The sequence below is a fragment of the Sylvia atricapilla genome, chromosome 7 (assembly GCF_009819655.1).
Source record: "Sylvia atricapilla isolate bSylAtr1 chromosome 7, bSylAtr1.pri, whole genome shotgun sequence".
NCBI classification, from domain to species: domain Eukaryota; kingdom Metazoa; phylum Chordata; class Aves; order Passeriformes; family Sylviidae; genus Sylvia; species Sylvia atricapilla.
This window is the reverse complement of record NC_089146.1, coordinates 4,636,541-4,756,967: the sequence shown is the minus strand read 5'-3', so window position 1 is coordinate 4,756,967 and position 120,427 is coordinate 4,636,541. Positions and strand designations below refer to the sequence as shown.

Sequence of the window (120,427 nt, the reverse complement as noted above, 5' to 3'; positions counted from 1 at the left end):
GTGCACTCCAGACCCCTTCAGTGCCTTGCTGGCTCAGGAAGGAATTCCCTGGGGACACCAGGCTGCTGTTTATTCCCGACTCTCACAGTTCCCAAAAAATCCCCCAAAACCTAGTGGAACACCCAGCCCTCTGCCTGGCCCACCCAGCCCAGACCCCTTCTAACCCAAACGAGTCTGGCAGAAGCAAAGGTTAGTTGCATCTATACAAATATACATAAAAATGCATATAAACAAATATGCACATATATTTATGTAAATACATAACCTCCTCATGTTTAGGAAAAACTTCATTTTCCTGGACTGGGAGGTGATGAGATCTAGGATTCCCCTCCCCCACAACGTCCTGAATGAGCACAAACCAATGCTCAGACCTTCTTGTACAGTATTTAACAGTATCCAAACTTTATTATTCTGCTCATCTCCTCCAGGCAAGCAACAATACAGGGAAGGGGTTCAACAGGACATTTCTGGGAGGCAGGCATGGCTTTGATGGCTGCTGGTACCTGGAGACAGCTTTCCCTGGCTCCCCTGAGCAGCACCCTGGCTTTGCTCTGCCCTGGCATCCTGGCATGAGTGGGGAGCCAGCCAAGACATGGGAATGTGACCCCTCCTCCTGAAGGATGGAACAGTACCAGGGTGCCTCCACAGCAAGAACTACTTTGTTACAGCAACCTTGCTTGAGTTTTCGACTCGAGAGAATCCTTCTAAAGGCCATAGGCAAAACTTCGTTGTATTTCCTAACCTTGCTATTTCCGTGAGTGTAGAACTCCTTACCTTTGCTGACATACCTGTTTGGCAGCAAAGGTCTCTCACTGCAGTTGCCTGCTTAAAGTACTGGGCTGATCTGTGCTACCTTGTGAGTTTTATCTGCAGATGAAGCTCTCCTCCTGCATGCCAATGTCTGCATTTCAGCTCCCTGCTTTCCCAGGCCTCCAGCAACAGCTACAGCAGCTTGTGAAGCTCTGAAGGAAAAGGCACAGGGAAAACTCAACACACGAGTTTCATGCTTACAGTTTGCACCCAGCTCTGCCGTGCCTGTGATGGAGTTTTCATTTCCTCCAGTGTGCAGCAGAGAACAGCAGGAAAGAACAAAGGGGGGGATAAAACCCCAACAGTCAATGCCCAAGGGTCACACACACACTTTGCTCTGCATGAAACCACACGAACATTTACTTCTCTGGTTTATAAAAGCTCAGCTGGGCTCCATCAACTCCTCTGTGTGACCCAGTGCTGGAGGATGCCCAGGGAGCACATGGACTGAAGCTGCTCCTGAGGTACTTGCTGCTCTCCTCTGCAGGCTCTCAGTGCCAGCTCCTTACAGAAAAGGCAACTGCAGCATCACATCCTTCCAAAGCAAGAAAGCAGAGTGTGCACGAGTGGGGGAAAACGTGCTGTGGTTCCAGCTGCCTCATTCCCTTTCAGTGCAGGAAGCTGGAGAACACAATTAGGTGCCTAAATTTACCTTCTTCAGATCAAACAGCATCTGATGCTCCCTCACCATATCCAGACTGGAAAGCCAAAGGCAGATTTCTTTAAAAAAAAATCTCCCTTTCATTAATTTCTTCACAGAAATATATATTTTATATATATATATGTATAATTTTACTAATACTAAACATGTACTTAAGTTAGGTATTAGCCTGTATTTCTTTTAACTACTTCACACAATGAATAGAAACAAACAAACAAAAAATACCGTAGTCCAACCAGGGCCTGAAATTAACAATGTAAAAATTCCAAATTGTGACAAAAACATTAAACAGCATTGAGAATTTCAATACCAGAATTAGAATCTCATTTTGCACTTCCACTCTGGAAAGCTCCAAGCCTCAGCTGAGTGACTCTCAGAAAAAGCTCATATTGTTTCTGCTCATCAAAGGCAACAGTTTTGTGATTTGGTTCACAGGAGACCATTTATTGCCAACTCAAAGTGTTTCAAAAACACATCACCTTTTCTGCTTGGGTTGTTAGGGTTGTTGTTTTTTTTTTTTTTCCTTCCCCCCCTCCAGATTAGGCAAGAGTTACAAAAAAAAAAAAAAGTGTAGTTACAATTCCAATAGTGATTTCTTTTAACTTCTCAAGCATATCTCATCAACAGGATATACAGTACAGTTCAGAAGAGTAAACATTTGTAAAAGGAAGCAGACAACTTTCAACCAACAGACACAATTTCTTGCTGTATTTATGCTGAACTCTCCTTGGAACATGGACAGGTTATGAAGTTAGTTTTCTTCTTCAGTACAACATGGACACGGGACTGGTACAATCCGGGCTGGTTTGGCTGCTGTTGAAGTTAAGGACAACTCTGGAGTGGAGCCGTGGTGCTGCCGTCCATCCCCTTCATCATCTCGCGTAGCGCTTAATGTAATCTTCAACTTTATTCCGAAAGTCCTCCTGGAGGGAAGCACAGGCACAGTCAGGGAGGGACTCACACGGGAATGTGCTGCTGGATCCCCACGCTGCCACTGGCAGGGCCAAGCTCCCAGTAAGGGAAAGGCCCACAGCTCTCCCTGACAGCCTTCAATCCTACAGAGCACTCCGCAGCCGGGGAATGGGAGAAGTCTGCCATCGCCAGCTCCCAACTTGCACACACACAAACTGCCTACTACTCCATAACCTCTGTATCCAGGGAAAACCACACACTTCTGGCAGTTTGTGCTTATAAAGCACAGAGATGCTGAGCAAGAGAAATGCTGACATCGTGTGATCCCTGTGCAGACACCACATTCCTGGCATGGTATTGTGAGCCTGAACCTTACAGCTTGGTGTTAAATATGTTCTACCCAAACAACCCGAGGGGCCTGTGCTCCAGAGTGCATTCTGCTGCATTTCCAGCTCCCCTTTGTGTGTGCTGCTGGAACATCAAGCAGGAAAACCTAGGAAATTTATGTACTCACATGGTTAAAAAAAGAAAACAACTGAAGAAACAATGGATGTGGGAAATGAGGTTTTGAACACTGTCCTGGCACACTGGAGTTGCCTGCAAAGCAGAGGCCATGGAAGCACTGAAATCCTCTGCCAAGGCTCTGCTTTTACCAGGAAGGGCACAAAATCCCACTGCCATGACCTCTGAGATCACAACAAAGCAGGGTCCTCCTGCCTCACTGTCACTTGTCAGCTCCAGGTTTGCCAATATATAAAATGATGCCTTTCAAACACATCCCAAGTGTTTTGGTACAGACTACCCAGAGCTGGACATCACATCACAGGAAATAGCACTAATACCACATTTTTGCCTCAGTCAAGCTTGGAACACATTGGAACACATAAATATTTCCCTGGCTCCAACACCATGCTTCAAACACTTAAGATCAGCTCCCCTTATAATGGTTTCGTTTTCTGCTGCTGAGTTTTTCTATCAGTGAAAAAATAAAGGTTTCCCCGTGTTTAAAATCCAAAAGAATCCAAGAAAACCTGTGATCCATCAGGAACTCTGTGATTTCACTTTTTGACAGATCAAGTGCATCACAGATGTCCATAACTACGCTCAAAGTGCTCAGAATCTCAAAGTTAAAATGCAGTGTAAGGCCAGAAATACCCTATTATAAATATGGCTGCAGAAATCCCACTCCTCCTCAGGAACAGGCTGCCTGCTCATGTGGGGTGAAAGGGCAGCTCTTCTGGTCTAATATGGCACCTACTAAAGGCAATACTGTGTGTGACTTTCTCACTCTGCTGCAAGCACACCCATTTCCACACTCATCCAACTGTACGCTGTGTTAAAGAACACTACACAGCTAACGCCATCTTCAGCTGAAATAACATTTTTAAACTCAGGCAATTTCAATCCATAGATGCAGGTTATGATAGCTGTGGTGGAAACTGAATTCACTGAGGGCTTCTTGCACACTGTTTCCCCCTCCTGTGTTTCTCCAGAGGATGGATCACTTTTGGAGGTGAGCACAAGGCTGAGGAACACCACTGGACACACCCCTGCACCTTCCCTGTGTGTGCACTATCCAAGAGCAGGGCAGTGCAGACAGCTCAGAGCACCCTCAGCTTTCCCCTCTGTCCCTTTATGAGTTATTACAGAGGAAAATGGGCTCTCAGCAGTGACTGAAGAGAAGCAAGAGCTCAGTGAGGAAGGAAGAAGGCTGCAGAAAGCCAGGCTGTCACTCAGCAGCCTGGGCTGAAGGACCTGATGGTGTTGGCAGGCTGCATTCACAGGGTGTCAATGCATGTGGAGCTGCCTGTGAAGAGGAGGGGCTCACCCCAGAGCTGCAATATTCCATCCTCACCTGCCATATGGCTCAGCACTTCCTGATTAACAGGGGGCACCTCACTCTGGGCACAGCTGCTTATGTGCAACGCTGAATAATCAGACACAAAAAAATTCAGCAGAGCAGGACACAGCATGCATTATAAAGAGGCACAGGCAAAACCCTGCTAGAAGTGAGAAAGGAAAGAAAGATTCATAAATCCCTTAAAGGACATGACATAGCCCACAGAAAGTGTCCTCTGTATTTAAACAAAGGCACTTTGTTTGTGCAAAGAGGTTTCATAAATAACCTTTACAAGAATAAACATATATAAAATAAACAGGACAGGGGGCAAGGATTTTAAATGGATAAAGAGAAGGTTTAGATGAGGTGGTGGGAAGGAATTCTGCCCTGAGAGGGGTGATGCCCTGGCACAGGGTGCCCAGAGAAGCTGTGGCTGCCCCTGGATCCCTGGAAGTGTCCAAGGCTGGGCTGCACACTGGGGCTTGGAGCAGCCTGGGATAGTGGAGGGTGTTCCTGCCATGGCAGGGGGTAAAACTGGGATGAGCTTTAGGGTCCCTTCCAGCCCAAACCTGGGGGTTCTGTGATTCTATTTAAGAGCACCTGGGAGAGGATCTACAGAGCCTCAACCCCAGAAGAGAATTCCATTCTGCCTGTCTAAAGGCATGTAGAAGCACACACTCGAGAACTAGGCAGCGTTTCAAAACTTGATATTTGACCTGATTTGGCAGCTCTGGGAGAGAAGACTTTATTTTTTCAACTGTTTATACTGCATGAAGTTATGCTTATTAGCTGCTTGTCTTTTATTAAGCTTTTAATTTGTAACCCAGAGAAGATCTGCTCAGTTATCCAAAGCAAACACAATACTTTGGTGACAGCTACCAGAGAAGTCTGGAAAAGTTCTGATGGAAACTCCCTTGGGAATGTTTTTGATTTATTTAAAACAAATTATTTGGTATAAGGATTACCCCAAAATAAAACTGAAAAAATATGCATTAAAAAAAAAACCCAAAGCAGATTTAGCTCATTTATCATCCTTAACATTCCCACTACTGGTACTTCACCCACAGAACTATTTGGCCAGTCCCTGTAGGAAAATGTGCAGTTTAACACATCTGTCCCTTCACTGTGACTACAACCACCCAGATACTGTGACAACCTTCTGATCCACCTTCACATTCTTTAGATCCACAATCCTGTAAAATTCAAATGGAGGCAGACAAAGGTCACAGATCAATTGCTCCTGCCTTCCCCTCTTCTGTGCTAGTAATCAGAACAGTAATTATTTTTTTAAAGCAGCGCAATTTATACAGAACACTATTTATTTATTACCAAGGTTAAATTCCAAATAACTGCTGCTAGAACCTGACTTGTGGTTCTAAAGTGATTAGGAAAGGGGACTTCAGAGCACCAGTAAAATGCCATTCATTACTCAGCTCAGCCAAGGCTTTAGGATATAATAACCAGGTAGATCTATACTTTAGCCCTATGAATTATATTATATTTCTTTCTTTTTCCCCTTGCAGAAAATAATAAGTATTCACACCCACCAACCCCCACACGCCCCCTCCCATTTAAAAAGGAGCTGAATGAAACCTTTGAGTAGTACAGAAATCTCAAGTTATAAGGATTTTCTTCTTTTACAATTAATGCTCCTGCCCTGCTCTCACTTCCCTCTCTTTGTTTTATTTAGCTCAGTCTCTACATGATGTTTTCCAAGGTCTGTAATTAAATTTTAGTTCTCTGAAGAAAGAGAAGAGTAGGGGGTGAAAAACCTAGACAAAGGTATCTCCCACAAGCTCTCGGCTCAGCAGGTGCAGTCAAAGCCACATCGATTTTCACGGCCTGTGATCCCAACTTCAGATTTTAAAATTCTCCTAGACACCAAGCAATTGTGATTTTGCAAAATGATGGAGAAGTGCTTTAGCAAATTTCTTAAAAGTCAAGTACTAAGAGGGGAAAAAAGGTGACATTTTTACTGCAGGAGAAAAAAAATTTACCAAAGCTAGAACACACCACTGCAGCTATTTGGAAAACAGCAGCATTGAGAGGAAACACTAAGGTTTGGACTTTTTTGAAAATATCTGCACAGAGGTAGGTTACAGAATTGGTGTGGGAAGCACTGACCTGCCTGCCAGGATAGAGAGAAGCTGAAGATACCTTGCAGAGACACAGCAATTCATTAACACACTGAACACATCTGCACATTTGTTTGAGATTTCACATCTTAAGGAACCATTTCCTTCATGCTTCCACAATTTTTCTGCTGTCTGTCACTGGAGAAAGATGAAGGGAGAGAAGAACTCTCTGAAGTTCCCAGAAGAGGAATGGGCTATGGATGAAATAAATCCTGTTTGTGCAAAGGCAAGAGAACTGAGAAAGATGAAGAGAGCAAAGCAGCTCCCCGAAGAAAATTGTGTCCTGGATGAAATGCAATGTGAGCCCAAATCCACCATGGGGCTGGATGGAGATGGAGGCCAAGGATTTGGGATTTGCCCAGACTGCCACCGACTATTACTCATTGCCATTTAAGATTTCACCTGGGCTGCTGAAAACAGAAAACACCTGGAAGTTAACCCAGGGAGCAGAGACTGCTGGGTCCCTCACAGTGCCTGAGGTCAGGAGTCTCCTCTGCTCCTCCAAGGCTGGCCCAGGCAGTGATGAGCTCTGCCAACTGTGGGAAAGGGTTACACAAAAGCCCTTCAGGAAAATTACTCTGAGGCTGACCTCCTGTGAGCTGCAAACACACTTCCCCCCATGAGGATGCCACTCATTCCCAAGAGAGGTTATGTCCTTGGGATCCAGGATGTTGATGGATACCACAAGCACAGAGGAAATGGGAGCTGCCTGGGTCTGATGAGAGGGTTTTGCAAGTCATGCTCTACTCAAGACAAATGATGCTCCCACTAACCTGAGCAGGCAGGTGAGGCATGTGGGGGATGCAGCTCCAAGAGCTCAGGCTCCCCCTGGCACTGAACACCTCTGCCATATGTTCTCTTTCAAAAGCCGTGGATGTTTCTGAAGGATGCAAAGCAAAAGCTTTCCTTTGAAGCCATTTCGTTGCCTAAAGCATCTAAAACAAAAGCTTTAAAACATCTGCATTTCTTCCACATTACCTCAGCAAATCAAACCATCTGCAAAAGCTTAATCAACTTTGCTGAACCTGAGAGGGGCTCCATCCATAATCAAAGTGTTGTGGAAGATGGGTGATGGTTTCTATAAATACTTGCAGCATTAGAAAAGTAATGTTTTCCCTGTTTACATCTGTTAGCACAATTAGCAGCTGTGCTGTTGCTCATTTGCACATGCCATTTAATGCACTTTGTGCTCGCTGGGAAAAGCTTTCAAAGGCTGTAACAAGGACACAGAACATAAAATGGGGGAGGCAATCCAAGAAAAATCCCAGTGCAGATTTGGAAATGCAGGAATGCTGCAGGAAAACAAAGATGTATTCTACCATGGCTGCCACGGTTTCGGTGGGAACAACAAACACCAAACAGGGTGGCTGGGGGAGCAGAGGAAGTGAAGGATTTACTGCAATAAATATGGAGATAAATAAATGCAATGACTCACAGGGAGAATTGTTATGAAAAGATGTTTTTGGACTGGGATGGAACTGTTGTTCTTAATAAGCCATTAAGCTGTAATCAGAGAGTAATAAAAACCCCACAACAAAAATTAAATAGCTTCCAAAAAAAACCACATCAAGCTTGAAAGCCTTTTGGGGCTACATTCTTTTGCAGTGTGGTAAAAGCTTGGAAAGCTGAGGTTAGCCAAAGGTGAAGATCTACTTCAGTTCCTCAGATACACCTTGCGGGTGCATTTAATGAAAAGAATCCTGCAGTGTTTTGTAACCCCTCCAGAAGAAATCAGGGAAGAGACACTTGATTCAGTAGCCAGGAATAAATGTGAATTTCTTATTTCACCTGAAGAAGGTTAACAGCACCGTCACACTTTCATCACTGCAGTTTTGTACTGTTATAAATAAAAAGCAGTGTTCTCACCAATGTTTGGAAATAGCTGCTTTCCATCAGGAAGAGAGATTTCAGGATGTCAAGGGCTGGTGCAGAGCTATCAATTTAGACCAGGGAATGGGGTTAAGTGGAAAACCCCATACTAGACCAAGGACAGAGACAGATCCCAGCCTGGAGAAAACTCAGGGAGCACAACAAGGATGAGACCATGCTAATTCAGGCAACAACACTGACTCAAATATTCTACAATGCAAACAACATAAAACATGCGGTTCTGACAAAGCCAGCTTGAAGCAAACACAGTGAGAGCCAGCTCTGGGTCAGCTCTGTTGATGTCCCTGTCTTGACCAGTACTGAACAGTCCTTTTGCTCTCTACCCTTCCCTAAACTAAGAGTCATCAGTTTTTGACAAAGTCCGACACCGAACGGGCTGAAAATGAAAACAGGATTAATTTGCATCCTACATTCTTGGACCCAACCAAGAAATCAAAGGCCTGAGAAGTTCCTGGTTTTAGAACAGTATTTTTTTACTGTTTCTATGGGGATGGAGGTACTTGTATCACCTCAAACTGATTTCTAACACAGCTTTGGATCTCATGATAAACTCTTATGAACTTCCTTTTTATCACTGTCATTTCTCACTATGAAAGACTGACCACACAAACTTCACATAAGAATAATTCCAAAATCGTGTAGAAGAGCTGGAAATCAGAAATCCGATTTGCAGATGAACTGAAAACAACTAAAAAATGGTAAAAGGTAGTTCAAGGAGACGTTATGAAAAGGAGAGCAGAATGAATGCAAGCAGAGCAGCCAGTGTGACAAAGTACACAATTTTACAATGAATTTTGCAATGTCACTCTTTCTGTATGCCTTGAGAATTAATAATTCACCACAAAGAAGCAGCAGCTTCAAAGCCCTGACCTCAATTACTTCTTCAGCAATTTTAACAGCATATATTGGTCCAATGTTGGGAGTAAGAGCCAGCAGCACTGAAAATGAAAAAAAATCAGAGTTCCACAAAATCCCCTAAAAATTCATATATGCAGCAGCGTGGCCACTAATTACTTCAAACGTGGCTAAATAGAGAAGAAGAAAAAAGACAAGTAAAAATATGCAGATCTTGTGATCAATAGGAAGCAATGGAACACCCTGTGGTGTGTGAGTAGCTTGTGGGGAGCTCTCTTTACCAAAATAAAGCCTCAGTGTGCAAGAGTCTGGAGCACCTACAGCCAGGGAATGTCTAGCACAGGCAAGGAAGGGCTTTGCAAGACACACTTAGCAAGCCAAGACAGCAAAATCTGACTGCTCACAGACCTGCAGACTCTCAGCACTGCTCCCCACACCCACAGCCAGCTTTTCCTTGGCCCTTTTCACCGCCTCAGCCTGCCCAGCAGCCGAGGGCAGGGCAAAGCCTGGGGTCTGCTCCGAGCTGGATGTGCCCATGGAGATTCCCTCCCAGCCCAGCCTCTCTCTGCTGCTGCTGCTGCTAGTTTTGGTGACAGCTACAGGAACTGGAAGTAGAGACTCTGCTGCTCTGTCAAATCCGATGGAAATCCATGCGTGTGTTTAAAAGCTCTAGGGATTGAGGAGGAGGCTGGGATGAGGGGATACATGGGTGGCATCACTGCATAAGCCTTATTCCTCGGCCAAAAACAAACACTAAAATGCAAAGCAATTGCCAAAGGTTCACTTCAGTGAAGCTCCAGGACAAACTGATTCAGGACACAGCAGGTGAAGGGCAGGCAGGGGAAGGAACCTGCTGAAAGGCTGAGGGCAGCAGGCCATGATCAGTGGTGAGGAGTCACTACCATCCAGAGGTCCCTGCTAACCTCAGCGACTCTGTAAAATACCTCCTGGAAATATCTCAAGGATGAAGTGCTGGAAAACCTACAGCTACAGAGCAAACACCCCCCTAATGTGATTCAGAACCACTTCTTTTGGTTACACTGGCCATGAGCAAGAGTGAACAAAGAAACGTTTCCATCATGTCCTTTCACTTGCATTACATTAAAATCAAGATTATTTTCATTCAACCTGACAGCTGCCTTGTCAAGTTTTCCAGAGGCTCCTTACCTTCATCATTATCCATAATTTTGTATTTCTTCCAATTATTCTGCTGCTGTTACCAGACTATCAGACTGACAGACTCCAACTTTCATCAGAGAAGTGGAAGGATAGAAAACAGAAAGACTTTAAAAGCAACAGTGGCACTGGGTTGACACATCTCTGCACACCACAGTGACGCACCAAACAGAAGAACATTTTGTTAAAAGGATAGTTTTTAGGCTGGGGCTATGGGGGAGGAAAACATCAGGCTTGTCTGCTCAGTATTTCCTTCACCCTCAGCTCCACAGAAGTTCTTCTGTTCTACACTGAATAGCTACTATCTTGTATTTCAGGATGTTCAAGACCAGATTGTTTAGTTTCTACTATACAGAAGGATTCCCCTCCTTCTCCCACCCAATTACAATGCTACAGTCTAGGAAACTTTAATCAAAAATTTACTTTAAACCTGAAGTGCCCTGCAGTCCTTAATCTCTCCCCACTCACAATAATTGATATTAATCACATTAAATTGATTGCTTCTAAGGATAAGGCAAAAACTCTCTTTTCCTTTTCACCTATTTTAGCAGTTGTCTGTATTATAATATCCTTGTTCAGGATATTACCCTCCTGATGACAGCCTTTGCTTCTACTTTTAAAAAGATGGCCATGGACTTCAATCACACGTGAGAGAAAACTTCCTTTCAGCCCAGGAATTATAGCTGGGATTGCCAGCAGAATACAGCAAAAACATCCTGGATGAGTGGCTACTCATCCTAAGCCACTGCAAACCATGAAGAGCAACTCTCCCCTGAGCAGCACAAGGAGAATGGTTTCAAAAACCCCGGTGGAGCCTCTTTTTGTCGGTGTCAGGCAGTGCCAGAGGCTTCCCAGGGAGGGTGGCTTATCCACCCAATTCTGACACTGTCAGTGACTCAGGCCTTGGTCTTGCACTGAGCTCCTTGCCAAACATTCTTTCCTCTCTTTATCACAAGCCTGGAGGGTTGAAGTTTCCAAGATGTAACAGAGAAAAGCCCTGGGATGAGAGTCTCAGCTGTGACTGCAGCCAGTGCAGCCCAGCACTGATTTAAGCCACAGGCAAACCTCAGTTCTGACAACCAGAAAAAGGATAAAAAAAAAAAAAAAAACCAACTCAGAATGTCAAGATTAAAAATCTGGTTGCTTTTTTCTTTGTGCGCTTAAGCTTATCTGGGGAATGGGAACCTTTGGCACCTGTGAGCACAAAGGGCAGCAGAGCAGAGAAAAGTGGTCTGTATTTACTCCTTCAAAAGTGATCCTGTCAGAGCAGAGATAAAACAGGTGAGAGAGGTTGTCTGTGTAGAACATTACAGCAAGACTGAGACATGCAAGGAAAGGATAAGGAACAGAATGCAATTTAAATGTCAGACTGTTAATCCAGGGCTAAGATGATCCAAATGATTGCCCAGCCTCCCACTGCTCCATTGTCCTACCCTGGGTGAATCATTTCCCTCTCCACAGCACTCCAGTTCTCATCAGCAAAGTACCAAGCACCACAACAGCTCTCCAGCATTTTAATTTAGTTTGGTTTCCCAGCACTGTAATTTGTGGACATCAGATCCTATTCTATTCACACAAAAATAAGTGTCAAGCCTACAAATTCTAGAGTAAACCAACATTAAGCACTTCATGATACCGAAAATAAAACAGCCATCTATTTCTGTTTGAACCTGGTTTTCAGTTTATAACAAAAAATATCGAAATGAAAACACAGTTACTACTGAACTGAGCACTGTAAGGAAAATCAAGACAATGTAAAAAGCTCAGCTTGCCTGTATAGCCAAGGAAGAAAAAAAAAAAAATCTGCAATGGTAAAACATCAATTTTCATTCCTGATGAAGCAAGTAAGAACCTTAAACCAAAGGATTATCTTTTTTGCCACCTGTTAAATCTTTCAGTGTTATCTACCTATTCAAACTTTGCTGGCAGACATCTGTGAATTTTCTGAGAATATGAAAAACAGAATATTCCGTATTTGCCCAGACCTGGTTTACACTCTCCTCTATTAAAAGAAATCCCCATTTCATTTTCCAGAGGGATTTCAGCCCAGGGGTTCATATGCTCAGTGCTGCTGGAGAATCCAAAGCAGCTGCTGTTTTCTGCACCAAGCACTGGAAGGGCTGGGGAAGCTACAAGGGCTGGGTTTGAGTTGAGGGTTATGTTAATACCCCAGGAGGGCTGGATGGTGCAGGAATGCCAGAAACCCTGAGCTCACATTTCACTGCTGGGGAGCACACACCCCAGCAGGCTCTCCTGGCCAGCAGCACTATCAAAACTTGTTTCTGTGGTCAATTAAAACACAGTAAAAGCAGTTGCCCAATCCTCCAGGATGTATCTCTGTAATCCAAGCACTGAGAGTGCCTGACCATGAGCTGACAAGGTGGAGAGCTCTACCTAATCAAAGGAGGAGTTATGGGATAACCACCATCCTTATGACACTCCCAGATGAGGAAACCCAGGGGGATGCTTGATTAAAAGGCTCTTAATAGACAGAGCTGTTAAATTGTTCCTGCAGAACCTGTAAAGACTAGGTTTTTTTTCCAGTGCTAATACACAGTACAAAATCTGCCAAAAATTCATGTGGCTGCCCCATCCCTGGAAGTGTCCAAGGCCAAGCTGGACAAGGCTTGCAGCAGCCTGGGGTAGAGGAAGGTGTCCCATGGCAGGGGGTGGCACTGGATGCTCTCCAGAGTTCCCTCCAAACCACACCACTCTGAGACTCACATGGGAAGTAATTTGGAGGTTACACTGTAAATGTTTTACTACTGAAATAAAGATCTGTCAAGACAGCAGGAAAAAAAATATTCTGGCTTCGTAGCTTTTGTGACTGAATTATTCACACTCCTGACAAGGAAGGCAGGACATGATGACAAGCTCAAGTTTTGAGATAGGTTCCTTTTGGGCCTGCCAACACAGGGCTGGAGTCCATGGAAAAGCCCCACTCCCTGACAACACCTCACTTGACAGCTGGAACCAATCCTCTCCTCTCCAGTCACTTTGTCAAAATGAATGCAGGGCTAACCCAGGCAATGCTTGAAGTCAACCACCAGCACGGTACCAGAAAAAAAAATTGCAGAAAATTTTGTTTATTGCTCATTTCCCACTCCTTTATGCCATGTTCAAGAGGTTGAACGTTGATATTTTGGTTTTTTTAAACCCTTTAAAAATGTTCATGGCCCTGTTCAAGCCTTATGAGCACCATGCACACCCAAATCCAGCACATGGCTCCTCCAGCACCAGCCCAAATGCAGTAATAATAATAAAAAAAAGAATAATAATAATACTTTTAAAGGCATTAAATTCAAGTAAATGTTTTTGAAGTATTTTCTTTGTTCTAAAGCAAATTTTCCAGCTGCTTTGAGTCATCACTAAACTTTTGACATTTGAGCTTAAAAAATGATAACAGTAATTATCAGAACCCTTCATATATCACTGTCACTGTTTGAATACAGAACTTTATAGGGATATGTTTGGAAAAATTTCCAGCTGGCTGTGATGGGAAACCACTTGCAAGGGTGCAAAGCCTGACCAAGAGAAGTGGGCTAAAAATCATGCGTGAATGAATTAAATGAGCATTATTTCTTAAAAATTCCTTAGGGAAGGCATTAGAGAAAGCAGTTTGCCATTAGAACCCCTTGCAGTGCATTCCCTGACTCTAATCCAACAAAGAAACCTTCAGATAGAAACATGATATAAACTTGGGTCACAGAGAGCTAGTATTTGACTTCTGACCCACCCATGTGCTCTGGGAATACTTTGCAGAACAAAAGCATTTCAACTGTTCTGTTTCTTCAAGGACCACAAACCATCACAGAACATAGATTATCCACAATTATGTGGAAAACAAAATGCTTGTTTAGAGCTATTTCTAATGCTTTTTACCAAAAGTAACATCTCCTCTGAAATGCACAGTGACAGGATGCAGCACCCACAGAGCATGAAATTTTATTTATTATACTCTATATCCTCTAAGTGTTTTACATAAAAATGTCTTTCAGAGAATCTTGGATAATTCTGGTGATTGCTATCCAAACAAGCTGTTTTGCACCCAAATTGGCCAACGATTACTACAGATCAGTGGATATTTCTAACTCCCAGACACATTTAAGCCTCAAGGAATTAAGCCAAAAATAAACTGAAATAAAGAGCAGAATCTAAGCAGATCACAAGGATCAAAACATAAACGAGTGTGTAAGGACGACAAAAATTTGCTTGAATTGCACCAAATACAGGGTAAATACAATTCAAACAAGACACAGCATTAGGGTTCTTGACACAGCAGGCTTAGGTGAGGAAGAAATCTAAGGAATACTCGGAAAAACATCTCTACTTTAAGCCACACAAAGCTTGCAATGAATCTTCTGCCGTGTGTCGTACGAACGGCTCTGAAATGTTTTTTTGGCAGAAGTAACCACCACTAGGAAATGTAAAGGCTTTTAAGGATCCTGGCAAATGACACTGTCCTGAGGCAGTTCCCAAACCTGCCGTGACAGATGGACATATGGAAAGTATTTCCTGGATTTCAGCAAACAAATCACAGCCACAGAGCCCACAGCACCTCTGTATGAGCAATACAAAAGTCCTGAAGCACGGAGCTCACTTGGTTTTCCACCCAAGCTCTCTCTCTGTTATTTTAGTATTCAGCCCACCTGGCTGCCACAGAGCAAATCAGTAAAGCTCTGTGTGTTTGCTGTATAAAAACCAGCAAATCCTGCAATTTTTAGCTCACATCATTTTTAAGTGAGTAGTCATTAAAACTTAAACACTTGCTCATTACTTTAGAATCCATGGAATTGACTTGATTGACAATTAATGGCTCTGGCTATCCATAACTACTGACAGACTGACTTCTGTGCTAAATGCAGAATGATCCAAGCTCATTAATTAGGAAGAGCTGCTTTAAATGCAGCAAGAAAACTCATTCCACCAAACTGCTGAGATTGTACCAGTGTGATAAGACTGAATGCTGGGCAACTCCTTGCTTAGTTTGCATAAGAGACATCAATCATCTTTTTGTTCTGATTTATTGAGCTCTGCACCGAGAGAGGATGCTTGCTTATCTTCCAGTGACTGTCACCCAACTGCAGAGCAATGTGGGCACCAGGGATGTGGTGAAATTTGGGAAAACAGATTTTGATTATCCTGCCCAAATCTGTTGCACAGCCTGCCAAAAAATGACTGGCACCTAGCAAGGTGTGTGTGTGAGAACTGCAGAATGAGTAAAGCTTCATAAACAAACATATTTATTCTTTAAAATAATTTGTAAAAGTGACTTGATGCTCACTGGCTGAAGGAAGCTGCAAAGCAACAAGTTCAGTGACTGACAGCTCTTTCCTGGAGCTAAAGGATGTCCTGGAGGGCTGGAAGCTGAAGCTGCACTAACACACATCTCAAGTAAGACAGGTTAATAAAGCCATCAATTTATAGAACTTGAGCTCTGAATTTTGTATCATTTTACATCTCAGAACAAGTGTGCTTTTCCAACAGCTACAATTATGTGCTCAGTTATACACCACAGACTTAATGCAAAAAACGGAGAGGCGCCTTCCTGAGGAAGGGATCATAACTGCCCCTTCCAGCCTGATCTAACACAAACATTCCCTGCACAGCTGTGTCCCAAGAATCAGCAAGAAGGATTTGCTATCTCTGATGTGACTTTTCCCAGCATCTGCAAGGCAGTGATGACTTGGAGCTGAGCAAACCCCAGCCTCAGTTCTCAGTAACCGCAGGCAAGGCCTGGGATTAGCTGTTACCCTCTGGGGCAGCCAGCCTCAGCCTGGAATGTCAGCAAAGGAATGCCAGGATTTCAGACCTGAAGGGACAGCAGTGAAATTGTGAGTCACATCTCCCAGGAGAAGCACAGGAGACAGCCTGAGGTGCAGTGGTGTGGACTCCCAGGATTCCCCTGCAGGATCTGCTGGACACAGATGTTTGTGTACAGAACTGTTTCTGTATAGAAGGATTTGCACATCTGTTCATATAGATACTGTATATACAAGCATGTATTACTTACACACTATCTGTATAATTGCATTACACATATAAACAAATCTCAGAGGAAAGAAAACTAATTAGCATTCCCATATTAATCCTATTGGGTATTGCAAGAATTTCTTAAGAGCCAGGAGGGGACCACAGCAGTGTGACTCCACAACGAAGTGTTTATGTAAAATATGACATCTCCACCAGGAGAAAGTAAAAAACAACTCAGGCTGCAACTGCAGCTTTTTCTCTCTTGCATTATTTATTCTCTCCACAAAAGGCATCACTGGGGCTTTTTTTGATGTCACCACATAACACACTACAGAAAATCCAGCCCTGCCTGGTGCTGTCACTATCAATGGAACACCTAAATTAAATTCAGGTAAGCTCAAAAAAAAAAAACCCAAAAAAACACCACACATTAAAGTGGCATAATATGAATTTTACTGATGCTTATGAGACTGCTAGGAGTTTAATAAATAATGAATGTTTGTACCAAAACAAAATAGTGATTTAGAAAACTGTGCATAAAACCACTCAATTTCCTTTTCACTTCTCCCAACAACTTCCATGCCATTAGTGTAGCAGTACCTATTTCGGAGGGTTTTGAGGGAGATGTGTCTTAAATTTCCTTTCCGTGGATTCCCAAGATTTCCAATCTCTCAATGAGGCTGAGAGGTGCAGGATGGCAATTTCAACCACCCAGGGCCAAGGGGTGGAACAGGATGGGCTTTAAGGCTCCTTCCAACCCAAACCATTCTGTGATTCCATGATAAAACCAAACCACAAAGACCCCCTTTCTCTTCCAGAGGAGGTTAGTAGACAATTTTTTCCAGCTTTGCTTTATGTTCTCATCTCAGCCCTGCAAACATGGAGGAATACCAGAATAGCTACAAGATCTCATTAATCACAAAACAGCTGGAAAGATGAACTTGCAATCCTGGTATTTCCTCTTGAAAAAATGAGGTAAATTAGGTGCACTGCCTGACTATTTTCAATGAACTCTTCAAATCAACACTCGCTTACCTGGAAACTTTCTTCAATCATGAAGGTTAACTTCAACGAAAGTGTCAGAGGAGTTTAATTAGAGCAAGAGATCTTGAACATACTGAGTGTGAGTTGAATGTGCTTGAGGAATGCATCTATGTAGCAGGACATGATGGAATTTGGAGATGGGTACAAAAGGAGAAATTGGCACTTTTGCTCAGAGGTGAGCAGTACATCCCATTTTATGTTCACCAGGCTTTGCCTAGTCCACAATACACACATGAGTATTAGGATCAGTAAAAAGAAAATAGAAGTTTCCACACTCCTGTTCTTTAAATTTGCCCAGATTTCTCCTGGCTTTATAAAGCCATGCAACATGTAAGAGCTTTGAATAAAAGAACTGCCTTTGGAAAGAGACAGAGCAGATCTTTGCACAGGTCTTCTAAGGCAAAGGTCACTCATGTCACCATACCAAACCAACTCACCATCAGCTTGTTACACAAGAACATACACAACTCCAGGGAAATCTCAGACATGAGAAGGAAAAGATCATCTGTGCTGGGGCTGTGACCACATTATGGCCCACAACCCCAGCATATGGTGACTAACACAGCTGTGTGGAGTTTGCTTTCCCAGAGAAAGCACTTTTTGTTTGAATAACTGGTTGCTGCTACAATGAGTCACTTGGAGTGCCTCAAGCAGCAATTCCACCCCTCTAAAAGGACTGGCTGGGAACTGCTGAGTACAGAATGTGTGTTTGTTTAGGAACAACCTGCCTGAAATAAACCACTGACTCACCTTGTCACGCAAATGATGCTCTGCAGCCTCAATATTCAAAGGATCGTCAAAATTCAAAAGATCCTGGAAAGGAAACAGAGAGAACATTGAGGGGCTCCCACTCACTGCATCACAAGGAGCCCAAAGCCCTCACCAGTAAGAGATGGAACAAAGCAAACAAGGCAGCAAGGGCATTCATCACTGCATTGGAGGTGTCCCTACCAAAGGTAAATGCAAATGAGTTTGATAATTGGAAACCAAATCACAGGACAATTAAATGACAACAGCACCAGGGCATTTAAGCCCTTCTGGTGTGGGCCACACACGGCCTCATGACATTTCTCCCTGGAAGTGAATGCATTTCTACTGGAAAACTAAATTTTGGAGGAACAGTCAAACTTTCAGGAGGCACATTTCCTGTTGATTTTTGTTAGAGGACAAACAAAACCCTTATAAAACTTCTGGAAACAGTGTGCTGATAAAGCAGGAGTTTCCTTAATTCCACCTCCCTAGAAAAGCAATTTAATTCTCTCTGTGAAGAAGCCATGTAACCTGGAGCCTGACAGGGAAGTTTTAATGCTCTGGGAAAAACAGGGCCCAGAGGAAAAGAAGTGCCAAGACCCTGAGAACTAAGGACATGTGGGGTCAGAGAGCAGAAATGGTCACAACAAACCTCAGGCCTCTCAGTTTAATCTCAAATATTAACTTCGGAAGGAGAAAGGGTCTAGGGTTAAAAACAATGGAGAAGAGGAATCATCATGAAAAATAACACTGAATCACAAGACCCCTGCCCTGCCTGCAGCCCAGATCTTTCCCCAGTCTAAGGTCAGCCTGTGTTAGAGTAAAATACCACTGCCCCAAACGTGAAAGGCTCCTGGCAGTCCCTGACTCATCTTCAAGCAGTAAACTCCACGTTTCACTCATATCAGGGCACCAACCCATCTCCTTTTCAGTCACTTTCTCCAATAAAATCCCCCATGAAAATGCCAGAGCAGTGTGATCCCAGTGCTAGCTTTTCAAAGCCTGGAGTGTGAGGGAAATCCAGGAGGGAAGCACAGCTCTCATAAGCCATGACAAATCCCTGTGGTCTCCTAGGCATGACCACCCCTCTCTGCAGCTCTCTGCCCAGTGTTTTTCTGTGCAGCTCCACCCCTGAGGATTTTGCTTCCTTCCTTGCTTCGCATGCACAGGGAGACTGACTGTGAAATGCAATTCACTTTGGATGGAAAGGTTCTCCAAAATTTACATCAATTTACTGAAGAAGTTGTTGAAAAAACCAACCAAGCCTTTGGATGCCAGGGAATCCAAGCTCCCTTCTGCACCCTGGAGGGGCTGGGGTGGCTCTCTTCAGATAACAAATGTGGCCACCAAGTCAGTGCTGCTCTTTGCTTTCTCCCGACCTTCCCACTCAGCAGCAATGGCTGAGGAAAGGAATCCCTAAAAAAAGGTAACTTTTGTAAAGACTTAGCCTCTCTCCACTTTCAGGCCAAAAGCAGCTGTAGCATCCTGCCTGCCTCTTGCAGCTTCCTGCCCTCTCCTCCATTTTCCAAGGTGCTCCTGAAATTACAGGTCCCTTGCTCCCATCAACCTTTAAAAAAGGGGAGGATCCCTGAATAAAATCATATGAATTTTGTGACAAGTCAGGTTTTATGCAAACTCTGTGGGTAGATACCAAGGTCCCTGAATAGAAATGTATGTGCTCAAAAAAGGAATGAGACTGCAGGGCAGTCATTGATTCCTAAATATCATTTTTTAAAAAAGACTAACACCAACACAATTCCTTCTCAGAGCAGTATGAATGTCTATTTCCTACAAATCAGCAGAAGGAGTTCCATACTGTGTGGAAGATCCCAAATAATCTGTTATCAAAATATCCCCTAATCTTTCTAACCAAAGTAAAATCCATGTACAAAACTTGGCATTTCAGACAGTCTGCATGAGTTCCACAAACAAAAGCACAATCTCCATTCATACTCCTCCAACAGCCACTGAAGCCAAAGGAAATAATGACCTAAACTTTTAGAGGCAACACACAGGATTAGCATTAGGTGATGCTGCAACTAAACCAGACAGGAAAAAGCAAAGTCAACATACAAAATACTCCTTTACTTACAGTAAATAAAGAGTTTAACCCCCAGACAATATCCTGCAAAGGAAAAACACAGACAGTTAGACATGCATTTCAGGAGCTTTGAACATGTTCACAAACTTATTTTTTCTATTAATCCATGAAATATCTGGAGAAAAAAAATCTAGATTATGAGTAATGTTTTATTAATTTAAATCAAAATGTTGGAAAATCTTTCCCATTTCATGGCCACTTGATATTTAGAAGTCAGCAAAAACCAACTACTGCATATTCAAATAGAAGGTCAGATCTTTCTGTGTGTATTCCTGTTGCTCTTCCATTCAAGGAGAGGAGTGATACCTTAGGATATGCCACCAATTGAAAACTGCACTGCTTAGTTTAAAGGGTGGGTAATGAAAGTTAATTCAGCAATCTATTCTTAAAATTAAAAAAGGGGTCAAACAAATACTTGAACCTGTCAAAACATCAGAGAAAAGAGGGTGAGCTGTAGCAGGAGTACAGAGAAACACTGTTCTTACATAAGCGTATGTCTCAAGTCATTCCACAGCTAAAATGCATGATTTACAATAAAGATAAAGCCTCAAAGGAAGAACTTCCCATGCACAGCAAAGAACTTCAATAGATGAGTGTATTTGAGCTTGTTTCCTGTTCTGGGCCCTGTGCTGAGAGTGTGGAGCACAGAAATCCATATCCCTTAAGGACACTGTCCAATTATGGCCTAATGAACAAGACACGATGTCAGCATTACGCAGCCAACAGCCTCTCACGATCCAATTTCCCTCTGATCCTGCACAAACAACCCACACAGTTTATCTGCTTTTGAAACATCAATCTGCCCAGCAGGGCTGCCACTGTCAGCGTTTCCAGCCTCAGCACCTTCCCAAGTGTGGCAAAGACAGCACCTTTCAACGTGCTCATCACCTTCAGCGGCAGCACAGACACATGAACTGCACTAAAGGGGTGACCCCGACATTTAATTATAGTTATGTGTAAATTTTAAGACTCTAGTGCTGAGCAGTCGTCCTCACTGCCAAACAACAACTCTGCCAGCTCCCTGGCAAGCAGGAGAAAATTAACTATTTCCAATAATGGATGGAAATCATGGTTTTACACTTTATTTAAGCCTCTGCGCTTGTTCAACTGCTGGCACAGAAATCAGGCATAGCAGAGGTCAGCAGAGCATGGTATTAAGGAAACCTGTATTAATCCTGGGGATAAATTATGAGTACAATGCAGTGGTGTGCCAAAGTCACAGACGAAAGGAAGATTTATTGGCATGGAGAGCCTGGAGAACAGCAAAAGGCAGGAAGGTCTCAATTGACCTTGATTTCCACTTGATTCTCCCACATCCAGGCATCATAGGCTGCTCAGCAGCTCTGGGCAACCCCTCTGCTCCAGCAGATGCTCTGCCCCCAAAGGTCAGGAGCTCATTCCACTGCTGCCCTCCAAGGCTGTGCTGTCCTTAGGGAGGCAGAGTTGCAGGAAAAAAATGACATTTTTAGAAGCTGCCTTCTACCTACACCACGAGACAGCAGGCTGCAGTTGCAGAATGTGATGCAGAATCACAACACTGAGCATTAAAACCATCCTGAAAAGGTACAAGGTCACGTGAGTACTCTGGGGTCTGGCCATTTCTAAATCCTGCACGCCAAACCTGCATTCTCAGGGTCAGAAACTGTCCATAGCTGTTCAAACACCAGCATGGCTAAAAAGGAACAAGCCAGGAGCAAGTCAGTGCCTTTTAAAATCCTCAAGAGCTCATCTTCTCCTGACACTGAGCAGTGCTGAGCCCCCTGGTCTGCCAGAAGCTCCCCAGACACCGGCAGAGCTCCCTCCAAACAAAACTCCTTGAACAATACAAGCTCCAGTAACTCACACAAGTAAATGCTGCAGCTCCAAAATGAGATGTGATGTCATATTTTCCCATTATATAACCAACTGCTCCCAAAATCTTATTTGCTGAACCCTGGTTTTAATGCTTTGGGGTGCTTGACTCATTCAGGCTGGTTTTACAGGGTTCTGTTAAAAAAAAAAAAGGAGACACCCAACAAAAAAAGAACAAAAACCTTTGTATAGGCACAAGTTGTCAGAATGCTGTACATCTCCACTACCATTCTAGACACCAAAAAGCATAACACAATTATTATTGTTATTATTATTACTGAATAATTTACCTGTGAAAGTCTTAATATCATTTTTGATGCTTCCATCTATTCAAGTTTTATGATTTGCTGGATTCATTTTACAGCCTTGCATGACTCTATAAAAAAATAATGCTAAATTACTACCAAAGGGCAATTACTTTTTGTAATGAGCTTGAGGCTAGCCTGGATTTAAATCTAGGCTATTGAGCAAGGGAAGTGGGATGGAACTGATAAACAAAAGTGAAGCAAGTATTTGGTATTTGAAAAACTCAACATTGTTGAATTGCAGAAATAATCACTCTGCATTACTGACTTCTGCAGAGCTGTTGGCTCCATGCAGATAAGCACTGGCCTAGATATTTACTTTGGGTTTTCCTGAGAAACTTAAAGGATTTTCAAGCCACTGAAGATCTTGTCAGATTTAACAGCTCGAAAACTTCTATTCTCCTTCAGAGTAATGGAGCATCAGGCTTGGCTTCAAATATTTACTGAACTTGTGGCTTACACAGTCTGAAAAACAAGTTAAGCCTGTGTGCAGGAATTTTTAAAGGTTATCTTCACAGGGAGGAGCAGGGCAGGTGAAAACTGAAAATGTTAATGGTGCACAGCTTGACAGTGCTGCACTTCAGTGAGACCCTACCTGTACCAGATCAGACACTGACACCTGAAAAAGCAGCTTCCTTTACAAAGTTGCTTTTCATCCCATTTCCTCTCTGTGTTTAACATCAAAGTTACAAAGAGGACAAGGGCACCACTGCTGAGGGGCAGCCACAGAGCAAAGCTGAGAGCCTCTGCTTTTGTACCAAACCTCTGTTTTTTGTACCTGCCCAGGCTGGACCTGCAGCCAGGGCTGCCAAATTCCTCCAGCTGCTTTATCTGGTTCCTGCTCCAGCTGTGCCCAGGCTGCTCCTGTTCAGTATCCCAGAGGTCTCCCATCAGCTGAGATGTCACCCCTGGCTCAGATGCCTTTGGGAGTCCAAGGCAGGTCCTGGATATGCAAGTGGGTTTGATTCCCATCTATTCTGTTAGCTCAGGGGAGGCAACGATGGTATTGGAAATCAAGAGCTGGGGTTCCCCAGCACAGCAGTACCTGGCTAAACCCACAGTGGGTGTGGGAACAGAGAATAAAGAGGGAAGCACACTCTGCTCCATGGCATGTCACCATTCTGGGCTGGTGCACGGGGAAGTCAACACAAGCAAGTCAGAAGAGCAACAGATTGTTGTAAACACCCCTTTATAATTGTCCTTTTTCATTCTGGACTATCTTTGTGCTGCATCTGAGTGAAAAGTTACACTAAACCCTTGCCCACAGATTTATTTACAGCATGCCAAACAAGGAGAAAAAACCTGCTGCTGCACCAGTGTCTGAAGTTCAAGAGCACTGACTCAAAATCCTCAATGCAGCTTTTGAAACAGCCTCTCCTGAGGCCAGGGAGACTCAAAGCTTTGCATTTCTAGGAGGTGCTAACTCAGTCACTGATCTTGCCAAGTGCCAGTTCTCAGAAGCACTTCACAAAAGCAATGCCACTGAAACCATGCCACAGACAAGGGTCTGAGAAAGACAACCACGAGCACTTCTGGAGAGAGAGCAAACACGGAAATCGCAAATAAAGATTTGCCTTTAACAGCCAAAGTATATTTAATACATGAATTGAAGAAGAGAGCAAACCAGACAAAAGCACCTAACAAACTTCCAATCAAAGAAACTGCCTTAAGAGATCCACAAGAAGCATTTCTGATCTAATAGACTGACCAAATCAAAGCTTCTTGCTGAACAATTTTTTCTCAACAAACAATTTAACCCAGTCAGATGCACAAATGGAGCAGCACTCATCTATACAAGCACATGTCTGAAGCAAAATTTTTTAATTTGTTTTAAAAAGGGCTGGAAATGCCACTCCAAAGCTCAGCTTGCTCTAATCCAGGCCATGCATGGCCAAGTGCAGGGGCAGCTCTCTGCTGTCTCGTCTGCCTATACACCACCTCAAGGTGTTTTTCCTCTTCCCTTCCCCTTCTTCCACCACCTCTTAAAAACAAGCCCAGCTTCTTCCTCTTTTCCCTGCACCCTAAAAAATCAAGCACACCTCATCCCACCCCACAAAAATTATCATTGGTCCTGGGGATCCAAAAGAAAATGTTCTCTTTCCAGAGATGTAGGCACTTTTTAGCTGATGAAAACAACTACTTCCCTCCTAAACTGTCTTCTCCCAAATAAAATCTCCTTTTTTATTTCCTCTCCTGCTCCTCTCTAAACTTGCAAAAGCTGAAAAACATTGTTTCCACTTAGAATAAGGTGACAAAGTGAATGCCACCTTTTTTTAGCCACCCACAAAAGCCACCTCGGTTGTCATGTGCCTGCCATCCCTACCCCTGCTTCCCACCCAAACACAGCAGCAGCTCCCTACAGGGCTTTGGGGAACGTAAAAGGCATAAACTGCTCCAGTTAGCAAACACAAAACAAGGAGGAAGGCTGGAAAACCATTTCTTTTGTACTTAAATATAGGAGGAGAAAGAAAGCAGGAACAATTCCAGCCTGTTCCTCTCCCAGGCCTGCCAAGTATGCAGGAGCTCCCCTCTCAAATCCCTCACTTTGTCACTGACTCCTTGACATTTGTCCCCATGGTTACTTCAAGGCAAGTGGATAATCCTGTGTAAATTGTTCCCTGGGGAATTCCCTGATAGCTCCTTAATGAACTACACCACAGTGGTCACACTGAAGCCATCACCCTCTGGAGACCAGTCTGCTCAGTGCATTAAAGCTGACACAAATGGAATATCCAGAAATCAACAGTTTGGGGAGAACAAGCGTGGTTTCATTACACTTACTGAGGTATCTCAGCTCTCCTGACTCACATGCCCATAAAAACAGCTACTGTACCTAAAACCAAAGATTTGGCTTTGCCAGGGGACATGAAGGACAGAGAATTAAAATTCTGCAGATCTTTTCTGAAGCAGAAGCTATTCCAAAACACTGAGTTATATATTTTCACCAGCCTGAGCGTGTATGGAGAAGAAAGAAATAAAAAGCTTCTTACAAAACTGATAAAACCAATTTATAATGAAGTCAAAATACAACACAATACATCCCTGGAAAAAATATTTCCTGAAGCTTATTTTAAGAAAAAAACTGAATGTCAGATCTACACAGAAGATTGTCGTCAGTGGTTTACAGCTTCTCTTTCCAAATACTGAGTCTGAAGTTTTTGGGGCTTATTCAATTTTCAGAAGTGAGGAAGATACATAAAAAGACCAACTCCAAAACAGGATTTGAATAAATCAATAGCTGTACAATGTTATCATAATGCTGAGAAAAACAGCGTGAGCAACGAGAATTAATGTAACATAAAGCATACAGGTTTCTTTTTTCCCTTCATCCTCAAGACAGTGACAGTTATTTTACTGTCTGTTTAAAATACTCCTCTACACTAATTACAGATGATTTTGACAGCAGACCATCTATTTTCCTTAAGATGATGGGTGAAAGTTTTGTACTTTTAAAACTTCTCAGGTTGATGCTTAAACATGGAAGTAAACTGGAAAGATTAAGTCAAGACCCTGGGATTTATTTCTCCAAGAGATGAGTTTGACATTTGGATGATTCCAAATGAAGTCACTCCAGTGCCTGAAGACAAGGGCAGAACCAGTGAACCAAACAAGACAAAACGTTGCCATTTAGTATTAAAAGATTAATTAAATAAGCAAGGCTCTTAAGGATCAACTTCAAGTAGCCAACAGTTTACTGGAAATGAGTCTTAATTTCTTTTAGATCACCTAATCTAATAGCACAGACAGATATTTATTAACCCAGGATCTGGAGTTATGGAAGAGGAATTCCTGAAAAAACAGCAGCTTTCTGTAGGTGGGCATGAAAAGCTGTCTGCAGATCCGTAGTTTAAGGCAACCTGGTTGTTTCCCACTCCTGCTCCTGTCTCTCCTGACAGCAATAACAGAAAAATGACAAAACCCAGCACTTGGAACTATCTCAGTGAAAAACTGAAATGCACAGACACCTACCAAACATGGAAACCCTCCAGAAAATAGCCCAGCTACCTGAAATCAGCTGGATCTCTACCAAAACACAGCTACAAAAAGAAGAAAAAGGACAAATACTCCCTGTGAACATCCATCATATATTTCTAAGCACTGGTTTTAATGTTCATATGCTCAGCCCTGCACAGAATTGCCCAAGTGTGGTTTGATTATTTTTAAGGTCCATCAATCAGCCACTGCTTTATGAACCAATTTCCACTTGCAGTTAGTAAGAGGTAACTGCAGAAGCTGCTTGACTTTCAGAACCAAACAGGCATTTAAAATACAGATCCACTTGTTCAGTTCTTAAAATCAAGAACCTCAGATGTTCTTACAGCAAAATGAAAACAAGCATTTAGGACAAAGCTGAGGAGAACTAACTCAGCTAGGCAGGAGACAAGCCTGGAAAATAAGGTACAAGTTGAGGACTAACAGGAGCTACTAAAGCACTCTGGAGTTTGAAATTGCAACTACTGAAGGGTGCAAAGCAGAGTAGCAGAGTAACAGCAACAGTGTGAAGTCTAGTGAGGTATTAAAAGCTGCTATTTCTAATGACATAAAAAAAAATAAAATCTGAGAACAGAATGGAATTAAAGCCATCTATTTGCTTTCTGCCTGGGAAACATTTGTTTTGACCATCACACCTAAAAATAGGAGAAAAGCAAGTTCAGACACTCTGCACAGGACCCAAAGTAGCTTTGTGTCTAGGCTTTGTGAAGAAGCTGTTTCAGATAGGAAGGTATGTAATAAAATGATGCAGAACAGGACAGAATGGAGACTGAAAGGTAAATAAGCTCCTGCTGCTAACTCATGTTTAGCTACAAAAGAGTAGAAGATGAGACAAAGATCAGCTGGAAAGCACTGCAGCACTTTACACATTCACAGCCTGGAGACCAACCACTACCAGAAATTATCCAAGGGTTTGGGATTCCGGAGTGTTTCCATGAATAAAAAAGGGGATTTAAAAAGTGTAGATACAGACAGGCTGGCAGGTTAATGTTTTAAACCTGTTTCAAGGTAAGAGCCCAACTCTGCTCAGAACCTGATTTTAAAAAAAGCATCTAAAGCAGGAATTCAGAAATAGCACATTCTTCAGTGCCTTCACTCACACACAGGCTGCTCTTCACAGCAGTCCATGGAAACGTGTTCCCAAGCACAAAGAAGGGGAAAAAAATAAAGCTCAACACTTGGTAACCTGAAGAGAATTCAATTATGGATCTGTGAGATGCCACCAAGTGCAAAAAAAAATGCTGGGAAACAAAATTGAGTTAGGTTTTCCCCCCTTAAGAATCCTCCACACTGTTAAAAATACATCTTATTAGGTAACTTTTACAGACAATTTAGCAGATTTTCATTTTTATTTCAGGAAGGTTTCTTCATGTTTTTACACATCTGATACTAAAAAAAAATAAAATTAAAAGGTCACAGCAGTTTATTTTTGAAGGATTTTTCACGTAAGAGCTCTACCGCCACCACAAGGATTCAGAAATGAGAGAGAATCAAAAACTTGAGCCTTCTAAAGGGTTAAGCACACAAGCTCCAAGCATGCAGCTGCATTCAGCATGGTTTGTGCATGGAATTTCTGGCGAGCATTCTCTATTAGAATGGCTTTTCTAATGCCCTTGGAACAGTTTTTGTGGCAGAGGGACATGCCCATTCTCAATTTAGTTCTTTAGGAGTAGTTCAGAATGCTTTATTGGGCAGATCTGGGTGCTGTTCCTCCAGAAAACCAGGCTGACTTCATTTTATTGACCAATGAAATACTGACTCTCAATTCCACAACAGGCCAAGGCTGGATTAGTGTCCACAGTGCCTCTGTGCAAATTCTCACTGTTCTCCATGTGGTGAGGAAAAGCTAAAAAAAGTGAGCTCACAACTTCAATGTTAACAATTTTAAAAATCCAAGGAGGACATTTGATTTGATTTTGATTTTTTCCTTTTTGAAGTTGAACTACTACTTCCTTTTCTCTTGCTGAATCTTTCATTTCAACAATCACAGAAAAAGTTCCTATCTTTTGGGTTTCTTGTCCACTTGTACTGATTTTTTAAATGGCTGAAGCTTAAAACTTGTAGCCTAAAAGCTTTCTCTGAATGAAAATACAGGGACAGGAAAAGAACAAGTTAACTTAAATTACTCCATGCCTTGAATTAATCTGAGATGAAAACAGAAACACAAAGGGTAAAATGAAATCACACCAACTGATGTGAAGACAACAGAAAACTGTTTAAGAAAAGCCAAAAACAACACACTAATTTTACTTCCAGAAAGTCACATGCTCACCTCAGAAGAGATTTTACAGATGAAGAAAGTCACAGATCTCGTTCCCAGTGCCAAAACACAAACCAAGTATCAGATAAAGGTCATTTGCAATTTGGTTTTTGAAAGAGACAAACACCTGATGTGTAGCCTTTACCCACCGAATGTTGTTAAAGCTCAAGATAAACAATTCTGGCAGCATTTCTGGCAACAGCAACAGGAAGATGAATTCCTGCTCAGTGCCCTGCAATGATTCTGTCAGGAATATCAACCCCATGGCAATTACCAGGGTTATGGACTGCAGCTCACAGGATGCTCCTGGCGAGAAGCAGCACACCTCACAGAGTGTGGGTCCTCAGAGTGACCTGCAGTCACACCAATCCCCAAAACCTTTCACCACAGCAGGACTCGTGCAGCCACACCGAAGCCACCAACATTTCTACAGTCAGCACTGTACCTGTTCTACTGTTGCACCAACACTTGCTGAAAGACAAAACCCTCTCCTCAAAAACCTGTTCTCGAGCAAACCACACAAGCTGTTTCTTTCCAAGGCCAGGAAAGGATTTTTGAAGATGTACCTAGTTTGGTGGACACATCCAAAAGGAAACAGTACCTTTAAGGTTCTAGTTGGGGCCCAGCCAGTGCCATCAATTGAGTGTTCTCTCAATAAACTGGAAAAAAAAGACACAGATATATTATACAGAGCAACTTCTGGTTAAACTGCCTTTGTCAGAAACCTTCTCAGAAAACATTAGCAATTGCAAGATAAGATCTAATTATTGCACTATTTATATCCAGGTAATGGAATTTTAAATCCCAGGAGTTGGGATGTCTGCCTAAAATTACCTTCTACACAAGTGTCATTACAGAACTCCCCATGTGAGCTGAACCTCTGTCAAAACACCTGAATTATTTTCCTCCAGCAGCACAAGAGTGACAGAAACTCTTGTGACAGGCTCAACACTGAACCCTTTTTTTATTCCCTGATTCATTTTAGAACATGTCAACCTCTGGTGAAGAGACCAGCCCTGCAGGATGACCCACCTCTCACCAAAAGTGGCACAAACCAATCCAGAAAACGGGGTTTTGGGAAAGAATATCTAATTAACAAAGAGGGGATCATCATCCTCTGTTCTGTGAGAGGACTTCAGCTTCCTACAGGCAGAGACAAGAAGTGAAGCAGTTTTAGTCTCTCTGCTCCAGAGAAAAACCTTCCTTATAAACTATAACTGGAATTTTAATATAAGCACACATGAATATTAATATATAATATACAGAATTTCCTATATGCACACATCCAGTATAGAGATTCTATATGATCAGCATATTATGGTACATATTAAGCCCAGTGAAGCTGCTGATCTATTTGCAAGTAGGAACCATTGAGGTGTTCAGGCATTTCTGGACCTTTCAGATCCAAACTTCAGCAGTTATAAAAAGGAGATACATTTAGGATCAGAGCACAATTGAGAAAAAAGCTGAAGTCTTGCTCAGAAAAGTAATAATCTGAATGAAAAAAAAGTCTAAAAAACTCGTTGAAGCATCATTTCACAATCACACCTTCCTCTGTAAGGAGTAACCTAAAACTCACAACTCACATCAAAGCACAAAAATTCCCCACCAGCAGCAGCTTCTGCTACTGAAATGCCAGGGTTAAAGTGAAATAGTCTCAACCTAATAGGTTTGAGCAATTTCCAGGCTGACATGTATTAAGTAATTTTCAAATTACAGTAGATGACTAGACGATACAGGTTATTAGTCATTTAATGAACATGGCAAGTTTATATCCAAGGAAATTCAATCCTTGTTCAGGAACAGGATGATCAACCTGGACAAGCCAATTCCACCTTAACTGTGCTGCTCATCTCATTCCTGTGCCTTTAAAAAGATAAAATATGCCACTACCACTTGTGCCATGTTAAAAATAACACCTTGTTGCTGCAGTTTTGTGTCCATATGACAGAAGCAAAAGAACCTTGCTTTTTGTCTGTTCTTTATCAACCCGTGTGGCAGTGCTTCCATTTGCCTCTCACACAACTCACTGTGAAATCCCAAGTGAGAAGTTAACACACAAAGTAAAATCAGAAAAATACGCAGTGGCAGAGCACCTGAGCATGAGCTAAGCCTCCAGAACAGCCTTGCTGCTTCCCAAGGCCTCAGAGATCTCCTGGCACATCTCCAGCTGGGGACACCACAGGCAGGACTGAGGAGACACTGGTGTCTCTCAGAGCACTCTGGCAGGAAAGCAGTGAAGACACTCCAGTGTCCCTTTGGCTTCATACTCCTCATCTGCTCACAGAATTTGTCTCTAGAGAAGCAGCCTCTTTCTTCTACAGACTGGGAATGATCATCAAGCTCCTAAACTTGATGATCAGCTTGAACCTTTTCCCAGCTCTAAGGAGAACTCCCAGCCTGTGATTACAAATCTTTCTATCTGGGTTCCTGCTGCAAAATCACTGCTTCTCAACTTTTAGTAACCAAAACAGCCACCAATGTGATGAGTCAGCTGCTCAGCTTTCATTTCAACAAATACCTGCTCATTCTTTGAGTAATTTCCTGCAAGGAAGAAAGCTTTGAGGAATTTTTTCTTTTTAAATACACACATCCTGAAGACATCTTTCAAAAACATCTCCTGAAGTGGGAACTGCATGATTCCAGTCAGTGTAAAACCTTCTCGAATTCCAGCTGACCCAATCTGCAGCTTAAGTGACTACAATTTATTGTAAGGTGAAGATAAGTCCTGGAGAAACCTCAATTTTTTTACCCACATGTGGAGGTGGAGTGGAGGTGACATCCAACATGGGCCAGACTCAATTAGTATCTGTCATTAATAACATGGTTCAGGGGAACTGCATAAAGCACAGAAAACTCCACTTTTCCTGCCCAGAATTGTTATACACTTGACCACAAGTTTAACCATTTAGAATGTTTTAACCCAGGGATGATTATCAAACCAACACATACCACAGCATGAGGTATGTGGGAGAAGAGCACTGATGAAGATGTTCTTTCTGCTTTTAAAAATAACTGCAGCTATTTGAATGCAAAGACTCTTGTGTAAATTGATTGCAGATACTATACATAGAATACATTCTCTAACAGGCATAAAGCAATTAAGTTATTTCAGTTTTTCCATCTAATGGCAGACATTTCCAAGGTTTGATATGTTAAGCTGTCTCAAAATCCAAACTGTTTCAGGGTAAATGCTGAAAAAATCCCTTGACTTTATTAGAATTATGATGCTCCAAACACCACATTAATCTCTTACAACTGAAACCATTTAAGGAGTTGGGAAAACTGTGTCTGCACCATCCCTGGAAGTGCTCCAGGCCAGGCTGGATGGGTCTTGGAGCAACCTGGGCTAGTGGAAGGTGTCCCTGCCCCAAGCAGGGGGTGGATTTAGATGAGCTTTAAGGTCCTTTCCAAGCCCAGCCACTCTAGGATTTTATGAATGTGAGGCTTTACTGGACCTCAGAAAGATGCTGTGCTATAGCTGGAGCTGCAGCTTTGGTTTGGTGGCTGCTATTTGTTGTTCCCTGGTTCAAACAGCTCCTTCACTTGCACTCAGAACACCTAAGTTATCTCAAGGCTGATGAGCCTGGCCTGCCTAGAAAAGGCAATAAAAACCACTTCATTTTCAACACAGCACAAAAGCGTTTTTTCCATCCAGTGGAAAAATTCAGCTTCTCTTTAAGCACTGATTTGCTAAACATGGTGACAACCGTTTCAGAACAGCTTTCAATCTCACTTATGGGCTTTGCTTCTGCTTCATCTGCTTTTTCTTCTGCGTGCCATTAACCTGAAAAATGACAGGCAGGCTTCTCACTTCTGTTTCTGTTTGGTTTCTGGCCAATTTCACCATCAGGCATTGAGGATGAAATTGCAAAGTTTCACGAATTCATTTGGGAGAGGAAACATTTACTATCAAGGAAAACCACCCAGCAACAGAAGCCTCTCACTCTGGCAAAGAACTTTCAGGTTTCATATCCTGACTCACTCTTGACCCTAACAACTCTGCTTTGTTGTAACTGGCACATCATCAGTGGATATTAAATATTATAATTAACAAATGGAAAACAAAGAATAATCACTATCAAAGTTTAAGGAACACTTTTTTTCCTTCCTTTTTGAAGTATAAGGGATTTTCAAGCACTTAACACACTTGGGCAAAGCCTCACAGCCTCCCTCAGGGCCTGAGGACGATTCAGGTATGAGGGAGGCAAGAAAAAAATCCAGCTACATTTTGTTTAGGCTGGAATTTATACTTATAACCCAAGCAGAACAAAATACTAAGTCTGAACCTGAAAAGCCAGGCTCTACATGGTCCCCACAGCACAGCAAGAATGAGACTTTCAGTAGATTTTTATGCTCCTAAAAGTTAAATGCAGAATCAGCAGAACAAAATCCAGTCATGACAGTGACATCCAATCTCTTACCAAACAAGAGAAACCTCTAAGGTTAAAGGACTCCAACAGAATGCTGTTCCTACCTTAGGCAGATTTCTCCTGTCTCTGTAATGTTTGGGTGCCAGATTCTTGTCAAACATTTTACCTTTGGAGGCTGCCAGGAGAGAAAACAAATTACTGTGTTATCCTTGAAGATAAAACCCTGTTATAACTCATAAAACAGAAAAAGGCAAATATGTTTGATATTCACAGCCTGGGTTCATATGTTTAGGGCAATGATACATAATCCACAAGAGTCAAACCAGATTTCTCTCCCCTTTTAGCTTTTCTCAACTCTTCATAAAAATCTGGGCTGGTATTAGGATTTTCCTTAGAAAAAAGTAACTTTTAAGAGAGTCAAGAAATTTTACTCCTTCAGGGAAAAGGAAACACTCTAAGTCATTCAGTATCTTCGTACTTAACTACTAAGACAATAATTTAAACCCAAAAACTTCACCAAGGCTTGTTCAAATCAGGGATTTGTTAAAAAAAACACGAGATGATGCAAAGATAACTTTTAAATACTGACCCTTCTGCTCACGACTGAACAGGAACATGTCAGAGCTGAATTTGAGACACTAACAAGAAAAGCCACAGGCAAGATCACCAAATTTCTGAATTTCATACTGGGGTTCTGAAATACAGATTTTTAAAGTACAGTCTCCTCTGCTCTAGTTTTGTGAAGTAAATAAAGAGTGGGACATAAAAATTTCAGTAGCTTAGCAACAGCACGTTGCTCCATCCCTGCTCTCCCATTAGGACTCGCAGCTTTCAATCAGGCAGATTATTTCTGATAGGAAATGTCCTGGAATCCATCAGCACACACCAGCACCTTGCAGAACTTCAATTAAATCACAGATTATAAATGTGGAGCCATCTCCCTCCACTTTCTTCCAATGATGTCTTCAATCAAGAGGCAAAACAAAGAGCTGTGTTTGCAGCATCATGTGTTTTGCCTCATTTTGTTCCCAACTTCCCAACTGCCTTTTTAAGAATATTCTTTAATTAAGACCCCTTGGAAAAAGTAAGAGATACCACCACTGAGATACCAAAAACATACTTAAAAGAGATGTTCCAGAAATAAAAACACTGATCACCACAAGAAATCTGGGATTGATAATGCAGATTTTGTCTTTCCCCCACTTCATTTCTGTGCAATAACTCAAAGGCTATCAGTCATGGCATTATTGAAGATTAAGTGGCTCACAGAAAACAGTCTCAAACTTTTTGACCTCCAAAACACCTTAGAAGTTTTTTAACAGCACAAGCTTTTCATTAGCTACACTTTCACATTGTTTTGAAAGATGATGTCTAGTTCTCAAGCAAGGGAAAGCAGAATTTATTCCATGCCATTAGAGCAAGATAAAAGAGTAAATTTCTACCATATGCACCTTCAAACAGGAAATGTATTGATGAGTCAAAAAAAGCTTTATAAAAACTCTTTTAAAAAAAATCCCCAAATCCTCACAGTGAATTAACTGGTGCCTCATTTTTTGTACTGTGGAAACAAAAGAATTCCTTTATCCTTTCAAAGTGATTTTCATTGCTAAAAGTTAGAAAAACCCACTCTTGACAGTAAGACAAAGGTTTTTCTCTCTCTCTCCTTTTTCCCTTTTAGACAGACAGGACAACTACAGCCCTACCATAAAATTTATCTTCAGGCAAAACTTCTCCTTGGAACTTGTTCCAAGTCAGTTTTGAACCCTCCCCAGACCAACAAATCCAGAGATTTGATTTCCTCAGGATGATGTTTCACTTGAACACCTGTGACATTCTGCCTAACAAAGCTCCCCAAATTCATTTATTTCCTTGCTCAAACTCCTCCTTGCCCTCAGACACCACCAGCTGCTCAGGTAGATCCAGCCTCAGCTACAGGCCACAGCAGGGACCACATTCACTTCCTTCTCCATTTCCAAGCAGCCACTTCTGCCCTGGGAACCCTCACTTAAATTTAAAAGTTTCAGTTCTTGATAAATTTGCACTCTCAAAGGACAGGTGTGCCACCAGACCTTGTATTTTTTTTTAATAAAAAAAAATTATCTATATACTTGATACATTTATCTATATATTTATTTATATATTATATATATTATATATTTATATATGTTACCTATATACTTAATTTGATCAGTATCCTGTAGCTATAACTCTTCTCTAGTGAAGAAATTTACCTAGAGAAGGAATGTGGCTCCTAAGAGAAATCTGGAATCAATGTTATTGGAAATGTTTTCTTTGGACACCAGCTAGTCCCAAAGCATTCTGCTGAACCATCTTGCAACTGCAACTCCAGCTCTTCTCTTTAGAGTTTGGAAAAAACCAGAATTCCCCCAGGAGGCCCTAATGGGGATACAAGTTCCTGGGGGTGAAATACAGTCCAGCCCTGAGATATTTGTTGCCACTTTCTCCCACCAGTTTCTGAAGAACTTCTGGAGACTGGCTGAAACTGAACACTACACAGAGCAAAGCATGGAGTGGTTTGGCTGCAGGCCACAATACAAAATCCTCCTAATTTCTCCTCTTTATTTGTTTTATGCTCCTCCGCTACATCTCAATTCCACAGATCCCCTCCTTTGGCCAGTGCAGAGGTGTGAGATCCCAGCCTTGCCTGTGGGCTGACAGCCCTGGCAGGTCTGCAGAGCTCTCCTGAAAACAGCCATCACTTGTTTCAGTCCCATTCTGCCTGGCAGGAAACAAACCACAGCAATATTGGGGAGCACACATCTGCATTAATAACCTGACCACAATCCAGCATGCAACCTCCTGCATTTTTCCAAAACTTTATTTTTGTATTGGATGAGAGGTGCTCAAATTTAAAAATATTTAATGAACATTTGCCGTAGATTTTCCTGCCAGGGCTGAGCAGGGAGCTGTAACAAACCAGAGACTTTTTAATTATGGGAACTGAGAACCAAAAAACTCAGATCAAAATTGAACTTCAGCTCTCTTTGTTAACACACAGCAAACACTTTGCTGCAGCAGTGTTGTTTAGGTGAACAATCAGAACACAAAAATGGAAGGAAATAAAAGGAGTGCACAAAAGTTAGTAAGGGTGACTTCTGTCATAGAATGAAATTCTTTGGTAAAGTTAAGGGGAACTTAAAACATCCCACAACTAAATCCACACAAGTGTAAACACTACCTAGTTGTGGCTGCAACTACTACACACAGATAATGCTGAATTTAGGCTCAGCACAGCTGAGCAGAAACCAAAGATCTTCCCTGAAACTCTTCTCCAGGATTCTCCCCTACACATTCTTCAGCCTCTCTGAAAGAATTCTGAATTACCAACACCGAAACTAAGACAACAAATCAGAAGAATGGGAGGGGAGAAAAAAACTACAGAACTATCAACCTTTTTCTTTTGGTTCACTTATTTCATTCTTAGAGATGTAACTTTTTAATGAGAGTAATCCTTAAATGCAGGTCTCACAATTAACAGCAGAGTGCAGAACCTCAGCCAGAAGGGAGGACACTCAGGTCTGACTCATCTGCACTTCCAAGAGCTTCTGCCAGACAATTGCAGACTTATTTTATTAAGAGACAGAAGATCCTTTCTCAGTCTCAATGCTAAGTTCCCCCTGAAGTCCTGCTACCTGCAAAGAAAATCTACAAGAACAACCATGAGACTAATGACAAACACTCACCACCATATTGTAGGCATCAGGAACTTCAGTTTCAAACTGAAACTTTCCTCCTTGGTAATAGCCCTCATCTAGAAAAAGGAAAGTAAGGAAAACAGTTAAATAAGAGAAAAACACCAAGATTAAAACAACAGCACAGGGTTATCATCAAGTACTTAAGCTGGCTGCACTACCAGCTGCCACCTAATCCAAGGAATGTGTGGGGATCTCGTCCTCCTGCACTCCCAACATTTTTACAGCAGGAATCTGAAGTCAAGAGAGGAAACAACCCCAGAAAAATCCACCATCCTGACCCAGGAACAGGGATACCCAGCTAGAGGAACCCGGAACTGAACTTCTCACTGTAGGAAATCCTGGCATGGGGCAAAGCAGGATTTGGGTCACAACAGTGACCCTTGGAATGAGCTGGAGAAATCCTGCACTTCCTAATGCATTGCTAAATCCTGCTCCAAGACTGGGCACATCTCCCCAAACTTGTGCTGGCAATGATGGTGAGTAGTGTGAATGATGTGTCCAAGAGCAGGTTTCAGAGTGTCTTTCATTGTAATCATCTCACCATGATGTATCTGCCAGGAAAACAAGTCTGCCCCTCTGCCAGCCTCAGCTCGGAGTTATTAAAATATTCTTAGAATATCCACTTACATTTCACCAGGGCTAACAGAATGGGATGGCAGGCAGCCTGCAACTCTGGAAACAGCTGTGCTTGGAAGCTGAAATGCTTGCAAGTGGTCTGAAATGTGTCTGGCATTGCCATTCCTGAGGTTTTCCATTAAAAAGGGAAACAGGTACCCAGCCCATACTGGGGGTTTGGGGCACCTGAGGGATGCTCTGGCCCAAACCACCTTGAGCACTCCAGCCCCAGTGAAGGCCAGGAGGGCTGGTTGGCATTATATACTGCAGGTATTTGATATTTCTTAAACCAACACTGCAAAGAAATGTTCTGTGAAACAATCCACAGTTTACAGAAAGACTAAGAAGAATTTTGTTATTATCTAGCTTGTTCCAAACCACAAAGAAACCTAGCCTGTCTACTGTAGGGCATTAAAATCCTCCTTCAGGTAGCTGTCTCCTGATCTGCTTTTCAAATCCACTCTCCATTCCCACTCCAATTAAATTCTGAAGTGTGCTGGATATTATAAAGCAATTTTACACATGCTATGCTTTACCAGAAAGTAAAGCGCCATGCATTGATTTTTTACAGGAAAAAAAAAAAAAGTAAGATAAAAGCATTTATATTTTGTTTTTAAATGTACAGAGAGAAAATCAGTAAAGCAAGCCATTACTGAAGAACAAGTGAGAGGTGATTTACACTGATAGCCTTTGGTGATGTTACCTGCCAAATGTGCAACACGCTCAGAGTGAGACACTGCTCCAGAAAGGAATCACTGGGAAAATGGTCCAATATCCCCCAGGAGCTCTAACCCCACACCTATCCAACAGAGCTGACTGCACTTTATCCACCATCCAGCACTAAAATGCATTTTAACCAAGTGTCAGGAATTACCACAGTACAAAAGTTATTTTTCTAGGCTTAATTTCACTAGTTCCTTGATTTGCTGGACTTGGAGCAAAGCATGCAGCAGCTCTTCACATTCCACCCATGCTAAAATGAAATAAATGCCTGCTGATGGATGTATCCACATGTCTTACAGCCAAGGAAATCCTCAGGTTTAATGGACATTCACTGCAATCGTTGTCCAACAGAAACACTCAAGAACTTTCAGATCAAGTCTTCCTCCAAGACAATACAATATTCATCACTACCTCAAATTACAACTCATTTTATATTTTGGTTTTACCTTGACACCAACCACACACCACACTGGGTAGGCTACTGACTCTGCTATCAAATAAGCAAGGACATATTTATACAATTAGGAGAGCACAACATCTCTCCTCCCTTCTTTTATACAACTCTCCCTCCGAGTTTGCAAAGCAACAATAATGCTCTTCATTAACACTCACTCAAATATATATTTAAAATTCTGGAGAGCCTCAGCAGCCAGCCAGAAATCTTGTACTGCATTAACAAGATAACCTTTCACAATGAAGTCATCTTTCAGCAGCGTCTCAAGTAAATAGGTTCTCAGACTAGGAGAGAAATCCTCAATTTTTTAGGCATGGAAAAGTGGTGGGAAAAAAGCTCTGGCAGAGTTAACAGTGAGAAAAGAGCTATAAATAAACCCATCAAATGAAACAGCTTTACCACATAGCTTAGGAAGCTGGCCACAGAGACTTCTGCTAAGAAGAGAGATGTCTGAGCCACAGTTTTCCTCCTACTGCTTAAATTTATGTCTTCAATCTGAATTAACAGAGCAAGCAAGCATCCCTCCCACTTCAGTCTCCAGTTTCATTACCAACAACCTGACTAATCTTAGCTTGCGTTTGTAGGGTGTTTTAATGCCTCAAAGTGCTCTGGAAAACACTTAACCAAATTATTTCCTCACTCTGGAAGAAAATGCCAGATAATTAGGGCAGGCCACAAAGGATGCACTTCAGATAGTAGCTCCCTGAATCAGCCATGCTCACCAATATTTGTGAGCATTTCACCAGAAAACATGGGTTTTATTAATTCCCCTAGAGTGCCACTCCAATATCCAGACCAACCTCAGACTAGTCCAACAGCGTGGGAACTGCAGGGAAATCACATTTACTGCACTTACTCTTCTGGGATTTTTCACTTATAAGCTACCTAAAGTCACCTCCTTTATTTTTTTCCAGGTCATTACCAAGTTTTAGTCTTCAGCTTCCAATTTTGTGCTCCAAATACCAAATACCAGCAAGCCTGGATTCTAAACACCTATCTCCTTATTTTCCCTAGATTTTAATCCTGTGTGATACTGGTGCAAAAATAAGAACAGAGGCAAATGGTGGCACAAGGGTATTTTTCAAAGGCAGAACAACTGTTTCCGATGACAAAAGGGAAGAGAAGTTTCACACAGCAGAGAAAACCAGCAATGCCCACATCAGGAACAAAGAGTTTTGTCCACTGCAGCAGAAAAATCCAAGTCTTAGCCATTTTCAAGCATGTGCTGCTAAATACCCACTGATGGTGCACTGCAGAAAGCTGGAGCATACAGGGATTGGAATTTCTTCAATTACGTGGGGAAAAAAAGCAGCCAACCTCATCAAAATTTTCTACAAAACCATTTTAAATCAAAAACTTCCTGTCACCAGGATAATTCTGCAGCAGTAAATACTGGCTGAGAAAGGTTGTTGTGAGAGGTGCTGAGAAAGGGACCTGGAAGGATTTCTGCTTGGTGGTCGAGTTCATTTTCTTATTCAAATTAGTCTTTTTGTGAAAGCCTAAAGAAGCTTCTTTTACTGTCCTTTCAAGACCAGCCACATTCAAAATGACTTTACAGAACAAGTCAAGATTCATGCAACACTGTTCAGACAATACAAAAAGAGTTGGCTCAAGCCTGCTTGAGCCATAAAACTTCTGTGACAACCACTCTGCTGCCTCAAGGAAAACTAAGACTTAGAAAACACTAGAGCAAACTTCAGTATTGAAGAGAGGCAGAAAACGACAAAGATTTTCTTGGTCTGTATTGTGTTCTGCCTTTAGAGTGCTAAGCTACGGCTGATCACAAGATTCTACACCTGAAAATAGATGTTTACTTGGGGCAGGCTGTAACTGCAGAGACTTCAGCTGTACAGCTATATTTAGAGTAACAAAATGTTAATTAAGATCATCTCACTGGCGAGATCATTTCAGCAATGAAGCTGGCACAAAACCCATGCTCTGCATTCAACAGCTGGTTTCTGCCTGCAGCATCCTGCTGCAAAGCAGTGAACAGACAAAACAATTCCTAGGATTTAGACACCTTGGAGTGAGGACAGCTTTTTCATACATCACTCATTTGCACAGTGATGCTCCCTTCCAAAATACAATAAAGTGGCATCCTGTAAACTGAAGGGCATTTGGTGCAAGCAGAATTAACACCCACCAAGTAAATGTGAGCACAACTCCTACGCAGAATGACAGGGCCAAAGTTCTAGATTAGCTCTTGCATTTATTTTTAATTACACTGACAAGGGCAGCCTCACTCATTTTCCCATCACAAAAGGGAGTCACATGAATGGGCACGTTAACAGTGACCACCCAAAATCTCTGCTGGAGGAAAGGCCAGCTGGTTGGGCTAAGGAACAGCAACAGTGACACCTAGCGCTGCTCTGGCTCCCAAGTACAGGATTACAGAACATTCCAGGCACTCCATGAAGTGCACACACCAGTTTCTCCAGGTAATACACCAGGAGGACTGACACACCTCCCCCAAATTCTGCTGTCAGAAAGTCATCCATGGAAAATGGGCAGAGAACGAGCAGGCAGGGGGACACTGATGCCAGCACATCTGACCCCAACCATTCAGTACACTGCACACAGCAATGCCCTCATTTAAGCACTAACACAAGAAGTGCAAGTGAAGTTTAGATAAACTCCAGGCAAATTCATCCCTAAAACATAACCTGCTATCCTAACATGCACAGAAAAGACTGATTTCAGGGGGCTATTAAGAAACTTACGTGGACATGATAATTTATGAAAATGCTTTTAACTGACCAGCCTGCCAGCAAGAGCTTCACAGGATACTCAAGTCCTGTTAAAATTAAAAAACCTGGTTTCACATATTTGAAGAACCAAAGACTCAGAGATTCCTCCCTGTTAAGCATCTTCAGGCATGCCCAGGTTTGAAGTTTTCCAGCAGTGTTACACTGGTAACCTCTGTCTACACCTCTGCAGAACCAAACCATCAGTACAAGGGAACACTCAGCCTAACAAGGCCCAAACGCAAAAATAAATCAAGGTGGTTTGAAACTGGCTGAGAGGAAAAAGGTTCTCAATCAAAGTAAGCAAACGAGATCTGAGTATTTCCTAACCCTACTCACTTTTGAAGACCTTTTTACTGGAATCTGGTTGTCAAAACTCAGCTCAGCTCCTCCACCCCATTAATAAAATAAATCACTATTACAGCCACACTTTCTTTGACTCAAGGCTTTTTTGGAATTCCTCTTGGAATTACATTTCCTAAACACCAACACACACAGAAACCAAAGTAACATGTTGAAAAAAATTACCTGGGGTTACAGTTAGCTGAAAGTAATGGAGCTTGTTTGGGTCAGGAAAGTTCACTTTACATGTACCTGTGAAGCAAAAGAATAATTTACATCAGACAATGAGTTCTCTACTGTTGGCTGGCATGAGGAGATGAGTCTATAAAAGGTATTTTATCACCCATATTATGCAGTCTTTAGCTTCTTAACCCATCAACCTGGCTGCTCCTTTTTTGTAGCCAAGGAGCTAAATAGTATCATAGTTATAAATCCTATTTGTCTGAAAAAAACTTACTTAGAACTGCCTACAAATCTTAGTAATGTTCTCACATTGTAGTAACTGAAACTACACATTCTTCACGTATTTGTTACTCTGTAACAGAACCTACGCTGTAAAAAGTTTACTTAAAATTACTCTGTGTAAACCTTCCTTTTTTTTTTTTTTTTTTTTTTTAGGAATATGGATCACTCTTTAACAATTAATTTTCATGAGCATTTTCACTATTAACAAAGACATCAGGTTACATCTCACAGTGAAAAAGCTGCAGGTTGACTTCACGTTCCCCCTGAGAGCTGAGCTATTTGCTCTGCCCCCAAATCAGCATCTCCTGTGTCAAAAATGAGAGAATAAGGAAAGAAAAGGAGGGAGGCACCAATTGCACCCTTGAGTCCCAAAAACCTCTTGGCTGCTTTATGGAAGATTTGCTGCCACTGCCCAGCAATCAAAAACTGGAGGCAAATTATCAATACTCCTTCTAAAGGACACAAATGAAGGCCCAGCTCTCCACAGCTCCATGAGAGGAAGCAACAGAGGAAATCTGTTCAAGCTAGAGTGGTGTAGCTTTGCACAGCTTTCCCTGAGGTAACAAATACCATTAGTGTTCATTCTTCAGTCAAAATTTTCACTTCAATGGTCCCCTCCCCCTTAAAATGTATACTATTAAATGTTATACTCACAAGGTAAATTAGCTTCAAGGTCTGCAACCTCTGTTGAAAGAAAAAAAAAACCAAAACAACAAAACCATTATTTATGCAAGCATAAAGCTCTTCTTCAAGTCCAAATTGGCAGATCTAATTTAAACCAACCCATGAATTCAATTTTATTTAAAAATATAATTAAGCTGCAGTGGAAATTTACCTTGAAATTTCTCTTTAAGCCACTCAATTCATTACTAAAAACGCTCATCTGCCCTACAGACATGGCAAATGTATCCTCCTTTGATAGGGGAGTTCAGCTCTGCCAAGCAGCACCAGGGCTGCTACCACACAGAGCACTGGCATTTCCAAAGCAGTTTTTATTACTGATAGACGCTCCCATTCAATTAAATTTTCCTTTTGTTTATTTCCTGAGCTTAAAATTCATGAAAGAAAGGAAGCATCCTGATTCTGTTCCACAGCCCCTAGGAAATGAAGTGTATTCCTAAGCCTGTCAAGCCACCTTCCCTGCAAGAACCCCTGCTTTTGTGTATTTTACTGAAATCTTACTTTCAATTACATATGAACAAGATGCATCAAGGTATCTCCCCCCTTTATTTCTGAAGTCCTAGGAAATCAAATTGAGTATATTTCTGGCTGTTCCTGTGGTCTTACTTTCCACTTCTAACTTTGCTTTCAGGACTCCACAGGCAAAGCCCATTCACTTGGGCTGACAACATGCAACAGATTTCAATACCAACTCTCAAACTCACATCTGAAGGCAACAGTCATTCAGAATTCCTGGCACTGAATCCAAACTGATCTCATCACAATTCTCATTAGCTCTCCAGAACTCCTCCTGCCATCCATGCTTACCAAACCTGGCACTTCTCTGCAGTGGGAACAATCCTTATTTGACTCCCTTCAGTTTTAGTTTTCATGTTTTTCACATTCTGTGCTGCCCAGGGGTGTTGTTCTGAGCCTCATATGAAATGTCAGTCAGCTCCTCACAGAGCAGGGAGACAAAACAAATCCTTTTCCTGCTGGAGAGCAAGGGCAATGGTTACAAGTTTTCAGGCCCAACATCACAAAACAAGGGTGGACTGAAGGAGGATGGGACTGCATAATCTGCAGCTGAAATTGGACAATTAAACTCCAATATGCAAATGGACCAGAACTTATAAAACTGCGAGACCTTGTGACTGGCCATCCATTTTGTGACCATTTTGGGTCCACCTTGGGTGTAGCCTCTTGTCCTGCTCAAGGAGTACCCTACCCTTAAAGGCCTTTTAATAAATCCCTACTTTATTCTCTAGCTCTGCTCAGTCTCTCTTCCAGTCAGCCTTCCCAAGGCATCACCATCTCCCTCATGCTTGGCACACCCTGCATCTGCAGCCTGCTACACCAAGAGAAAAAAAATCCACCAAAACAGAAGCATTGTGCTTCACACTTACCTAAAAAATTCACAACTTCACTCTTTTAAAATCCCACACCTGCAGCCAGAGCTGATTTAGCCAAAGCCATGGATTGAAAGACAGCACTACAGCCATACAGCCACACTTTTGCTAAAGTACTGCCTTTATAAAACACATACCTAGAAAAATTTAATTTCAGCTGTAATCAAGGACATCATTTCAATTTTCCTTTCCTGGTTGATAAAAAAAGATGTGACAACCAACTCCTGAAGGCAACAGCTATGAACACTTTTTGTAAGATTATTCCCTCACTCCTTTCTTTGAATTCACCAGCCTTTCCTAGTGGGAGGCACATCAATCTTCACTGGAGTGCAAAGTTTAGGACCTGATTCAATTATTTTAAGGTGCTGACTGCTTTCTTTTATTGCTTCTGTGCTCGTGTGATGTTCAGCTTAATGAATCCTGCCTGCCCTTTCCCTGATCCCAAAAAAGGGAGACATTTAAGGGCAGAGCACCTTCAGCAAGGGCTGAGCCGAGCAGTTCTGCCGAGCCAGGCCCTCACTTCTGCCTCCTCCAAGATTTAGCAGAGTTTACACCCACCAGAGTATGAAAATTCCCTGTGTTCTCACTTCTGTGCTTCTCTCGATCTTGGCACAAGAATGAGAGATTTTTCTTGTGAAAACATGAAAACAAAACGCTCACAGTCAGGAGCAGGGAGCACTCTGTGCAAACAGGTGGGGATGCTGTGCTAATAAATCCACACTAAAGTTTTGGTAACAAAGGCCCAAAATTGAAGTTTCTGAAGAACTCAGCAACAAACCACTGAAACTAAAAATGAAACAACTTCATAAAGATACAGCAGATGAATATCTGCTTCAATAATCTAAATGTTTAAAGCAGCAAGTGAGGCAACAGATGCTACTATTAATCGTTCCATAAGAACAAACACTGGTGATTCACCAATTAACAAGCACATTTAACAGGCCAAAGCTCAGTGCTTGAGAGTTTTCCAAATTCTGTGTCCCTCTGGTAGTGACAACATTGACATGAGAACCATTTTTGTATGCTGCTGCTCAGAAACCAAACATTTTGACCAGGGCATTCAAGCTCCATTAAGACACTGATGTTTTAACTTATGCTTTATGCAGAAAATGTGTATCTCCACATGAGCATTCCCTGTAAAAAAACACTCCCTGTGCAGGCTGCCAACTTATTCAACAGAGCAAACAGGCAAAGCATGGAAGTGACAAACAAAACTCCAATGCCCTGAACTTCCAAGTGCTCCAATATTAAAGCACTCACTAAAGAACTAACTTAAAGTTTTTCTGAGCTCCTCTTTCAAGAAATGTCTGTCACTACAGCTAAACAGCACAGAAAATTGTTTGACTACTTTTCATGGCCATTTTGCAAAGAATTTGCATCTGTGTCCCAAAATTCACACCATTAGGATGATGAGACAACCAGAAAATGCAAGTCTCAGGAAAGTCCCAACAATCCATGTGGTGTTCCCAAAACCTTGCATGATCTGGGGCAGGAGCAGCCCAAGGGGAGGTGAACTTGCAGAGTCCTGCTCCTGACCCGCTACACCTTTGCTTGAACAGTTCCAAATGCTATTTTAAACCATAAAAAGGTGAGGCTTAAACTTAAACCCAACACAAACATTGCAAGAGCTGAATGTAAACAGATTATGTCCCAGCTTTTCTCCCTTCTATACGGCTCCTGAGCTGCTTCTAAGTCTAACACAAGCAACCTGAGTTATTTATAAATGATTTCACAAACAATAACTCTCCCTACCCATGACAGTTCCCGAGACAGAAATAGGAACACTCCTGCCATGTGCACAAGGTTTATGAATGTTCAGTGCACACACCACAGTCCCACTGCTCTGCTCCCTCACCTCCCCAAATCAGAACTCAGCAGTGTTTTGTTTACTAAGTTTTCCACAAAAATCAGCCTCTATGCTTCCTGCTGGAGTTTGGTTCTAAGTACACCAAATAAAAGCAGTATTTCCTCAAGTGAACAGTCTCATCCACAGCAGTATTACTTCTCTCTGGTTTTGCTAAAAAAGCCCCCTCTCCTGTTTAGGTCCCTCTTTAATTTACTTCTCTAAGACTTCTAGAGATAAAGATTCAATACCTTGACACTAATAAAAACTCCCCTTTCTAAATACTAATTCTAATATTCAATTGATTCTAGAAATGCTGTTTGCCTCCTAATTCTTTTCCATCTTTATAGCATTCCCTACTTAGCTCCTCTGAACTGTATAAACCAGTGTAAGAAAAAAAGTATTTTTACCCCCTCTCAACTTTCCTCACCTGTTTTCATGAGGAGTGATATTACTATTTTTGAAGGCTTGAAGAAAGAAAACAAATGGCTTCCCTCATTTTTAGTTGCAATGGATATTCACCTCACTTTTATTATCAGTTTGCCACTTCCATTCTCTCGGGCTTATACAGAGGCACACAGAGGATATTGCCTGGTTACATAAATATGGTTGTAAAAGCCACAGCAACTGAAAACAACCGAGGAATAAACCTTGTTAACTCACTTCCACATAGATTAAGTTATTTCAAGTTGCCACAATCAAACTAAGCAGCAGTAGTAATATAAAACAGAACGATGAATTTTCTGTGCACTACCAAAAATGCAGCCTAAGGGACAAGCTTTGTGATCCACAAGCTGCTGCTGCCATCCTGTCCATCCTCAATTCCATTTAGCAGTCACCCTCCTTATACAATACTGGTCTTAAACATCGCTTTGGTTTGCCCTCAGCCCTTCTCAAATTTCCGAAAGGAGCTGCCTTTCAAGTTCAGCACTGCATGTTTGCCATCCTGGAGGAACAGTCATGTGGCCCCTGCTCCCAGCTTAATCAAGTTCCCCTGAGAGATGAACAGAACATTAGAAATTGCCTCTGCAGCACAGAACAAAATGAAAGCTGCTCAAGCAATTGCAGGGCTTGCTCTATTTCAATTTGGGTGCTAGGCCTACAGAATTAGGGCCTTACTCTCCATCTGAGCCTAGATGGAAATGCAGGGAGAACAGATGTACAGATGAGTCACAGCTTTGAACAAAGCTGTGCTTTACTAGACCCTCTCTACAGCTGGAAGAGAATATCCAAATGACTCAATTACTGCCCTACATACAAAACTTTAGTGATAGAGAGATTTCCATTCATAATATGTCCATAAAATAACCCGAGTGTCCTAAGGCATGACTGATACCTGAATCTGTAACTATGTTGGATATAAGCAGTCAAAGGAATAACTTAAGGAAGAACTAACAAAGGGCACCAGTATTTTACAAGCAGCTTTTCCCCAAAAATGGAACAAAGCCTGTTTAATGTGCACCCATCAATAAAGTCAAGATCAGTGCCTGACACCACTATTTCACACAGCAGCTGAGATGTTCCTTCACACCCACAGTGCCTAAATCAGCACTTACTTTTCCTGGTCTATGCCAAGTCTTTAAAAGTTTGTAGGCATCACCTACACTGGTGGGTGGCTGGGGTTGTGGTCATCACCTCAATCAAAAGAGCACTGATCTACTGCCCAGGCAGAGGACACAACACAGCTGAGGGCTGCAGGAGTGTCAGTGTGACAACACATCCCTCAAAGATCCTGCACTGCCTTCCTGGACTGGACTGTCCATCAACACAAACAAGGCTGGCTGCAATTTACTTCCAGAAAAAAACCAGACACTGTCTGTATCTGGACAATACCTTAGCAAAGCTGGCAGACATCCATCTGCAGGATTTATTAGACTATTCCCAATTTACTGTGGAGCAGGAATAGAACAGTGGTGCTTCACTACTGCCTGTTGAACACCCTGGGGCCATTTTCTCATCTCCTCTCCCTTGCTGAAGGCCAGGATTTCTCTTCTTTTATGCAGGAGAGATTATTTTCTAATTTGTTACCAACACACTGACCTGATGGAGCCTTTCCCTCACTCTGCCCCTGTCATTTGTTTGTAACTCCAGCCAAAACACACACCGTAACAACTTCTAATGACAGCTGTTTTTCCAGGCTCCTACTGACTTTGGGATCCAGTACAGCAGCCGAAGTTCAGCTATGACAGCTCCATACAAACAAGCCTTTCATAAAAGCTCTGGTGCTGGTCCAGCTGCAGCAGCAGCACTGCACACCTTTGGCAGGCAGCCCTGCACTCCTGCAATGTTTATGTGACTTGGAAACACCACCAACACCAGAAGTTCACCTCCACTCAGTCCCACAACAGCCTAGATGCTGCTGATCTATCTTAAAGTGCTGAAGCAAGCTCCAGAAACTTTTATAAACAAATGGCCTACATTTAACTTAAGCAGCTTAAAACTGAACATCCCCAGCAAGTCTTTGCCACTACACTTCCCTCTCACTTCCAGCAGTTACACTGGAATGATCTGCTTCTCCTGACAGTTCCCATTTCACCCAGAAACATCCTGGCCAGACTGACAGCTGCTCCTGCAGCTCCTCTGGGAGAGCACCGTGGTTGTGGTGATCTATCCTCTCTCCCAACCTCTGGCCTGCTCTGAATTCAGCAATTCCTATCAGGCCCTGGCCTTTGCCAGGGTGGTGAAACATTCCTGAACTGTACCAGGAACTCCTGCTGCCTGGACAAGGAGGGAGATGGGAGTAGGAACAATCAGTCATTCCCTGATGGCTTTGGAACATTCCTTAGCTTAATTATAGCCTGAGTGAAATGATACCATTCTCACTTGAACTTCAGAAAATTTCAGTAATCCCCAAAAAGGGACTAACAGGACTATTTCATTGATTCTGGGGGGGGAATTTTTGAGTATGGATATGTGTATCCATACATTTGTGTGTATATCTACATGCATTGATTTGAACACACTATAAACCAGTACACATCTCATTCTCTTGAATCTACCTTACGTTTACACCTGATGAATTAATATAACACTTAAATGCTGTCATGATTAAGGTCTCCTAAGTCTTTTAGATGTAACTGTTGAGTCCAAGCCTGAGACTGGGTCCAGCAGCACTGAGACTCCTCGGAAAGGATTTCACTCTGAACCCCCTGACCCAACCAAGAGTTTCTTTACCTTTTTCCCCCTCCTCTTTTCATTCCAGCCTCTGCATATATCACTCTAAATTGATTCTAATTTGATTTTCCTTTACCTGTGTTATCCATGCATTAAGCAGTAATGATCAGGATCAGGATCCAGCCCTCAATGTTTGTCAGAGCCATATGAGCACTGATCTGCTTTTAACATTTGTCAGCCTGGGACTTGTTCAGTACTTAGTTTGAACTGTGTTAGTTTAAATGCTTAGTTTTTTCAAATAGTTTTACTTAGATAGCTGGTTTGCTATCACAGCCACAGCAATTACCATTACAGTCTCAATACTAATTTTCTATAGATTACATTCTCTTCCTCTCCTGCAGACCTGGGTATGGTTTTCAAAAACATGATTTCTCTAAGAGTAGAGTAAAATTTCTCTGGAACCTCGAAGGGTATTTATTTCACAGTGCTATCTTTCCCTCAAGCCTACACCTGCAGGTTAGGGAAAATCTCAGATTATATATATATTGAGTGATTTGGCATTGTAGCTTAGCTTGGTTAAAGAGCTTATTTCTCCTGCCTGAACCTTTCCCCCTCAGAACTGAAGTTAAATGAGGATTTCCAAATTGGAAGTGTAAGAGTGATTATCACAATCATGATTTAAAGCATATAAAAATTCCCTGTCCTCATAATGACACAGAGAGGAAATTTTGGCTACAACATTCCTACAGTCCAGCTGAGACACTTCCCAGCGCCCTCAGGCAGCAGCATTTGCACTGACACCTTGCTCCAGATATCTGCCAGAATTTACCCTAATTTGGGAAAAAAACACACACAGTGCTGGTTAGGTAATATCAGTCAGGCAATTACAGCCTTGTCAGCCTCAAATCATTCCGAAACAAGACCAGGAAATGTGGATTTCTTGTGACTGGAATGAATCCCAACAGTGGCAGCTCATCACCAACAGCAGAGTTGTAGCTACTGATCCTCTTCAGCAGAAACATCAACCTAAACAACACAATCCTTTGCCACTAACACTCAACATTTACCAGAGGGAGTGAACCTGAGTTTAAACCCACAGTAACTGCAAGCTGTGAGCATCTATGGATTTTTAATTACAATATTATCTATGCTACCAAAAAAAAACCAAACAGAAGTGCAGGAAAGAGCTGCCCCTGATTTAACTATAAAATAGTTTAATTGTTGTCTCATTAACTACCCCACTTACCCACAACTGCCAAGCAGTAGGTCTGGGGCTTTTTCTCCACCAGCCAGTAAAAACCTACAGCACCTTTCCTAAAACACACCACACTGCAACACAATCACTGGTTTATTATTCACAACGTCACACTCAACTTGCAGTGACTCTAGCCTACAAAATCTCTCCCTGAACTGCTTTTTTAATCTTTTCAAAGCTGCCTCTGACCTGTGCCATTAAATCCACCAAATCACTGTAGGTACTTTCAGGATGTTTCTTCCTGTGACAGGCAGTGATGGTCTTGCTTAAAAACCACTTTCCTACTAAGGCAAATATACTTCTGTTGACATTCTCCTCCTATACGTTCAGCGATACTTATGTTGCAATTTTTTATCACCTTTTAATTGACAACAGACTAATATTCAACAGAGTACAGAGGACACTCGTTTAGATTTTCACTGTTCAATAAAAATAAGTGTCCTATAAAACATCCGAAAAATACCTGTGGGAATTTATACACAGTTTAGCGCCATTTACTGGCAACACACCCAAACCCAGTAAACCCCGAAGTATTTCAATAGATTCCTTCACCTTTAACGAGCAGTTTGTCCCGGACAGACACCCTGCGAGTGGAGTCAGACGCTGGGTTGGACGCTCGGGGGCCTCTGACACCATCATCCCGCTTCAGCTTGCTTGCCAGCGTTAGCATTACTGCTGCTTCCCACCTGGAACACAACGGGAGGGCAGCCACGGTCACCAAACGAGGAGGAAAACCAGTCCAGGTGGTTGAATACGGAGTGAAAGACCATCACCAACACAGAGCACGCAGGTAACAGCGCGGTGACTGAGGGTGGGGATGGCCCTGGGCAGCTGAGGAATGGGCTTGTTTGGGCTGTGGGCACTGAGGGAGGTGCAGCGCATCAGCCCAAGAGGAAATTCAGTTTTCTGGAGAGAGGTCAGGCTTATGAGAGTGTTTGCAACCCGATTTCACCTCCTGAAGCTGCTCCTTCAAAAGAGCGGCTGTGAAAATAGCCCTTTGCTCCCCTTCACACCTCGCAGGACAACATTCACTGCTGCCTTCTGGCTGGCCAAAAGGGAAAAAATAAAATAAAAAGGAGAAAGGGGAAGGATTCCTGGAACAACTCTCTAAGTAGGAAGTGAGCCTTGAGACAGCTCCCAGGGCACGGGAAAGGGATGGAGGCTGCAATTATCTCCACAGCGGGACAACACGAACTCCTCTCACAGGGCAAAAGCCCTGTGACACACGGAGACCAAAAAACTGAGATGAAGAGATGCTTCTGCCGTGCCAGCCATGCACTCCAGAAAATAACTGCACCGATAGATTAATTACAGTAAAAGGCGGTCAGAAACGCCAAAGTCATGAAGCCAAAACATCCAATCTGTCACGGCTAAATGTGTTTTGACCCTACTCCCAGCCGAAGGCAACTCCTCATTCTTTAACATTTTGGCTAAAACCAACACAATGCGGACAAAACTCAAACCCTCCAGGCCCCCCGACAGCTAAAATGGCAGGAGAACTGCTTATTCTTTAAGTCATACCAATTAAATCAACCAATTAACGGGGCAGAAAACGCAAAAAGCCAGGATATAATCTTTACTTGGAGGCTGAGAAGAGCCGAACAGAAAAGCGAGCAGCAAAGCTGAAAAAAAGGAAGTAATACATTTCACAACAGTCCCCGAACAGAAGGAAACCCTGGTGAGATCTACACGAAGGTCAAGCTCCCTGACGCTGACAAGTAATGTGTGTGTCAGCTTCGAGATGAATGTTTAAAAACAAAAGCACAGTTCAGGGTAAATGTAAATTCCGGCTGGCTCGACTAAAACAACTGTAGGCTTTACCCCGGAGAAAGAGAGAACAAGCAGAACAAAACAGTCTATTTTTCCTTGGAGAAGGAAAAGATAACAGCTGCTAAAAGAGGGGGGGGGGAGAAGGTTTGAAAAGTCATGAACGTGGCCATAAATTAAAACAAAAACAAAAACAAACAAAAAAAACCCCATACCTGTAAACTGCAGACCAGCTCTCCTCTCAAAAATACCCCCAATCTTTTAGGCGCTGATTTCAAGTAAATTTACTTTGGATAGACATTAAATGCTTAAATAGCTTTACAGCTTGTCCTAGACAACCAAGAAACCCAAAAGGAGCGTGACCACTCTGGAAAAGAAATTATTCGCTTCGGCTGTACGCCAAATTCTAATGAAACACAGCAAGAAAGCACTCACAAATCGCAGGTAAAGCTTTACCGAGGAGACAGAGGAGGGAGGAAGAGGTGCAGGGCTCATTTCTAAGGAAGGGAGCAAGAGTCCGGGAATTCTCCAGCTCCCGGGAGCCAGGGAAGCCCCTGGGCAAGGCTCGGGGACCGCGGGGGAGCGGGGCCGGGGTCCCAGCGGGAGCCCAGGCCTGGAGGGCCGCCAGACGAGGGGACAGCGGGAGCGGCCAGGCCCGAGCCGGGGCTGAGGGAAGGGGAACAGCCCACACGTACCTGAGCGCGGCGTCAGGGCCCGGCTGCCGCGGCCAACACCATCCCCGGCGCCGGCCCGGGGGGAGCGGCGGCGGCGGCGGCTCCTCCTTCCTTCGCCTTCCTTCGCCTTCCTCCTCTTCCTCCTCCTCCTCCTCCTGAGGCGGAGATCTCGCGAGAGCCCAGGTGGGGCCGGGAAGTGCTCCAGCCGGGATCTCGCGAGAGTTTGACGGGGGCGGAGGGGAGGCCGTTTCCCGCCGGGAGGGCGGCGCCATGTTGGGGCTGTCGCTGAGGGGCCCCCTCAGGCGACGCCGCCATATTGGGGCGCTCATTCAGCGGTGGCAGGGTGCTACAGTGCCTGAGGGGAGTTGATGTCGGTGGAGTTATCTGTCCCCAGGCCGAATTTTCTCACATTTTGTAAACAGAATCACAGAATCATTAAGACTCGGAAAGACCTCTGAGAGCACCGAGTCCGACCTTTGACCGATCTTCACCATGTCACCCAGACTGCGTCACCGAGTGTCGCGTCCAGTCGTTCCTTAAACACGTCCAGGGATGGTGAGCCCACCACGTTCCTGGCGAGACATTTCCGATAAATTCCAGTTTTTTACTGTCCCATCACACTGCTGTGGGAAGAGGGGTGATTCAGCCGCAATATAAATTACACTGAGTCTATGGCAACACACTAAGGGGGAGAAAAGCCAGCAATTGTCAGGGTGGTTTCAGGGGCAGAGAGCTTAACCAGGCTGCAGCGTTTGCCTTGGTGCCTGCTTAAATTAATCAATTATTTGTACATTCCGGCAGCAGATGAGTGGAAGACTAGTGAATCAGATGGAACAGTCAATATGCCAAAAGTATCAGTAATAATTAATAAAATCTAATAATCAAATGAAATAGCAATCATAAAAATCACAAGTCCATCAGATGCAATCTGTGTCAAAAAATATTGCAAGGGTGCATTTAGTAATGGAGAGTGAATACTTGGGTATTGTTAGTAGAGTGCCCAAAAACGTCAGAAATTTTCACAGTTCTGTTAAATCAGCCCCGAAATCAGTAAAATAGTTGCATAAACTTAAATTCTTCCATTTGGCAGCTTCCACTAAATAAGGGAACCAAAACTTCGCCATTAAAGCAGCATCCAGGTTAGGTGTGGTGAGGCAAAGCTGGAGACCTGAAAAAAGGGAAATTTGGCAGACAGCTACTGCAATACTCAGTACTGAAATACTAAAAAACTCATTAGGTTTGCATCCTAAACATTCGCTGCAATGATACCACTACCCCTTCCCCCAAAAGAAATTGGAGCTGGGCTTACTGAAATCTAGTTAAAGCAGCACAGAACTGCTGCCCGGAGCCCTTTTGTCCCTCCTTAAGCTTTGCTCTCCAGATCCGTTCTTTGGATAACACGGTCTGAAAAGCGAATGTTCACTCTTAGGATATTTTTCGAAAGTTTAATAAGGGAATAAAAAAGGACAATGTCCAGCGCTGAGGTGTTCCTGGCTATCAGCCAATGAACACAGCAGTACATTAAGGCAATGTTATCTACCTATCTATATATATACACAGTACTTTACTGAGGTACATACATATTAATAAGTTTCATGCATTATTCAAATATTCTTGGGAGCTTTTAATGTTGTAGGAACTACTTTTTTTTTTTTTTTCTATTATTTGATTTTTCACTCTGACTTATCTGCATGGCATTTTGCAGATCAGGTCAATTTATTTTATTCCTTCTTTCGGCTTTATCCTGTTGTTTCCCACTTCGCTGATAATGAGGAGTTAACAAGGTCTTCTCTAATTCTCCTCGGGGGCTCTGGTTTGTGTCTCTGTTATATTGTCACTTGGAGAGGTCAGTCAGCAGATGTGGGAAACAACGTAATTGCTTTATACAGTTCTCTAAGTTACATAGAAATATTTTATGTTTTGCTAAGGGCTTCGGTACAATGCATTCATCACAGCATTATTTCTAGACGCTGTATGGTATATATACATTATATATAATATATTCATTATACTACTATTTCTATGGGCTATATGGAGCATACTTAGAACGAGAAATTATGTCAAATTAGCAAGCAGCTAAAAGGGGTTATAAATTGCACGATATTTGAATACTTACAATCAATACCAACATGTAAAAGCTAATACATAAATGGGAAAGCCAATACTGTAGGGTTATTTTTAACAACAGCACAGCAGCCTTGGACAGAAATGTGCTAAAAACATCCTCCTCCCACAGATGTTGGCTGTACGTAGAGGCATTTCTTGCAAGCCTTCAAAAGCGAGGGGTGAAATCGGGAGCAGGGCCGGGAGGTGGGATCCCAAAGGAGGAACTGATGGAATGTGCCCGCGGGGAGCCCGAGGTGTGACCTCAGCCCGGCTTTGTGCGAGGAGGAGCTGTGCCTGGCCGCAGCCAAACGCCGGATTCCATAGGGAATTCCAGACACGCCTTCGGGGTTTCCCTGCCCTAGGGAGGTGTTGGCCCAAGGGCGTTTCCCTCCGGGCGAGTTTTCATTGCCTCGGGCGCTGCTGCTGATACTAGATAGCAGCATGAGGGTAGCGCCTGGGGCATGGCCAAGCGACAGAATCTATCCAAATAACTCAACATCCAGGCTTTTGCTTCTCCCCGTCCCCAGGTTAAACGCAACGAGGTTCCTTTTGGGCAATGTCCTTGCAAAGATGTGCAGGCGATACCTGCGCTGCGGTATTGCAGAAAAGCATAGTAAAAACACGTGATGGCAGCATATCTGCCTGTGGTAGTTTAGTTAACTACTTGAGTTTTCATATTAAATAACGCATAAAAATAATTTATACAGGCAAGTATGCAGAATATACTCTTTAATAAATAGCAGGTAAAAAAATAGATTTCCTTACAAACATTTTAAGAACAAAATACCCCCCCAAAGATACTTTGTAAATACACATGTTCACATTCTTTCAGGAAGGGCATTACTTTGCCTTATCCCGAGCCAATAACTTAAAAAGCTAAATAATAATAATAATAATAATTGTTTCTTCAGCTCGCGTAAGTGAGAAAAAGAGTTAAATATGTTCAATCGGAAGTAGCAGCGCAGCGCCGTGGATTTTTCCCGGTTCTCGGGGCGTGCTTTGGGGGCGGTGCCGTGGGCTGGGGCCCGAGGGTACTTCAGCACTTGTCCTGGAGGGCAGCGCAGCGCAGGTTGTCCAGCACTTGCATGACGTGGAGGATGGCGGTGGCCCTGAGGCACGCCGTGCTCTCGGGGCTGTCCTGCGGCGGGGACACGGGCCGGGTCAGCTCTGCGCTGGGGGCGCAGCCAGCCCCGCGCAGCCGTGCGGGCGCTGACACCCCAAAACCCGCCACCCCGCCGGCCTGACTTACTGTTCGCATGGCCGCCTGCAGCTTGTGCAGCCAGTGCCTCAGCCTGCCCGAGGGCTGGTGCGAGGGATCCACCTGCAAGGAGAGCGGCTGGGTAAGGAGCGGCCCCGCAGCGCGGCCGCTGAGCCGGCCCGGAGCAGGGCTCCCGGAGAGGCACTCACACAGCCCTGCACGTCCTTCCGGGCCTGGGTGAAGAATTCCAGAGGCTGCCGGCACACCTCGGCAAAGCTGGGGCCGGCGGGGAGCTCCAGCATGGCGGTGGTGAGGTTCAGCTCGGCCGCCACCAGCACCACTCGGTCGGACATCTGTGGGTGGGAGAGTCCTGGCTTAGGGACCCGAAGCACCGGGGCTGAAGGATGGAGGTCTCCACCCCCAGGGGTGCGGGTGGAGGTGGACCCGGCTGACAGGAGAGGTGTTACCCCCTTTTGACAGCATCACCTCACTCTTACCGGCAGGTCTACTGCGTTCCATTTCCGATAGAAGAGCCTGGTGTTGCATTTGGGGTTGTTCTTCTGCGGGCATAAAACAAGAGAGAGACTGAAAAACTCTCATCGTGATATCTGGCAATGTTGTACAACCCCGGCCAGCCTTGAGTGGTCTGAGACCAGGACAAAATTTGGCCCAGCATCCTTCATGTCCCCAAACGCCCTTGGAAAACATGTTCCTCATCCCCAAACTGCTGCAGAAAACGTGCACCTTGTCACTCAGGTCTTGAATTCAGCATCCCCTCTGCCTTGCCCCCTGCCAGCCCCCAGCCCCCTGTTGCCAGCAGTACTCACAAACTCTTGTCTCATCCTGTCCACAGCCTTCTGCTTCTCGGGTACGATGATCCGGTACTTGGACAGCCTGCAGCCCTTCGTCAGGGCCTCTTGGGGAAAGCCAGCCCCCAGGCTGACCCCCAGCACCAGCACGAGCAGTGGGGTGAGGCTGAGGCACAACATTTTGGCAATGAAAGCTTGACAGCCGGCGATGGATTACGATGAGGTGAGGAGGCTGCGGTGCAAGATGCCAGAGAGGATGAACCAGAGCACTCCGGGCAGGATTCGCTAAATCTCAGGTGCAGAGGTGCCTGACAGGTGCCGCAGGTGCCTTGTTCAGATGTGGAGCCGCTGAGCTGGTGGCTGTCTCGGGGATCTGCTTTGCCTTGCTCGCTGTGGCTGTCTTGCTGCTCCATCTCCAGCCTTTTATTCCTACCTGGTGCTTTCATATTCGTAGGAAAACCCAGGGCTGATAGAGCTGGAAACAAGAAAATGAAAGTGATGCAGGGAATCTCCTCTCTGTTACCTGCCCTGCCGCCTGCAGCGCTGCTGCCTGCTCCGCCTCATGCCGAGGGATGCTGCGGCTGGGGGGGCGCTGCTGCCAGGCTGTGGCTGGCAAAGTGGGGGGCACACCAGCCCCGCCCCTGCTGAAAGCTGCGGGAGACACCTGGGGACAGCAGGATCACGGGGACAGGAGGGGTTTGGTGCCTCCTGAGTGGCAGCAGGAGTTCAGGCTTCAGTTTCCCTGAATGCCGTGGCAGGGAGGGGGCATAAGCAGCAGCCAGGAGTGGGCACGGCACAGCCCAGGCTGCAGGCATGAGCTTTTATGGCTGTGTTATCCTGGGGGACCAGGCTCACCACCAAAGCAGGGAAAAAGGTGAAAGCAGCACTTCACCTGAAGTTTTCCAGAGAGAGAGTTTCCCTCCACAGAGTTGTGGAGTGAGATGAAGATGAGCAAGGCTGCCACCCTACAAGCCAATGGAGCTGGCTGGGGTTTCCTCCCTGCTCAGCCTGGAGACACAAAATAGGGTGTATTGACATCCCTCTGCTGACAGCTGGAACGGTACCTCTCAGCAAACTGTCCCTCTCTCGAGGGAACCTCCTGTAGTCACTCCTAGGCTCATGTGTTCATCAAGCATTAAACATAAAAAATTAGGGCAATACCTGGATCTAAGAAGCAGACAATAAGAAAGTAGAAGGGATAAATGCACTTTGCAGGACCACAGAACAGTCCAGGAGGACCCAATTTTTAATGTTCATATTTGGAACTGAAGTGCTGATTTCAGAGAGTTGCAGAAAAGGAGAGAAGTTCTTGTGGAAGCATGTATAAAAGTACACCTGTGGGTGAGCAGAGTGGCATGGAGGTGGTCTTGGAGGTGGGCTGGGACCTCTCAACATCATCCAGTCCAACCCTTGCTCTGGCAGGATCAGCTGGCATGGGCTGCCCAGGACAGTGACCAGTTTTGAGAATCTCCAGGGATGGAGTGGACACTTCACAGCCTCTCTGTTTTTTTTATTGTGTTCACATGGACTTTTCCTGGTTCAGCGTGTGCTGTGCTGTCACACCACCATGACCCCCTGAGCCTCCTCTCTCAGCCTTTCCTCATAGGAGAGATGTTGCATCTTCATGACCTTGATTGGACTCCCACCAGTCCCTGCCATGTCTGTCTCCCACTGAGGAGCCCAAAACTGGACTCAGCACCTCAGGGGTGGCCTCACTCGTGCTGAGGAGAAGGGAGGAATTGCCTTCCCTGGCACTCCTCCCAGTGCAACCCTGTATACCATTCACCTTTTTTCCCACCAGGACACTTTCCTGGCTCATGTTCAACCTGGTGCCCACCAGAACCCCCAGGTCATTTTCTGCCTCACTTGTTTCTCTCCAGGCCCCCTCAGCTTGCCGGGTGCCTGGGGCTGTTCCTCCTCAGGTGCAGGACTTTGCCTTCCCCCTGCTGATCTTCAGAGGTTCCCAGCAGCCCACTTCTCCAGCTTGTTGAGGTCCCTGTGGACAGCAGCAGCACAATCCCCTGCTGGGTCATCCACTCCTCCCAGTTTGGTGTCACCACTGAGCTTGGTACAGCGAGGGTCCCCTGGCCCTCATCATCCAGATCATAAAGAAGTCAAGCAGGACCAGCTGTTGACTCACAGGGTCCATCCAGCCCTTCTTGAGCCCCTCTCGAGCCCTTCCCAAGCCCTTCTCTTGCTCCAGCAGCTTCCCACAGGGCTCAGGTCTTTCCTGGAAAACCATGGTGGAGATAAAAAATGGGAGGGGGCAGCATGGGCTGGAGAGCAGCTCGTTCCACTTTGTCCAAACTGGATGCAGAGACAGCTTGGAGAAGAGCCAGGACAGCAAAATGTTGTCAGTAATTAAAAGCCTGAGCCTTGGGGTCTCTTGTCTGCCCTTTTGGTGAACAGGACAACTCTGTCTTTCCTTTCTCTCCCATTAAAGAAACTCACAGGAGATTAATTTTTATTCAACACAACAAAATTAGTGATCAATGTAGCTGTGAAATACAAGTCCAAACCAGCATAAGTAAGTCCACTTCTGTCATCCAAACTGGTGCAGCTCGGCTGGAATAGAGGGCACCTTAGCAGAAAATCCCAATAGATGAAAAGTGAGAAAGGGGTCCAGCCACGGTCCCACACCACCGATCCTTGCTGCGACACTTTCGGGTCACCCGTCGGGTCACAGAGCAGCATCACATTCTCGTGGGACAGCTTTGGCTCCTGTTTCCCATCGCTGTGGCTTCTCTCTCCCAGGTGTCATTTCTGTTTGGAGAAGTAAAGCGAAACCTCGTCTCTTCAAACATGCAAAACGAAATTCAGAGGCACCAAAGCTAAAGCTGAGGGGCAAATCCAGGCCATGAGCGCAGCCCCCGGCGCTTGCGGCAGCTGGGATGGAGGGACGAGGATCTCTCTGGGCACCTTGCTCCAATATTTGTGCCACCCCCAGCCACAGCTGAGCCCCCAGGGCTGAGCAGCAGAAGGGCTCTTTCTTTATGGGGTGGGGTGTTGCCATCCTGGGCTTTGATGCATCTTGCTCAGCAATGTCATGCTTTGCCATAGCCCAGCCAGCAAAGCATGGCTGCGTTCACCACAGCTCCTCCAAACTGTGCCAGTGCCAGCTCCTGGCCTGGCAGTGGAGAGTTCCCCAACGCCAGCATGGGCTGGGAACATCACACTGTGCCCAACAGAGTCTACAGGGCACTGGGGACCCACCACAGTCATCTTTCCAGTCCCAGCTGCCCATGGTGCTGTGCCAGGAGAGCAGCACAGATGGTGATGATGCAGACCCTTCTTGGGTTCATCCAGCCTGGAGGCTGGGATCACTCAAGCTTACTTGGAGCAAAAAATTCCAGGTATGGGATTTCCAGGTGCAAGAACGAAAGTGAAACCTGACTGGACAGGGCTGGCATCAGCACCGGGTGAGGCAATTGCTCTGTGGTGAGTCACGGGTTCCACGGCACGAGCGTGGGAAAGCCTTTGCCACAAGCCATGGCACTGGAGTGGGTAAAGATGAGCCCAGCTGGCTCCTGACCCCAGTGGGCTAGTCTGGGAGGAAGTGACCCCTGCTTAACCGACTGAAGTCTGGGTAGAGAAGATAAAACAGAAAGCGTGCCCCAAAAAAGCCAGGATTAAAAATAAACCCTTGGGTGATGTGTGGGAGCCCTGCTCATGGTGATGGTGCCAGGACAGGGGGCATCAGGTGGGCTCTGCTCCTCAGTCATCACCCGACCTGTCCCTGCCAGCCCAGGGTGTCTGTGCCACCAAAGTGCCCCCACTCCCTCTCCCAGAACCCTTCAGCACCTCCCAGCACGTGTGAGCTGCAATGGCTGGTGCTGCACCACTGTGCACGGTGGTGATGCAATCCCTGCTTGTCACATCATGGCCGGGCACCCGCTGCGCGATGCTGGTGCAGGGAGGGAAGGGTTTTAAATTAGAAATGTAATTAGAGAGCAGACTTAAACTTGTTTTAAACTTAAAGTGAGGAGAAAAACCGAAGCAATTTTTCCCTAGAGCTTTTTACTAGCGCTCTAGGGACACAGGATGTCACCTCCTGGGGGCCCCCCTCCCTGTGTTGGAATGTCTGTAGGGATGCCCCTCACAGGGACAAGCCCTGCCAGCAGAGCTGGGGCTTCCCCGGCCCAGGCAGCCAGAGAGGCCGTCGGCATGGCAGCAGTGGTGCCACCCACTGTCATCCCGGGCAGGAGCGACCCCTCATGCTCTCCCAGCGAGAGAGGCCTGACAGCTGCTGCTGGCCCAAACCCAACCTGCACCCAGAGCAGCCCCTCAGGCAGTGACAGTATTGCTGCTCCAGCACCTGGCCGTGGACACAAGAGACCAGCCTCCCACCCATGATGGGCTTCCCACACCATAGCTGTCCTTCTGAGACCCCATCACCTTCCTGGGGCCTCAGGTTTGGGTTCTGCACCCAAGATTTAGGGGGTTTAGAGTCTTTTGCCCTCTGAAGGCCCTGTGCCAGATGCAAGAATGAAACGGAGTCTTCAAGATCTTGTTTTTTCTTGGTTTTTTGCATTGTTTATTAATTCTTATCTTACAATGTTCTCTGTGCCCAGCCAAGGTCTGTTCTGCTGCTTGGACACAGGACTACTCCCCTCTCAATGGGAGGTTGCAGCATTCTTATACAGATAATTACGTGTGTCTTATTTACAGTGATGTGCCAATACCTCTCACTTGTACTAACAGGGTCAACTCTACTCTGACCCAATCTCCTTCAACTACTTTGTGCCACCATCACAGCAGAAGATGGAGGCCACGGGAGAAGAAGAACCAAGGGCACCACCCTAAATCCTCCATCTTGTTCCCCATTCACCTCCATACTAATAACTCTAAAACTACAAAATTTTCCACCCTGCGACAACACTACACCACTACTGTCTGTCACACCTTTGTGACTTGTAATTCTTCTCTCAGTGTTAAAAGCTTTTTTCCACGGGCTGAAGTCAGAGACTGTGTCCTCCTGGGCTCTGTGCCAGGCAACCCCCCTGGGCTGGCTCCACAGCCCCCTGGCCAGGATTCAAACCCTCTTGTTCACATCCCAGTCCTCTCTACTGAGGCCTGTGACCTTCCAGGGCATCCAGAGGAATGCCCTGGACTCAAACTCTGGGGGACCAAGTGGGGACAAAGCCTTTGCTCCCTGCCCTGGGCAAGCAGAGGGGAGCTTAGTGAGGACCCTGAGAGCCCAGCACCTCAGCAGAAGTACCTCCAGCCCCACTCTCTGGGGTCAGGAGCAGAGGTGGCACTTCACCTTTCTTAAAAATGCACTGATGTAGAACACAGTGAGGGCACAGGCCTTCCCATGGTGTCAGGGAAGCTTTCTTGCCAAGGGCAGGAATTACAGGAAAGGGAAAGATCCCTGCAGAGGGTGGGTCTGGACTCGAAATATCCAGAAGGCAAACAGGTGACCTGTGCCAGGGATTTGAGCCCTCATGTTTCCCATTGCCCCTCCCAAAAAATGCAGCCTCTAATCTTCCATTTGCAGCGTGGGTGGATGATGGGGCACAAACCTCCTTCAGCAGTGATCCCATAATGGCTCCTGAGCTGTTCTGAGGGGCCTCACCAGGGCCAAGGCACTCCTGGGGCAGGTAAGGTGCTAATACCTGCACCAGCCAGCAAGGCACCAGGGATGGGGGCACAGGGTGGCTGAGAACAGCCCTTTCCAGGGCAGCCTTCAAAGACAGTGCACAGCTCCTCGCTTCGCCAGGGCAGGGAAAGGGGTCAATGGCCCTTCCCACCCAAAACCCACCCTGCCCATGGAGCATAGGGGCACTAAGGGCATCAGGACACTCAGTGTCAATGTAGCACAGTTATTCCCACACCAGTGGGTGCTCCACAGCCTCTTTGTAAAACAGGAACCACAGGCAACATTTTGTCTGCTTGATTTTTAATATTATTAATTGTGTAAGAAATACAGTGAGTTTCTCAGCTGTTTCTGTTATTCTCTTCCCCATGTTATCAAACCAGCAGTCCACAGTGGGACACTTCCAGTGCCAAGGGAGCAGCACTGGGCAGACTGCAGGACCAAGGTGGACAGAACCTGAGGGGCACAAAACCCCATCTGCTTTCCACAGGACACCAACATTTCAATCAGCAAAATCAGCACCAATATTCCCAAGGATTAAGAGCAGTTACAAGCAGGGTTTTAGGGAACAATCCACCTTCTCCTTCCACTGCAGCATGAGATCAGGAGAAGGGTTTGCTCTCTCAGCGCCCTTTGCACCCCAGCACACAGACGTGCCTCACCCAGAACTCCACAGGGGTCTCACGAGAGGAAACTCCCATTGTCTCCAGCATCCTGAAAGGACAAGCAGAGGAAGGGTCTCACCCTGCCCAGACAGCTCCCACCTCGTGTGGAGCAACACCCACAACCAGAGACAGACTTCTTCCCCCCACAGCACAGAGTGGAAATGCTTCCACAAGGCTTGTTCTGGTCAGTGAATAAATGAGCAGGCACCCCTTCCCAGCAGGCCCTTGTTGGGGCTGAAACAGATGGGTGAAGATGCAACCACCAATATTTTTCATGCCCTTTGCCAATTAAAAGCCAGGAAAAAAAACTCAGGATAGTCTCACCTCAGAGGTTTCATGGATACATCAGAGCAAACACATCCTACTGCTACACAGGCTTAAAATATAAAGATCTGCTGTTTAACCCCTGACAAGTGGGGGAAAGGAGGGAGCATATCCCTACACGTTCACTTGCAGCTTTGAAGGGGTCTGCACAGCCTCCCTGTGCACGCAGTGTACAGCACAGCTCCTCCACATCCTGCTTGTTTTTCCAAGCAGTTTTCTCACCTTTTTTCAGTCTCTCGGAGGAGGGATGTTGCAGCTTCAGGGTCTTTCTTCTTAAAGGTTTGATATGGAGAGGCAGACTCCATGTAACCAACCACACCCTCAACAGTCATGGGAATTTGGTCATAGATATCAGTGACTCTACAAGGGACAAGAAAGGAGCATTGGCAAGTTAAAGGCAGGGGAACACAGACAACAGGTAGACGTGGTGGTGGATAAAATATCTGACACCATCAAAAGTGGTTCTGCTCACCTCTTCTTGTCTGGGAATGGCAAGGCATCAAAGATCTCTTTGTAGTCATCCAAGACATATTTTAGTCTATTATGTGAGTATTCTAAAATCTTGTCCCAGCACTGTAAGGACAGTGTATTAAAAACAAACACAAAACCACCTGAAGTTCTCAGATGCCACTTAACTCTGGTTTGGGCCTGCATCTGGTACATTCATATATGTCCTTTTTTTTAAAAGGACATATATGGTGCATTAAAATACACCAAAATCTTGCTTAATGTCAAGAATTCAAGGATCCTATTACAGAAATAAGGCTCCTGTCCTCCTTACACAGCTCTTACTTATAGTGGGGAGTCTCCTTTTATCCAATTGTTAAAATACTCTTTGTCCAGAAAGATTCCTAAAAAAAGGACTACTTAGTTTCTGCTGTTTCCATTCTTTTCACTGTGATCAGGGCAACAGGAAAAGTCTCCTGAACAATACCAGCTCCCAGATCTGCCCTGGCACCCTTCTCACCCCCACCAGAGTCTGCCCTATGTGGAAGTCTCTAAATCCTGCCTCAGCCTTACCCTGCATTTACCCATCCCTTTGGCCCGTTCTGCATTAGGATTCCTCAACCCTTCCTCTCTGCACCCAAACGCTCCACATTCCCCCGAGGCGTGAGGCTGTACCAGCTGACCTCCCTGAAGACGCTGGTGAGTGTTTGGGAGCAGTCTCCGTAGCGCAGGCTCATGTCCACGGTGTAGGTGCTGATGGCCACGCAGCCGCCCGGCCTCACCACGCGCTGCGCCTCGCGCATGAACCGCTCGATGTCGAACCAGTGCGCGGCCGTGAAGGACGTCAGCACGTCCACGGAGCCGTCCTGGAAGGGCAGCTCCTCTGCAGGGCACACGCTGCAAGGGAAAGAGCCACGTGTGACGTGGGAATTGCAGAGCAGGACACGGAGTCAGCCGGTATTTTTTGATGGTCTGGGATGCAAGACCACGCCTTCTGGAAGTCTAATGCCTGTTCACAGTGGGAATTCCATCAAATGGAATCCTTTGGTGCCAGCCGGCTCTGACAACAGTCATACTCACAAACCACCACCTGCAGGTGAGGAGCTGAGTTCTGCCTTTGGCTGAGCGTGCTGTCCTGACACTCACAGGTAGGAGATGTTGGGCATGCAGGGCGTGTCCTTGGCCTCCTGGACCTGCGCTTCGCTGATGTCCGTCCCCACCACCTTCTTGAAGTGCTGCCCAAGGAAGTGGGTGCCTTGTCCGGAGCCACAGCCAACATCCACCGCCAGCTCCGCAGGGATCGCTTTCTGTGGGGAGGAGTGGATGTGTCTCAGTGGGCAGCCACCCAATTCCTGTGCTTTTACACCATTCCTTTTCCCAGCACCCACTCAGGAACAGCCTTGGCATGGCAGAACCTGTAGAAAGCCTCTTCTGTGCCCCTTCTGGCCTTGAGCCCTGCTGCTTTATCTTTCCCTGAGGCACCAACCAAGGTGCCACTCCCAGCAAGGTAAACACTGCCACCCACAGTTAAACACTCCTTGGATTTTTCCTCCAGCCTGGCTGTACCCCGCTCACCTTTTCCTGCAGGTAGGAGAGGATGGTCTGCTTCAGCTCTTTGCCCGGTGCAAACCTGTATTTCTGGTAGACGGCCGCATGCCCTCTGCCCTCGAACATCTGGGTGGCCATGCTTGGCTGACCTGGCACCTGGGAGGAAGCAGCAAGCCGGGGATGTCACTGGGGACCGAGCTCCTGCCACCTCCTTAGGCCGAGACCGCGGGCACTGCAGCCTTCAGTTCACGGCGGGGCCACGGGGAGGACTTTGCCCGTGAGGCTCCAACAAGGGAGCGTGAACCTGCTCTCCAGGAATCCCTCCCACCGCCCTAAGCTAATCACAGGAGCAAACCAGCGCTCTCTAACACGAAAAGCTTTCCAGGGTTTTACACACTCCATAAGGCCTGTTTAACTCCTTTGCTTCCTCCACTCCGCCGGCTGTTCTCTCAAATAATTCGCTAAGCAGTGAAGCAGAAAAACTACTAGTAAAACATGTTGGGGGGCGGTCTTTGATAGGATTTTTTTGCCTTTTTTTAAAAGGAAATCCATTTCCTAGTATTAGCAACACAGTCCGAACTCCACCTTGAGCTTTCTGTACCATCTGCTGGTTTTTTGGCCCTATCCCACTGAACCCATCACCACGCGTGGAGAGGAAGGGAGGAGCCCTCGGTCTCGGCGGAGCTCGGCCCCAGGAGCCAAGGAAGCCGCCCGGGCACGGCGCTCCCCGCTCGGCTGCGCGCCGCCCCGGAAGGCTCCGTGCCGTATCCTGTCCGTGCGGGAGCCCTGGCACCGACCCCGGCACTGCCAGAGGCCTCCGTGCCCATTCCCCCGGGGAAGGACACCCGCTTGTGTGTCCGCAGCGAGTTTATCGAGCGGTACACACATGCATCGGGACATGAAGGGTTCTGCCTTCGTGCAGGAAGAGATGCTCAACCGGCTCAGGGCTGGAGCTCCCAGCAGGGAACAGCAGCGCTGCCAAAGCGCTTTCTGCGGGGATCCTGCCGCAGCTTTCCATGCGCTCAGAGGAGCCCTTCCCCCGCAGCCACCCCCGCTCCTTACCGCCGGCGAGCCCCGCACCAGCAGCTCCCAGCGCTTTCCAGTCCGGAGCTGCGCGGCCCGGCGAGGGGGAAGGCGGGCGAAGGCGAGGGATGGCCGGCGCCGCCCCCGCTACCGCCCGCCCCGGCAGCGCAGCGGGGCCGCTACCGGGGGGAAATACAGGAGGCGGCTTCTGCGGGCTCAGTCCCGCCGAGATCCTGGAGCCGCAGAGCCGAGCCTTAGCTTCTGCACACCTCTGTGGTTACTAATTACATAGTTACGGCTTTCAAAATGCCCAGGGATCCCGGGAATGCTCAAGCAGCCTCCACATCTCAGGAAGCAGATGCAGAGCCCAGAAGATGCTGCAAGGTAGCAGAACAGGATTCAAATGCTGCAGGCAGCCAAAGCCATACCTACAGAGTTCTGTCTGCACTGAAGTCCCGTCCTGGTGTCCAGCAGAAAGAGAAAATCAAGCAAGAGCCCCGAACAAGAGCACTTGAAGAGCTTAGAATGTTGGTATTTCAGATCTAGGCCGTTTGCCCTGATTTGGGGTAGGATTTTACCTCTTCCTCAGGAAGGTAATGTTAATTCCGTGCAGCTGAGGCCAACAGAGCTGTGGTTTGCTGGAAGCACAGTCCCTTCACTTTGTACTTTGCACAGCAGTCGTAGGTCCATGCTAATTAAGCACAGCCTTTAAACCACTCCTAATTTTAAGAGAAATCAGTGAACTTACTCAAGGACTGAAGACAGAGGCTGGCTTGAAGCAGTTTGCTAAATCAAAGCATATGTTGGAGTTCCTGGGCTTGTGTCCTGAATATTTTTTGGGGCCACCTGCTGCTTAATCATGCACCAAGAGAAAACGCCACAGTCACCAGGCCCCTGTGTTTTGATAACCTGGCTCTTTGGGGTTTGGACACCCCCATTTTGCCCGTGTTTTGCTGAGAGCCCCACTGCACACAGGGAGGAATGATGTCCCAGGCCTGAGTCACCTGCCCTGTTCTGAACTCTGCCATCCCTGGGCTGCTCTCACAGGCAATGCACAGGTGATGTTTAACTGGGGCTGCAGCTGCCACCAAACACCTGCAGGAAAACAGAACAGCAGCCAGGCACAGGCTGCAAATGGCACCAGGCCTTTCCTGAGCTCTCCCAACATTTGGCACACCGGATTATACTGCCTTTAACTCCATTCTCCATCTCTGTTGTGCTCCCCAAGGGACAGCTGCTCCCCGATGGCCCTGCACCACGCAGAAATTAATGGATCTCCTCAAGATTTGGGTGGCTGAGCCTTAGGCCAAATGTGGGTTTATACACCAGGCACAGAGAATCAGACACTGTCCGTCATCCCTGCCTGCCCACTTATTAAATCCAAAGGCCTTAAGGAATGCTAAAGAGCCCTGGAGTCTTCCCAAGTTGTTCCCCAAACCTTCAGACTCTGTGGATTTTAATTATTTTAATTATCCAAGGTCTTGGATTACTAGACCTTCATTGGGAATGACATCTCTGAAATTTATCAAACCTGAAAAATGAATCAATCTATTTTAGGTGACAAAGAGGCCAAAAGATACTCCTGTCAGTCCTCCTGAGTCCATTGGTATTTTTTACCATCAAGTTTACCCGTGGATGGATAGCTTGGAGCTAAAGGAAGAGGAGGCAAATGGCACCATTACCCTGCTGCATTGAATTTACAAATGTAATTGTTTTAAATTTCATTTCAACTTTAATTGACTCAGAAGCTTTTTACTGGACCACATAAGAGGGAGGATACCCACAGGGCTGGGTGGGCACCTCCTCATGCCTGGGATCCCCTGAAGAAGTCAGGGGTATTTCTCCTACCTTGTGGAAAACTTGTTTTGATTTTAAGATCCCTGTAAGGCTTTGGCTCTCGGGAGACTCTCCCCTGTTTATTTGTTCTCTGATGGAAAAAGAACAAGATTTATTATCACAACGAGGAATTAAGGGGTTGGAAGATAGTTGGTATTTCTTCAAGGATCTTTTTAAGCCTAGAGGGGTCAGACTTTAAATTAATGAAGAACATAATTCTCTTGTCTTAAAAGCAGTGGGATAAAGTTCCTTGTAGGGAAGGGAGTTATTCACAAATTGGGGATGTCTCTGTTGATGTGTTAGAGCTGTGCCTCAAGATCTCAGCTGGCAGCAGGGCTATCCCTGCCTGCTCTCTGTGGAAAATCAGTGTTTGTGTCAAAAGAAAGTCCAAATGAACAAGAGACTTAGATGATCAACCGTAGAGGAGAGGGAGGAGGGAATTCCTGCAGCAGTGACTATTTGGGGAAGCGCATCCGTGCCCGTGCAATTCCCGGATCCTTGCAATCTCAGCAGCAGTAGCTGGTGATTGTCGTGCTCCAGCACACAAAAGGCTGCAGGGGAAATAAAGGCAGGCAGGGACACGCTCAAGGGCAGAGAAGGAAGCCTGCAGAGGAGAGCGCCCTTGGCTTTGCAATCCTGCCTCGCCCCTCGGCTCATCCGGCCATAAATCTTTCCTGATGGAACGGCTGATGAGCAGAGCTGCGAGCAAAGCTCACACGGGCTGAGAGCAAAGCTCAGCACTGAGGGCTTCCAGAAACAACAGCATCAAGTCCTTCTCCCACCATTTCGCCTTTTAATTAAGGGAGATGGGAAATCTGGTTGTGGAGCTAGTGAATTAAATGAAATTTAGAAGTCACTTGAGACCCTGTGGCTGAGCAGCCTGAGATCTCCCATTCCACACACTGCTGATGAATCAACAATTCTGGAATAAAAAAAAAAAAGGAGAGAAATGTGAGCCCAAAATGATCTTATTTCACCTTTCCCTTCATGCACACACTGGGCAAGAGGATGTAGTAGCTGATATTATTATATCTGCTGGCATAAGCAAAAAGTCCAGTGGCGTCAGGAAGCTGCTGCACTAAAATTAAATAACTCCTGGGGATGTGCATGGCCAGACCAGACTCAGAGCAATTGCTCTGGGTCTGGCTAAAGCATGATGGGCTGTTCTGAAATGCAGACAAATCTTAAACAAGATCCAGGACCATCTTAATTCAGAGTTTTTCCTCCCTGGGATCTCAGCCAGGCACATGATAGGAATGTATGGCAGTGAAAGGAGTGAGATGTCTTTACAAACAAAGTGTGGGCCTAATGGTAGACAAGTCCAGATACAGAGAGGGAAAAAACCATAAATTCCCTAGGAATTCCACTGATTGACACAGACTTACTCAAGAGTGTGCTGAATTTCTGGATTTAGAGAAAAAGAACAGAGACACAAAGAAAAAGAAAAACGGGTGTGTGGGGGTATACATTAGAAAGGATATTGGGTATTAGGTGTTTCAGGAAGTCTGTACCTCTCAAGTACCTCAGTCAATGGGGAAAAAGAGAGGGAAATACAGCTCGGAAATTAGGATAAAAAGGAGGCTTCATCCCCTGAAAATTTGAGAGACCCCATGGGAAATGCCTCATGGCCTCTCCCTTTATTCAAATGGTTACGGGACTCCTCTGTCTCCTTTTTGGACATAAACTTCTGGTGTTTGTGGATTAATTTTCCTGGCAACAGGGAGAAAAAGTGGAGAAGGCAGCAATATTTTAGGCTCTTCTTCCTCAAAAGCCCCTGCACCAGGAGACAGCTGAGTCCATCCCCCACTGCCCATTTCCCATTGCAGCTCCCAGGATCACAGCCCTGTGTCTCAAAAGCCAACTGGGAGCAGGCCTGGAAGTGTAGCGGTGCAGAGGGTTGGAAAAGGGGATGTTTTGGATTCTGGCCATGCTGTGATGGCCAGTGAGGGTCTGTTCCAGTGGGGGCACAGGAGCTGGAGGCTGCAAATGCAGCGTGGCATTGAGGAGGGTGCAGGAGGGCACAGCAAGGTGTGAGACGGCACAGCAGGGTGTGGAGGGGTGTGTGAGGATGCAGTGGGATGGAGGAGGGCGCGTGAGGATGCAAAAGGGCAGGGAAAGATGCTGCAGAGGGTACAGGAGGGTTTGGAAGGATGCAGGAGGGCACTTCAGGAGAGTGCAGGGGGGATGCAGAGGAGAGGAGGGGGGTGATGCAGGACAGTGCAGCAGGGTGCAGGAACGTGCAGGAGGAAGATGCGGGAGGGTGCTTCAAGGAGGATGCAAAAGCTCCATCCCCGAGCTGCCGCAGTGACCACCACTCCAGCGAGACCGGGCAGGGCAGGGCAGGGCCGGGCAGGGATGGGCCGGGATGGGCAGGGCAGGGATGGGCAGGGATGGGCAGGGCAGGGCAGGGCAGGGCAGGGCAGGGCAGGGCAGGGCAGGGATGGGCAGGGCAGAGATGGGCAGGGCAGGGATGGGCAGGGCAGGGCCAGGCAGGACAGGGATGGGCAGGGATGGGCAGGGCAGGACAGGGATGGGCAGGGATGGGCAGGGCAGGGATGGGCCGGGCAGGGATGGGCCGGGATGGGCAGGGCAGAAATGGGCAGGGATGGGCAGGGCAGGGCAGGGCAGGGCAGAAATGGGCAGGACAGGACCGGGCAGGGCAGGGCAGGATCAGGCAGGGCCGGGTAGGGCAGGGATGGGCAGGGCCGGGCCGGGCAGGGCAGGCGGGGCGGCGGGGCGGTGCGGAGCCCGGCCCGGCCCCGCTGGGGCGGGGACAGGGGACGGCCGTGGGGCCGGCCCGGCCCGCCCAGCCCGGCTCTCCGGCGGCGCCGATGGGGCTGCGGGCCTGGCTGCGATCGCTCGGCTGCTGCGGCTGCTGCGGCGGGGAGGCGGCGGTGGCCGAGAAGGAGCCCCTGCTCAGGTGAGACCCGGCGGGGGATGCGCCCACCCGGCCACGAACCCTTCCCCGTCCCGCTGTGCCCTGCCCCGATCCCCGCGCTGTCTCCGCCGCTGGAGCCGGGCATCCGTCCCCTGCCGCTCGAGGCTCCGGAGGGATCTTCCCCCGGCGGGATCGAGCCTCTTCCCGTTGGCACAGGGGCTGGATTCCTCCTGCAGCCGGCGCGATGCCCGCAGGAGCCCTGCCCACGGCATCCCCTCGGTGTTCCCCGTCCAGCCCTTGTCTCTCCGCGGTGGGATTTCAGTAGAAGAGCTGAACAAAAAGGGGAGCCCTGCATCCCTAACCAAGGAGTCAGGTCCCACTGCCGGGCAGCTCTGGGTTGTGCAGAGCTCTGTTCGCGGGCTGGGGTCACAGAATCCTAGAATGGACTGGGATGGAAGGGGCATTAAAGATCATCCAGTTCCACCCCTGCCATGGGCAGGGACACCTTCCAGTATTCCAGGTTGCTCCAAGCCCCGTCCAGGCTGGCCTGGGACACATCCCAGGATGGGACAGCCACAGCTTCTCTGGGCACCCTGTGCCAAGGTCTCCCCACCCTCACAGGGAAGAATTTCTTCTTAACATCTAAACTGAACCTTCCCTTGTTTAGTTTAAGACCGTCCCCCCGTGTCCTATCACTATCTGCCCCAGTAAAAAGTCACTCTCCAGTTTAGGCACTGGAAGGGGCTCTAAGGTCTCCCTGGAGCCTTCCCTTTTTCCAGGTGAGCGCCCGCAGCTCCAGCCAGGCTCCATTCAGGGATGGCGGGGAGGAGATGACGATGCGCCGCCGGAGCCGGCTGTAGGCGAGAGCTGCGTGCGCTGATCTCTGGGGAGCGGCTCCTGCTCTCCTGCTGTCGCCCGCATCTGCTTTGTGCACACAGCGTGAGGCTGGCTACGAACAGATTCTGCCCGTCCCGCGGAGAAGAGCTCTGCAAGCACCTCAGGAGGGTTTGCATGTGGCAAAGCATCCGTGTTTTGGGCGGCGCTCCCTCCTGCCCCGGTGCCAGCCGCCGTCGTGGCGCGGCAGAGCGTGTCCCGGCCCCGGGCTGGAGCAGGGACCGTGCGCTCCCTGCGCCATCGCTGCGACAGACGCCGTGTCCTCTCGGTGTCGCCTAACAGCGGGGCTGGGGACACACGGCTGGAAACGTCCCGATTCCGCGCTGGTAAAGCAGTTACCTAAATAATAACCGGTTAATCCCCAGGCATGGGGCCTCCAGCCCAGGAAATTGGCATTAACCTCCCGGGAGCCGAGCGCACAAGGCGGAGAGGCTCCCTACTGCTGCCCCGTGGCCACGGTGGCTGTCCCTCACCTGGCACCTCGCTTTAGTGACACGCTGGCGATCCAATTAATGCTGGCCCTAAGAAGGAAAGACTTCTATAAATTCTGGGAATTCGAAAGGCACCTGCTCTTATACACGTGCGCCAGCATAATTCACCTCACAGCCTGATCGCTGTCCCTAACAGCCTAATGCCTGTCCCTTCTTGGGGGGCTGTGGGTTCTTATTTCATAGTGGGGATCTTGCTGTATTTTTATTTTCCTGCAGCGCCGTGTAAAGTGAATGAATTCCTTTCGATTTCAGCTCTTTTGGCAGAGTTTTCGGTTTGGGAGCTGGTGTTGCAAAGCGTCCAGGCTGCTTGGTTGTCTCTTGATGTGTGAAGGTGGGGTCTGGCTCGGATGGTGCACTCAGGATGAAAATAAACAAAATATTTGGGCTCCAAGTGCCAACACTTAATGTGAACTGAAAGGCCCCTGGAGCAGAAATCCGGCAATGAAGCATTGGTGCAGACCATTTTCTGGATAAAATCCACAGTGTGATATGCTCCCTGTCCTTTCTGGTCCCACAGAGATTCCTTAACCTGCAAAGCCGCTGCTGTTCACGTGCTTCTTTTCTCCCTCCCGTTTCTTCCTTTGCAATGTTGCTTGGAAGAGCTGTTGGCAGAGCTCTCCATGCTGTTGTGGATTTGCTGACTCCTGGGCACTGCCACATGCCTTACAGGATGCTCCACGCTGTGATTTGGAAATGGGAATGTTCTGGGAAGTGCCTTTCGAGCTGCGAGGGGAGGGAGTGGCTCAGAAAAGCTCAGGTGTGGCAGTGTTATTGCTAAATAGTCGTGTTTTAAATAAGTCCAGTGTTAAGCATACCGGTAAATGCCTGAGTGGGAAGAGGCTGTGGAAAGCAGTGAACTGCTGATGGCACAGCTGGCTCCTGAGTGCTCCCTCCCTGTCTGCTCCACCACTGCAAAACGCTTGTGCCCCTCCACACCCTCCAAGTTACCTTCGTTTGCTCGTCTTTAATGAGAGATTATAGGAGATTATCTTTCCCCTTATTACCTGTTGCTCAGGTTTTCGGTTTGTTGGAAGTCTAATTAACCTTCCTGCTGGTATGCTGATGGGAATTAGTTTTTTTTCTGTTTCACCTGTGTGCTGGAGCTCCTTTTAGCATCTTTTTTGTGGCTTGGTGCCATGGCACCCACAGCGTTACCTGGACGGATTCCTTGGGAAAGGAATGGGATTTGGGTAGCAGGCAAAATAAACAGTGGGTTGTTCTGACAAGAACTGAGCAGGGATAGCCAGAGGGTGATAAGGCCAAAAATAGTTCTTCACTTGTATTGTTCTGCTCAAGTGGCTGGACGTCTTGATGAGATGCTTTATGGAAATCCCCTGCGAAAAGTCCTCTTGGCAGAAGTGTCCTCGTTAAAAACTTACACATCCCAATAGCAACATGAAGCCATAAAACACAGAACTGCCCCAGTGCAGAGAAAAGCTCCCCACCTCCGTGGGGAGGGCCTTCCCAGAAGATGATGCTCAGCTTTGCTAAGCAAATAAAGCCTGGCGTTCATTAGAAGGCTGAGGATGTTTCCATTGCCAAAATAAGATGGGGCTGAATATACTTCCCATGCCTTGTCTGTTGTTGCACAGCTCAGCACATCACTGCGGCTCTGAGGTCGGAGCTGCTGTTTGGGGGCACCTCTGGGCATCGCGTGGTTGGGTTTGGACCACGCTCAGGATGTTTGCCAAAGAAAAAACCTCTGCAGCACTCCTCCTCTCCCTCCCCTCTGCCTGCAGCCCCGGGCTGGGACAGGGGAGGGCCCGGCAGTGGGCACTGGGAAGGCAGCAGGGGCCAGCCCGGTGCTGAGGCTGCCGCCCCGCTCTCTCTGCAGTAACAACAACCCCTACGCGTCCTTCGGGGCCACCCTGGCGCGGGATGAGGAGCAGAACCTGTGGAGCACCCCCCACGACGTGACCCACACCGAGGCCGACGACGACCGCGTGCTCTACAACATGATCGTGGTCAGGAACCAGCTGGACAAGGACTCGGAGGTGAGTTCCTCCTCCAAGGGCCCGGGGCGTTCCTCAGGCAGGGAGTGGTTAATCAAACAATCACAGAACACTTTGGGGTGGAAGAGACCTTAAAGCCCATCCCCTTAAAGCCCATCCCCTTAAAGCCCATCCAGTGCCACCCCCTGCCATGGGCAGGGACACCTTCTGCTAGCCCACGTAGCTCCAAGTCCCCAGCCTGGCCTTGGACACTTCCAGGGATCCAGGGGCAACCACATCTTCTCTGGGCACCCTGTGCCAGGGCCTCCCCACCCTCACAGGGAGGGTGTTTGGTCTAATGTCCTGTCTAAATCTACTCTCTATCAGTTTAAAGCCCCTTGTCCTCTCACTCCAGGCTCTTGTAAATAGTTTTTCCCCATCTTTCCTATAGGATTCCCTTTAGGCACTGCAGAGCTGCCATTAGGTCACCCTGGAGTCTTCTCCAGGCTGAGCAATCCCAATTCTCCCAGCCTTTCCTCACAGCAGAGCTGCCCCATCCCTCTGATCACCTTGGTGGGCCCCTCTGGGCTGACACCAGCAGGTCAATGCCCTTTCTCCAGTTAAGCCACTGTGGAGACCCCAAAGTCCCTCAATGTAGGCACCAGCTTCTCCCCAGCCTGTTCCATCACCCTCCAGATTTTATCCTACATCTGGTGTGGCTGTCTCTGTGGCCATCTCATCCCTGGGAAGCGTGAGGGGGTATCTCCAGCACCTGGTCCAGGAGGAGCTGCCTGAGGTGTGGTGTGTTTCTCATCTCCATGGTTCCCTTGGCTCCATCTCCCCCTGTTGTGAGAATCTCCATGTTCTCCTTGGCTTGGATACCTTCAGTGCCCTCCCATCGAGGCCATTACCCCACTGGGCATAAATTGCCTCCAGAATCTTTTCTCCCCTCACTCCCCATCCCCTTCAGAAATCTCAATTTCTGTACATCTTTGGTCAGCCCAAACCAAAGGTGGTGTGCTTTCCATGGAGGTGTGAGGGAATGACACCTCCTGACGCTTAAAAACCAAGGAAGTCAGGAGGTGAGTAATGGGCTGCCTATGGGCAGGGATGTGGGAAAAGACACAGGGTAGGCTTGAGATGGAGACCAGGGACAAAATGACTTCTTGAGGAAGAAAACTGAAAGGAGGACTAGAAGAGACAGAGAAAGGACAAGAAAGTGACAGGGAATGGGAAGCACACGAGGATGATGCTTTACAGTGGATAAAGAAACATTTGTTTCTCATGTATCAGGAAGCAGCGAGATTCCAGGGACGTTTCCCAGGCATTCATGGCAGCTGGAATGATGATGCCCTGCCAGCACCACCAACCACAGCCGTGTGCTGGGAGCACAGGCCCCATTCCCTGCCTGCCCAGGCTGCTGGTCTGGTTCCATATTTCCCTGCCTTGTCCTTTCCATGGCCAGGCTGACATTTGCACGGCCCCAGCAGCACCCGGAGCTCCGCTGCCACTCCGGGGGAGTGTCAAGAGGAATCCTCCTCCAAGGGGATGCACAGCAATTATCAGGAAGCAGGGAACTGGCACAGCTCTTAGCGGGAAAGGAAAAATCATGGCTGTTACATAAAGGCTGTTTTGCAGCCCTGGTTTCCTTTGCTAAGGCACTTCAGCGCAAAGGAGATTGCTGTGGCCTGATTAGGAGCAGGCTGTAGCAAACAGTGACACATTTTTCTGCTCTCTGATTGCTTTCATGCCTCCAGAACGTTTGCAGGAAAGCCTGGAGGCTTCATGTTTAACTTCAGCATGATCCTGCTTCATCCAAGAGTCTGCAGGAGTGTAACTGTTTCTCCTGTGCTAGTCTCCCTGAACCAAAAGCCAGCTCAGCTTTACAAGGAGGCTTAAACTCCAGAGAAATCAAAATTACAAGCTATGTAAATAGCTAAAAGAGGTAGTGGAATCCTTGTATGCAGTTGGCCAGAACCCTCATTTAATGGGGTTGTTTTTTGGTGAGTTTGATTTAATCATGTTCACAATGAATGGTTTTGTAACAACATTTTCATGGTGGCATGTGACCTTTACAGCTCTAACTGGAGATCTCTTCCCTCCCCACTGCTGCTCTCTCTGCCTTGAGCTGCTTGTCTGAGAGAAGCCAGGGAGCTTCAACCATCCCGAAGAGGCTGAAGGAAACAAGGACAGCTCCATTTGGGGGGCAGCACTGGTGAACAGAAGTGTGGTTGTGTCACCCTTGTTCAGGGGGCTGGGAGGACCATCAGTTATGGCTGAGCAAGGAAGTGCTCCTGCATGTCCTAAACCAGTGTGCCTTCCTGTCCTAAATCCTGCCCTTTCCCCTGCCTTCAGTGTACCTGTGGGGTTTTTAGTGGGGCTGAGCTGGCCCCGGGCCTGCCAGTGGAGAGGGAAAGCCCAAAACTCAGGGGCTTCCTGCCAATAGCAAAGGTAGGATCACAGACTCTTCCTTTCCCTGCAGTGCAGTCAGTAAAAAGCCAGAGGAGCACAACATCAGGACAGCAGTGAGGAAAGTTTTGAGGATGGCCAATGCACTTCACTCCTGCTCTGAGCGGGGCTCCTGCCCTTTGCAGCCCAGGATTGGCAGTGGCTCTGCTGTCCCCTCTGACAGCTGGGAAACTGAGGCAGCACAGGGAAGCCCAGCAGGCTGCTGCAGTTTCCAGCTGCAGCTCTGCCTGGGTGGCAGGACAGGGAGGGGCTTGGCCAGCAAAGCCAACATTCTTGTGCTTGGCCCCTGGTGCCAAAATCTCTCCTTACTCCAGCAAGTATTTTAAAACTAGGCCAGATTGTAGTGCCCTGCCCTTAATGAGACTTCAGCTCAGAGAGAGAGGAAAAAAGTTTAATTGCAGAACAACACTGGGCTGCAAAAGCCATCATCTGCTTTGGGGGCTGCTGTGCTCCCAAAACCCCCCAGGGTGAGCCTGTGGGTACTGCAGGGCAGAGGATGGAGGAACAGTTTTTGTATGGTACACAAGCGTTACAAAACCACCTCCTTTTCCTCCTGTGGTTAAAACTGACTGAAAGGAGAACTTGCTGCATTTCTGCTCCTTCATTTAGCAAAGAAATTCTGGTGTGCAGTGCACTCCCTGTGTGCTTTGGTATTCCCCACCTGTATCTCAGGGATTTCCCAGCACAGGCCTTTGGAAGCATCACAAAGGGCAGGTTGGTCTCCATATCTGTATGGCATCACCTTGGCAGTGTTGGTGCCCTCCCTTGGGGTCAGTTCTTTGCCCCCACCATGGGGCAGGACCCACACCTGATCCATGTGGAGCTGTGTCTTCCTCCTGTCCCTGCTGGCAGCTCTGCTCTGGGAAATTTGGCAGCTCCAGCCCAAACTCGGTGTGTCCTTAGCTTGCCCAGAGAAAACCAGGAAAGCCATTGCTGAGGGGCTGGCTCAAGGGGCTGGTCAAGCAGATGCAGCCTTTGAAGATCAGAGCTGTCATCACAGTTTTTGAAGTCTGGGCTCATGTTTCAAGTATGGGAACAATGGGAGGTTTTTTCCCTACTCTGGTTCTCCAGCATCCTTGAGCCTGTTGTAGGGTGAAATAAATCTGAGATCTGGTGTGAAATGAGCAGCACAGGCTGCACTGGGGTGTTGCTGGGCTGATGAGGGTGAGGTGCACAGTCCCCTCCATTAGATCCACTCTGGGGTGGCCCTGGTTTCTCCAGGGCCTCTGCTGGGGTGTGTGGAGTTACCCAGCCGTGGGCAGAGAGCACCAATCCTGGGGACAGAGAAGGAGCTTCAGAGAAGGAGCCAGGGCAGCTGTGCCACAGCTTTGGGAACAGAAACTAAAGGTGGCATTTTGCATGGTGACTGAGGAAAACCCCGTTTTCATGGCTTGCTGTAAATGCAGTGTTTCTCTCTTCTCTTGGCTTATTCCCTAAAAGGTGGGATCAGAAACCCCTCAGCCTGCATCCCTGCCAGGGGCCTGGCTAGCAGAGCAACGCTGGCATGATCCCCCTGAAAAGCCCATTAATGAGCTGGCAAGGCCTATTTTTCTTTCTCCTCCTGCTCTCCTACAGGATTATTCTTTTCTAAACAGGTTACAGAGAAGGTCAGAATCGTGACCAGCTGTTACTGGGGCATAGAGAGGTGATGGGATTTATCCAGGGCTGGGGATGCTGGCTGGACAGCCCAGACTCAACCCTCTTAATGTCTGCATGCCTCTCTTAAATTGAATCCAGTTTAAGTTTATCCTGAGATGTTGGTCTGTAGTTTGTATTTGTTCAGCTGATTCCAGTGGAGCCAGAGCAGGAGCATCCCTGGTACCTGCCTGGACTGATATTTTGCAGTCATTCCCAGATAACTCTCTTTTGACCTCCTTTCTAAAACAATTCTTGAACAGCACGGTGACCTTAATTGCTTTTAAGAGAATAAAGGCAATAGATTTGGTGGAGGATTGTTCTGGCAAGATGAAGAAAGCTCCCTAGCGATTAGGAAACTTCTGTATGATCAGGGATGAGAAGCTGGACAGTGCTGCCTGTTCTCTTGGCACATTTTTTTCCCAGAGCTCTGAGTTATGTTGCCTGGCTTATTCCATGTCATTTGGCATTTGCAGATTTAGTGTTTCACTCTAGAGAGTCTGGGGAAGTTTTCCAGGTAAACATTTGAAGGGCTCAGCGTGTAGAGAAGGGAGGCAGCAGTATCTCCTGCTGCTCCGGAGATACTCTTGACTCACTCAGGGTTTTCTCAAGCCCCCACTAGTATCTGTTGTGCCCTGCTCTGTAGGTTTAAAGGGCAAAACTGGCTGTGAAAACCAGAACTGTAACCTGTTTTGGTTTCTTGTGCTTAACTCGCATTTTGGCGAAAGGGTCTATTTCCTAAATGCCTGCATTTGAGTGCGTGGCTGGCACATCCCAGAAACATCCCGTGTTGGGTGTTTCAGTCTCCCCCTGTGCTTTCCCTGCCCCGAGGGCCTCCTCCCTGCCCCAGGAGTTCAGCTGAGTTCCCGAGGGAGAGGGGATTGGTGTGGAGCAGCCCCGTGATGGCCTGGCCCCTCCAAACCCTCCCTGGTGACTCACGGCATGTGTGACAGGAGCTCCCTGCCCAAAGCCTCTGATGCTGCCCTTGCCTGGGCACGGGCAGGGCAAGCTTTGCTCTCCCTCTGCTGTGCAGCTCAAGGGAGATGCTTTCTAGAATAATTCTGGGTGTGGAAAGATGTCTTGAGTTTATTCCCTCATTAAAGGCACGCAGAGGACAGCCCATGGCACTTCAGATGTCTCTGCTGCAGAGAATTACCTGGGAAAATCCGGTGGTTTTTGAGGTTGATGGAGAGCAGGGCACGAGTCCCTTTGAGGGCTCAGCCCAATGTCAGCCTGATAATCTCTGCTTCCCTAATTCCTTTTCCATGGCTGGGAGCATCCTCCTCCCAGCTTTCTACAGAAATCTAAACCTATTCAGCTCCATGCTCAGGCTAAAGAAACCCCACCAGAACAAGAGGTCTCACCCAGGCACCACAGTTTAGCATCGTTTTGTGTACCAGAATCATTCCTTTACGCACTCCCCAAATCCTCCATCAACAGGACCCTGTCAGAGCTCCCCTGGGACTGAATATTCACCATATTCACTTCCATAACACAACTCAGACACTGTGATGTACAAGAAAGCCATAACCTAGATTCTCTTAAAGCAAAAATAGACAAAGGAAAGCACACTGCTGTTAATCCAGAGAAAATCAGGAGCAGCTTCCCTGCATGCTAAGCATGGCTGTCTGTGCTTAGTGAGGAGCCTGGCTCATACCATGGGGTAAATCCTCCCACAAAAGCTGCTGCTGAGTGCCAGGAGGCCACATTTTGTGGAGAGGAGCATCTTTCCCAGTGCCCCAGCCCCCTAATTCCACAGTGTGAAGCACGCCTGGGATCACAGCGGCTGTCTGGCTGGATTGTCTGCACTGAAGGCCTTCTTTATCTCCATGGGAGGGCAGAGACACGCAGCCCTTCCCCAGCAGCATGCCCAGACTGGCTCCCTCTCCTTTCTGCCAGGGGGTCACCAGAGGGCTGAGGCGTTTCCAAGGAAGCCCTGCCTGTGGGGACCAATGCATCACGCAGTTTTTCAGCCTCTTTCTACAAACTCCCAAGTTTTCAATAAACTTCCCACAAGGCTTTAACACAATAACCCCCCCCTCTTTTCTTTCCCACCCAGAGGAGCTCAGTTCCCAGCTCTGAGCTGGTGTCATGGGAGAGGAGAGTCCTGCCCTGCCTCATTCCCTGGTGAAGGGCTGTCCTGGTGCCTTGTGCTGGCAGCCAGGCACTCTCCTGTGCAAACAGCAAAGCTGTTCTCAAGTGCCACTTGAGGAGAGAGGGAAATGTGCCTCTGGAGGGGGATTTTGTTTTCTGGGAGTGAGTGGCTCTGGCAGAGCCAGTTCCCCTGCTCTCCTGACCTGAAGTCACCACTGTCTTAACCCCGCTGGCTGCTTTTTCCAAAGTGTAATCTCCCAGGACTTCCTGCAGCCAGTGCTGATCGGCAGGAAAACAGGCTTGGCTTTAAATCTCTGCAGTCGTGGCATGTCAGCCACATTCAGGGGAAAAACCACTAAGGAATCTTCAAATCTTTATGGAATCAAGTCAGCTTTTGGACCAAGTACCAGAAAACAGTGGGATTGCTAACACACTGCCGACCTCTGTGGGTGTTGTTTTCTGCTCTGAACCCGGCATGGCCTGTAGGAAAATCTCAGGGTGACAGCACAGATTAACACCTGTTTATTTTTCAGGAGCCCATCTAGGTAATCCCTTGCTGAGAAATGAGATTAATTAAGGTTGTTAACTGGAAGGAAGTTATCAGGTGATGTTGTGACCCTGCTGTTGGGCTGCTTCTAAAAATGCACCCTTAGCAGCGTGTGCATTGATTAAACTCAGCTAGCAGGAGCTGGGGAAAAGTGCTCCTGGTTTTCTTGCAGAACACAGGACTGCATGCTTAAGGAAACATGGAATCATTTAGGTTGGAAAAGTCATCTGATATTGAGTCCAGCCATTGACACAGCACTGCCAAGCCCACCATGAAACTCGTGCAGTTGTGTTTAAATGTGCTGGTGTGACTTTAATAAATACCTCCAATCCTTTTCCTCTTGCCCAGTGTCCCATTATCCAGCTCTAGAGCTGGAGGTCCAGTGCAAGCATTGAGCTGTGCAGTGAAGTGAGGCATTAACTGCAGCAACTGGCAGCCACTAAGGGTTGTTATATCAGATGACTCCAGATCAGCCCTCATCTACTCATGTGTACCTCTGTGCATCTCTTTAATAAAAAAAAGGGTACCCTGATCTTTAAAAAAGTCTGTTTTCTTGTTTTCTAGTACTTTTGAACACTTGCCTGCTCCAGTTCATGCCACACAGGGCTCCATGTCTGACTGAGGAGCAGTTGTCAGCAACACCTGAGCTAAATTCTGTAATTCCAGGGAATCTGGAAGCTGTTTTGAACAGAGAAGATGGAGAGAAATGCTGAAGCACCAAGCTAAAGATTTTGTGTTGGTCAGTGTAATTTCTCCCAGGGGCAACAGCAGCCTGTTCATCGACCTTCACACCCACCACCTCATAGCTCAGTGCCAAAACCAACTCTGCACCTCTGGCTCCCTTCCTCAAAGCTGAAATTCCTTGAAAAGCAGCAGATTCCAGTGACTGAGTGTCCCTCATCCCTTTGCTTTGCAGGAGTGGCAGAAGCTCAACTATGACATTTATACTTTACGGCAGACCCGGAAGGAAGTGAGGAGCAGGTGGAAACACATCTTGGAGGATTTAGGTAAGCTGGAGACCAAAGGGATGCAATTCCAGTGGTACTGAATGCGAGATCCCACCGTGGCTGAGGATGGGAACAGCTCCACAAAATGAAGCTGGAGGGGAGGGAGGTAAAAGGAGTTTGCTGAGCGATGCCCTCAAGGGTCCCACACGGTATCTGAGGCTCCCCAGGGCCCAGACACAGCGGGGAGGGGACAGGGACACCGTGTCTGCAGGCACATCAAAAACCCATGAGCCATGATCACCAGCCCATAATAACATGCACAGTCATCCATTTCCAGCTTCCTTTGTGAAAACCTTGCAGTGGGAGTTCATCCCAGGTTTTTCTAAACAAGATAAGCAGGAAGGAATGCATATTCCTTTCAGATGGGAACACAGATACATCTATTTCATTTTCATAGCCAATGGCAGCTGATCAGAGCTGAGCCACTCACCTTGTTTGCTCCCAAGTGGATTTGAAATACTCTTTCACCAGGTGGGATTGCTGCACAGAAACCCTCCTACTGCTGCTTCCAAGGGGTGGTGGTGGGTGTGGCAGGGTTTTCCCAGTTGCCTGGCACACAGCATGTGACACTGGGGATGTGCCAGCACATCAGCTGGGTGACTGCCATCATGCTCTGGAGGTGGTTGGTGGCTGATGAGAGGAGGATGAGTGAATCTATTCTAGGATACCCTCAGTGGAAGCCAGAGATGGGTATCTCAGCCACTCCTGCCCTACCTGCTATTCTGGCAGTTGGGTGGGAGGAACATCATAAATCATAAATCCGTAACCAGGTGTCAACCCTCATCTCCACCCAGGTGCTCACGCAGCCTGTGCAGGCCGGGCTTGGGAGGGACCACTTGGCATCCTTCCATCTCTCACTGCAGGCTGACAAAGGCTCTCTCACATCCCTCTCACATCCACAGTGGCTCCAGAGATGTTTTGCAAAGGCTGGGGAAGCTCGAGGCCAGAGATCATTCGGCCTTAGTGTAGCTAAATGAGCAACCAGATTTGAAACCTGCTCTCTTCTATTACCTAGGCCTGTGCTTTAGTCATAAGCCCCCCACTCTTATCCCATAACTGTTCTCATGTGAGATGCATCACCACCAGCCCTCTGGAGCAGAACAAAGAGTCAAGGGTAGCCATTGATGTAAAGACCCCTGCATTCACTCTCCTTCACCTTTCCTTCCCTGGATACCCTTCCTGTAATCAATGCTGACTGCTACAGGAACAGTCAGCCTGGTGTTCATCACTGCCAAAGGTTTTATCCCTGTTACCTGATCTAGGGAGCCCCACCAACCCTGAAAGCTCTGGCAGCATCAGGAATGTGGAAGAGCTAAATCAGCACCCTGGCTTGTGCATGTTCACACACCTTTTCTCAGGAAAACCAGCACTGAACTCGCTGTGACTACTTCTGTGATTTATTTTCCCCACCAGCAAGTTTAGACCTGTCCCACAGCCTGCCTGAGGGAATGCTGGTTTGTTTTAGGAAGTAGGGATGCAGCTGCCCAGGGTGGAGGGGGAAAAAAGGAACCTTGCAAGAGCCTGAAGGGCTCAGGGATGACCCTGCTCTCATGTTTATTTCTGTAACGTCTCCTTCCCAGGTTTCCAGAAGGAAGCAGATTCTCTCTTGTCAGTGACCAAACTCAGCATCATCAGCGACTCCCAGAACATGAGCAAAGCCCGGGACATCCTGTTAAAGCTCTCAGAGGAGACAAACATCTTCCCGACCAGCTGGGAGCTTTCCGAGCGCTACCTCTTCGTGGTGGTGAGTACTCTGAGCACTCCTTCTGCTGGAGCTCTGAAGGCTCAACGTGTCAACCTTTCTGAACTGAAGGGTGCCATCCCTCAAGTAAACACCTCATTTGACCTAAGACCTTAGAAAAGGCTTCCAGAATTAAGTGATAGCACAGAAACAGTGTATGTGTTTTTTTAGATAGGCTAGTATTATTTAGATAGGATAGTATTATTACTCACAAAGTGAAAAACTTAAATTTTAGTGTATAGTAATATATAAGAGCCAAGATAGAGAACTTTAAATGTAAGTTAGTTATATTTTTACACCTTCTTCTTCCTTATTCTTCACAAGTCTGGGTGGTTTTCTCTAATTAAGTAAAAAATATCCACGTTACAAGTTTCAAGTAATCATAATTAGATTAGAAGCATAAATAATATCTATAGCAACTGTTTATTAACTAATTAAAACTTAAATAGTCTTAAATAGCCACCATTTTAACCCACTTTCTCATCTTGTTAAAGAAAGCTCACATCTCATGAGTTCGTATTAGGTAAAGATGATAAATTTCAGAGTAAAACCCCAAAACCAACACCCCCTAAGTTTTATTCACCCTAACCTTAAAACAAGGATTCCCACAAGCTTCCACCCACCATCCAGCTCTGCGGGGAGCTCACAGGAGGGGAAGAGAGCAGAGGATGCTCAGATACATGGTGGTGTTGCACTTGGAGCTTGGTTATTCAGTTTCCCCAGTGCCAGTGTTGCAGCTCCGTGAATCCCACACCCCGCTGCGAACGGATGCTCTCGCATCCTGTGCACAGGGTGAGAACAGATGGGACCTTGTTGTGGTTTGAAAACAAACCAAGTGAGAGGCTCTAAGTCAGAAATACAATTTAATGAGAAGAAAAGGAAAATTAAATTAAATTAAATTAAATTAAATAAATGCAACAATACAAAAAGAAAAAAACCACTGACAGAGTCAGAATACAACCTGATCAGGGTGATGGAAGCAGTCCAGACGAGCTGGTCTTCCTGAAGCAGTGATTCCCATAGAAACTCCAGTCCTCTGAGAATCCAGTGGGTGAGGGCTGCTTCTACTGTCCCAAATCCCAGCTTATATCCAGGTGAGAATGCTTGGCTCCTCCCCGTGGGCGGAGCATCTCCCAATGGGATGATGAGTCATCCAGGAGGTCCTTGATGGCCCATTAAAGAGAGATAACTCCCAGAGGGAGTTCTCTGTAAGTCCTGCACAAGGCATTGATGGGCCATGAACTGAAGATGGTGATAGAACACATCCTAAACGACAACCCAGGACAGACCTAAAGCCTGTGACCAGCTGTGGGGGGATGGCCGCGGGCAGGGATGCGCCTGGAACATGCATCCCACAATGACCACGATCCCCTTGCTCGGCAGGACCGCCTCATCGCCCTGGACGCCGCCGACGAGTTCTTCAAGGTGGCCAGCGCCGCGTACCCGAAGCGGCCCGGCGGGGAGCGGGCGGACGAGGGCCCGAGGCCCCTGCGGAGCGGCGCGGCCGCGGTGCCCTGAGCAGTGTGGCTGGGCAGTGACACGGCCAGCGCTCCGGGACAGGCGCCGTGCCCGGGGGCAGCAGGCAGAGCCCGTTTCCCTGCGGAGAGGCGAGCGGAGCGGGGCGATGCCCAGCAGGCGCACGGAGACGCGGGCGCTGGCCGCGGGGAGCTCCGGACACACGCCGGCCCCTAGGGCTGCAGTAGGCACGGGGAGGAGCTGCCGTGCAAGGCATTGCTGCCAGGAGCTGCCAAGGTTCCCGGCTCTAATTCCGAGGGCTGAGGGGAAAATCCGCCTTCCGCTGGTACCTGCCGCTGTCCCCTCCCTTGAGCCTGCCAGCCAGGAGCAGCCGCCAGAGAGGAAAATGACCTCCGTGTTCTTCTCTGCCACTCTGTGCGCCGCTCCTCTTGCTCACCCCAGGGCTCCAGGCAGGTCCCAGGGGATTTGGGAAAGAGGCACGAACCTCTTTCCAGGATGGGATTTAATTCCAGGCAGCAAAGCCTTGGAGCAGTGTCACAGTTGGGCGCTCCAGCCCCAGCCATTAGTGGCTGAGGGATGTTTTTTGTCGGGGGTGCTCAGCTTGACATCTTAAAAAAAGGTAGAGTTTAGGAAGGTGCCAAGTTCAGAGCTGCTGAGAATTTGGCGCCTGGAACATTGGTTGCCCAGCATCTCAATCTATTTGGAAAAGTTTTGGTCTTAATTGCCTAAAAAAAACCCCACCACAAAGCTTCATGTACTGGCAGTATAAAAATCCTCATTACCAGCAGGCATGGTATAATGAACATCTTTTTAATCTTGGGGTTTTGTCTGATAATGAGCAATAATTTTGAAAACACTGGATTTGATAATTTAAAAACAAGTGGCAGTTCTTTGCTGATGAACTCACATGCTGCTAATCGGCCAGTTGAAAATGCTGGTTACACAGGGCCTCCCAAAGTAGCAAACCAGAGCTTTTATTTGTTTATACCTACGATGTTTTAAAAATATATATATATTTATGAACTGTTTTTGTTTGTCAGTCTTCCTGGGAAACATTTTTGTCAACTCAGAACAGCAGTGAATGCTGAGTTTAATAAAGAAAACATTACAAAACCAGCCTTCTTTATTCTCTGTGTGAACCTATTCAGGTAACAACGTTTATGTTAACTGCTGATGGCAAAAGGGTTGGGATATTTGTAGACCCTCTGCAGCTTGTTCTCCACAGGCTTTAAATTGCCTGTTGACTTACCAGAGTTTCATTTGCCAGTCTAAGACCAAAGTCTTTGTAGAAGATGATGGGGATCAAATGTAATTTCAGTGGGATCTGGCATTAGGTACCCATTTCCTACTGGTTTATTTTTTTCCTAGCAGGAGTCTGGCTGCCCTTTGGAAAACCTCCCGTGTTTTTACAGAAAATAAACTTGGGTGCACGACAAATCCAGGGGTTGATTTGAACAAATTGTGGCGGAACAGAGAGATCCATGTTCTGAGGAGTGCCTGACACCACCCAGAAGTCAGCCCTTGGCACATTGTCACGGTGCTACCTGTTATTTAAAGTCACCTGATGAGTTTGGAAACCTGGGAGGCAAGAATAAAAAACCTTTTAGCGTTCAGCAGGGCCTTTGCAGAGCCGCCCCTTGCTGTCACAGCTGTCAAACCGGTTCTGAAGTCACCAAAATGCATTTTGTTGTAACTTAATAGGGCACACTGCCCAAAAGGGACAATTGATCAGGATCTCTGAGTGAGTTTAGCTGCTAAAATAAACCGCTGAATTTCTGAGTGCAGCCACAAGGAGGAGCAGGAATATGCAGGAGTGCTGGATCAGAGCAGAGCCGCTCCTTTCCACACTCAAGGAGCAGTAACTGGGCTCAGAACTGCTTATGGACTGATCACAAGGGGAACAGGAAAAAAGCCTGTCAGTCCCAGCAGTCAGATAAAACTGGTCATGGGATGTCCTGAAAATATCGTGGAGCAGCCTTTGGTGAAGTAGAAGGATGCAGACCTTTGGGAAATCTACAATTTGAAAAATGATATAAACCAGCAGAAATTGTTTCCATATAGATCCAAGGTCAAGTTGGTCATTCTGCCCACCTCTGTAGGAAATGTCCTTTCCCGCACTCGGGATAGGAGACCATTAAACTGTATTTCAATTAGCAAAATGCAGAGAGTAATTTGCCTTTTCTAAATTCCGTAGAAAATACCAGGGAGATGCACAATGGTCCTGGAATTCCCGCCCCAAGAGAGCGATTCCCTTCTTCACTAGAAGCAATTTGGGCTTTGATGCACCACCCAGGCCTCCAGCTGCCATTCAGATGGGCTTGAGCTCCCCCACTCGATATTTGGGGAGATGTCTTGGGCATCCTGCATGTCCCAGGTGCCACTGGGGAGCCAAACCCTGCCCATGCCCCGGGAATGCTCCAGCGGTGGCTGTAGGAGAGCCCAGCGAACACCAGATGCCACTGTTCCCTCAGCATGGGAAAAATCCTGTTTACAATGCAGGGGAAATATTCCCAACCTTTTCTTGCATGCACCGAGTCTCTCAAGCCTGCAAGAACTGGCTTTCTGTTAAAGGTTGGGGTTTAGTCATTCAATAATGACTCTGGCGCTTTCCAGGAGATGGTGCCGAGCCCATCTCTCTTCCAGGGCTGGAGCCAGGGCCTCTGCTCCTGCTTGGAAGTGCCACTTGGCCTGAGGCTGGCTGCTGCAGGGATTAGCATGTTCACTAAAAGCATTTCTGTTTCTAAGTAGAGGGTGATTTTGGTATCCCTTCCTTCAATCAGGACAGGAAAAATACCAATAGTTCTTTAAAATGAGTGATGTGAGAGGGTTTCAAGTACATCTGGGTTCCCTTGGCTTTCAGACACTTTCACCCCCCCTTCAACTTGACATTGCCTTTAGCTAATATTTCATCAGAAAAGAAAGAAAAAATGGACTTTTTTTTCTTTTTATAAGCCATGATTATGTTTCACTTGGATTTTTTTTCCTAGAACCACAAGATGCTTTGTTTTAGAAGAGACCTTAAAGATGTTGACCCCTTGCCATGGGCAGTGACACCTTCCACTACCCCAGGTTGCTCCAAGCTCCATCCAGCCTGGCCTGGAACACTTCCCGAGATGGAGCAGCCACAGCTTCTCTGGAGAAAATATTTTAATAGCAGCACTGGAGAGTTCCCTTCCTCCAAATTAAAGCTAGGAAGTAAGCATAGTGCAATTAATAGAGACCAGCTGGGAAAAAACCCCAGTTTACAGACCATATCTGTTGTGCATATGCACATGTGGTTTCTTCTTTGTATTCCAAGGTTTGTATTGCAAGGTTTGTATTCTTCTTTGTATCCCAAGACATACATCCTGAATTCGGCAGGATGAGAAAAAAAACCAAAAAACCAAACCAAACAAAAACAAACCAAAAAACAAAAAAACACCAAAAAAACCAAACAAAAAAACCAACCCAAAAAAACCCACAACCCAAAAAGAAGCGTGGTGGAAATTCAGCTGTGAGATGTGAGACAGGCAGAAGGTGGCAGTGCAGGTGTTTGGTAAAGGCTGGAGCAGCAGCAGGCAAAGGAGATGGGAAGCAGTGGCCTGGAAGGAGTCTGGCTTATCCATTTTACTTGTTAGGGATGTAAATCACAGCCTAAGTTCTGATAAATAATGAGAATGGACACGGGAAAGAAAGCTGTCATCTTTTAAATTTCAGCTGTAGGAAAAATTACCATTTCAAACTGCTCAGTTTCAATCATTTCTAACGTTAGAAATTCCAACACTTACATACTCTTCCTGGAGGGAAAGCATGTACTTTTCTGGTCTAATGAGGATCAGGACTGTTGAGTGACTGGCCACAAAGTAGCTCTCCAGAAGCATCTCTTTGAAGACAGGCAACCATTTTTTGTGTGGAGAGTCCTTGTTAAGCAAGTTATGGATTATCAAAACCATTTCTTTGCCTTGCAAATCGCAGACCTTGCGGACACATCCATTGGGAAGCCGTCCTTGCACAGGGGAGACCATGGAGAAATCTCTTAATAAAGCCCTAAGGAAAGAAAGACTGGCAGAGGAAAAACTTGGCTGCTTTGCCTGCCTTGTTTGGTCTCATGAAATGTGCCACTCTCTCTGTAAGCCCTGTCCTTACTCTTGGGGAGAACAGAGGCTTTTCAGAGTGACAATGAATTCAAGTGAGTATTTTGTTGGAGTTAGATTAGGAAAGACAGACACCATGGAGGCCATGGGTGCCCTCCACTGGATCTCAGCAGCACTGGAACAAACAGATTTAGGCAGCCAAAGATACAGATAGACAAGACAGAGATAGAGCCACGTGGCTGCATGGGGCTTGGAGCAACCTGGGCTAGTGAGAGGTGTCCCTGCCCATGGAATGGGGTGGGCTTGGAGGCCCCTTCCATCCCAAACCATTCTGTGATCTCAAAGCAAAGGCAGGGGGGCAGCAGATGGAGGCCCAGGCACTGCCCAAGGGGAGGGCAGAGCATTTATTTGGTGTGTACAGAGGGTACAGCACTGGTGCCAGAATCTGTTGCCATGGTGCAGCGTCATCTGGGTAGCATAGCAGCAGGATGAAATGTGTTTGTGCATGCCCCAAAAACCAGCAGCAAAACCCCTGCCCGAGGAGAGTCACCAGCATGTCAGAAAGAAGAGAGATTTATGAAAGGATGTTATCCTTCCCAGAGTGGCAGCTTTATATCTGTTAAACTGCTGGGATTCTTTCCACTGGCTTGGACTGGGTTTGAGTCAGACTTTGGAGACACAAACACCAGAGCAAGTCCAGACACCACTGCAGTCATAAACAAACCTTCTGCCAGCTGCCCATCTACTCTTCTTCTGCATCAAAGTCACAAAAATAACAAATATGGTTCCTGAGAAGACTTTCTACAAATGAGAGGATCTACTGTACTTCCCTAAAGAATGAAAATAAAGCCCAAAGCATTTCTCACAGCCAAGGGAAATTCAGGTTGGAGAAGACCTCAGTAGGTCCTCTCAGCCAACCTCTCCTTTGCTTGAAATCATCTTCTCTCCCCTTTTGAAAATGGCATGAGCAACTTGTATGGAAAACACTGTTGGCATACACAGTGTTCTATCTCTCCAAAGTAGTGCTGGCTGGTTCAAAGAGAATAAATTTCCTTTTTGTTTGCATTAAAGGAAATAGAAGATCTGTGAAGCCCACGTGGAGGGCAGGTTTGGAATGGATCACTCCCTGTGTGAAACACTGCTTTGATACCTGTAACTCAAGTGACCATGGGTAGCTTTAAATGTGAATTTTCCCATTCCTCCTTAGGTGAAAGAGCCGGAGGGAGGAGTGATGAGAGCCTGGAACCATCCAGGGCCATTCAGCCAGCCTGGGACACGGCCAGAGGGGTGATCTGGCCAGCAGGGAGCCAGCAGCACCCACAGGGGTCAGCAGTTCCTGTGAGCGTTTTGGGAATGGAGGGGGAGGAAGGGAAGGGATCAGTGTTATCTCAGCGATTGGGAGTTGGCCTAGGATTTGGGAAACTCAGCTGCCATTCCCAGACATGCCCCATCTGCCCCTCAGGTCACCCAAAAGCAGGATGGGGAGGTTGTGCCTCCTAGAACTAGTGGCAAAATGCTCCTCCTGTCCTGGAGGTGTTGTCAAGATCTTGATATTTCTGCATCTGTCTTCAAGCAAAGCTTTGTATCTCTAAAATGTTCACAATGCTATTATCCAAAAGACTCTGCTATAATACTTTCAAGATGTTTTGGTTCAATTTTGACTTTTTTTCTTTTTTTTTTTTCTTTTTTTTTTTTTTTTTAATAATGATATCCAGCTTTTTAATATAAGCCAAATCAAGCATTGTTTCTATCCAGAAAATAATGTTTCAAATTTAGACACAGCAGTGCTGAACCCGTTGGATCTTTCTAAATTCAGGGGAATACCTATTCCCCCAAATAGTTTAAATTCTGATAAATCAGGATTTCCAGACAGAATACCAGTTAGTTTAGTTTTAAGTACTAACCCTGCCCAACACTTAATTCTTTTTGTCATCTGCTTGAGTATGCACTAACACAGTATGCTGCACAGCTGTCAGGAACATCCCATTTATTTTTCGAGGGAAAATTACATTTCAAAACAAAAGGGAAGGGCATCTTTTAATCATTTTGACTATGTTTAAATGAGATCACCAAGAGAGACTATAGCTCTGTATAGACATGTGCAGGCATGCCCAGGAATTTGGCTCGCCTGCAGTTTATCTGTCCCAATTAAAGGCAGATGCAGCCTTTTGCTTCCATGGACATTTATGAACTGGCAGATGTGCTAACAGGGAGAGAGCTCACACACAGCAACTGGTCCTGATCTAATCACACACATTCTTACAGTGCTGTTTGGCTCCAACTTGCCCAACTGCACGAATATTTTCAGTTTTCCTTCCTACCTCCTTGGACAAGATGCAGCGCAGGAATCTCCCAAGTTTGGGTAATCAGGCAGTTTGCAGTTTATGTCTGGGGCAAAAGAGGGGAATTACAGGGTGCACAAAGTGGCTTAGGCTCCAATTCTGCTTTGCAGATGAGCAGGAGCTTCCCTGGAGTACCTGCGAACACACTGGGAATGCTGGTGAGCGGCTCAGAAAGCCCAGCAGGTCCTGAAATCTGCCTCGTGCTCAAATATCCAAGGAGTTCCGTGGAGCTGACCACCACCATTCATTCCCACACTGAATGGGAATCTGCTGGGCATATCCTGCTGATGAGCACTTCAGGTACCTGCTGAAACTGCCCAGGCTGCAGCTTTGATGGAGTGGAGACAGCAAGGCCTGACCAGCTCCTTTGCAGCCCCGGTGTTGCCCAAAAGACAAATTTGACCCAGACACACGTCAGAGGTCAAACACTGTCAGCTCCTCTCAGCAGCAGCAGTGCACAGAAAACTGTTTCCAGAGGCAAACCCCTGCTCATGGAGCCAGCCCCCCTGGATGGGAGCCAGCACAAAGCCCTCCAAGCACACCTGGCAGACAGGCAGGACGTCTCAAGGTAAGCTCAGTGCAGGTTTGTTCCTGTGCTCATCAATACCCCTTGCTATCGCTAGTTTCTCTACGAGTTACATATTATCAAGACTTCCAAGAAGTCTTACAGCAATGATCCACAGCACTGCAGAGCATATGCAGGACCAGAGGGCTCTTTTCCATCCTCCCCAGCCTTTATTTTTCTTAATAACAACAATTTACGTCACTACCAACCACTTTTTTTTTTTTTCAGATTCTTTCCTTACCTTTATTATTCTTATTTAATGTTATGTTTATCTTTATGTGGTTTTTTTACCTTTGAGCTTTTCCTTCCCCACCTCCCTGTTTCCTAGTTTGCAATGTTGTAAAATCTGCAGGGTTTAAAAGCTGATGAGGTGGTAGGGGCTGACTGGGAACAGGACCCCCTGATGTCAGCAGTTACCAGGCTTTTCCTATATTTAGGAAAAGATGTAGCCATGGAACTATGTGAGGTGAGAGTCAGCAAACCTACAGCTCTGCTGTGAAATACGCAGCACAGACGTAAGCACCAGCCTGGGACTGAGTCTCCCACCCATCGCCCTGCGCAGGAGAACTTGCTGGAGACAGCAAAACTCTTCCCTTTTTTTAATGATTCATGCAAATACAGCCACTGACTTCAGGGGAGAGAGCTCGAGGCTTCAGTGTGGGGAGAGGCTGGTAGTCACTGCGCAGTTTGTAGATAAAAATAAACACATTTCTCAACACTGAAGAAGAATCTTCCAGAAAAGGTGAGTGGGCCACTCCACCCAGCTTCTCATTCCTGTGTTTGCAGCTTCTTTTAGAGATGCTATTCTCTATTTTTTTTCCATTTCTTTTAGGTTAGAGTCCAGTTGAACTTAGTGAACTAGCATTGGATAAAAAGGTAGGGGGAAATGAAGATGAACAAGGAGAGGGATGGCCGTGATCCTGAAGTCCCAAACATTTGACATTGGGTTTTCCCTTGCTAAACTAAAACTCAGAGAACCAGCACTGCAGGGTAATCCCTCCAAATACACAAAAGGCCTTGATATACCCATTTAATCTTACAGTCTTGCACAAAAGGGGTTTTATGTGCAGGGAGGATAATTGTGGGTAAGGAAGAGGTCAGCATGGATGATGGGAGTAAGCTGTAAACACACCTGACCGAGGCAGTTCATCTTCTTGCTCTAAGTGCACCAAACACTCTTTCTCACTTGGATTCCTTTGTCCAACACCTTCCTGGTTCAGCAGGATGTGAGCCCACATCCCCCAGGCCAACAGAGCACCATCTCTCATGGCAAGTGCACCCCTGAGAGGTTTCTGCAGCTTCAGAGGTGGGTGAGCAGCAGCAGGTGTAAGGATGCCCAAACCTTCGCGTGCCAGGGCTCCCAGTGTGCCATCCCATCCAGCTCCTTCCTGTCCTGCAGTGAAGATGGATATTGCTCAGGAAAAACCCTCAGTGGCTTGGGGAAGCTCTCCTGGTGACATCAAGTCTCTGACTGATGCACGAGGAGAGGTTCTGCGCCCTGGAGCTCCTGACATAAATCACCACAGCTCTGCCAAGCCCAGGTGTCCTGGGGCCTGGCCCCCAGCACTGGGCTTGTACAATTTCTTCTGGCTGTCTTGGAATGATTTGTGCCCTTTGAAGATGCAGAAGTGACTCCATCCCGAGCCAGGGCCAGTGACCTGTTACTGGGGCTGCTCTGTGATAAATGACAGCGATTTGTGAAGGGCATCTACTCTGACTTTCACATATGCCTTCGGTAGACAAGGGGTGCAGGCAAGCACACATTTTGCCGTTTTAACCTCCTATTAACTTTTCAGTTTGAATTTCCAGCACTGGTTACAGCCTTTTTGTGGAATGATTTTCCACCCCAGGAAGAGGCAGGTGTGATGTTCTCACAGGCTGCAAGTGCTTTGTGCTTGCTTTGCCCCTCACAGGTCGGCACCTCGTCCAGCTGGAGACCCTCAGTGGGAACAACCACAACAACCATTTTAGCTGAGGATTTTATTTACTTCCAGTCTTCTTTAGGACCACAGGCCTGCACTGAGAGGGATGAAGGATGCCTTGCCAGGCAGAGGTGGGCATTGAGACAACACAGTTTGATGGGAGAGCTGAAGAAAAAGTGTGACCCTGCATTTGCCCACTGTGGAGCACAGAAATCTCTCCATGAAGAACTCTGGGAGGAGGAGCAGGGGGTAGCAGGCAGCTGTCTCCTTTTGCCCTTACCAGAGGCACTAGCCCCTCCTGAGCTGATATTATTCTCTATGAAATAGCCTATAAAGGATTAAATTCAAGCTATCTGTTTCTATTTGTATTCCTCCGGTGTAGCTCTTTGAAGCATATTTTAATTCTCCCTGTTCCCCAACCTCATTTCAGCTCGTGGTGGCGGAAGGTATTTAAAGTTACAGCCATAATCCCATGGGCCACCATGAAAGAAATTAGAAGAAAAAAAAAAAAAAGAAAAAGAAAAAAAAGAAGGAAGAAACACGGAAAGAAACCCCAGGTCTGTCTGATCCACAGCAATGCTTATATTTCAATTACTGAGAGTGAGGGGCCAGACTCAACAGCGTCTGAGACAGGGAAAGGAAGAATGATGTTGGAAAACCAGACACTGAAACCATAAAAGAGCAACCGGCTGTAAATGGCTAATCCAGGTAAGGCAGCGGGCAGGTGGTGACCATGCTTTCCAGCAGAACTGAGCCCCCACCACCCGATTTACAGCGCCTGAGGGTCTGACCCGCAGCAGGGCAGGAGCGACCCCCGGTGATGCCGATCAAAAAGCTCCGCTGGCACGGAGCTGATGCGGGGCAGGCAGGCAGCTTCCCAGCACCATTTCCCTGCCTCTCCCTCCCTCGGGACGCGGGGATTTGTGGCACAGGGGGGCAGGCAGCGGCTCCTCGGCTGAGCGGCCCCAGGGCGATGGATGAAGGAGCTCTCTGTGCCTCCAGGCAGGGCACAGCCTCTCCCCTAAGCGAAGCCGCCTGCGCCGAGTCCCAGCCTGACCCGGGCACGGCTCCCCGCACAAACACACGCTCTTGTGGGATTTGGTGAGCGGGGCTGGGCAGGGGTTTGTGCGCCGGAGGTGACACGCTCCAGCTGCCCTCCCCGGGGAGGCTGGGGGCAGATAAACAGCCCGGCTGGCTCCTCCAGGCCGCTTCTCCCATTACCCAATATTTTCCTCCGGGCTCTGGTCTCCACGTCTCATAAATCCCCTCGCTGCTTGGCCCCTGGGCAGCCGTGGGGGCTGTGAACACCCATCCGAGCGATGCATCCTGTTCCCGGGCGAACAAGGGAGTGTTTCAAGGAAACGCCGAGCAGGGCGATGCCAAGCCAGAAACCTTGCGGAGGATGTTGCAAGCCGGGCTTTGAAGGCAGGGTTTGTTTAGGGACATCAGGTTTCAGCTGGATCCACTGATACCGGACATGCCAACGAGAAATCCCAAGTACCAGGCAAAACCGAGTAAGATTTTCAGGATCTGGGTACCTTTGAGCAGCACATAAACATCCTGCCCTCTCCTCGGCAGGGAGGGGAGGAGAAACCACCGTACCTTGGGGGGGGCTCTGTCTGGGTTAAATCAGAGCTCTCAGATTTCCCCAGCGAGCACAACCATCAGCCTCTCTCCCTTCCCCGTGAGCCCAGCAATCGCAAACCAGGGCAGCAGAAAGCCAGCGGAGCCTCAGGATAGACTGTGTGTGTTTGAAGAGTGCAGACCTGAGAGTAGAGCTGAGCTTTGTCAGCTTCCACTGTGTGCCTACAGAGATGTCAGTCAGGCTTACTGAAGTCACCAGGAGAGCTGTAAACACACGGTGCTGCTTCATCTTTATAAAGGAATTAAATCGTAAGAAATCCTGCTTGACAACAAGGACAATGAGAGAATGGCATATAGCCTCCTGAATTTCCAAACTGTGGCTTGCATCTGATCCTATTTAAGAAGAGGGTTTTCAAAAGGGCTTTAATTCTCTCTGTCCCTGCCTGCCTCTGGCCACGCTTTTCCAACAGGAGATGGGACCGGTCTTTGTCCAGAAGCCTCTCCAAGTGGAGGATGCTTTCCTTCTGGTTTGCTGCTCTCAGTCAGGTCACATCACAAGTCCTGGAAGCTGTATTGAACAGCTTGATGCTTTTAGGAGATGCAGCAGATGCAGCCAGGCTTTTATCTTCCAGACCCTCCAAATGGTTGGATCTGATTTTATTTCAATGATCTCTCAATTGCTGATGATTACATAGAGCAGGAGAACAGACCCATTTGGATAACTCCTGCTTGCTCAAAGCCTATATTTAACCTCAATTCCTGTCTCCCTTTCCAACAGTCCATAAGGCTTCTTTTCCAGCCGGCACCTGAACACCCAAAAGTCCTCAAGAAATCAACATTACAGCTGGAAATGATCCAAGTCCCCGTGCCTGCCAGGAGCTGAGACCAGCACTTCTAATTGCTGTGAGCTCCCTTTAGCCACCAGTGAATCCCCATCTCTAGGAGTGGGAGCAGAGCTCCTGCACCAGCTCCACCTGCGAAGGGTGTCAGCTGCTCATGGTCTCTCCAGACAGTTCCATTTCATCCCATCACTGTCCATCTGCAGCTGTGTTCCCCAAGTCACTCTTTGGGAGCTTGATGACCTTATCAAGCCTGACTGGGTTTTGTTTCAAGAAACAAAACCAGCTGCCTGCAGGGTACTTTGATCCTAAACTGTATTTTTAAGTACTGGGGCTGGGTGAAGCTATGAAATAACCTCCTGGTGGATCAAATCTCTTTGCAGGGACCCTCTCTGTGAAACAGCACACCTGATTTTCTTGCTCAGTGTCAAATGTTTGCTGTCTGTCTGACAGACAGACAGGCTATTTCCCAGCAAGCCCAAATATCTATCTTTGCAGTGGTGCATCCTTTCACTGCTGCCTATTCTCCTTCACACGTGTGTACACACACTCAGTTGTGCAGAGGAGCCAGACACAAAGCCAAGGTGAAAAAGCAGAAATCAAAGTTGCACACAAAGCACAAAATGCCCCCAAATGCCATTAACTTCCAGGAAACAGTAAACCTTGAGGGTCCAAATCACCCTCGGTGAGAGCAAGCCCAGCTCCATTAGGTTCAACAGACTCTGTCACACTTCACTGAAGTAGGTCTTTTGGGGTTTATTTGAGGTTAACTGCCCAAATCCCTGGCTTGCAGAACTCTTTATGTCCATGATAACAAATGCAAAGGCAAATAGGAGCTAAGAAAGAAGCTGTGCCAGCGCCTGGTTCCCTCCTCTGGCTGCCTGTGTTTGCTGAGAGCACAACTATGCAAAGCATTTGGCTCCACACACAGCATGGTCATCCTGCTTTTATTCCAGCAGGCCCAAATGTGGCCCATTTGTCTTCTGTTTGCTCTTGGGGGCTTTGCATAGCAGCCAGGTAGGGATACCCACAGAGAGCAAACGTGTCTTATCAGCCTTTTTCCTTGACAAGGAGAGTGAATTATAAACACGACCTGGCCATCCCAGGCACAAAAGCTGGGCTTTTCTGCACCTGGAGGATGCTGCAGTGGGAAAAGCTGGGCACTGGTCAAGCTGAGAGAAAGCCTTATGCTGCAAGAGGCCAGGCCCCATAGGATGGATGCTCCCAGTGATGCCTTTAGTTTTACCTTCCGTGTTTTCAGATTCTGTGCTGCTTAGGTGTGTAGTTCTGAGTCTCATATGAAGTGTCACTCAGCTCTCTTCACAGAGCAGAGAAACAAAACAAATCCTTTCCCTGCTGAAGACCAAGGACAACTTTCAGGCCCAAAAGCAGAGACAATGGTGGACTGAAGGGAGGAACAAGAAGGAAGAGACCTCACAACTTGAAGCTGTTAATTGGACAATTAAACCCCAATATGCAAATGGCCCCAAACTTATGAAAGTGTAAGACTTGGTGACCAGTCAGCCATTTTGTGACCATTCTTAGTCCATCTTGAGTGTAGCCCTGCTCAGGCTCCTGTCCTGCCCAAGGTGGATCCTGGAGGCCTTTCAATAAATCCTCTAGCTCTGTCCAGTCTCTGTTTCAGGTCAGCCTTCCAAAGCCATCACCAGAGCAGGGACAATGGGACAATTGGCCATGCCACTGCTGCACCTTGGTGTTGTTTTACATCACTGCACAGTAAATCCAGAAGCAGATCAGCATCAGACAAATGTCTCAGTGCCCCACAACACCTCTGTGTCCTGCTGTTTTCTCATGCATGAGCAAGTCTGCTCTCTATTTGCAAGTGCAGCAATTAAGCTCACGTTCAAGTGTCTGTGTCATCCAGGACTTAGAACCAGGAACCTCACAGTAAACATCAAACCAATCTCTCTTTAACACATCCTTATCCCACAGATAAAAAACGGACAGATGAGGTGGGGCAGGAAGAAGGAACTTGCCTTAAGGACTGGGAACTGGGAAAAAGGGATTTTATTAGTCATGTCCTCAGGGTTCAGCAGTAAATCCAGCTGCAGTAAAGCAGCTCTGATCTCATAAGAATACACATGTTGGGTGCAAGCTGCTGGGAAGCAGAAATGGGTGTTTGTTGGTCGGAGAGGAACGTCAGCACACACGGGATCTGATCAGTTTGTTTTGCTATGGGACAGCTTCTCCTGGGCTGGCACTCAGGCATCCCCTCCCACCCTCCTGGGAATTCTGCTCCCTGTATCAGCCACCAGCATCCCCTGACCCGGCTCTGGAATAACACGTCAGCAACGGCTCACACGTTCTGTCTGGTACTTGGCATTTTCCAAGAGGCAAATTTCTATCCCACCGTCCCCACGCCCCCCTGGGTAACCCCAGACCTTCCCTTTCCCCCAGCAGTTCCACACCACAGGCTGGCATTTCACATCAAAGGGGAAGCTGGGAACGTGGTGACTGCTCCCAGGAAGCAGGATGGGAATTAACTGGAGGGAGTCCAACAGGGATCAGTGAGAAGAGTAAGAAGACAAGATTTATGTGGAAAGAGTGAAAGAATGAGGATTGTTTAGTCTAGAAGATGGATGATCATGACCTTCAGATTCACTCAGGACAGAGGAATGGATTCATCCTTTCCCAGAGGTTGTGGTAGACAGTCAAAGTGGTAAGAGAGAGGCTTAAGCTGCATCAAGGAGGACTTTGGTTATATATTAAACAATACTTTTGTGCTTTCCTACGCTTGCTCTCCAGACTTTCCTGTGGAGTCTTCCCTGGATTTTTAAGAACAGGATTCATTTATTGGTTGATTACCACCTAGTAGGGCCTAATTCTCATCCTTGCTCCCACTTTTTTTCTTTATTATTATTATTATTATTATTATTAATAGCACCAGTGCAACCCTCACTTACCAATCTGGTTCTTGTTATGGCAAGAGTCCCCATGTGGGAAGGGGTTTGGGGATCAGAGCCCATTATTATCTTGGGGCAAAACAGGGTCCTTTATGAGAAGAAAACACTCCCAATTCCCAGTCTCCTCAGGGGAGATGCCGTGGTGCCTCTCCCAAAGAGACAGAGAGCACAAAGCCACAGCTGGATAAGGCTTAAGCACCTTTCACTTCAGGAAGTTCCTGACACTTCAGGAACATCAACATCTCCCTGGGCTCCTGCAGAGCTCCGGGGAGGATCTGAGCAGTGGTGCTTGTACCTGGTATCCCCAGCATTTTCCGACTTTCTCTCTGTTTTGGGCTTTCAATGCCCTTGAAGCCTCTTACAGCTATTTACATTTCCAAGAGAAACCAAACTACCAACAGTTGCTGAGTGAGGATGAGGCAGGGAACACCACCTCATTTACTCACTCCAGATAAATGCTCCTTCCCCACAATTCCCAGAACCATGCAGGGATGCAGAGCCACACTTGCTGCTCTTGCAGCCCCAAAATTGCCTGTGTGATTACAGTTAGCCAAGGGCCCTACTGGATTTTTTTTGTCTGGTGAACAGCTATCATCACCGCATATATCCATTTATCATCTACATCCCATATGCCATACTAGCATTTCCTAGGACTCTGAGGACCCTGCCACCTCTTCTTCCTCTCCTAGTAGGCAAGATCCAGTGGTCTGGCACGGCTTTTTCTTCTGGCAAAGAGATTTTCCAGCCCCTGCCACACCAGACACCCTCATTTCCTGCTCCTCCCTTTTTAACCACAGGTCACGACAGCTGATGAACACAAATTCTGTCCAAGTCCCTGAGGCCTGAGGAGAGGTCTGTTATAGCAGGAACTATATAAAATTAGCTCCTGATGGGAAACCCTGAAAAAATAAAGCATTTGCAGGGTAATCTGATGGGATCCTATTTAAGTGTAAAACAGAGGAGTTCATCGTCCATTATTCCCCAGGGGCACCCAGCTCTAACGCAGGCTGCAGCCCACCTCAGGCCATGGCATTGGTTACTCAGAAGCCAACATTTTTGTGATTTGGGGCTGGTTTCTGGAGCTGTGGACACAGAGGGAAAAACATAATGAGTGCTGCCCTTGTGCCTCAGCAGGAGATGTGCTATCTGAGGACTGCACAGGGACAGAGGAGTGTCTGTCCTCATCTGGGACAGAGGAGTTCCCAGGGGATGCTCTCACGGAGGAAGGCAGCTGGGGAGATGGTGGGAAGGGAAGGAGGCAGGGGGGAGGGCAGAACAATAGTTATTTATCTTGATTTGGAAACCCAAAATTTCCAGTTTGTTTATCCTGCACTCTGTGGAGGGAGCACAGATTCCCAGAAGTGTCTGGGAAAAAGAGGCTCCCATATCCTTCAACCGTTCAAAGAATAGGACTAGAACGTTTATTTGAATTAAAAAAAAAAAAAAAAAAACCCAACAACAACAAAACCAAAGCCAAGCAGCAGGCCCAGTCCTCATCCACACATGGATGCTGGCACTGCTTGCCTGGATCACAGAATCACAGAGGGGTTTGGGTTGGAAGGAGCCTTGAAGCCCATCCAGTTCCACCCCCTGCCATGGACAGGGACACCCTCCACTATCCCAGGTTGCTCCAAGCCCCATCCAACCTGGCCTGGAACACTCCCAGGGATACAGGGGCAGCCACAGCTTCTCTGGGCACCCAATGCCAGGGCCTCAGCATCCTCACAATAAACTCCTCTTCAAGCCTCCCCTGGTCCCAGAGCAGATCTGGGTCCCTCCATCTTTTATTCACCACCACAAGATTTTGGAGGGAGGATGGAAACAAATGAACAAGTACCTAAAGTGACGATCTCGGTGGTTCAGTTCACATAAATCCACAATTTCAGTGTTAAAAGAGGGAATGTCTCCCCAGCCACTCCATCACTTGCATGAATCCTTTCCATTTTCGGAGCAGCTCACCCTGGTCCCCAGGCTGACAGCCTGTCTCAGGAGCTGACCACACTCTGAAGGTGTGAGACACGTCAGGTGGTGAAAGCAAGATGAAGGTGGTGAAAGGGAGAAGTCTATTAACAAAAATCACACAAATGCTAGAAAAAAGATTATGAAAAGGCACTGCGTGTGTTTATACTCATGACCAATAATTCAGAACACAGAGCAGCCACCAGTCTGGATGAACAGCCCAACACCTCCTGCCATTAGACCCATCATAGAATCCAGAGACAGCAGAATTAAATTTATTGCATTTTTCCTGGATAGGTTTTGGCCAAAGCAACAGCTTAACTCCTTGGTGTCCTGTAGCAGGCACTATGGAATATTATACATTGTTGTGATGTGTGAGCTAAATGAAAAAGAGCCTTTTTTTGGCTCAGACCTCAGACTGGAGAGGTTTGATCTGGCACTGCTTTTCAGTAAGACAGAGCTCACACTTGGCAGGAAAACACCTCCGAAATCAGACTTACTGCAAGTGGAGAAGGAACCTGGCCTGCCATTCTTCATGAGCAGTTGTCTGGTACATCGAGCTCTCCTGAGAACAGAGGTATTTGGTCAACTTTTGGTTCTCAGCAGGGCCTAAAGGAAGGCAGGGAAATCACACACCAAGAGGTACCAAAGGCTATTTTTACCCTGTCTGGGTTTCCACCCACACGTGTGGGTTTGTTGGTTTGGTGCATGAGCCAATTCTCAGCTGGTTTGCTGACAAAAGCAAGGAACAACTCATTCTGAATGGAAACACCCTGATTTAGGACCATGAATGATTTGGTCTCTGAGATCTATTGCGATAATAAAAGTGGGCATTTCTTGCTTTGTGGAGAAAATGCATTGACAATGAACTTATTTCAGTGTCATTAATGCCGTTATATATTTAGCCTCATAAAAGGAAGCTATTGTAAGAATTTCTGGAATATAAAATGTTGTCAAGTAGAAAAAGAACATACTAAAATTTATCTGGTAGCCAACTCAGAAGAGACTCAACTGGACCAACGATGTAGACACAGCCTTTGGGTTTTGGAGGCTCCCAAGCTGGATTGGGAAATGGTGGGTGAAGCCTTGGGTGTTTCCCCTCTGCATCCAACACTGGTCACTTGAAGAGGAAGGATGCTGGGCAAAATGAACCTTTGCTCTGGACCACTTAGAGATGTCCCTATATTTGGTAAACAGTAATGATTAGGCTGAGTTTTTATTCCCTTCCTCTAAATTTTCCTGTTTCCCCTCTAATAAAATAACCATTACAGAAACAGCCTTAGGAAATAAACCACAAGGAGCAGGCTAGTCTCGTTTTCCAGCAGCAAAACATGGAACAAAGCACATGAAGATTCTCTTGCTCTGCAATTCTGTGCATCTTTCAAAATGTTTCTCCCACTGCAAGCAGTCCTGAGGACTGACCACCTCTGACTCCCAGCCCATGGAAGTGCTGCAGGATTTACCCCACGACCTTCTCTGTCTTTCTGTCTCCTCTCCCTGATGGACCCACCACTGATTATCTACCTCCAGAAGGTCTCTGAGGAAGTGGAAGCTAAAAGTTTCTCCTTTGGGGAACTTTGGGCTTGTTGGCCTTCTAAATGTTGAATATCTTACCCTCCTCTATCAGAGGCAGTTCACATCCTGCTGACTTGACCCTTCACATACCAGTTCAAGCCAGAGACAGCCCTGACCACATCTAACAATGACAGCACAAATTCAAGATTGTGTACATACCCCCCCAAGTTTCCATCCAGTGTGATTGATCAAATATTTGCTTTTCTCAAAGCAGATAACGTTTGTGAACTTACAGTCTTCAGCCACAAAGCCTTATCCCCCTGTGCTATTTATCTCCAGAGTACAAAGGCCAATTGATTTCTTCCATGACAGCCAGACCCAGGCTCTCAGCTTTCACCCCTGCTGCAGTTCCTGATTTGCGTCCTTGTTTGGGACTCGTTTGGAGAACAAGAGAGAATAATGGGGAGAAGAGGGTCAGTAAAGAATGGAAGTGTTTAGGGTTAACCAGTCAGCCGAGCACAAAGAAATCATTCAGCCCCTCTCTGCAGTGAGGGACTAATTTAGCTCCTTTAGCTCTTTAGGGCTGTCACACCAATGTCTGGTGCTCCGAGTGGAGCTTGGCACTTGCAAAGGGCAACTCCAGCCTGAGGAATGAGTTAGAGAAACTACCCAGTGGCTAAAGTTACCCAGCCAAGGAGTGAATGCCATCCTGCCAGGTGCTCCGCAGACCCTGAGACAGCAAATACAGTCATGGTGTCTCAGGACTAACTTCTGGACCCTTGAACCATGAGGTCAAATTTCCATTTTCAGTTGAGAATCAGAAGTGACGTGCTGGTCTGTGAGCCCCAAAGCACAGGAGGGGATAGCTGCAGATACTGGCAATAATAAGAAAAGCACAGCTTGGCACAGGGACAAGCTATCACTGCTTCTTAGCTTCCATCCCAAATTTCAGATGCAGGCCCACTGGGCCAGGGAGGCTGCTGGAAGAGCAATACCACAAAGATCCACAGCCTCAGGATGACCCTGAGAAATGGAATCACTTCAGGAAATGGAGCTATGAGAAAGAGATCCATTAAAAAACACAGTGGAAAAACTGCATCACTTGGCTTAGTTTTAGTTTTGAAAGTAGGGGAAAAGCTTTAAGTCTGAAAAGCCTTAAGTTTCTCACTCTTGCATTTTGTTCTTCTTAAGCCTTTGCTACAGAGGAAAGATCTGGTCTACCCATGAACATGTGGCTGTTGCTTGAACACATGGAAAGCTGATCCACTGCTGGTGGAGCTCTTTCTTGTTCCTCCAAAGGGCTTGAGAGCCAGGACTTTAACTCTGTGTTATGTCTGGCCTTAAAGGGCCAGGGAATGACTCCACAGGTTTCCTTGCTGCCCTTGTCACCCTTTCCACTCTTCAGTTGAGCTGCCTAGAAGGGCAGTTGGACATCTGAACTGTGACAGTCTCTTCTCTCTTTTAGCCTGTTTGAAATTGTCCTTTCTCGGGCACCACCACTGTGAACAGAAGGAAGGCAATAAGGATTAATCTTTCCCAAGAGTGCCACAAGCAGAGGAGTTTCTCAGAGGTAGGGCTGGACATGCAGACGGCTGAGTACGAGATCAGGTGGGCTGGAAAAGTTGGTAAAAGAAATTAGAGGGCAGAGAAACAGCCTCTAGACAGATGGGGAAACTCGTCTGGGTAAAGCAGATTTTCTGACATTAAATTGGGCACCCTGAAGCTTTGGGTTTCTCCTTCAGGTTCAGCACACCCAGAACCTTCCTTTCCTCCCCCACGTACCCCTCTGCCTTTCCACCAAGCTTTGGAAAAGACTCTTTTAAGCCATAGATCTAATCCAGGTTTCTCTTGCTTCAGAGAAAGCTGCCAGGGAAGAGGATACACAACTGGAGATGTTGCTTCAAGTTTGCCTGCTTTTCACTGTTTGCATTTGTTCTCATGCAGCTTCAAATCAATTATGTACATTTTTAGAAATTATCTCTTGTTTACATATTTCTCCTCTGGGAGGAGAAAGATGATTGATGGTGAGTAGCCAATCTTGGCCTGCTTGTCGAAGGTATATAAGCTGGAGTCAGAGAAAATAAAGTAGAGAGCTTTCTTGCTTGACCTCCTGCTGCCTGCTTCGTCCTTTTGTGTCCCTAACAGTGACATGGAGAGATGCTTTTTGTGTTTGGGACACGCTGATGAGTCCTGTACCCACAATGTGAACACACGAGATGTTCCTGAGCAGATTTTCAGCCCATTTTCCCCACTGTGTCCATCCCTGGAGTTACTCATCATTGGAATAACAGCAAGAGTGGGTATGGTTGGAAGCTTCAGCCTTTGAGGACCATGGAATAACTTGATCCAAAAGCTCAGTAAGACCTGCCTGGTGCTGAGGGGCAGACACACGATTTCCTGCTCAGCCAACTCAGTTTTTCCTTGTTTTCTCTCATTTAATCACAATAACGTCATCTGCATAGCAGAGATACAGGAGAAAGCACCAAGCAAGAGCTACGTGCTGGAAGGAGAATATGTTCAGCCAAGAACAATAGTTTATGATAAAACTCTTCACTTTTCAGATGTCTTACCCAATTGTTTGAAAAGCATGGTGGAAAAGGACACTTGTTTCCCTCCCACAAAATCCCTTAGTTTTGCGGAGGCCAGTGAAAATTCTGACTGTAGTTGCTTGCTTAACTCAACATATAGCCAGGATCAGGGAAAATAACATTAATTTCAGTTTGCATCAGTTCAGAATGTGCCCCTCCAAGCTTTAGGCTCACTTAACCCTGCTTTAAGGAGCTCTGTACTTTGGGATCCCGTTCACATTATCACCATGAAATAACATATCTGGAATCTGGGTTGTTTGCACATGAGCTCAATAGCAAAGATAAATGAAGTGGGAACTGCCCACATCTCTTGCATATGGAAATCTGTGTTTAAAAACAAGAACACCCACACAGCTCATCAACGGGAGATGAGTTTCTTGTTGTTTTGTGGTTGCACTCACAATAGAAACACTGTTTGTGATAGAGCACCTTCAGCCTCAAGTCTTGTGATTCTCAGGGAACTTTTGTTTGCGTGTCCAATTCCATTGAAGCCCAACAAGTCATGCTCAAATGGATATTGTTCGGTTCACATCAGAGTTCTTGGTGATTCTCTTATCAGAACTATGCATCAAAGGTGGGCAATTGGAAGCATCTCGGCTTTAGAGAATCTAAGAACAACCCTGTGTCGGATCCACATTGAACCAGTGACAGAAATAAGTGATGGTTTTCAATCTAACCTCCCTCACACGGTTTTTCCATTTCACCTCCTCATTTGAGGAGTTTTGTAGGAGCTGTCAAGCCCAGTCCTTGCTTGAATTTTGTCAGCTGCGCTCACACTGAGTCCAGAGGCCCCACACACCTGGCAGCCACTCATGTCCTGCTTCCCAGGCCAGTGTCATTTGATTAGGGACCTGTCAGCACACAGAGCTGGTTGTCACAGCCTGCCGCTGCCAGTAGCATCTACTGGTGTGGGCCTTTACAGTCTCTGTAGGAACAGAAAGCATTTCTCCTTCCTCATATTTTATAGATGTAGCAAAATTGACCAGCTTTATTCAAGAAATCTGTGATAAAGAGGAAAGATTCAGTGCAATCTCCCCAGTTTCTGCTATTCCTAAACCACAGGTAAAACCTACAAGTACCACATGAGGCCAAGTTCACATTAAAAAAAGAGATTTTAAGAAGGATTTCGTAAGTTACTTCTTCATTTGTGCTTGCAGTAGCACACGAGGAAACACAATATCCCAGAGTCTCTTGGAAGGGAGCTCTCTAGGACAGCATTACTGGAGCAGATGCACCCTCAGCTCAGCAGATGCTCACGTGCTTCCAGCTGTGCTTGGGCCAAGGTGGTCCGTGGAGCCCCATGGGAACACTGCATTTCTCTGGAAGCTGGGCTGAGGTAATAATGTTTGACAACTGGGTTGGATAAAGGCAGTGCAGCCACGTCTCCTCCCCAGCCACTCACTGGGCCAGTTCAGAGAACACGAGGAGAAGCCCATCCTCATTCCTTGTGTCCAGACTCAGCCCTGTCCACAGCCACGTCCCTGCACAGGAGGAGGAAGGCAGGAATATCACCACTCCTGCTTGTCAACAGCTCAGCTTTCCCCAGAGTGCAGCAAAGTCAGGAAGAAAAGAACATATTTTTCACAGAGAGAAATGGGAGAGGTTCTTCCCAGGCAGAGGCTGGAACACTCCCCCAGCACAGGCAGCTTGAGGGGATCACGGCTGGTCAGTGGTGCCCATCAGGAACAGCAGAACCAGGGCAGTGTCAGGCACTGAGCATCACCTGGGACCCCCTGGGAAACTCCTCACATCCCACACAAGCTGCTGAGAAGCTTCCATTGGACACAAGGGGATGGGGAGGGTGTGATTTTCACCCCTTCCTGGCTGGAGAATAAGGATCTGCTCTCACCAGGCTGAAGTACAGCAGCAAACCCAGCCCATGAGAGGTGTTTTCCCTGATCCAAAGCACTGCAGGGACCACAGGGCTGTCACCAGAGCCTGGGACACGGCAGGGAGCACACAGCACTGCTGGGCTGCTGTTAATATTCACTGCTGGCTCATGGCCTCGGGCGATTTCTCCAGGGCAAAGAGACTGTGAGGGGAGGAGGAAGAAGCTGCAGCTGAGAGCAGGTATTGGTGTCTGCTGGGCTGCTCCCAGGACTTGTGCATTCAAGGCTCACAGCCAGAGGTCAAGTCCACATTGACTCGTGGCAGCACAGGCACCTCTGAGAGAGGACAGAGGCGTCACAACCTCTGCTTCAGTGGCTCAAGACATCTTCCAAGAGACCAGGGAGACGGCAGCAGGAAAACCAGCCCAAACAGACGGCTCCTCTGGTGCCTCAAACGCTCCTCCATCCCACACACAGAGGTGAGTCAGTGGCCTTTGGACCTCTGGGGCTGTGGAAGCTCTCCAGAACGCCTTCAATTGCCTTGACCCTTCTGACTTCCCCGATCCTAAATTCAGGCAGCAAAGCCAGCATTAGCATTTCATAGGGTGGGTTTAAAGCCAGCATGAAGATGAAGAGATGCTGCTAGGGCTTAGCCTCCAAGCCAAACAAACCGGAAGGAACTAAACAGAGCAAAGGAGTCTTTTTGTTTTGCAAATCATGACAGTTGCCAGCTCTCCCTTACCTGTTAAACGCATCTCAAGCTTGTGGAAAAGTATTAGGGAATGAACTCATGACACCAGCTGATGCTGGAGTCATCTTGCCTCAAGTGCCAAGCTGCAACTCTCTCGGGAGCAGAGTGTGCTCGGGGCCAGGAGCAGGAAAGAGGACTCACTCCTGCGGGAAGCTGACCCGGGCAGGATGGGCTGATAGCCACCTATCAGCAAGATTTCCATTGCTAGGAGCTGGCAGAGTCTCAAATTTGCTTGGATTGCTGCTCCACTGCCTCCTTGCTATCCCAGACTTCCTCTGGAGCAACCTCAGTGCTCCCCAGCACAGCCCTGCCAGGCACTGTTCCATGGGCAGCCCCTCCCCACCACCATGGCACTGTCCCATGGCACTGTCCCCTCCCCAGTCCCATGGCACTGTCCCCTTCCCAGTCCTGTAGCACTGTAGCACTGTCCCATGGCACTGTCCCTCCCCAATCCCATGGCACTGTCCCCTCCCCAGTCCCATGGCACTGTCCCATGGCACTGTCCCCTCCCCAGTCCCATGGCACTGTCCCTCCCCAGTCCCATGGCACTGTCCCATGGCACTGTCCCATGGCACTGTCCCTCCCCAGTCCCGTGGCACTGTCCCATGGCACTGTCCCATGGCACTGTCCCTCCCCAGTCCCATGGCACTGTCCCTCCCCAGTCCCATGCACTGTCCCCTCCCCAGCCCCACCCGAACCCCTCCGGAGGGCTGCACGCCCCGGAGCAAGGGCTGGAGGTGTCAGTGGGCTCCTTGAGCTCCCTGCAGTCCCACCAAGACCCGCACAAATCACACACAGTGACCGACAGCCACGTTTCACTTCTTCCAGCCTGACAATTCTTAGAGTGTACATGAAAAAAAAACCTGCTCCAAGGAAAACCTTCAGCAAAAAAGGCCCAGTGGACATCTGTGCGAGCTCTGTCCAGATGTTTGTCTCGGCTGGCTGCTGGGGTGCGGTGTATTTGACATTTACATTTAACAAAGCATCCAGAGAGCTGTGATTACAAAGGGTCAGGGGAGACACTCCAGAAATGGGAAGGAGGAAGTTTTTCCTGTTTGCAGTGGATGGATTTGTCTGACACTTGGGCATAACAAATCCTTCAGAGACTGGCAGCGAGGGAAAAGGGAGGTCTGTCTTGGCCCATCACTCACAGCATTACAACCAGGTCATACTTGGTCACAGAGAAAGGAAAAAAACCAAAATAAAACACACCTCCAAAACATACATCACCAAACTAAACATTTTGTCATTTTGTAAAAATAGAGGCTAAGGCCAGGAAAGAACTCCAAATAGTTCCATTTGAGAGACAGCAGGAGAAAGAAAGAGGAGTGTTTAATGCAGAGAATGAAAAGACAAATTTTAATATATATTTTTCAGCCTGGACTTAAATACTTCTCCTTGTGTTATATGAACGAGTTGACAAAGGTTGAACAAGTGAAACCACAAACAAACCCCAAGACATCACCCTTGAATACCAGCAATCCTCGTGCTGCAGAACTTGAGCTGCAGTCAGGCACTCCTGAGATCCCACCTGCACACAGAGGCGACAAGGACATAGTGAAAGACCTGATGACAATCTGATTTTTTTTTAAAAAAATAAATATCTGGACTTTTCTAAGCTGCCCAGCTACTTGGTCAGATTGCACACAGGACAAATGCCCAAGAACAGCCCAGACTGTGTCCCTAAAATACCCAGAGCAATCTGGAATCACCGAGGCAGTTTTACCACTTCAGTAAAGGAAACCAGCAGATCAATTTTCCCAGTTGGATTTGTCAGGTTTCTATTCAGTTCAGGTGGGGGGAAGCATTTTTAATGTGCTGTGATAAAGGGATAATGATGAGGTACTAAGAGATGCTGTGATACGGGGAATAGGTTTTTATATTCTAGTCTTCTCTATGCCAAGTCTGGTGAAGGGATGTGGCAGAGGGATATATTCCTGAAGTTTGCTTGTCTGTGCAGCACATCTCACTCACTGCTACTCCCAGGTGACAGAAATTTGATCCCAAGGACAAACCATGGCACCTGATTGGGGCCATATGTAGAGAGGACAGAGACCACTGAGGGAAGAGGCAAGAGCCAAGCACCCCAAGCTAAGCATCAAATTGTCTTCCCAGAAGGAGGACAGGCACTCCCAGGCAGGCTGGGCTTTTGTTTCTTCCCTGCTTGTCAACCAGGAGAATCTCCATCAAAGAAGTTCTTTTATATCTGAGGACACTTGAAGAGTCCTCTTTTAGCAGTTTGAAACACGCACATAAACTTTTCACCGTGAACTGTGCACGGCCCCGTCAGCAAGATCCCAGTAATTAATGAGACAAATCATTTATTTAGCCACCAAATCTGACCAAACAGTTGTCAAAATTTTCAGGCCATGCAATTCCCAACCCAGGAGCACAGTGTGGCTCCTGGTGAGCAGGGCAGGCAGGGATCCAGCCTTCCAGAGAAACAAGGCATCCTTTTGTGAACACAGCCCTCAGGGCTTCTCTTTGTCATCCAAGTGTAATTATTTTGCATATCTTGTCCTGGGTGAGCTTGAGGGTTGCATTTCATTACATCCCAGGCACAGGTGTTACACCAGACTTTAAGGAGAATTTTTGATCCTGAGGGGGACAAGGAAAACTGGATATTGAGAGGCTGTTAATAAAAATGCAGCGCTAGAAAGAACATCGTAGATAAAACAAATACGGCCCCTTTAATTATGCATAGGCGGTAATTAATTCATGTTATTAACTAATTAATGACTCACTTCAAGGACAAGGGAAAATGGTCTGTTTATAGCTTAAAATGATGTTATTGCTGCTTAGAAAACAAAAACAAAACATCAGTTGAAGATCAAACAGCTCTGTCAAGTCCTGAATTTGGTTCCAGGAAATCCTGTGTTCTTCTCCCCAAGGAGCAGTGATTCACAGTTGTGTCTTGCTAAAGAGACTGAAGTTGGGTGCTCTCATTTGCTCCACTTTGACAAGTTTTTACATTTTTTTGGTCCAAATTTGCAGATTCCCAGAGCCAAAATAAGCTGCGGAGTGTGAGACAATAATAAAAATTTGAGATTTATTACAAGGTTAGTAATATTTTAGCACTTTGGAGACCTGGTGAAGAGCCAAGATGGCCTTCTCTTTGCCAAGTATTGTAAGAAATAGAACAAAACAATATGGTGCCTGCCCTAGAACACTCACAGCCCAGCAAGCAGAGCGATGAAAAGTGTTCCAGGTCGTGGAAAAATAGTGACTTTCCCAGGAGGCTGAGGTACCATCACAGTCTCACACATGGGCTTGGTGCACCCAGGTTTTGGGGAAATGGAGGAAGATCTTGCAGACCTGCTGCACTTCTGTCTCCAGTAAAGACCTAAAAAGGTTTAGAAGTGTTTCAGGTGTCCCATAAATTGCCTTCCCTTGAAATGGTTGTAAGGAGCCACATGTTTGGTGCAGAGGGAGTGATGCCTTTTAGCTTTCATGTTTTTCACATTCTGTGCTGCCCAGGGGCGCAGTTCTGAGCCTCATATGAAGTGTCACTCAGCTCTCATCACAGAGCAGGGAGACAAAACAAATCCTTTTCCTGCTGAACACCAAGAACAATGAGTACAACTTTCAGGCCCAACAGCACAAACAGTGATGGACTGAAGAGAGAAATAAAAAGGATGAGACCTCACAACCTGAAGCTGTAATTGGACAATTAAACCCCAATATGCAAATAGACCAAAACTTACAAAAGTGTGAGACCTCATGACCAATTGTTCATGTTGTGACCATTTTGGGTCCACCTTGGGTGTAGGCCTGCTCAGGCTCCTGTCCTGCCCAAGGTGGATCCTGGAGGCCTTTCAATAAATCCCTACTTTATTCTCCAGCTCTGTCCAGTCTCTGTTCCAGGTCAGCCTTCCCAAGGCATCAGGAGCCCAAGCTCACGGCTGCTCCTTGGCTGGAGAGGCAATGCCACAAACTAAATGAGTGTGTGATTTCCCAGGCAAGGGAATGCTGGAGGGGCTGCTTGTTGCTGCTCCAGAGGTGTGGGGCCAGAATTTCCAGCTCTCCAAACCTGTATGACTGGCAGAACTCTGCTGATTGGTTATGGGTGCTCAGGTTGTAAACTGCACCTCTGGCCCACATGGTTTTTCTTCCCAGTTTCTCTTTTTTGAGACAAGGCAGGAGATGCAGCTTCAGTCAGTCTTGTTGCCAATCCTCCTTCTTTCTGTCAGGATATGAGTTTTGTCACCAAGCTAAGCACAACAGCCAAATAGGTCTACTTAAGATAACAAATCTCAGCTACCACAGAAAAGGAAAAAAACCCCACAAAAAATCTGATAAGCCTTCCCCAAACCCCTCCAAGCTCACCCCACTCACATTACTTCAGCTGCACTAAGAGACACATTGGTCTAGAGTGAGCATCCTACAAGAAATGCAACCTCTACCTCAATCTCCTGTGATTTCCAGTTCCTAATGAAGGGACAAATCCAGGAAATGGAATTTTAGCCCCAAAGAGCACATGTGAACACTTGCAACAGGGGTGTCAATAGATCTGCTAGTACTTGACTCCCCAAAATGCTGTGGAGAGCATCACTTTCCTCTTCTAGCTGACTTCATGGGCTCATCACAATTCTAAGAGAACAAACCCATGACAGCCAAGCAGGCAAGCGACACAATTAACAGTCTCCAGCCATTATTAGAAGAAAATACATGTGGGATTTTTATTTGCAACACCAGTCTTTAAAGACATTGATTATTCAGCCTTATCACATAACTGAGTATGACTAATTCGCATTTGTATTTTTCATTACTTCCTCTGCATTGCTGAGGACACAGCTTTTCTGTTAAAAGAAGAGAAAATCCCCTCAGCATCTCAAGTAGTTCCATGACTCTGAGCTAGCAAAAGGAAAAGGAAACTTCCAAGTATAGCCAGGTACACAAGAGATACAGAAAAACCTTAGTAACAGCAGGAGAGGGGCCAACAATGATTCACATTTGACCTGGGAAAAACATAGGATCATATTCTCCTCCTGCAATTCTAAGGGTGATTGGTAGGAAAATCTCAAACAGGGCAAAGTGATCACAGTAAAATCATGGAGTCACAGGATGGTTTGGGTTGGAAGGAAACTTGAAGTTCATCCAGTTCCTTCTCCGGCCATGGGCAGGGACACTTTCCAGTATCCCAGGTTGCTCCAAGGCCCATCCAGCCTGGCCTTGGACACTGCCAGGGATCCAGGGGCAGCCACAGCTTCTCTGGGCACCTTGTGCCAGGGCCTCACCACCCTCACAGGGAACAATTCCTTCCCCATCTTCCATCTAACCCTGCCCTCTAACCCATTCCCCCTTGTCCTGTCACCCCAGGCTGTTGTTCACAGCCTTTCTCCAGCTCTCCTGGAGCCCCTTTAGGCACTGGAAGGGTCTCCAAGGTCTCCCTGGAGCTTTGTCCAGGTGAACAACCCCAGCTCTCCCTGCCTGGCTGCAGAGCAGAGGGGCTCCAGCCCTTGGGGTATCTTGGTGGCCTCCTCTGGACTCTCTCCAGCAGCTCTACATTCTTCTGATGTTGGAGCCCTGGGCTGGAGGCAGCTCTGCAGGTGGGGTCTCACTGAACAGGGCAGAGAGGCAGAATCCCCTCTCTTATCCTGCTGCCCACGCTTCTTAAAATGGTAAGTTAAGTATTATTGTGGTTTTTCTCATATTTTTAGATTTTTTTTTTAATACCCTCTAGCATTATTAATGTTTGTGGGGATTAAGAGTCCTGTGTCCCCTCTCACCCCTTATCCACCCTGCTTCTTCCCAGCAGAGGTGCCTGAGGCCACCAAGTCAGACCAGGAATTCCTGACCACCAGGGGTTTGGTTGTGTTGGAAAGAGCAGTCAATGACTAGAACAGAATGGAAGACCAGGCTGAAAAGAGATGATGGATGTGAGGACACTGGGAGCACAACTTTCTGAAGATTCTGAAAGTCTTTTCTCCTCTGAGCAAACCACGTTCCAAAGATGCTCAGAGCACTTTCCACATTAGCTCGCACTGAGAACACAGAAAAAAAGGGGGGAAAATAATCTTTCAAAGGGAAAAAATATCAGAGGCCTTGATTTAGCAACTCTTAGAACAGATTAGCCTTCATCTCGCAAACAAATCCCAAGTAAAACCACCAGTTCAATAGGAAAAAAACCCACTCCAAAAAATAGTATTGTTTAGGAAAAACAGCAATTGAATGTTTTAAGCTGTATTGTTTTCCAAAAAGCTTTGAAATAGAAGTAGCTTTGAAACGTTCACAATTCTCACCCAAACACTTTTCAAGTCCCTTTACAAGAGTAATTAGGGGAAATAACATTCAGGTCTGCCTTGCACATGGATAGATTTGTCTGCAACACAACAGAACACTAGAGATATTGGAGGTTTTTCCAGCACGATTTTCTGTAGTCTCCCATCTGTTCCCAATAGGATTAGAGGAGACAAAACACTGCCTTCCACAAGCTGTACTCTTTTGGTTGTAGCTTGATTTAAAAAAAAAAAAAAAGTGAAACTGGGAAATGGCTGTCAAGGGAAATAATGCCAGGGGTGGAGGGTGGAGAAGAAGAGGATTGCCAAGAAGGCTGCAGTTTCCAGAGAGCAGAGCATGAGTCAGCAGTCTAATTTTTTTTTTTTTTTTTAATATATATATATTGCAGAGCACAGTGATGCCCTGAAGACCACAACAGATGAAACCTCTTGACTGTGTGTGTTTTATCAATCAGGCAGCAAGATCTCATTACTTCCTGACAGAGGAACTCCCTGCAAAAACAGCTGGGATGCTTTAAAAAAAATCCCCCAAAACCCCCACAACTTATTTATTTTTTAAGGAGAGCTTGGGCAATCTTTGCCCTTGAAGGGCTTGCCAGTATGAGCAACTTCTTCCACCTCCCTATATCTGATTTGTCACCACAATATACAAGAACTTGCTTTTCTCTCTTCCTGACCTTGCAGCTCTGTAGGATTCGTGAGTCCTCAAGGGCTCCTTTTATTTGCTCTTAAATCCTGCTGAAAACTTTCCCTTTTGGAAAACATGTCTCCCAGTGGCTGGCTATCGTTCCCACCTGCCACAGCAGCCAGCCCCTTTTACTGCTGTTTACCCCACTTCCTTGGCACTCACACATCACTCCATGCCTACGGAGGAGCTGGGAAAGCTGCACCGTCCCCAGGCTCCCTGGGAGGCTGAAAGAGGCACACTCAGAGCCCCAAAAGTGGTGGGCACACCCCACTCTCACCACTCAAACCCTCTGAGGGGTCAGGTCCCAGTGCTCCAAGACCCCTTAGTCCAGCAAACACCTCTGAGATCTCATACAAGCTACTAAAATGGCTTTTTTTTTTTTTTTTAAATTATTATTATTATTTTTTGGTCTTCTCACAGTAAAGTTATAATTTCCAGTCCTTCATCCTGAGGAGCCTCATTACACCACCCCAATGTCTAAGTAGGACACTGGCCACTCGGTTACCAACAATTCAATGTCAGATTAAAGACTCTGGCTGGCAGACTGGGGCAAGAAGGGTGGCAGGAAAAACAAACCACCTACATACTGACAGAAGGAAAACCAACACTGTAAAATGATGAATATCTGCTATAAATTGCAGCTCCTAGCACGTCTCAGTAATCCCCATGCTGTTGCTAATAGCTGTGCCCCTGGGGACAGTTATTTCTTCCCTCTGCTCCTGGGCACAGGCAGGATCCAAGGATTAGAGTGTGGCTCTTATCCTTTGAGTGTGTGGTGGAGCAGAGGTGTTGGGGAGTGCTGGCCCTAACACAGCTCTATCAACTCCCCGGTCAGCAGCCAGGGCAGGTGTCCTCAACACACATTTCTGCTCCTCCAGAGCACCTCAGAAAGCATCTCAGGTGGTTGTGTTTGGCCACCGGCCTCCCCAGGACTGCCTCCAGCCCCTCCTTGCCTTCAGGGCTGGGCCAGGGCAATCACAGACACATTCTCCGTGGAGATGGACACCTTTTGGGCAGCCAGGGCTGAGGTCAGCGTGGCCTGAACTCTCTTCATGCTGCAGAGACCCTGCTGCTCCTTCACATCACAGGGGTAGTTAGACCTCTTCAGATGCAACCAGATTTTCATCAAAAGGCCCCCAGCTGTGATAATCTACAAAGGTGGCCATGTCTGGTCCGTAATTTCCCTGGAGCACAAGGAGAAGCTGCCACTCTGCCCCTGCCAGGAGCTGCTTTGTCCCTGGTGTCACTTCTCAGTGTTACCAAGAACAGCTTTATTTAAACTTGAAAATAATTTTAGTTAATGGCATTAATGAACTTTTAAATTAATTGTTTTAATTAATAATACCAGTCTATTTTAATTTAAAATAGTGTGTTAGTCTTAAATTACTCTTAGCCAGCATTTAGCAAAGGTGACATGAACTACTTTTGGAGCTTGAGGAAAACTACTGAAACGTTGAATTTTGATAAACTAACTCTGATATGCTTCAATGAACAAAGCCTGGGAGAAGAGAGGTGTATTGTTATTATGGACCACAATTATGGACCACAAGGACATTTTGCAGAAACCAGAAGATAAAGAAAATATTAATAAAGACTTGCTATATGTGTGCTGGAGGAAAAACATACTAAAAATATAGAGTAATTAGCATAAACAGTGAAAAATCAATAACCAATGGAGGACAGAATACTAATTAATGAATGATGTAATTTCGAACCAATGAACATTAATTTCTTTGTTTGCCAAAAATGTATAAATAAGTGGAAAAGTTTTGTATCAATGTTTGTGCGAAGGCCAGAATTGTGTTGGCTGCACACGCAAACCTTGGCCAAGAATAAAGTAATGCCTGACTCACTAACACCAGAAAATCACTGTTAGAAGGTTTTATTTATCCTGATTTCAGAGGATTTGGTGACATTACTGTGAGTGATAACCCAGGCAGGCTTTAGGAGAAAGGGCTTGTTTTCCTGTCCCTTCTGCATGAACACATGGATTTCTCGGGCAAGCTTTTGTGCTGAAGCAGGAGCTGGAGGGGCTCACCCAGCCCGGGCTGTGCTTTGCATCTCTCAGAGGATTCCTCCCCACGTCTGTGAAACATCAGAGCTTTCTGTTCAAGCACATGTGGGCTCCTGCCCCGCTCATCCTCTCCTCTCCCTCATCTCTGAGTAGGGCCAAAGAATTTTCTGCTCTATTTCACCTGACTGGAAGGGGTTTCGACCCTTCTTTCAGTAGGGTCTGAAAGAAGGGTCGATTTTGGATTACCCATCTGGCTTTCCGACCTGGAGGTCTGAACGTGTGACTTCAGCACCTATCTGTATGAAGGCAGGTTGTGGCATCACAGCGAGGAGTGAGGAGGTCCAGCCTTGATCCAAAACCTACTGGGGTCAGTGGGAAGGCACTTTGGGGATGTTATTGGGTTCTGGGTGCCCAGTTTTTTAGTTTAAGGGTGAAAACACTGGGCTCAAAAGAAAGCAGTGGAGAGGTTCTGCTCTTGCCACTTGGCTGCTGGGTCCCTCTGTGTTTTACCATTCTGCTTCTTTTAGCATCACCATCATGGTACAGGACCCTTTGAAACCTTTGGGTTGAGGGAATAAAGAAACCATTAAAATCATTAAAAAAAGAGCTCAAAAATGGAGCCTTCTCAAACGAGCTGTGCCACCAAAATCAGTCACCAAGTAGTTGTGAGTTATGAAAGTATTGGGGAAAGTCAGGGTCAGTTTGCAAGCAGAGCTAACGGGAGGAAATCCACTGCATCAATAATGTGTCATGAACTCTTCACCCGCTGCTCTCCCTGTGAAAGCCTCCATGAGTTAATCTGCAGTTCTGTTCCCCACTGAAGGCTGACAGTGTGTGTGTGCCTTCTGTGGTGTGATGTGATGGCCCCTAATTGATTTTGGCCGCAGACTGGCCGTGCGTGCTGCATATCTGGGAAGAGCAATAACTTCAACATGCGATCATCCTGGGCAGCGACCAAGACAAGTTGTTCTCCAACAATGACTGGATACCTTCCTGCGTGCAGCCTCAGTGCTCCAGCTTAGCTCATCGTTTGGGAGACTTTCCTCTGCTGCCTTGAAGCACCTGATTGCTGGAAACGAGGACTCCTGGCCTTTTAACCTTGGATTTCAGGGTTTTGGATATTCGTGGTGAAATTGTGCATGAATTTTTCTTTGGAAAAGGTAAACTGCTCTTTTAAAAGGACTAGAAAAATCTCTGTAAAACAGGGTCCATGTGGCAGATTTTGGAGGTTATGTGAGGATACTGCTGAGCTGCTGTGAACACTGTTGTGGGTGACACACTACAAAAATAGCTGGAGCCCTTGCAGAAAGAGAATTCTCTCCTCTGGTGCTGTGTTTCATTAGTATCCCCACCCCATTACAGCCCCAACCTCTCCGTCATCATCAGTGGCCAGACCTTCTTTCAAGGTCTACTGCTTGCCTTGTTGAACTTGTGCAGTGAGATTGGTCACAAAAGACATTTCACTCACTGCTCTACAACCAACCATCCTCAGCTCATGGCATGTGTTCATCCATCACCACACTTCAGGATTTCTCAGAAAGAGCTCCCACTAGGATCTCTGATGGGAATTTAAACCGTTGACCTGAGAACAAGGGGAGATAACCTTACCCAGGTTTTGTTTCATAAAACGAAAGTTCTGGCTGGGCCCAGATTTAAACTAACCCAAAACTCATTTACCAGAAAAGGTGATTCCAACCAAGGTGTGGACTGATTTATAAACCAGTCCAGGTTCTATACCTGCTCCAGGGGAGTATCTCTCATCCTGCAGCTGTGCACAAAAAGGCAGCAGTGCCCTTGCTCATTCCCAAAGGCATTTCCATGTCAAATGCCCCTTTGGGCTAAAGTAACTTCACTAGTACACAAATGGCTTTGAATAAGAAGGACTAAGGGCAATTTGTGCTGGAAAAAGGGAGGATCATCTTTAGGAGGTGCCGCTGTAGCAGGCCAGGCCAGTCAGGTCTTCAGCTAGAAAAGAGATTTGAATGGACTCCAATGGCAGCCAAAGATCTGGCAGAGGATAGGAGGTATCATAGGAACAGGTCCTTTGGAGGTCAGATCGAAGGTCCACCAAAACCAGTGACCATAGGCAGGAAGAGAAGAGCCTGCAGGGATCCCTCCCTCCCTGTCCTGCTCCTTGCAGTCACCAGCAGGTCAGGGACTGCCAGAAGCTTGGATGAATGACTCTTCCCAAACCTGAATCCTCTTCCATTTTCACTCTCTGACTAGGGGTTTTGGTGTTATCTCCTCCACGCTGTGAGTGACTGAAAGCCTTCTCTCATGTCCCTTCAGGGCAGTCATTCCTTTGCTTGTTTTCCTCCTCCAGAGCTTTCTATATCCTTCTTGAGGAAGATGAATAGGACTGCACACAGAATCCCGACCCCAGGGATTTATATAATCACACAGAGTGTTTTCTGTGCTGTTCACTATTTGTCTGTGATAAGTCCTGCCTTTTGGTCTCTGGTGAGCACTAAGCTGCTGTTTGTACAGGCTGATCCACAGTAAACTCTCTGGAGCAGTGATAACTGGGTGTGCTTGTGGCTGGGCTCCCTTTCTCCTGTGTGCTTTACCTTGCGTTTGACAAAATCCAATCTCATCTGCCATTTTCCCAAACACCCGCCCAGTACCAGGACATCCTTCTACACCTCTTTGCAGTCAGCTTTAGCTCTAAATAATCCTCATGAGTGTCTGGAAAACACTTCTCTGTAAAATCCGAGTGTTTCCTCCTGTTCTTTGTTTGCTTATTATTATGTTTGTAATTGATGAAAAATCTTTCCCTCCTGGGGAAAGAAATATCTTTCCCTCCTTGTTAGAAGCCTACTGACTCTGTCAGCCTTAGCTAAGGGTTGTTTGACACTTCAACTAGTTGCTATAGATTTGTGAAGTGTGATTTCTCCCTACAAATGCCAGACTAGCTCCTCCCCAATCTATCAGTTATATTCAACCAAATGCTTACTAATTCTAACATTTCTGCCGGCCTGTCTGATAGACAAATCAGGATTCCTGGTCTGTGGGTCCTGGGAGGTGTTTTGGGAACTGGTGACATATTTACCACACTCCAAACTTCCAGCACAGAGACTGGCTTAAGCAAGAGGCTTCACACCACCGAAGTGGAGCAGTAGTTTCCCATCTAAGCGACAGGAGAGCTTCTGGGAAAGCAGCAACTCTTTTAC

The 120,427-nt window shown here is 46.6% G+C and overlaps 4 protein-coding genes across 11 annotated transcripts; 1 reads left to right on the top strand and 3 right to left on the bottom strand.

Moving 5' to 3' along the window:
- Window positions 1-372: 372 nt before the first annotated feature.
- UBE2F (ubiquitin conjugating enzyme E2 F (putative)) lies at window positions 373-52,904 on the bottom strand. 5 transcript variants are annotated; one of them, XR_010743972.1, is made up of 10 exons: window positions 52,732-52,904; window positions 50,822-50,955; window positions 42,643-42,672; window positions 41,710-41,775; window positions 36,634-36,701; window positions 33,034-33,104; window positions 29,123-29,215; window positions 20,139-20,171; window positions 18,047-18,109; window positions 373-962 (listed from the first exon to the last, which is right to left on the bottom strand). XR_010743972.1 is itself a non-coding variant. In XM_066322445.1 (10 exons), exons 2-10 carry the CDS (start codon window positions 50,937-50,939, stop codon window positions 909-911), a joined length of 561 nt encoding a protein of 186 aa, XP_066178542.1. In that variant the 5' UTR covers window positions 50,940-50,955; window positions 52,732-52,904; the 3' UTR covers window positions 373-908. The 5 variants fall into 5 exon arrangements, 3 of the variants coding, with proteins under 3 accessions (XP_066178542.1, XP_066178543.1, XP_066178544.1); XM_066322445.1 differs by having other exon boundaries at window positions 29,158-29,215; XR_010743970.1 differs by lacking the exon at window positions 373-962 and adding an exon at window positions 1,887-2,394.
- A 2,626-nt stretch (window positions 52,905-55,530) lies between these two features.
- On the bottom strand, window positions 55,531-61,692 carry LOC136363796 (interferon lambda-3-like). Its single transcript, XM_066323277.1, has 5 exons — window positions 56,842-61,692; window positions 56,512-56,607; window positions 56,224-56,367; window positions 56,066-56,137; window positions 55,531-55,954 (listed from the first exon to the last, which is right to left on the bottom strand). Exons 1-5 carry the CDS (start codon window positions 57,001-57,003, stop codon window positions 55,853-55,855), a joined length of 576 nt encoding a protein of 191 aa, XP_066179374.1. The 5' UTR covers window positions 57,004-61,692; the 3' UTR covers window positions 55,531-55,852.
- A 1,013-nt stretch (window positions 61,693-62,705) lies between these two features.
- Window positions 62,706-67,469, bottom strand: LOC136363319 (putative methyltransferase DDB_G0268948). Of its 4 annotated transcripts, none has more exons than XM_066322441.1 (7): window positions 67,005-67,469; window positions 65,431-65,559; window positions 65,002-65,162; window positions 64,539-64,752; window positions 63,881-63,981; window positions 63,631-63,768; window positions 62,706-63,133 (listed from the first exon to the last, which is right to left on the bottom strand). In XM_066322441.1, the coding sequence occupies exons 2-7, from the start codon at window positions 65,539-65,541 to the stop codon at window positions 63,043-63,045; spliced, it is 816 nt and encodes a 271-aa protein (XP_066178538.1). In that variant the 5' UTR covers window positions 65,542-65,559; window positions 67,005-67,469; the 3' UTR covers window positions 62,706-63,042. The 4 variants fall into 4 exon arrangements, with proteins under 4 accessions (XP_066178538.1, XP_066178539.1, XP_066178540.1 ...); XM_066322442.1 differs by lacking the exon at window positions 67,005-67,469 and adding an exon at window positions 66,855-66,930; XM_066322443.1 differs by lacking the exon at window positions 67,005-67,469 and adding an exon at window positions 66,859-66,881.
- Window positions 67,470-71,093: 3,624 nt separating this feature from the next.
- On the top strand, window positions 71,094-85,476 carry MREG (melanoregulin). Its single transcript, XM_066322444.1, has 5 exons — window positions 71,094-71,182; window positions 74,360-74,519; window positions 82,118-82,208; window positions 83,789-83,952; window positions 85,333-85,476. The coding sequence occupies exons 1-5, from the start codon at window positions 71,094-71,096 to the stop codon at window positions 85,465-85,467; spliced, it is 639 nt and encodes a 212-aa protein (XP_066178541.1). The 3' UTR covers window positions 85,468-85,476.
- Window positions 85,477-120,427: the final 34,951 nt, after the last annotated feature.

What these genes read in the sequence shown, in the direction of transcription:
- LOC136363796 (XM_066323277.1), bottom strand. Translation starts at nt 57,003, where the DNA reads ATGTTGTGCCTCAGCCTCACCCCACTGCTCGTGCTGGTGCTGGGGGTC. An exon ending in GGAACGCAGTAGACCTGCCG is followed by an intron (nt 56,368 to 56,511) that starts GTAAGAGTGAGG and finishes TCCCACCCACAG; the next exon opens with ATGTCCGACCGAGTGGTGCT. An exon ending in GGAAGGACGTGCAGGGCTGT is followed by an intron (nt 56,138 to 56,223) that starts GTGAGTGCCTCT and finishes CTCTCCTTGCAG; the next exon opens with GTGGATCCCTCGCACCAGCC.
- LOC136363319 (XM_066322441.1), bottom strand. Translation starts at nt 65,541, where the DNA reads ATGGCCACCCAGATGTTCGAGGGCAGAGGGCATGCGGCCGTCTACCAG. An exon ending in ATGCCCAACATCTCCTACCT is followed by an intron (nt 64,753 to 65,001) that starts GTGAGTGTCAGG and finishes TTTCCCTTGCAG; the next exon opens with CGTGTGCCCTGCAGAGGAGC. An exon ending in CTCCGAGAGACTGAAAAAAG is followed by an intron (nt 63,134 to 63,630) that starts GTGAGAAAACTG and finishes TTGTCCTTTCAG; the next exon opens with GATGCTGGAGACAATGGGAG.
- UBE2F (XM_066322445.1), bottom strand. Translation starts at nt 50,939, where the DNA reads ATGCTAACGCTGGCAAGCAAGCTGAAGCGGGATGATGGTGTCAGAGGC. An exon ending in ACAGGAGAAATCTGCCTAAG is followed by an intron (nt 29,216 to 33,033) that starts GTAGGAACAGCA and finishes TTTTTTTTCCAG; the next exon opens with TTTATTGAGAGAACACTCAA. An exon ending in CCCCAACTAGAACCTTAAAG is followed by an intron (nt 20,172 to 29,157) that starts GTACTGTTTCCT and finishes TTTCCTTTGCAG; the next exon opens with GATATTGTCTGGGGGTTAAA.
- MREG (XM_066322444.1), top strand. Translation starts at nt 71,094, where the DNA reads ATGGGGCTGCGGGCCTGGCTGCGATCGCTCGGCTGCTGCGGCTGCTGC. An exon ending in AGCTGGACAAGGACTCGGAG is followed by an intron (nt 74,520 to 82,117) that starts GTGAGTTCCTCC and finishes TTTGCTTTGCAG; the next exon opens with GAGTGGCAGAAGCTCAACTA. An exon ending in ACACATCTTGGAGGATTTAG is followed by an intron (nt 82,209 to 83,788) that starts GTAAGCTGGAGA and finishes TCTCCTTCCCAG; the next exon opens with GTTTCCAGAAGGAAGCAGAT.